The sequence below is a fragment of the Tachyglossus aculeatus genome, chromosome 21 (assembly GCF_015852505.1).
Source record: "Tachyglossus aculeatus isolate mTacAcu1 chromosome 21, mTacAcu1.pri, whole genome shotgun sequence".
In the NCBI taxonomy this organism is placed as follows: Eukaryota; Metazoa; Chordata; class Mammalia; order Monotremata; family Tachyglossidae; genus Tachyglossus; species Tachyglossus aculeatus.
Window position 1 is genome coordinate 49355668 of NC_052086.1, and position 144179 is coordinate 49499846.

The window sequence follows — 144179 nt, forward strand, 5'->3', positions numbered from 1 at the left end:
CCTCTCTCCATCCCCCCCGCTTTCCCTCTCCCCCTCCCCAAAGGACCGTTCCTGGCTGCGTGCGAGCGCCTCGGACGTTCAGTTGTCGCGGCCGGCTGCCCTCCGGGGGTCCCGGCGGGGTCCGGGGATGGGGAGGAGTCGGGGCACCTGGGCATCCCCCCGGAGATGAGGGAGAAACTCCGGGGGTGCGGACAGAGAGAGCGCGGGCTGGGGACACGATCCGGGGCGCAGCTCGGGTTTGGGGTGGGGTGGGACGGGAGGGGGGCGCCCCCGACTCCTTCCCCTTCTCCCCCGCCCCTCCGGAGCGTGGGTCTAGGGGCTCCGGGAGCTGGAGCTGCTGACGTCAGGAGCCCCCCCTTTTAAATAGAGCAGCGAGCGGCGGCGGCCAGCTCCGCTCCGCCCCGCCCGGCAGCCGTGCCCACCCCCCCCACCCACCCTCCCGGGGACTGGAGCGGTGCCCCCGGACCCCGGGCGGCCGGGGACGCCTCTGCCCCTCGGACAGCGGGGGAAGATGGGTCCATGGGACCTCGGGCAGGAGCGGCCCCGGGGGGGGCGGGCAGGGGGCGTCTAAGCGGGGGGACCCCGCATCCCTCCTCCCTTCTCGTCCTCCGCCGCCTCCGGTGCCCTCCCTCCTCCTCGCTGCCCCCCTCCCGCCCCGTGCCCTCGGACTGGGAGATGCGGGGAGAGCCGCCTCCGCCCGGCCCCGCTAGCCCGGGGCAGCCGGGCATGGTGGGCACGGCGGGAGGAGGGCGGGCCCCGACGGTCTGCCCGCAGCCGGCGCTCGCCTCGCTGGGCAGCCCGGACTGAGAGCCCCATGCCCCTCCAGGTCCGGCCCAGCCCAGAAACCATGCCCCCAGCCCCGGCCCCATGGCGACATGGCATATAGGGTCCTCGGCTGGACAGTGCCACCTCACCCCCGGCTGCCCCGCAGGCTCCTCTTCATCTTCACGCTGTCCCTGTCCTGCACTTACCTCTGTTACAGCCTCATCTTCCGCTGCCACCGCCTCATGCCCGGCCCCGGCCTGGGGGAGGCCCGCTGCCTCCTCGTCCGCAACGTGGGTGGCAAGAAACTTCTGCAGAAGTCCCACGACTGCAGCCTGCAGGCGGGCGAGCCCAGGGAAGGCCCGGGCCAGCCCGCGGGGGTCAGCCCCCGGACGCCCCCCCGGACCCTCCAGGCCGAGCCCCGGCCGGGGGGCACCCATCCCACCGGCGCCACGCCCAAGCTGGGCACCAAGAGGCTGCCCCAGGCCATCATCGTGGGGGTGAAGAAAGGGGGCACCCGGGCCGTGCTGGAGTTTATCCGAGTGCACCCCGACGTCAGGGCCGTGGGCACGGAGCCCCACTTCTTCGACAGGAACTACGACCGCGGGCTGGACTGGTACAGGTAGGCACCGCCTCGCCCTCACCCCTGCCCCGGGCCGGCAGCCCGGGCCGAGCGCTCAGCCGCCTGGCACTACAAGGGAGGGAGAGAAGGGGGCTGAAGTCGCAATCAGTGACTAGCGGGACTGCCCGGGGATAATACTACTAGCAGTGGTATATGTTAAGTGCCTAACAATAACAATGATGGCATTTGTCAAGCGCTTACTATGTGCGAAGCACTGTTGTGAGCGCTGGGGTAGATACAAGGTAATCAGGTGGTCCCACGTGGGGCTCACAGGCTTCATCCCCATTTTACAGATGAGGCTCGGAGAAGTTACCCAAGGCCACACAGCAGACAAGTGGCGGAACCGGGATCAGAACCCATGACCTCTGACTCCCAAGCCCGGGCTCTTTCCACTGACCCACGCTGCTTCTCTACTATGTACTAGACCGTGAGCCCGTTGTTGGGTAGGGACTGTCTCTACCTGGTGCCGAATTGTACTTTCCAAGCGCTTAGTACAGGGTTCTGCGCACAGTAAGCGCTCAAGAAAGGCGATTGAATGAATGCCACGGTTCTAATCTGTGCCGCCCAAGGAGCGGCGGGGAGGAGTGGAGCGATATTTCCTGGGGAAGGACCGGACGGAGGCAGAGCGAGGGCTCGGGTCTGCAGGAGGTCGGGGAAGATTAGGGGCTCCCGAGGCCTCCAGCCACCTCTCTAAACCGCCAGCTCACCCGGGTCGCGGACCCCTGAAATCTAGGAACCAGATCGTCCCCTCTAAGGCGGGGGTCACCGTCGGCCAAACCGCTCCAGGAGGGCGGTTCCAGGTTTGGGGTTGTAAAAAAAGGGTAACCTCCAGCGCCTTCTCCCCTGCTGTCGGAGGGAGCGGGGATCTAGGGTGGGGCCGGGGGGAGAGTGCCCATAGACTCCAACCTCCCCAAATTTCCCCAATCCCGGCCGCCCTCAGAGGACTCCCTCCCTGCAGCCTCGAGCCACAGTCTGTAGGCACGAGGTCAGCTGATGCTTATGGCCAGAGCATCGCCGGACTAGGACCCGGGCTGTTGCCAAGGAGAAGTGGATCATCACTTAATAATAATAATTATGCCATTTGTTAAGTGCTTCCTATGTGCCAAGCACTCTTCTAAGCGCTAGGGGGGATACAAGGTAATTGAGTTGTCCCGCCTGGGGCTCACAGTCTCAATCCCCATTTTCCGGATGAGGGAACTGAGGCACAGAGAAGTTAAGCGATTTGCCCAAAGTCATACAGCTGACAAGTGGCTGATGCGGGATTAGAACCCATGACCTCTGACTCCCAAGCCCATGCTCTTTCCACAGAGCCACGCTGCTTCTTGGGACTCGGCTTGGGCTACTGTCTAGCCACCCTCTAGTTCCCCTCTGGGGCTACCCTATAGACCTTAAGCTCCCTCTAGACTGAAAGCTCATTATGGGCAGGGACCGTGTCCACTAATTCCATTGTGCTGTATTCTCCCAACCGCTTAGTGTAGTCCTTTGCACATAGTAAGAGCTCAGTAAATACCTTCGATTGATTTCTGTCCCCTTAGGACCACAAGGTGAGGAAATTTGGCCCAGTCACCCACAGGAATGGGTCGGTCGCCCCTTCAGGGAACCCCTTGCCCCTACAGTCACGAGGACCAGAGCACCACATTGATGGCAGGCAAAGCCAGTGTCCTGGGTGGGAGCAGTGAGGGCCAAGGGCAAACACAGGTGAGGTTCATGGAGCTGTCTGGACAGCTCGGATAAATAATAATAATAATAGTGGCATTTGTTAAACAGTTAGTATGTGCCAAGCACTGTTCCAAGCGCTGGGGGGATACAAGGTAATCAGGTTGTCCCACATGGGGCTCACAGTCTTAATCCCCATTTTCCAGATGAGGGAACTGAGGCACAGAGAAGTTAAGTGATTTGCCCAAAGTCACACAGCTGACAAGTGGTGGATCTGGGATTAGAACCCATGACCTCTGACTCCCAAGCCCAGGCTCTTTCCTCTGAGCCACACTGGATAAAGACTGTCCTGCGGTGACAGCCACACTGAGGAAGGGAGTCACTTTATAGCCAACCCCACCACCCTCCTTGTGCAAGTCCACCCTCATGGGGAAGCTAAGCAGGAAAGCTTTGTCCAGCATTGTCCAGCATTGAAAAAGAGAACTCGTCCAGGCTTCCCACCCTCTTCCCATCCTCTGGAAGAACAAATATGGAACCTAAAATCCTAAGTGAGCTACCTGAAAATGGGGAAAGGAATGAGTTAGTTGGGATGGGGACAAAGCCAGCAAAGAAGCAGGGTAGAACTCCTTGAGACATCATAAGCTTTGGCAACTTTCCAGCAAGAAACCCACCAGTGCCCCTTCCAAATCTTCCCTAAAGATTGTAAAGCAGCCAATAACTCACAGATCTCTGAGGCACCAAGAGGCGAAGATGGGTAAGAGTAGGGGTGAAAATGGAACTACAGTATTGATAGCTCCTGGAGATCAATCAATCAATTGTATTTATTGAGTGCTTATTGTGTGCAGAGCACTGTACTACGTGCTTGATAGAGTGCAATGTAAAAGAGTTGGTAGACAAATTCTCTGACGTCAAGGAGCTTACGATCTAGAGGAAATAATCAGGTTAAACACAGTCCCTATCTCACACAGGGCTTACACTTTAAGAAAGAGGGGGAATGGGTATTGAATCCCCATTTTACATATGTGGTTACTGAGGCACAGAGAAGTGAAGCGACATGGTCACGGTCACATGGCAAACACATGGTGGAACTGGGACTGATGATTACGGTATTTGTTAAAGTGCTTACTATGTGCCAAGCACTGCTCTAAGTGCTGGGATTAGAACCCAGGTCCTATGACTCCAAGGCCCATGTTCTTTTCACTAGGCCAAACTGCTACTTAAAAGGACTCCATTTCAGGATGCAGCAGGAAAGGGACACATCACCTGTGCCCCATGAATCCTTCAAAGCCTTGCAGGAGATGACCAATGCACTAAGAACATGGCATTCCCCAGATTCTCTGGGAATCCTCCTTTGAGTACAAAACATTTTCTCTCAGTTAGTTGTTTGCAGGTGGTGGCTTGCAGAACCTTAAGGAAGCAAAGGGAGTTTGCTTGCTGCCACTGAGAACCTGATGCTTTATTCTCCTTGCACTCTAAAGAGGACACAGGATGGCCTAGTGGCTAGTTTATAGGTAAGGGGGTTTGGAGCCCTGGTGAGGAGCCCTGGGTTTGGGCCCCAACTTTGCCACTGATCTGCTGTGCATCCTTCAGCAAATCACTGATCCTCTCTGGACTACGATGCCTCATCTGGAAAATGGAGATAAAAGAATCTGCTTCTCCCTACTCCACAGGGAATGTTGTGAAAACAAAATAAGTGATTGATGGGAAAGCAATATGGAAAACTAAAAATGCTGTACAAATTCAAGTTATCATTATTATTACTGCTTCTGATAGACATTCTTTCTGGATGATCAGGGACTGGGAAGGAGAGACAATTCCTCTAGACCTTGGACTTCCATCCCAGAATTATTGCTATTCTACTGGCTATTCCTCAGCCTTAAACTGGATGCTTTCATACAGTAAAATAGCTGCTCTCTGCAAGGTCTTCACCCAATGAAGCTGCTCCCAAAGGGGGGAATAGTACATTTCTTCCTCCAGAATGGGCAAAAACCAAGCAATTAAAATCACAACTTCCTTGTACCTCAGTTACCTCATCTGTAAAAATGGGGATTAAGATGGTGAGCCCCATGTGGGACAGGGACTATGTCCAACCCAATTTGCTTACATTCATCTCAGCGCTTAGTGCAGTGCCTGGCACGTAGTAAGCACTTTACCAATACCACAGTTACTATCATTATGGAGCACTTACTGCATGTTGATCACTGTATTAAGTGCATGAGGGAGTACTTCATAGCAGAAATGATAGACACATTTCCCACCCACGAGGAGCTTGCAGGACAGAGGGAGAGACAGACATTATTATAAATAAATTGCAGAAATACACATAAGTGCTCTGGAACTGAGAGTGGGGTGAATAATGGGGGCAAATGCAGAAACCAAGCAAATGCAAGCCTGTTTAGACACATTCTAGTCCCTCACCACCTCCCATTAGAATTTTTCACAGGGTTCAGTGCAAGGAAGCAAGTTGGATACAGATGGGGGATCAGGGAGGCTCTGGGATGGGATCCTTCTGTTCGCTCCACCGAAGAGATTTTTGGACATGACACTAATATCTCCACAACTGGGGGCTTGGAGAACATGGTTGTGAGTCTGCTCATAGGTGATACTGGTGGGGCATGGACAAGAGCAGCCTCTCAAGGGACCCTAGTTCCCTTGTTCTGGGCTTTAAAGGAATGAGGCAGGTGGAACGTACAGTAGTGATCCATGGTGGGACCCCATAGGGTATAGATTCCACCTCTACTCAGGTGGTAGATACCAGCTTTTCCTGAGAGGAATAACTAATAAATGATTGTAAAGCACTTTACAAATATGAACTGCTTTCTAAATGCAAAATAATAATAATCAAGAGCTCTGGTCTCTTGGATACCTGATGCGCTCAAATTAGCCCACTGTACCAGAATCACTGATCCTCCCAGCACCAGGACCTGGCCTGCCTTGCAGCCAAGCGACTCTGGGTCCCGCATCTCAACCAGAAACTCCTTTCCCTTCTAGAACAGAGTTGTATGAGTCACAGCAGATGATGATTGATTTTTAACTTGAACATGTTTGAGTCAACCTGATTTTTGTGAGTCTTCAACCTAAGAGCTCATTTTTTAAAACCACATTTGGATTCTGCTGAAATTTTCATCAGAATCCTGGAGAGTTTCATTTAATGTCAACCTGGGTGACAGATGCAGGGCTCTCTACCCCAACCCATCTGCAGGCAGATTTTCTAAACAAATTAACCCTCCGCCCCGAGTGCTTTTTCCTTCTCTTCTTCTAAGATTTCTCTATCCTGTACCCGGATGGTACCTGATGAGTCTGTAAAATTCTCGTGGGCAGGGACCATGTCTACTGATTCTATTGTATTGTACTCTCCCAAGCACATAGTACAGTGCGCGGCACATGGTAAGAGCTCAATAAATACCATTAATTGATCCTAGTGGTCATTATGTTGAAACTCAAAGGGGGGCATTATGTTTGAAGCAGCTTCTGACTTTCTATTTTTTATGGTAATTATTAAGCACTAACTATGTGCCAAGCACTCTACTAAATGCTAGGGTAGATACCCAGTTGTCAGGTCAAGACAAAGTCCCTGTCCCACATGGGGCTCAAAGTCTTAATCTCCATTTTACAGGTGAAGTAACCGACGCACAGAGAAGTTGTGACTTACCCAAGGTCACACAGTATACAAGTGGCAGAGCCAAATTAGAACCCAGGTTCTTCTGACTCTCAGGCCTGTGCCCTATCTACTAGACCATGTTACATCTTCATCCAGCCATGCTACTTCTTCAAACTTTCCAAAATATTTGAATTTCCAAAATAGAAGCCATCATTCTAAAAGCCAGACATTTGGGTTTGGAAAATTCTTTGTATGCAGTCCACACTCCATTATTGCTTGATGAGGCTGAAGGGGCCTGCTCTGAGCCTCCTCCTAGAGCCCTGAACTTGGATTTGTTTTGTGCCAAACTCCACTGAATTAGGCAGGTATGCCCGGGTTGCACTAGGAGACATTAAACTCCCTTCATCTGGGAAGAGCTTCTGATGGCTTTACTGAGGAAATGCCAGAGGGAAATCAGGCTAGGGGAGAGAAGTAGTCAGGCTAGAGCTGATGCTCCTGAGCATCTGTGAAAAAGGCACCCAGAGTTAAGTGAAAATCACCCTGATGAGCAACATCAACAGGATCAGCCAAAAATAGACAACGCTGCTTCTGCTGCCACTGCCAAAGGAGTGCAACTGATGATAGTCTCCCATCGACAACCAAGAATGAGCCTTAGTCCTGAGACTTCGAGACCCAAGAACCAGCATGAAGGAATCAGTTTTCATTCTAGTCGTTTACACAGAACGACTTTCCCCTCCCTCAGTGTCTACCAGTCATGTTCCCTCTGGTGCACAGAAAGCAACGAGCAAGTAGATGATCAGGGCTGCAGCGCGTTGTGACGTGCACGTAAGGATTTTTGATGGGAAGGACTCTATTACGGCCCAAGTATCTGCCCCATGGTACCGATGCAGCAGGCGGCGGCCTTGGTAGCTTGCTGTAATCTTTGTCACCCAAATTAGCCAGCTGTCTCTTGGGATTCCTGCTGGGCCTGTCCACCTGTCCTGGGTGATTCTTCTGTCACTACTAATTGTATAGTCCCAGCAGGACTCCCCCCTACTTCTGGGGCAGGCAATAACAATAATAATTGTGGCATTTGTTATGCACTTACTAGGAATAATTGTTGCATTCGTTAAGCGCTTACTATGTACCAGGCACCACATGGCCTAGCAGAAAAAATGCAGGCCTGGAAGTCAGAGGACTTGGTTTCTAATTTCGTCCCCACCATGTGTCTGCTGTGTGACCTTGGGCAAATAACTTAATTTCTCTGTGCTTCAGTTACCTCATCTGTAAAATGGGGATTAAGACAATGAGCCCCATGTGAGACAGGGACTGTGTCAGACCTGATTGCCTTCTATCTACCCTATAGTTTAGAACAGTGCTTGGCACTTAAATACCAAAAATATTATTATTATTATTTCTAAGCACAGGGGTAGATACAAGCAAATTAGGTTGGGCACAGTCCCTGTCCCACTGACATTCTTAATCGCCAGTTTAAGAATGAGGTAACTGAGGCACAGAGAAGTTAAGTGACTTGCCCAGTCACACAGCAGACAAATGGCAGAACTGGGATTAGAACCCAGGACCTCTGACTCACAAGCCCAGGCTTTTTTTATTAGGCCACGCTGGTTCTCACACTGCTCAATATTTTTTTAGGCAAAGCGCATCACCATGTGCCCCAGATCAGTGGATTTTTCTATAATTTCAAAATTCTTTCTCCAGACATCATCTCATGGAAACAATTTCTAGCCTTGGCTTCACCGACACTGTTCTCTCCTGGATCTCCTCCTTTCTCCCCTACCACCTCTAGGTCTCTATCTTAGTTCCTCCTCTGTCACCCACCCTCTAACTGTGTGGAGTGCCTCAAGGTTCAGTGGAGAAGCAGAGTGGCTTAGTGGAAAAAACACAGGCTTGGGAGTCAGAGGATGTGGGTTCTAATCCCGGCTCCACCACTTCTCTGCTGTGTGACCTTGGGCAAATACCAACATTATTATTCTCTGTGCCTCAGTTACCTCATCTGTAAAATGAGGATTAAGAATGTGAGCCCCACATGGGACAACCTGATTACCTTGTATCTACCCCAGTGCTTAGAACAGCGTTTGGTACATAGTAAGGACTTTACAAATATCATCATCATCATCATTAAAGCAACAGACACATTCCCTGACCACAGTGAGCTCACAGTCTAGAGGGAGAGACAGACATTAATGAAGATACATACATAAATAAATAAATTACAGATATATATAGATATGTACATTTGTACTGTGGGTATGGGAGGAAGGATGAATGAAGAGAAGAAGTCAGGGCGACGCAGAAGGGAATGGGAGAAGAGGGCTGAGGGTAGGCTTCTTGGAGGAAACGGGCCTTCAATAAGGTTTTGAAGTGGGGAAGAGCAATAATATGTCTGATATGAGGAAGGAGGGTGTTCCAGGCCATAGGTAATATTCATTCAATTGTATTTATTGAGCAAGATGTCTGCTACAAGATATCCAACATATCCAAGAGACCACCACACTCCACACCTTTAAAACCCTTCTAAAAATACATCTCCTCCAAGAGACTTTCCCAGACAAAGCCCTTTATTTCCCTTCTCCACCCTCCCCTCTGCGTCAACTATGAACTTGGCTGTGTATCCCTTAATCACTTTGACACTCACCTCAACCCCACAATACTTGGGTAAGGATTCTTATACTGTACTATTTCCCCTGTCCCTAATCTATGTCTATAATTAATGTCTTTCTTCCCCTATATACAGTAAATTCTTGGCAGGCAGGGATATGTCTTCTGATGTTGTAGTCTACTTTCCCAAGGGCTTAGTATAGTGCTCTGTATCCAATAAGCACTAAATAAATACCATTGATTGATTTATTTTCATGGGGTAGAAACTTGCATGTGATAGGTAACTGCTACAACCTGACATTGGCAAAATTCAGGGGATTCAATAGTTGTGAATTATGAGGGATTGCCTGCATTGTGCTGTAGACACGGTTACTCTAACCTTGGAATGGGGAAAAGACTGACACCAGCTCAATTTCCTTCACTTGTTCTGGGACCAATGTAGATTTAAATGCTGGAAAAGGCTTAACTTTCAGGGTGTTTTAACCCACAGAATCATCGTAGGCAAACTAGATCAAGTTTATATGTGATTACGGCCTCAGTGCTGTTCTAATGTCATTGTTCCAGGTAAATCGGTATGTTCTGCTACTCTTGAAATCTGGCTTTACTATTATGGTTATTTATTGTTTGTTGAGAATTGTCGGTATTCTTGGTGCCACATAAAATGGGGAAGACATAGTCCCTGCCCCAGGGGCTTACAGTCTAAGTGAGACAGACAATAAAAAGCACAATAAAAAGTCCATTACATTATCTGGATTGTTTAAATCGGGAAATCAAACTGTAAAAACATTGCTGATTCCCAATAAATCAACCTTTGCCAATAATAAACCCAAAGCCTGGAAATGGGAACCATCTTCATGAGGTTTTCATGCCAATGTTATTCTCATAATTTTTTTATGAGTGATTAAATACGTGTAGCATACGATCGAAGAGAGGTGTCGACACACCCAAATAAAAAAACCCAAAAAACAAAGCTCTGCTTCTTTGTAACATGAACACATCCCTCTCGTTGGTCTTGATTGTGGATAAAATCACCAACATACATAAATCCACTGGAAATCTCATAGCTCTCTATCACTTGGGCATCATTCACAATGTATTACAATTAGTTCCAGCATATGTACAGTAATTGTAACGCAACCTGGAAAATTAATTATGGACTAAGCAGAGCTGTCACTGCACACAAAGCCATTCCGCAAACTCAGCTCACTTCCTTACTCCTTTGCCTTCATGTTTGGGCAAAGCTAGATCCTGTTCAGTAGGTGGAGAGTCAGGTAATCAATGTTATTCAACCAATCAATAGTATCTATTTAGCCCTTATACTAAGCACCTGGTAGATTACAATAGCGCTAGTAGACATAAACCTTGCCAGCAAGTATTTTAAAAATCTAGGAGGCAAGTAAAAATCAAAATAAATTGCAGGTAGGAGGTAGCAATAGAGTTTAAAGCTATGTACGGAAGTGGTGTGATGGAAGTGGCTGGGGTGTATTCCTAAACCTTTGGGAATAACGCATTTAAGGGCACAGGGATGCATTAGGGTGGGAGTTGAGAGATTAGTCAGGGAAGGCCTCCTGGAGGAGATGTGATTTTTTCAAAGGGCTTTAGAAGATGGGGAGAGTAGTAGTCTACCAGCTATGAACGGGGGGGAGGGGGGTGGGGAAACACATAGATTCAGATCTAACCTTCAGCATCCTTAAGCAATCTAGATAGAAAAAGGCCGAGTATTATTAGAATGAATGTAATAGTCACCTCTTTATTGAGAGGTGGATTTGACAAGGTGTTTTGGGGGCAAGTGAGAATGAAGAGCTTGGTCAGGATCTATAAAAGGATGTGGAGCCTATGTGAAGTCCTGCAAAGTCAGTGTTGGTGTATCTGCTTTGGTATCGTCCCAACTCTCGCTTGGAGATATCCCTCTGGAGAACTTCTGTGTGTTTTTGCTAAAGTTCTGGTAAACTGATGGATTCAACTAAAGTAATGCTTTAATATGCTCTGTAGACTTCAGACCGTTTGAGTAAGTGGGTAAAATGCGAGCTGGAAATAATGTTGCATTTCAGAACTAATTATTATCTGCCTCAAGCTGCCCAGCCTGGAATTTTTTTTTAAACAATGTACTTGCTGGTTTTGCTTCTACTGACTGACAGGAAAGGGGAGATGGAAGGCAATTTCCAGGCAGTTTGATTGTGGTTATTCAGGAAAATGATACTCTCTCATTTAGATTCAAGGCACATTTCAGATCACAATTAGCCCAACAGAACCCACACATACCAGCCTTCCTAATCCGTAAAATTTCAGATGAGTATCTTTATTTTAGAATGAGGCTATCTCCTATCCAAGCTGCTACTTCAAACATGGTCTCCATTTTTCAGAAACTGTGAAGTTTGCCGCCAAAGTGACACCAAAGTCAAGTGCACAGATAAACTTTGGAGGAAATTGCTTTCGGGGGGCGAGGTGGAGACTAGTACAATGCATCTTCTGAGCAGTAGGGGGAGCTTTCCTCCCATTTTCATTTGGTTTTCAAAATACCCCTGTTCGAATAAATCCCATTTTCTGTTTTCAGACCACCAGAGCTCTTTTATACACTCATTAATGCGAAGGGCACTGGATTTAACCAAATGGGAGAAAAACCCAATTTTTATTCTTGTAATTATCTTGAAAAAGTGAAATGAGTTCTCCACTCCAAAGGAATCACTTCTGTGCTTTCCACCTTCTTTTAATTTAGGTAAAGCAGTGGGTGTCTGCTTTGCTCAATATCTTCACACTAATCTTTGGTTGGGTAGATAATTACCGAAACTTATAATGATGTGATTTGATAGCAGCTCAGAGTAATGACCACCGTGGGCCTCTAGATACTGTTCAAGCATCAATACCTGAGCCCAGAGAATCCTAGATAAAAGCCAAGTACTGATAGAGTGGAGTTCCTCCGTGTGCAGGAACCTGGTACTTCCTTCTGTGATGGTGGCTCTAATTATGGAAAAACAGGTAATTAAATGGAAAACGTATTCCCTGGTAGAGATGTTTCCTGAGAACAACTGAAGGAAAGATTCTCCATCAACTCAAGGGAACTCCAGGGAGCAGTGGGGTTAAAAACAGAAAATAAAGAAAGTGATGGAACTGGAGTCCATGTGGAAGTCAACATTTTCCTCTTCCTCCCAGTCTAAGATGAAATCGAGTTGAGTTAATTTTATGACACCAGTGACTTGGCTTTCCTCATGCAGTGCTTAACACCGTCTTCAAAGAAGACTTGACCAGCCCCCTCCTGCCTCACCCTAAATTGCTAAAGTGCTCAGGGTTTGGCTTTTGCTACAGAGGCATATTTTACATCATATTTCTGCTTGGTGGGTTTCCCACAGCTATGAACTCATCTAACTTACATTTTGCTCGAGCAAAATGGCTAATGTGGGGTGAGCGTTCCCTAGGATCAATCCCCATTTCAGAAGAGGCTGGTTACGGTTTCTGCTGTTTCTGGCTGTATCCAGCTGAAACAGGGTGGGAATCTGAATTATTAATTCCGTGACAAATGAGTTAAATCTTTGCAAAACCCCGTAGCTGCAAAACCCCTAATTTAGCCCTGACGTCTCTCATACTGTCTTAGCCAAATTCTATATCAAACATCTCCGTTTAACTGAGATACTCTGCTAAACTGGGAGAGACTGAATTTTAGAGTCATTAAGCAGATGGTGAAAAGATTTCGAGAGACAGTGAACAGCTTAGCTTTCTGGCCTCCACTGAGGACAGAAGAAGAGGAAATGGACTGAAATCCCAGCATGAGGAATTCTGTCAGACCTCGCTTTCCATAACCCTGAGGCTGGGGGCCCTGAAAGAAATTAGGTATAACTGAACAAAATCAGGAGGCAGGCAAGTAAGACTGAAAAGAGAATAAGAAACATGAGTTCCTATTACTGATTCTGAGCTTCACAAGCTTGTTGATGATATCTGCTGTCGGATATACTGTTGCTGGGAAATGTGGATGAGACCAGGAACTAGCTATGTCTACACTCCCTGCAAAGGTGAGTTAAAGAAGCATATCAGACTTATGTGCCATGAGCCCCTAGAACAGGTTACGGAGTGAAGTAGTTGATCATCACTGGGATGGAGACTGGTATCCATGAGCCCCTCTGGATGCCACCCATCACTGAGAAGGACCAAGGCCCCCAGATAGCACCCAAGTAATAAAACTTTTAAAATTAGCTCAGTTAAAACAATTAAATGACACTTCCCCCCTGACTTTATTAGATTTTTTTCCCCTCTCCTCTGTAACCTCACATGGGTGCCAAAACTTAAGTGGAGAGTGCACTAAAGTATAAAATGCTGAATTGATTCTATTCTCCTAAAGTGGAGCAATTAAACAGCCCTGTTTGGTGAGCTTTGTGACCTTAGCAACATGATTATCTCCCATTTTCTCTGCCAATAGACCCCAGAAAGCCAATAAGAGATTCAGTATTGACAGCCCTAGCCCAGAAAAGGGCAGCTCTAAAGTGATTAACAAGCCCGGCTGGCATCCTTTCCTACCTCTAACAAAGGTCTCACCTGCTGGATTGACTTCAGGGAGCCAGCAGAGGGGTAGGCCACAAGCCTAGCATCTCTGAATCCTATTGGAGGTGGAGTGGGGGAAAGGAGGAAAGTAATGGAATCTCCCATTAGATCCTTATCATAGGAAGAGACCCAGCCTCCGAGTCCAGTCTGATTGGACAGTCAGGAGGGCTCGTGACCCTCACAGCCCCTGTGAAGGTGGTAGGCACAAATATCTTATGGTATTTGGGGGAATCCTTAGGTGAAGCAGCGTGGCTCAGTGGAAAGAGCACGGGCTTTGGAGTCCAAGGTCATGGGTTCATATCCCGGCCCTGCCAGTTGCCAGTTGTGTGACTTTGGGCAAGTCACTTCACTTCTCTTGGCCTCAGTTACCTCATCTGTAAAATGGGGATGAAGTGTGAGCCCCCCATGGGACAACCTGATCACCTTGTAACCTCCCCAGTGCTTAGAACAGTACTTTGCACACAGTAAGTGCTTAATAAATGCTATCATTATTATTATTATCTGGTGCAGCCTCAATTCTGGGCCATTTTCATGTGTAAATAAACTTTCCCTACAGACAGAGGCCTGCTAACCTACCACGTAGAGTCACTCTGATTTATTTAGTCATTTCTAAAAATGCTACCACCTGCTCATGGTACAGAGTCTGCCAACAAATGGATGTTAACCTCCCTCCTGAGAACTCAGGCCTGCCCTGACTGATTGTCCCCGAGGCTTCAGCTGAGGCTGGGAAAACTGGGCTGTGTGCTCTCCCAAATCCTGGATCTTCTTCCTCTTTTGAAATTGGCCTCTAAAAGACCCAGCCTGCCCAACTGGGTATCTCCTCTCTACCTCATTTCCCCCCCACACACACAACACGCTCACCATTGCAGCATTCTTCATGTAAGAAGTTTTATTCTCCCCTGTAATGATAATAATAATAATAATGTATTTAAGCACTTAAATTGTGCCAAGTGCCAAGTACTGTACAAAGCACTGGGATAGATAAAAGAAAATCAGGTCTCTGTTCCTCATGGGGCTCAGAGTTTAAGTGAGTTCCACAATCTCCTTTGCCCCTTTGCAAGCTATTTGAGGGCAGGGACTGTGTTTCCAACTGTATTTTATTGTATTCTCCAAAACAATGTGTCCAGTAAGTACCAATGATTGATTGGGTTCACTCCAGGAAAGGCGTGTGTGAAAATTTCAGGATATGGAGGTAGAGATACCCCTCAAAACAACCTCGTGCTCCCCTGTGGGACCTTTCCAGAAGTTTCTTTGTCCTCTGAATTTGGAGTTCCTCATGGCACTCCTGAAGTCTGAGTTTGTATTGTGGCTCTACCATAGTAATAGTAATAGTAGTAGTAGTAGTAATAGAAGTATTGGTACAAGTAATAATAATAATAGTATTTGTTAAGCATTTACTATGTGTCAAGTGCTGTTCTAAGTAATGGGTTAGTTACACACTAATCAGGTTGGACACAATCCCTATCCCACATAGGGCTCACAGCCTTAATCCCCATTTTACAGATGAGGTAAGTGAGGCACAGAGAAATTAAGTGACTTCCCCAAGGTCACACAGCAGATAGGTGGCAGAGCCGGGATTAGAATCCAGTTCCTCTGACTCCCAAGCCCGTGCTTTCCACTAGAACATGCTGCTTCCCATACAGCAGTAGCAGTATTAATGGTAGTAGTAGTAGTAGGAGGAGGAGGAGGAGGAGTGATAGTGTGGCAGCAGCATTTATTGAGCATTCACCTGTTGCAGTGCATTGTAGTATGCACTTGGGAAGTAGAGACTAATGAAGTGTCACCTTTCCCCATCCACAGGGAGCTTACACACTACTGGGGGAGATAGACATAAAAATCTTTACAATCAGAGTGGTCAAAATAAATAATTGCATATGCAAAGACCCACAAATTCTGAGGTGGGTTGTAAATAAATTCAGAAGGGCTAGAGTGGGTGGATGACATTATAGGGCTCAGTTTACTGGGAGATCAATCAGGGAAGGCTTGTTGGAGGAAGTGGGATTTTAGGAGTTGTCAAACTGGATGAGAGTTGTAATTTGTGTGATGAGGGAGAGGACTGAGTTCCAAGCTGGGGGAGCAGAGTGAACAAAAGGTGGAAGTGAGTGGGTTCAAAGCAAGTTTCAATGTTAAGGCTGGCTTGGGAGGAACAAAGACAGTGAGTTGAGATATAGCAGATGAAGAGAGCAGATGGATAAGGTGGAGCCAAGTGGAGAAGAGTCATTTGTGAGGAATTTTTGTTTGATGTGAAAAGACACAGGGAGCCAGTGGAGGGTTTGGGGGATAGGAGAGATTTGGGTTACACAATGCTACAGGAAGATGATCTGTCCATCAGGGTGTCATGTACATTGGAGCAGAGAGAGGTTGGAGGCCAGGAGACCAGGATGGAGGATAGTAATAATAATGATCATATATGTTAGGCACTTACTATGTGCAAAACACTGTTCTAAGTGCTGATAATGGCATTTGTTAAGCACTTACTATGTGCAAAGCACTGTTCTAAACGCTGGGGAGGATACAAGGTGATCTTGTATCCCAGTCCCACATGGGGCTCACAGTCTTAATCCCCATTTTACAGATGAGGAAACTGAGGCTCAGAGAAGTTAAGTGACTTGCCCAAAGTCACACAGCTGACAAGTGGCGGAGCTGGGATTTGAACCCATGACCTCTGACTCCCAAGCCCGTGCTCTTTCCACTGAGCCACACTGCTTCTCTATAATATAATAATTCAGCTCTGGAAAGATCAGAGTTATCCTGGCAGTAGTTTGGGTGGAGAGGAAGGGGAAGATCCATGAAAAGTTGTTCAGGACAAACTGGCAGGATTTGGTGGTAGACTGAATGTGAGTACAGACAATAGCAGAGATTCAAGGATGACACCAAGGTTGCATTCTTCTGGGACTGGGAGGATGGCAGCATTGTCAACTGAGCTGGGACAGTGAGAAGGACAGGTGAGTTTAAGGCAAAGTTGAGGTGTTTAGATGCCACCTGGGTTGTGCACATGGTATTCCCTTCACAGCTCTCACCTCCCCCGCACCCCTTCAGAATTAGTAATCATGTTCCCTTTGAACGGCTTGGTGAAGGTAGGAGAGAAATGTAAGCCAGTTAGTAGGCCAGATGGTCTTCCCTCAGCACAGTCCTCTCTACCGTCCAGCTCTGACACCTTCTAGCCCTTTCTTCATCCTTTCTCTCTTCTACAAAGGAAGCACCAGCAGGCAGGCTCCAATAGATAGTTGCAGAGTCTCGTTAGCAGCAGAGAGCAAGCCAGAGCTGCCCCCGCCCCTGACTGACTTTGTCCTCCCCTCACCCTTCTCACCAAACATTACACACATATGAGCCAAATGATCTGCCAGGCTCCGATGTTCAGATAATGACAATTCCTACCCCAATGTGCACATGCTCCTCCACTTTCCATCAGCCCCTTTATCCCGCCTCATTAACTGCAGAGGCAATGTGAGAAAGATATTTTTAGAATGATCTGCTTAAGACAGCAGAAGCCAAACTTTCAGCCCAGGGGGAATATTGATTTATTACTAATCCTAGGATAAAAGTTCAAAACACAGTCAGCTTGCTCTTTTCTGTCTCCCATCTTTTCCTCTGACAACCTATTTGAGGATGGAATAGAGGACAGAAGGATATACTCCCTCCTATCACACATGCGGCTCTTCTTGGAGCCATTAGTTTGTGGGATACAACAAGGCACACTGATTTGGTAAATTCTCCTGCCAAATGAGAATTTGCATGTTATAGGATCTCCATATCCACTCACTTTCTAAGGGTTCAAAGAGCTAGGCGCTCTCCTTTGCTCATTCCCTGTTCCTCAAGTCTTCCACTCCATGACCTGATTGGAAATACTTTGGTTCCCCTCAATTTTGGAAACTCCTCTCCCTGAATCAGAGCAGGAGGGTCTTCGAACAGTGGTTTAGGATTCTGTCTGTCCCCGCCTGCATTCTGGCTTACATTCAGGATGATGGGGAGACTTGCTCCCCACTTGATGAGGGCTTGTGCAGGAAGCTCAGCCTCTAGACTGAAAGCTCGCTGTGGGCAGGGAATGGGTCTGTTACATTGATATATTGAGAAGTACCATGGCATTGTGGACAGACCATGGGCCTGGGAGTCAGAAGGTCATGGGTTCTATTCCTGGCTCTGACACTTGTCCGCTGTGCGACCTTGGGCAAGTTATTTCACTTCTCAGGGCTTTAGTTACCTTGTCTGTAAAATGGGGATTGAGACAGTGAGCCCAATGTGGGACAGGGACTGTGTCTAACCCAATTTGCCTGTACTCACCCCAGCACTTAGTACAGTGCCTGGCACATAGTAAGTGCTTAACAAATACAACAATCATTATCATTATTATTATTATATTGTTATAGTTTACTCTCTCAAGTGCTTAGTATAGTGCCCTGCACAGAGTAAGTGCTCAATAAATATGATTGACTGACTGACTTCAGCCAGGGTCCAAAATAGGCACTTCATTCACTCCCTGGCCCGGAAAATCCCTGTTTAGGTGGAGCGCAGAGGGAGCAGTGATTCTCTGCCCTTGCTCCCAAGAACCAGCCCCAGGATACCCAGGGCTGATCACTCTGCCAGTTTCACAGGCCAACTTTACACTTTCAAGAAAAAGGAAACTCAAACCGCCGAACCTGTCTGCACCAGTGTCTAATACCAGATGTCCTTCATGGAAAGCAAAACAACAAAATCCAACCCTGAACAGACCCAGGCAATGCTCCCCATCCCACCCCAAGATTTGAACACTTGGAGAACCCAAAACTACAAGCAGGCATACAGATAGCCACTTGACCACCCAGCATGCCTAAAAATTTATGCTGGGGAGTAATACAAAATGCTGATGGTGTTTATTTTTCAGCCAAATGGACCTCTGATGGGGAAGACTTCCGGTTAAAAACCATCTGGCCTGGTAACACTCAAGTCGTCATTTTCTAGATGATAACTGCAGAGATTGTGCATTACAGCCACCAAGGGTCTGCGGAGCTCGGACCATCAGGGAGGGAATGCAGGAGTTGAACTTTTCTGAGTATAGAAGTGAGCAGCACCTCTGGGTTTCCCCAGCACACCCCAGACTGCTCTTGCTTTTGTGAAGGGAATCTCAACAGCATCTTCAGGCATCTCTCCCTCCCTGGGTACCTAAGCTTCAGCCCTATTAGTACCCAGCCGAGCACTGTGAGGCCCCCTGAATGTGCATTTCCTAGAAATGATTGAATAAATATTCTGGCTTGATAATAGTTTCATTTCCTCTTACCGTTTCTGCATGGCTTCCTCCCAGATTCTAACCCAGGGTGTTTGGGTAACTATTGGAACATTTAGGGCAAATGGATAACTCATTGTTTTTTTACAAGCTTTTAATTAGGAAATAATTGCAGCAGCTGTGGCTGATTCTGTGCTTTTTCAATGAATATAAATTGGCTGGGGGTTGTGGGGGGGTTAAGTTTCACCCTTGAATCATCATTTTTAAACTAGAGTAAGCATTGTGATCACAGTGGAAAGAGAAAATTGGAGGGAAAGGGGAAATGGACGATTCATGTATGCTGTGGCACATCATAGAGAATCTTCCTGGTCCTCATTATCTGTGAAGGAGTGGGAGACTCATCCCAAATCCATCCAAATCAACACAATCAACAATCCAAGGGGAAATAAATATTGAACTGGGACTCAGAAAATTTGGGTTTTACTCCTGACTCAGAAACATGGGGCAAGTAATGATAATAACAAGAAGTGTGACGTTTGTTAAGTGTTTACTACATGACAAACTCTGTACTAAGCTCTGGGGTAATACAAGGTCAGCAGACCGGGCACAGTCCTTGTCCCACGTGGGTCTCACAGTCCAGGAGGGAAGGAGAATGGGCATCTGATCCTCATTTTACAAGTGAAGGAATTGAGATACAGATAAGTTAAGTGACTTGACCGAGGCCACAACAGGCAACTGACAGAGGCAGGATTAGAAATCAGGTTCATTGACTTCCTGACCTGTGCTCTTTCCACTAGGCCATACTGCTTCTCCACTCAACTGCTCTATTTTAGGGCTGTGATAAGCAGTGGAAAAATTGGAGGCATATACTGTGTCCTCAGAACTGCTCTCCGGTGGCTCACTTTGGTTTCCTCCTTGGTAAAGTTGTATCCCCTTGGGAAATCCCTTTTTCTCCAGATTAAAATAAATGTATCAAGGAGAAGTCATATACATGGAAGGTGTTGTATATATGTATATATGTTTGTACTTATTTATTACTCTATTTATTTATTTATTTTACCTGTACATATCTATTCTATTTATTTTATTTTGTTAGTATGTTTGGTTTTGTTCTCTGTCTCCCCCTTTTAGACTGTGAGCCCACTGTTGGGTAGGGACTGTCTCTATATGTTGCCAACTTGTACTTCCCAAGCGCTTAGTACAGTGCTCTGCACACAGTAAGCACTCAATAAATACGATTGATTGATTGAGTTTTCCTTCTTTTTTGAAGATGAAATTACCGACAATAAGATCCTTTTAGTATTGCTATCATTATTATCCAAGTGCATGAATACATATGACTGAGGCACTCTGCTGCATCAGTTACACTTCAGGTTAAATTCTGGGTATGTTAATAGATTTGTCCTCTTCAGGGATTGTCTCCACTTGGTTCGCTGATCTTTGCAAAACCTTACGGAGACAACCCCTGACCCAGTTGCTTTCTGCAAGGCTGGTCTGTTGTTGCAGTTGTCTCCTGGCAGTCCTTATTGTTTTTGCATTGTTCTCCCATCAACATATCCATCTTTCCTTTCTCCTCTTCCTTCTAGCTGCAATTTATTTCAGATCCATCTTCTCCACTAGATTGTATGTGCCTTGAGGACAGGCCCATGTCTTCTAACTCTACTGTACTCTTCCAAGCGCTTAGGGCAGGGGCCTGTACACAGATAGGCTTTGATATATCGATAAATATTATCAATTTACCATATAATAATAACAGTATTTGTTAAGCACTTACTATGTGCAAAGAACTGTTATAAGTGCTGGGGAGGTTACAAGGTGATCAGGTTGCTCCACGGGGGTCCTCAGAGTTTTAATCCCCATTTTACAGATGAGGTAACTGAGGCACAGAGAAGATAAATGACTTGCCCAAAGTCACACAGCTGACAGTTGGTGGAGCCAGGATTTGAACCCATGACCTCTGACTCCAAAGCCCATGCTCTTTTCACTGAGCCATGCTGCATGCTTCATTAATCATAATAATAATTATTATTATGGTACTTGTTAAGCACTTACTATGTGCCAAGCACTGTTCTAAGAGCTGGGGTAGTAATGATAATAATAATAATAATAATGGCATTTATTAAGGGTTTACTATGTACAAAGCACTGTTCTAAGTGCTGGGGAGGTTACAAGGTGATCAGATTGTCCCGCGGGGGGGCTCACAGTCTTAATCCCCATTTTACAGATGAGGGAACTGAGGCCCAGAGAAGTTAAGTGATTTGCCCAAAGTCACATAGCTGACAGTTGGTGGAGCCAGGACTTGAACCCATGACCTCTGACTCCAAAGCCCATGTTCTTTTCACTGAGCCACGCTGCATGCTTCATTAATCATAATAATAATTATTATGGTACTTGTTAAGCACTTACTATGTGCAAAGCACGGTTATAAGCGCTGGGGAGGTTAAAAGGTGATCAGGTTGTCCCGCGGGGGGCTCACAGTCTTAATCCCCATTTTGCAGATGAGGGAACTGAGGCCCAGAGAAGTTAAGTGACTTGCCCAAAGTCACACGGCTGACATTTGGCAAAGCCGGGGTTTGAACTTGTGAACTCTGACTCCAAAGCCCGTGCTCTTTCCACTGAGCCACGCTGCTTCTCTACAAGTACAAGTGCAAGTTAATCAGGTGGGACACAGTCCCTGTACCACATCGGGCTCACACTCTTAATCCTCATTTTTTTACAGATGAGGTAAGTGAGGCACAAAGAAGTTACTTGCCCAAGGTCACACAAGCCTTGTGACATGTGGCAGGGCCAGAATTAGAACCCATGACCTTCTGACTCCCAGGACCATGCTCTATCCACTGTGCCATGCTGCTTCCCTAAGGCTTCCTTCATTAAGTCTTTATATTGTTATATTACTTCCCTGGCTCATGTAGACTCTAAGCTTCCTATGTGCAGGGATCCTGTCAACTTACTCCATAAATTGTACTTTCTCAAGTGCTTAGTACAGTGCTCTGCAGACAGTAAGCACTCAGTAAATCCACTTTTTACCATTGATTGACCATGTTTTCCCCTTTCACGTCACCTTATAACAGCTACTTAGGTATCCTGCTCTTGTCCATTTTTTTCCCATGACCTGCCCAGTGTAGCTATGTTGTTTTGAGCATCGCTTTAATTCTAGTGAGGTGACTTTTCCCCCATGGCTCACTTATGGTTACCTTGGTCTGCCATTTAATGCTGAGTCTGGTTTATAGGTGGCATTGATGAAACTGCTCTAGAATCAGGATGATTCTAGAAGTAGTAAGTCCTGGTCTTCATTCATTCATTCTATCGTATTTATTGAGTGCTTACTGTGTATAGAGCACTGTACTAAGTGCTTGGGAAGTACAAGTTGGCAACATATAGAGACGGTCCCTACCCAACAACAGGCTTACAGTCTAGAAGGGGGAGACAGAAAATAAAACAAAACATATTAACAAAATAAAATAAATAAAATGGTAAATATGCACAAGTAACATAAATAGAGTAATAAATCTGTACAAACATATATACAGGTGCTGTGGGGAGGGGAAGGAGGTAGGGCAGGGGGATGGGGAGTATATACTTACTTTGTATATACTTTTATTCAATTGGACATACCATTATTTATTTTGATTACTCTATTTGAAAATACATGTACAATCATCTTCTCCATTATAGGCTAAGGTGCTTGTGAGCAGAAAATGTGTTGCTTGATGGTTTTGTATTTCCCACACATTTAGAGTGCATTGAACCTAGTGGGCACTCGGTAAATGCTACTACTACTACCACTTCTACCAAAAATACTACTACTTATCTCTACCTACCCCATAGGGATGTTGATGGTAAATAACACATATGAATGCTTGGAACATCCTAAAGGAGGGGAATGAATACATTCAGAGGATTAGTATTAATTAGTGAGTCACAGGAGACATGCCTAGGATTTAAGTAGGAAAAATGATAGTGGAAAAAACTGACAGCCAACCCTTTGACAAGAAAGAGAGGAATGTTCTAATTTGAAAATACCTCGAAGGACCTGAAGCAAAGGTAATAACCAGTGTGGCCTTTAAAGGACTGGTCTTGACAGAGGGATGGGCCTGAAGATTGAGGGAAGTGATAGGTGTAATCTATCTTGGCTTGAAGGAGTCTGAAGATTTTATCCCAAGGGCCACTGAGGAGAGGCAGAGGTTCTCCGAGCTTGGGAAGAGAACTTGAGACTACCAGGCATTGAGAAGTTGCATGGCCTAGTGGACAGAGCATGACCTTGGGAGTCAGAAGGACCAGGGCTCCAATCCCGGCTCCATCACTTGTCTGCTGTGTGACCTTGGTCAAGACACTTCACTTCTCTGGCCCTCAGTTACCTCATTTGTAAATGTGACCCCCATGTGGGACAGAGACTGTGTCCAAACCAATTTCCTTGTATCCACCCCCAGTGCTTAGTGCAGTGCCTGGCACATAGTAAGCACTTAACAAATACCACTATTATTATTATTTCCCTGATGTGCAGGCAAAGAGGAATTGGCCTCACAGCTCATTTGAAAGACTGTCCATCTGTGTCAATCTGGATTACTTAGAGTCCTTTTTCTTTGGTATTAATTATGGTGCTTGTTACTGTGCCACTGCACTGTGCCCATCTCTGAATTTAACATGATGGTATTATGTGCCTAGCCCTTTACTAAGTGCTGAGGTAGATACCAGATAATCAGAGCAGACACAGTCGCTGTCCCACATGGAGCTCACAGTCTAAGAGGGAGTAGGATTTAATCCCCATTTTACAGATGAGGAAACAGACATAGACAAATTTAAATGACTTTCCTAAGGTCACACAGCAGACAAATGGCAGATCTGAGATTAGAACCCAGATCCTCTGGCTCCAGACCCATGCTATTTCCACTAGGCCTCACTGTTTGGTGGAAGGAAATTTCTAATTTGGGTCTTTTGTACTACCCAGCAGACTTATTTGAGTTTAAGATGCCCTGGCAGCACTGGGATAGATTTCATCTGACCATGGCCTTATATCCCAAGCAGGAAAATTCTATTTGATTTGTAGCTGAAGACACCCAGTGGGTGAGGAGAGTCAATCATAGAGAGACAAAGAGAAGCAGAAAACAGTTCCTGTCCTGGAAAATGCCTTGCCTTCCAGAGACAAGCTACAGGTAGAAGAATCGAGCTGCATTTGAAGGGTGCCTTAGGGAACTTGGCATTTTGTCCACCTTGGGTAGCCCAGCCCAGACTGACAGTTATTGAGGGGGCAGTGGAGAAAAGAAGAGGCTAAGAGGCCCTGGAGGAGGCAGAGAAAGAGTAAGGACTGGGAAATCTTTGAAAGGGTGTATCCCAAATAAAGGAAATGTAACTCATCTTCAATTTAGTGATTGTTGTCAAATCAACAGCTTGGAATCCTTTACTTGTGAGCCTGTGACCCTGTTGAAGAGACTGTTCTTGGGTTTTTAGCCATCAATAGTACTTACTGAGTGTTTGGGAGATTAATCATAGAGTTAGAGGGCACAATCCATTCCTAAATATCTCAGAAACCCCAATCTCCCATTCACCTGGAGATTGAGGAATTGATGCCTTAAAAAACAGTCAGCGAGTTTCTTCTGAGGGGGTAGAATCCATAACCCCATTCTTGACCAGAACCTGGCCTGACTCCAGAGAAAATGGAAGTTGCTACCATGAGAATCTTCTTTCCCATGTGGTGGGAGAAATCAAATGACCTCAGGAGATTTCCCAAGGGGGACAAGACTAGGACCCATCCAGAATAACAGGTTTTGAAATTCTGCAACAAGCAGAAATGAGGAAAAAGAAACAAGATTGGGCTAGGCAAGGCTTTCTCAGACAAAGATCTTCCAGAGCTTAGAACAAGTTGCCAAGGAACATAAAAAGGTTTCTGTCCTTTACAGGCTAGAAAACTCCTATAGTCTATACCAACACCACCACCACACTGGATTTTTAAATGCCATTTCCTCTGAATATTTTGAAGTACTTTCACATAAAACCGCCCTACATCACAGCAAGGTAGGAAAGGGAAAAGAGTATTCCTCCCATTTTTTCGGTTGGAGAAACTTGGACACAAGGCAGTGAAGTCACCTAACCAAGTTTATACAGTCAGTAACAAAGCCAAGAATTCAACCAAGTCTCCTAATGACTAACCCAGACTCTATGCTTAGACTACATGCTAATTCTGACCTTGAACTGAAATGGCTGGTGCTTCTAAATCGATGAGCCAACTGTTAGATTATTTTAATGGTATTTGTTAAGCACTTATTATGTGTGATACACTGCACTAAGTTAATCAGTTTGGACACAGTCCATGTCCTGCTTGGGGCTCACAGTTTAAATCCCCATTTCACAGATAAGATTCCTTCCCTAAACCAAAGCCATTCCCCATTGGGTCCATCCACCTTCTTTATGCTAAGGGCTAAGATCCACTCTCCAAAGAAATCTTCTAAGCTCCAAAGTATTCTCAGACAATTGTGTTGCAATCCCTACACAGATTAAAGAAAAAGAGAGGCAAATAAGCATTCATCTTCCTTTTTTGTGTGGGCAGCATATCTGTTCTGTAGAACATTCTCGAATGACCCTGATTTGCATAAGAGTGGGGATAGTAAATGGGCAGTGCAAGGTGGATAGAGTCCCTTGGGGGCCTTGGTTTGTCCTCTGCTTCACTTTCCAGGCAACTTCCTCACAGAGTTCTCAGACTACATCGAGGGATGTTTGGGTTGATGTTTGAGAAATCTTTCCCACCCATAAAAATTTCATCCAGCCAGAGTGCAGAGAGAGAGAGAGAGAGAGAGAAAGAGAGAGAAAGAGAGAGAGAGAGAGAGAGAGAGAGAGAGAGACAGAGAGACAGAGAGACAGAGAGAGAGAGAGCACACACTATAGAGGAAGAAACAGAGCAAGAGAGGGAGGGAAACAGGGACAGGGTGAATAATGCTAGATGTGACAGACAGATAATTCTCAAAAGACTCTCATTCAGCTGGAATGATATATATCAGAAGCTTAGGGTTTCAGGAGGCTGACAAGACCCAGCCTTAGATATCTATATAAACTTCAGCAGGACTGAGGACTGGAGGGAACTGGTGATAAGTTCTGGTATATGAGAGAGCAGGTAGAGGAAACTGTGCATCCTAGGGAGGAGTCAGATGCTGCCCCTGTTTAGAAGGGAAAGCTTAAGCACAGACTGACACTAAATTCATTAATTCATTCATTCAGTCATATTTATTGAGTGCTTATTGTGTGCAGAGCACTGTACTAAGCGCTTGGGAAGTACAAATTGACAACATATAGAGACGGTCCCTACCCAATAAGGGGCTCACAGTCTAGAAGGGGGAGACAGACAACAAAACATGTAGAGAGGTGTCAAAATCATCAGAACAAATAGAATTAAAGCTATATGCACATCATTAACAAAATAGAACAGTAAATATATACAAGTAAAATAAATTGAGTAATAAATCTGTACAAATATGTACAAGTGCTGTGGGGAAGGGAAGGAGGTAGGGCAGGAGGGATGGGGAGGAGGAGAGGAAAATGGGTGCTCAGTCTGGGAAGACCTCCCGGAGGAGGTGAGCTCTCAGTAGGGCTTTGAAGGGAGGAAGAGAGCTAGCTTGGCGGATGTGTGGAGGGAGAGCATTCCAGGCTAGGGGAAGGACGTGGGCTGGGGGTCAATTGTGGGACAGGCGAGAATGAGGTTCAGTGAGGAGGTTAGTGGCAGAGGAGTGGAGGGTGCGGGCTGGGCTGTAGAAGGAGAGAAGGGAGGTGAGGTGGGAAGGGGCGAGGTGATGGAGAGCCTTGAAGCCAAGAGTCAGGAGTTTTTGTTTGATTCGTAGGTTGACAGGCAGCCACTGGAGATTTTTGAGGAGGGGAGAAACATTCATTCAATCATATTTATTGAGTGCTTACTGTGTGCAGAGCACTGTACTAAGCGCTTGGGAAGTACAAGCTGGCAACATCTAGAGACGGTCCCTACCCAACAGTGGGCTCACAGTCTAGAAGGGGGAGACAGAGAACAAAACAAAACATATTAACAAAATAAAATAAATAGAATAAATATGCACGAATAAAATAAAGAAATAAATAGAGTAATAAATTCATACAAACATATACATATATACAGGTGCTGTGAGGAGGGGAAGGAGGTAAGGGAGGGGTGGGGAGGGGAAGGAGGGGGGGAGGAAGGAGGGGGCTCAGTCTGGGAAGGCCTCCTGGAGGAGCTGAGCTCTCAGTAGGGCCTTGAAGGGCCTACATGCCCAAAATGTTTCTTTATAAAGATAATCTGGGCAGCAGAGTGAAGTATAGACCAAAGTGGGAAGAGACAGGAGGCTGATGAAGTAATCCAGCTGGGATAGGATGAGAGATTGAACCAGCAAGGTAGTGGTTTGGATGGAGAGGAAAGGGCGGATCTTGGCAATGTTGTGGAGGTGAGACTGGCAGGTTTTGGTGACAGATTGGATGTGTGGGGTGAATGAGAGAGCGGAGTCGAGAATGACATCAAGGTTGCGGGCTTGTGAGACGAGAAGGATGGTAGTACCGTCTACAGTGATGGGAAAGTCAGAGAGAGGGCAGGGTTTGGGAGGGAAGATAAGGAGTTCAGTCTTGGACATAGTGAGCTTTAGATGGCAGGCAGACATCCAGATGGAGATGTCCTGAAGGCAGGAGGAAATACGAGCTTGGAGGGAGGGAGACAGAGCAGGGCCAGAGATGGAGATTTGAGTGTCATCAGCATAGAGATGATAGTTGAAGCTGTGGGAGCGAATGAGTTCACCAAGGGAGTGAGTGTAGGTAGAGAACAGAAGGGGACCAAGAAGTGACCCTCGAGGAACCCCTACAGTAAGGGGATGGGAGGGGGAGAAAGAGCCCACAAAGGAGACTGAGAATGAACAGCCGGAGAGATAAGAGGAGAACCAGGAGAGGATGGAGTCTGTGAAGCCAAGGTTGGATAGCATGTTGAGGAGAAGGGGGTGATCCACAGTGTTGAAGGCAGCTGAGAGCTCAAGGAGGATTAGGATAGAATAGGAGACATTGGATTTGGCAAGAAGGTGGTCATTGGTGACCTCTGAGAGGGCAGTTTCGGTGGAGTGTAGGGGATGGAAGCCAGACTGGAGGGGGTCACAAGGAGAGAGTTGGCATAGAGGAATTCGAGGCAGCGGGTGTAGATGACTCGTTTTAGGAGTTTGGAAAGGAAGGATAGGAGGGAGATAGGGCGATAACTAGAAGGGGAAGTGGGGTCAAGAGAGGGGTTTTTTAGGATGGGGGAGAAGCGGGCATGTTTGAAGGCAGAGGGGAAGGAACCAGTGGACAGTGAGCGGTTGAAGATGGAAGTTAAGGAGGGGAGGAGGGAAGGGGCAAGAGATTTCATAAGATGAAAGGGAATGGGGTCTGAAGCACAGGTGGAAGGAGTAGCACTTGAGAAAAGGGAGAAGATCTCATCTGAAGATACTGCTGGGAAGGATGGGAGAGTAGTGGAGAGGGTTGAGAGCTGGGGGGATGGAGAAGAGGGAGGGGTGACTGTGGGGAGCTCAGACCTGATGGAGTTAATTTTACTAATGAAGTAGGAGGCCAGATCATTGAGGGTGAGGGATGGAGGAGGGGGAGGAACAGGGGGCCTGAGAAGGGAGTTAAATGTATGGAACACCTAATGGGGATGATGGGCATGGGTGTCAATAACTGTGATCCTTAATTGATTTTGGGACTCTGTTTCATTCCTTCACTTCACACTGTGATAGAATGAGGGGATCCCCACCTCTAGAAATGAGCAGGTCCTTTGGGCTCTTCTTAGAAGGAAGTAAATGACACTCAGTGCTCCTATTGGCTCCTTTAAGAACAGTTCATTGCTTGGTTAGTGAAGAGGGAGCTTAAGGTAGAGAGTGACTTGGCAACCTCTTTTCCAACTACCAGTATTGAGTGTTTCCATTACTAACCCCTTTCTGCCTCTTCTCTCTCTCCTGCACGTACAGCACATACAAGCCTGATCATTTGAATGACATCAAATATTCTTCCCCAAGTGAAAATAACCTGGGGCTTTTTGATGGGATTACCCCCTGCCTATACAATAAAAGAGTAACTTTCATCGGCTAATCAATCACATTTACCATTAAGGACAAGGAATGTGTCCACTAATTCTTGTGTAGTGTACTCTCTCATGCACTTTGTACAGTGTTCTGCACACAGTAAGTGCTCAGTAATTACTATTGAGTGATCCAATGATTGATTTGCCAGTCTACGTTTTGACAGCAGTCCCCTTTACCTTTTTTCTTTATCAGCCGGATAATCTTGCCCTCTTTCCTGAAGTCATCAGACCATTGATGTAACTGTTATTACCTGGGTCGTCGTCTCCTTTCTTCTGTTCTGGCACTCATTGGCCCTCAATCTCCTAGAATTATCAGTTCATTGTGTTTCTGTGGCTGACCCACTTGGCTTCCAAAGAAACAAAGCAAATTTTCTGGACATGCACTATGAAGAAATTACATTAACAATGACCATCTGAGGTGGCTGATATTGGACCTCCCACTGCCAAGTCCTCGAAAAAAATCGGAAAGAAGTGAGGCTTTTGCCTGCCAGGCACATGTACCAGAGAGGTAAGAGTCTGGGGTGAAAGCAGGGGACATTGGGAAGAGGCTGAAAACCATGTATTTAGATAGAAAAGCCGAGTTTATCTGAGCCCTAGAGTGGGGTTTAAGTGTGGTCTGGGGAAGGAAGTCCTAAAGTTGAATGAAATCCTAATGAAATAATTCAAGGAAGGCTATTAAAGCCCCAAAGCCACCCAACAAGCTTCCCATCCCGGCTCCCCTGCCCAGTGATTTAAAATATCATTTTCACACTCAATTCCAGTGATTCTGAGACACATGCCCCATGACTACTTTCTTTCTGTGATAAGCAGCTCATCTGTACTGTGTAGTGGCAGATGGATTGTCAGTTGTGAACATGCATTTTGGTACATCTGGAAAGCATCCAACTGTACTGTCTTTCATGCAAGAGGCTATTACATTCTGTTTTCCAGGGTGTCAGTTGGCCATCCTGATTCTTTAAGAGAAAGGAGGAGGGCCGAGGGAAAGTTTTAGTAAGTGACATCCTACAGAAAAGTCCCTCAATCTTCCTCCCATTATTTTCTGCTGTGTATATGAGAATGCAACTCCTCAATCTTGTTTCCTGAAGGAGCAGCAATACTCAATTCTTTCATACTAGGATTTAGTTCTGGTTCCACATTCTATTCCATTTGAAGCTAGTGGTAGGTGAGCTCTGGAATTCAGATATAAAAGTGAAGTCTATATAATTTCAATACCTCGAGGAATTCATAAAGGAAACTGTTCCTAAATTACCAAGATAATTGTAACTGTGTAGATATAGCTTCTACCTATCTTCACTCCTTTCTCACTACACCCCAGCTCATTCATTCATTCATTCATCAAACGTATTTACTGAGCGCTTACTGTGTGCAGAGCACTGTACTAAGTGCTTGGGAAGTACAAGTTGGCAACATATAGAGATGGTCCCTACCCAACAGTGGGCTCACAGTCTAGAAGGGGGAGACAGAGAACAAAACAAAACATATTAACAAAATAAAATAAATAGAATAAACATGTACAAATAAAATAAATAGAGTAATAAATATATACAAACATATATACATATATACAGGTGCTGTGGAAAGGGGAAGGAGGTAAGGCCGGGGGATGGGGAGAAGAAGGAAGGGGCTCAGTCTGGGAAGGACTTCTGGAGGAGGTGAGCTCTCAGTAGGGCCTTGAAGGGAGGAAGACAGCTAGCTTGGTGGATGTGCAGAGGGAGGGCATTCCAGGGCAGGGGGATGATGTGGGCCAGGGGTCGATGGTGGGGCAGGCAAGAATGAGGCACGGTGAGGAGATTAGCAGATTAGCGGCAGAGGAGTGGAGGGTGTGGGCTGGGTTGACACTTCACTCCTCTCAAGCCAATCTACTCCTCATGACTCATTTTTGCCGCTCTTGATGCTGACCTCACATCCAGCATAAAACTGCTCTCCCAATCTTCAGAGCCCTTCCTGAAACCACATCTCCTCCAAGAGATCTTTCTTGATTAATCTTCCATTTCACTATCACATTTCCTCACTGGTGTCAGTTAATAATGGTAATTACTATTAAGGATGGTGATAATGATGGTGATAATTATTATAGCACATTTACACTTACTGTGTGCCAAGAACTTGGCTAAATGCTGTGATAGATACAATACAATCAGATCAGATTGTCCCTGTCCCTCATGGGGTTCACAGCCTTACGGGGAGGAAGAGTAGGTATTTAATCTTCATTTTATGGAAGAGGAAACTGAAGCACAGAGAGGTTAAGTGATTTGCCCAAGACCCCTTAGCAGGGAAATGGAGGAGGCAGGATTAGAAGCCGGGTACCTTGACCCCCAGGCCTTTACTTTTTCCACCTGGCCTTAACACTTGTCCACAACTTCAGCATTTCTGTGTCATCTAAGCACTCGGGTACTTATCCCCACCTCCCACCCAGTCCCCACTGTAGCACCTTATCTATTATAATTATGGTATTTGTTAAGCGCTTATTATGTGCCAGGCACTGTTTTAAGTGCTGGGGTGGATACAAGCAAATTTGGTTGGAAAGTCTCCTATCCCCATTTTACAGATGAGGTAACTGAAGCCCAGAGAAGTAAAGTGACTTTCATTCATTCACTCAATCGTATTTATTGAGCGCTTACTGTGTGCAGAGCACTGTACTAAATGCTTGGGAAGTACAAGTTGGTGACTTGCCCAAGGTCACACAGCAAACAAGTGGTGGAGCTGGGATTTGAACCCAGGATCTGATTACCAGGCCCGTGCTCTATCCACTACGCCATGCTGCTTCTTAACCTTCAATTTATTTTAGTTTACATCTCCCCTACTAGATTGTAATGTCCTCAGGGACAGGGATCATATCTATTAACTCTACTGTGCTTCCCCAAGCATTTAGTATAATGCTAGCAACAAAGTAAGCACTTAGTAAATCCACTGATAAATTGAGTCATTTACTGAGTTTTAATTTTTGGTGGAGAAAAGATGTTACAGCAGAGAACAAGGAAGCAAAATATCTAGTACAAGGAGAGCAGAATGAGCTCTTTAAAATCATAAAACCTATAAAAACTTTCCAAGATACCCTGACTCCAAAACACCTGATTCTCAGATGTTATATGCCAATGCATAGGTTGAGAAGAACAAGGATGAATAACTATTGATTAGATATTGTCCACTGCCTGGAAATTGTAGAATAAGTTTGAAGGATGGATTTTCAAAAGGGCAGGGGTAAAAGAGAAAAGTGAGAGAAGATATTTTGTAAAAGGTCAGGCTGACACGCAGTTAGTGGCAGAAAGTTTCATTCATTGAAATGCAGTGAGATTGGTTTGTTCAATTTCCTGATCAATGTTTCTCTTTCCATTGTCATTTCTTGTGTCCTAAAGTTATTCCCAGAAATTCAAGGGCCTTCCCAGTTCTGCCAGCTTTCTGAGGGCAAGGAGAGGTGCCAGGTTGAGACAGTCTTGAGAACTGGCAGGAGAAACTCCCCGGTGGGGGTCAGAGGATCTGGGTTCTAATTAGCCATATTTTTGCTGAAGTGACTTCTCTGTGCTTCTGTTACCTTATCTGTAAAATGGGGATTCAATCCTACTTCCTCCTGCTTTGACTGTGAGCTCCATGTGGGACAGGGACTGTCTCCAACCTGAGTTTCTTGTATCTATCCCAGAATTTAGTACAGGGCTTGGCTCATCATAAGCACTTAAGTACCATTTTTTTAAAATCACCTCGCGTTATGTTCAGCCTTCATCAATGATATTTGAGTGTGAACTGTGTCAATCAATCAATCAATCGTATTTATTGAGCGCTTACTGCATGCAGAGCACTGTACTAAGCGCTTGGGAAGTACAAGTTGGATCATCTTGTGTCCATCACAAGTGTCCATCAGACCCATACTATCACACATTGCCCATGTCTGAGCATTATATTTTGAGGATTATAGGAAAAGTGGGCAAGGATCAGTATGGCATAGTGGATAGAGCATGGGCCTGGGAGTCAAAAGGTCATGGGTTCTAATCCCGACTCCGCCACTTGTCTGCTGTGTGACCTTGGGCAAGTCACCTACTTAATAACAATAATAATAATAATGATGGCATTTATTAAGCACTTACTATGTGCAAAGCACTGTTCTAAGCGCTGGGGAGGTTACAAGGTGATCAGGTTGTCCCACAGGGGGCTCACAGTCTTAATCCCCATTTTACAGTTGAGGTAACTGAGGCACAGACAAGTTAAGTGATTTGCCCAAAGTCACACAGCTGACAAGTGGCGGAGCCGGGATTTGAACCGATGACCTCTGACTCCAAAGCCCGGGCCCTTTCCACTGAGCCACGCTGCTTCTCACCTACTTCTGTGGGCCTCAGATATGTCATCTGTAAAATGGGGATTGAGACTGTGAGCCTGATGTGGGACAGGGATGGTGTCCAACTCGATTTGCTTGTATCCACTCCAGAGCTTAGTACAGTGCCCGGCACATAGTAAGTGCTTAACAAATACCATTATTATTATTATTATCATTAGAAAAGAAATGAAAATGCTTTGGAATTTGAAAACAAATGGTATTTGTTCAGCGCTTACTATGTGCCAGGCACTGTACTAAACTCTGGGGTAGAAACAAGCAAATCGGGTTGGACACAGTCTCTGTCTCACATAGGGCTTGCAGTCTTAATCCCCATTTTACAGATGAGGTAACTGGGGCACAAAGAAGTGAAGTGATTTGCCCAAGGCCACACAGCAAACAAGTGACAGAGCCAGGATGAGAACCCTTGACCCTGTGACTTTCAGGCCCGTGCTTCATCCACTATGCCATGCTGCTTCCCACATGAGGAAGACTAATGTGGACCTGAGGAATGACCTATAAGTGGTCTTCGAGTATACACAGGATTATTTGGTGGAACATGAGGAGCAGCTCTCAACTTGTACTTCCCAAACGCTTAGTACAGTGCTCTGCACACAGTAAGTGCTCAATAAATATGATTGATTGATTGATTGAATTTCCACTGAAAACAGACTAAGATGCCATTAGCTTAAGGTACAGGATGAGGACTATAGATAAGTGTGAGAAGAACTTTCTGGGAAATAGCATGGCCTAGTGGATAAAGCATGGGCCTGAGAGCCAGAGGACCTGGGTTCTAATCTTGGTTCTGACACTTGCCTGTGGTGTGTGACCTCAGGTAAGTCACTTAACTTCTCTGTACCTCAGTTTCCTCAACTGCAAAATGGGAATTCAAACTCTTTTCTCCTTCCTACTTGATTGTAAGCCCCATGTGGAACAAGTACTGTATCTGGCCTGATTAACTTGTATCAACGCCAGCTCTTAGAACAGTTTTTGACACACAATATGCACTTAACTGCCATAAACAAAAAGGCTACTGAGAAAGTTACAGACTGTCCTTTAAAAATGGGCATATATCAGCGTGAGAAGGTTTAGTCATGGTTCTCCTCAGAGACAAATAGTTTAGACTACTTGGAAAGGGTAGATCTCTCTTCCAGGCCTGTGACTCTTTCATACCAGGACATTTGGAAAGTATTCAGTCCCCTTTTCATGAATCGCTTCTCTCATGAATTCCTTGGTCAGTGATTCCGTATCTAACCAGTGATAGTGAGGTATCGTTTTCCAGACCATCTTTTCCCTTTGCCATTTACAAGTTAAGCAACCCAGATAATACAGCAGGTGCTTCGGAGATTTGCTGAAGCATTTAGCTTAATCACATTCATTCTAGCAGCATGTTACAAATGCTGTCAAATTATCCAGCTGTTTTTTAAATCCCACATTTGATTTGAAAGTTTTAGGCAGACTTTCCACATTTATGAATGTAAAATCCAACAAACCTAGGCAAACACTCATGGTCAAGTTAATTCACAAGCCGTCTGGCCCCAACTAGCACACCCTCAGCACTGAGTTCACTGGTAGTTGTTTGGACAGGCCCCTGGCCTGAGGGTTTCTCAATCTGGTTTCTATATTTTTATTATTAGAAATAATAATAGTAATATTTGTTAAGTGTTGGACTGTGAGCCCCATGTGGGACAGGGACAGTGTTTGACCTGATTATCTTGTACATATTCCAGTGCTTAGAAAAATGTCTGACACCAAGTAAGCATTAAAAATACCACTATTATTATAGTAATATGTTATAGAAATTAAAGAGAGTTAATCTCATATTCCTGTGTATAGGGTAATATTGTAATAATGATATAATACTAATGTAATAATAATTAGCACTTACTATGGGCTAAGTACTGTAGTAAACACTGGGGTAAATACAAGAGAAGCAGATCAGATACGGTTCCTGTCCCATGTTGAACCCCAGTCTAAGGGGGAGGGAAAACATATCGTATCTCCAGTTTTACAGCTGAGGAAACTAAGACCCCGAGAAGTTAGGTAACTTGACCAAGGTCACACAGCAGGCAAGTGGCAAAGCTAGAATTAGAACTCAAAACTTCTGGCTCTCAAGTCCATGCTTTTTCCACCAGGCCAGAGTTCTTTCTTTTCACTGCTTTTCAAGGTTCCCTTGGCCCCTGATTCAATTTAATTTGGTTAAGTGACATACATTTGTGCCTCAAATACCTATCAGTGAAATCTGAATAATTACTGTCAGTCAGTTAGTCAAATTGCATTTATTGAGCCCTTACTATATGAAGAGCACTGTACTAAGCACATGGGAGACTACAATACAACAGTAAACTGACACATTTCCAGCCCTCAACAGGCTTACAGTCTAGAAGGGGAGATAGACATTAATAAAAAATAAATTCCAGATATGTACATATGTGTTGTGAGTGGGGCCATACAGAGTGGAAAATGCCATCTGAGTTGGTCTGGACCTATCTATAGACTGTGAGCCCGCTGTTGGGTAGGGACTGTCTCTATGTGTTGCCGACTTGTACTTCCCAAGCGCTTAGTACAGTGCTCTGCACACAGTAAGCGCTCAATAAATACGATTGATTGACATTTGAGGCATTCTGAACCTGAGTCCTTCTCCACCGCTATCTTATTCTCTGTCGTCAGCCCACCCAGTCCCCCAATTTTACAGCTTTCGGGGAGGAGGGACTGCTGGGGGCAGAATGTGTGGAAGCAGAGGCAGCAGTGAGCTCTGCCACAAGAAGCTGAAAAAAAAAAAACCCCCATAAGCTTCCAAAATAAGAAACCAGTTCATTCTTCCTGCCCACTAATGGTCATTCAGTGCTTCAGGTAGCAGTCAACCTTGGCCACTATTACAGTCAATGCCTTCTACTGGACACCCAGTCAAGTATTGCCTGACTCACAAACTCTTTGCCTGAGCCTTTTTCTCTCATAGATTGCATGGACAAGCGTAATCTCAGACTGTAGCAGAGAATAACTGTGGCAAGGACAAAGGGATTTTACCTCCTTCTTTGAAAGAGAGAGGGAGTAGACTGTTTCTCCCGACCACTTAACTGAATTTGGTACTGTATACACCGGAATATGAAATTGTGAATAATGCATTAACTCTCTTTAATAAATGTATGTGTTCCAGAAATTTACAACTATGCTCAAAGACAGCTAATTAGGTACATTTCAATGCCGGCTAACAGTTGGAACATAGTAATTAACTTGGTTTCTGTTTCATTTTTAATCATGTAAGTTCTTTGGAGAGATTCTATTCCACTCGAAGTCAACAGAACTCCTTTACTGAGCTGTATTAGAGATGCCTATCATTTAGCCATACCCTCTATTCAACTCGGCTCTTCAAAAACCGGATGGGCTTTTCAAAACTGAAAAAAAAGGGGAACAGGTGGTGGAATAGGAGGAACCAGCTTGGATGTCTAAGATGCTAAGACAACCCCAAAGCCATCAACATTGATACCTGCCATTGAAGGAGGAGCAAAGAAAGTGTCTGGAGGAAATTTATAGGATTATGGAGTATATTTTAAAAAATTTTTAATGCACCAAAACAATTTTAAATATAGAAGAGGTCAGTATGGACAACAGGGCAGATATCTCAGCTTCCAGGCAAAACCTGAGGCCTCACCTTAAGGCAAAACCTGATCAATGGCAGTCTTACTCCTGGGCATGAAATCTCACTAGGAATTCTGTGAGAATCAGAGGCCCATCTCAGTGAGATCTGGAGGTCTTCAAGATGGCCAACTCCAGAATTACCTAAAGCAACTCCTCAGAGACTTATGACTCTGGAATTGTGGGTACTGTGATAACCAGGCACTGGCTCTTGCTCCTCGTCCCTCTTCCCTCTGAAATACTATGGAGACACTTTTCATTAAGCAGGTTACTGAAAGCTAGGCTTGACTGTGAAGGTGTACTCTTAGCTAGGTCACTCCTCCCATTCTTCTTCCACGAAACGACCTTGTAAGGAGATGCTTTTTTGATGACTCTGCTTCCAGGGCAATTATCATTCGCAATCCAGCTTTAAAATGGGTTTAAAGTGGTGCTTTCATGTGAAGTAGATTAATGTGTTTATAATTTCCTCCAGTGGCCACTTTCCCTCACTTTGATAAAACTGTATTCGGCTAACAGATTTTTAAAAGATTTCTCAGCCCCTAACCAAGTAATGACTGTTTTTGCCTTCTACTCAAGAAACAAAACAAATGTCACTAAATGCAAATAAAGATACTTGACTGGATTCTGATCTATAATGGAAATTTTTTATAAGCAATTAAATGCAAAGCATGGCAGCTACTTCTTTTTGACTGATTTTCCAGAACCTGGATTTTACAGAAACCTACACAAGTTTTCTTAGGAGAAGCTGTTTGGATTATAAAACTACCTCCATTTTGACACTCCCTCATGAGGGGAAGAACAATCAGTTATAAAACCCAGTAAGGTTGCTCAATCACCTTGCCCCTTCCTACCTCACCTTGCTACTCTTCTACTACAACTCAGCCCTGACACTTCGCTCTTCTAATGCCAACCTTCTCTCTGTTCCTCAATTTCCTCTATCTCACCACTGACCTCTTGCCCACAGACTGCCCCTGGCCTGGAATGACCTCCTTTTTCATGTCCAACAGACAATTACTCTCCCTGCCTTCAGAGCCTAATTGAAGGTACATCTCCCCTAAGAAGCCTTCCCTAAGCCCTCCTTTCCTCTTTGCCCACTCCCTTCCACGGTGCTCTGACCTGTTCCCTTTATTCATACCCTCTCCCTGTCCCACAACACTTATGTACATATCTGTAATTTGGACTGGGAGCTCGTTGTGGGCAGGGGTTGTCACTGTTTATTGTTGTATTGTTCTTTCCCAAGCACTTAGTACCTATTCATATTATTGTCTGCTCTCCTGCTCTAGCCTGTAAACTCATTGTGAGCAGGGAATATGTCTGTTATATTGTTATATCATATTGTCCTAAAAGTGCTTAGTACAGTGCTGTGCTCACAGTAAACACTCAATAAATATGATTGAGTGCCAAGTGAGCAGCAGTTCTGCCCCTTAGAGAGTGGCCACATCTGGATCTGGCTACACTCACTCGGTGAACTCATTCACTCCCACGGCTTCAACTATCATCTCTATGCTGATGACACCCAAATCTACATCTCTGCCCCTGCTCTCTCTCCCTCCCTCCAGGCTCATATCTCCTCCTGCCTTCAAGACATCTCCGTCTGGATGTCTGCCCGCCATTTAAAACTCAGTATGTCCAAGACTGAACTCCTTATCTTCCCTCCCAAACTCTGCCCTCTCCCTGACTTTCCCATCACTGTTGACAGCACTACCATCCTTCCCGTCTCACAAGCCCACAACCTTGGTGTCATCCTCGACTCCGCTCTCTTGTTCACCCCTCACATTCAATCCGTCACCAAAACCTGCCAGTCTTACCTCCGCAACATCGCCAAGATCCGCCCTTTCCTCTCCATCCAGTCCCTTCTAGACTGTCAGCCCACTGTTGGGTAGGGACTGATTCTATATGTTGCCAACTTGTACTTCCCAAGCACTTAGTACAGTGCTCTGCACACAGTAAGTGCTCAATAAATACGATTGATTGATTGATCCAAACCACTACCCTGCTCGTTCAATCTCTCATCCTATCCCGACTGGATTACTGCATCAGCCTCCTCTCTGATCTCACATCCTCCTGTCTCTCCCCACTTCAACCTATACTTTATGCTGCTGCCTGGATCGTCTTTGTGCAGAAACGTTCTGGGCATGTTACTCCCCTCCTCAAAAATCTCCAGTGGCTATCAATCAACCTATGCATCAGGCAAAAACTCCTCACTCTCGGCTTCAAGGCTCTCCATCACCTTGTCTCCTCCTACCTCACCTCCCTTCTCTCCTTCTACAGCCCAGCCCGCACCATCCACTCCTGTTCCACTAACCTCCTCACTGTGCCTCGTTCTCGCTTGTCCCGCTGTTGACCCTCAGCCCACGTCCTCCCCCTGGTCTGGAATGCCCTCCCTCCGCGCATCCACTAAGCTAGCTCTCTTCCTGCCTTCAAAGCCGTACTGAGAGCTCACTGCCTCCAGGAGGCCTTCCAAGACTGAGCCCCTTCCCTCCTCTCTCCCCCTCCTCCCCTTCCCCACAGCACCTGTATATATGTATATATGTTTGTACATATTTATTACTCTATTCTATTTGTACATATTTATTCTACTTATTTTATTTTGTTAATATGTTTTGTTTTGTTGTCTGTCTCCCCCTTCTAGACTGTGAGCCCGCTGTTGGGTAGGGACCGTCTCTATATGTTGCCAACTTGTACTTCCCAAGCGCTTAGTACAGTGCTCTGCACACAGTAAGTGCTCAATAAATACGATTGAATGAATGAATGAATGAATGAATCTGGATGGTCGTCTGTTCCCCTGTATGAGACCCCTCTGGGGAAGACAAATGTCTGCTGCAAGAGCCATCTGGGACAATTATAATTATGGAATTTGTTAAGCGCTTACTGTGTGCCAAGCACTGTTCTAATGCTGAGCACTGTTCTAAGTTCTGTGGTATTCGTTAAGTGCTTACTATGTGCCAGGCACTGTACTAAGCACTGAGGTGGATACAAGCAAATCAGGTTGGACACAGTCCTCATCCCACACGGGGCTCACAATCTCAATTCCCATTTTACATATGAGGTAACTGAGACCCAGAGAAGTGAAGTGACTTGCCCAAGGTCACACAGCAGACAAGTGGAAGAGTGGGGATTAGAACCCATGGCCTTTTGACTCTCAGGCCCGTGCTCTATCCACTGTGCCACACTGCCTAAAGATATTCACCATCATAGCTGGCCCAAGCCCAGAGGAGCTGAATAAGCAAAGGGTCCTAGTGGAATGAGCACAGGCCTAAGAGTCAGGAGACCTGAGTTATTATTCCAGCTCTACTGCTTGCTTGTTGATCTTATTTAAGTTACTTAAATTTTCAGTGCCTCAATTTTCTCATCTGAAAAATGAGGACTCAACAGTTTTTCTCCCTACCCACTACACTGTAAGTTCCATGAGGGACAAGTATTATGTTGAACCTGTTTATCATGTGTCTGTCATAGAGTGCTTGGCACATATACTTAACAAATAACACAGTTATTATTAGCTGAAGCACAGGGAACATGATAGAGTGAAGTCAATCAATCAAGTGTATTTATTGAGCCCTTACTGTGGAAAGAGCATTGTACTAAGCACTTGGGAAAGAACAAAATAACAGAGTTGGTAAACATGTTTCCTGCCCACAAGGAGTTTACAGTCTTGGAAAGGGAACGAGACATCAATATTAATAATTCAATTCAATCATATTTATTGAGTGCTTAATGTGTGCAGAGCACTGTACTAAGCACTTGGGAAGTACAAGTTGGCAATATATAGAGACAGTCCCTACCCAACAACGGGCTCACAGTCTAGAGGGGGGAGACAGACAACAAAACAAAACATGTGGACAGGTGTCAAGTCATCAGAATAAATAGAAGTAAAACTAGATGCACATCATTAACAAAATAAATAGAATAGTAAATATGGACAAGTAAAATAGAGTAATAAATCTGTACAGACATATATACAAGGGCTTGGGGAGGGGAAGGAGGTAGGGCAGGGGGTGGGGGAGAAGAAAGAGTGGGCTCATAGGTATATAAGTACTATGGGGATGAGGGAGGGATGAATATAGTGTAAACATCATTCATTCAATCATATTTATTGAGCACTTACTGTATGCAGAGCACTGTACTAAGCGTTTGGGAAGTACAAGTTGGCAACATATAGAGATGGTCCCTACCCAACAGTGGGCTCACAGTCTAGAATCAAAATGTAAGGGTGATTCTGAAGGGAGTGGGAGAAGAGGAAAGGAGGGCTTAGTCAAGGAAGGCCTCTTGGCGGTAATGTGCCTTCAATAGGGTTTTGAAGGTGGGGAGAGTTAGTGTCTGTTGGATATGAGCAGGGAGGGCATCACCAGCCAAAGGCAGGACGTGGACAAAAGGTTGACTATGAGATAGGATGAGGTCGAGGTACAGTGAGAAGGTTAGCAGAGAATACAAGTTCAGGTTACAGCAATACAAGACTGCAGAGAAGATGAAAGATCACGGCTGAAGATGTAGGGAGTCATCCACATAGAGATGGTAGTTGAAATTGCAGGAGCGAATGAGTTCTCCATCGAGTGGGTATAGCTAGAGAATAGAAGGGGATCCAGAATTGAGCCTTGAGGGCCTCCCATAGTTAGGGGGTGGGAGGCAGAGAAGGAGCCTGCATAAGAGATGAAGGAGGAGTAGCCAGAGAGATAGGGGGAGAATCAGGAGAAGTACAGAGTCAGTGAAGCCAAGAGTAGATAATGTTTCTAGAAGAAGGGAAGGGTCCACAGTGTCAATCCAGCTGAGAGGACAAGGGGGATTAAGATAGAATAGAAGCCATTGGATTTGGCAAGAAGGAGATCATTGGTGATCTTAGAGGGGCAGTTTCAGTGAAGTGAAAGGATTGGAAGCTGGATTGGAGAGGGACATGGAGAGAATTGAAGAAGAGGAATTTGAAAGAGAGGGAATAGCAACTTCCTCAAGGAGTCTGAAGAGGAATGGTAGCAGGGAGCTAGTAAAGGAGATGGTAAGAAATAATAAAGCTCTTTCATCTGAGGCTTCAATCACCTGAAAGTAATTCCTTTCCAGGCTTAGTTGGGAAAACCAAGCTCTTTCTTGTTTGTTTGTTTCCCTTAAGAGAGTCCAGTAATTCCCTGAGGTCCACAGAAAGATGAACCTTTCTAAGCCTCATTCCGCATAAAGGGAGTTTAAAGTTCAGTCTGGCCATATAGCATGCATGGGTCACCAGGTGTCATAACTCTCGGCTCTGGATTGTCTACTACTGACTCCAGATCTGCATTTGGCTGTATTAACATTTTTTACCTTTCTCTGGTTCCCTAAGGAGAAAACAACTAGCCCAACAACTAGGCTAGATTTTCCTTCTCCAACCTCCCTGACTTTCATCTTATTAAGGGCCAAGGACCATGCCTGGCACTAAAGTAGATACAATATAATAAAATTGGTCACAGTGCCTGACCCTCAAGGTTCTCAGAATCTAAGAGGTAGAAAATACAAGGTACCATATCTCCATTTTACTGATGAGGAAACTAAGGCATTGAAGAGTTAAATGACTTGCCAAGGTCATGGAGCAGACCAATGGCAGAGTTGAAATTGGAATCAAGGTCTCCTGACCCCTTCTTACCCCGAGGTTTGCTGCCTCAGGAGTCCACAAATTGAATCAATTTTTGAAATTGGTGTCACTTCTCCAACACCCAGATAGGGTCAGGTGATCCCAGTCCTCTCCCTGGCCAAATTCTTCACCAGGAATTCTGCTTCCAGCCTGGATCATTCTGGGACTGTTGCCCTTTCTGCATTATGGGTGTGTTCTGTTTTGCCTACGCAAGTCACACAAACGTCCAATCTAAACAAAATTTTCATCACTACCTAATTTTAATAAATCAAACCATCAGTGGTATTTATTGAGCACCTAATTGTGTGCAGAGCACTGTACAAAACACTTGGGAGAGTACAATATAAAAGGTAGGTGTGATTCCTGCTCACGAAGAGCTAGAGAGGGAGAGAGGCATTTAAATAAATTAGCGATGGGGGAAGCAAAACCTGCCCTCAGGTGGAGCAAAGTTGGGAAAATGGAGAAGTTGTTTCCTTTCTATTAGAAAACATTCCTCAACATGCCCCAGCATTTTTTTCCTCTAGTGCCAAGAGTCCTGCTCCTATCTGAAATCCAAGTAAATTAAAATAAGTAAATATGAAGCCTCAGCAGCAGGGTAGGAAAGGTGAAGGTGAGTTACTTTCTCCTCAAAGAATACCCTTCTTTGCCTCTTGGCAAATGAGGGAGTTTATTTTGTGCCTGACAAGTGGATAAAATCCAGGATTGCACAGAATCTACTCAGTTGCCAAGTTCCAGTTTAGCAAATCCTCAATGCACAATGGATAAAATGAGCAAATATTTACTCACTGACTTTAGCTTGAAGTGTAACCAGTTTCCTGAGTTGGATGGAAAGAAATCGTGTTATAATGAGATTATTGTAATATCTATGTTGGAATCTATGTCAGTGCATATGGAGAGACAGATATATCTTAGTCTCTTGATAAATTTTGGTTCCAGTTTATCCCCAGGAGAGTGTTTCTTTCGTGTTTGACATCAAAGGGCAGAAAGCATATGTTTCTTTAATGTGGAAGCCTTGGGCAGGCCAAAGGGTGCCTGAAGGCAGATTATAAGGAAATTAATAATTCAGGAAATAGGAAAAGTAACTGGAGAATCAGCTATTTTAGAAATTAGGAACGGGTGTTAAGAGAGAGCCCTGTTTCCTCCTAAGTGTGCCAGCCTTAGAGCCTTGGGAGCAAACCCTCGGGAGAGGAGCATTCTGGGATGATTGTTCTTTGCACTTGGATTTGTATCCCTTTATTTACCCTACCCTCAGCCCCTCAGCACTTATGTGCATATTCATAATTGATTTTAATGTCTTTCTCTCCCTCTAGATTATGAACTCCAAATGGGCAGGAAGCATGTCTACAGACTCTGTTGTATTGCATTCTCCCAAGCTCTTAGAACAGTGCTTGCAGACAGTAAGGACTCGATGAATACAGTTTATTGATTGATTCTTCAACACCTACCACACTGCCCCAATCTTAGCTGTGCTCCCTTGGAGGGATGGGGGAAAGAATTAGTAGCCTCCACAGGGGATTCAAGATAGAAAAACATCAACACTACTCTCAGGCTTCCTTTACAATCTACCTGATGGAGGTCAGTTAGTTTGGGAGCGTATAATGGGATTGGAGAACATGTCAGAGATAGTGGAAAGAACCAGGAGACCTGGGTTTGAGTTGCAGCTCCATAGCTGGCCTACTGTGTTATTTTGGGCAAGTCACTAGACCTCTCTGAGCCTCAGGTTGCTCATCTTCAAAACAGGGCAAAGATAGATTGTGACATGAGGGTGGGAATGAGTGTAGATCCAATTTCTTAACCTTTCCTCTAACCCAGTCCTCAATAAATGCCATAATAATATTTCCTGCCTTAATTTATTTAGTCTTTGCTGTTTATTTACAGATAGATTTTCTTGAGGGGCAGTATGGCCAAGTGGAAAGACCACGAGATTGGGAGTCCAGAGATCTGGGTTCTGGTCCCAACTCTGCCACATGCCTGCTATGTGAACTTGGATAAATCTAAGTGCTTACTATGTTCCAGGCACTGTACTAAGCACTGGGATGGATACAAGCAAATCAGGTTGGTCACAATCCCTGTCCCACAGGGAGCTCACATTCTCACTATTTTACAGATGAGGTCTCCATTTTAGAAGACAATGGACTCTCACTAGACTGGATCCTCTAAGGAGCTCCAGCAGGTGTTTTAAGTTACCCCAAAGCCCAGGCAGTTTCAGGGTACCAAGGATACCCTGAGTGCCCACTTCATGCCTGAGTCCTGGGTTTGAAGGGGCATGGGTCAGAAGCCTGCTGCTCTCTACAACAGTGACAGACCATGGCTGGGCTGCAACAAAGCTCAGTACACTCTATGAGCCAGAGACTCAGCAAGCTCTCAGGGGTCATGCCAGCCTCAGCCAGAGAAATCAGGTCCAGGGGCTACATAGTAAGCACTTAAGAAATACCATCATTATCATTATTATTATTACAAGGCTGTCATCCTAGCTGCTTCTCCATAGGTCAGACACTTGCCGCCCTTTGGGAGAATAGAGATCAACCATTTGAGTTTCTCATTAATCAATCCATCACATTTATTGAATGTTTATCTGTGCAGGGCACTGTATTAAGCACTTAGAGAAGCAGCGTGGCTCAGTGGAAAGAGCACGGGCTTTGGAGTCAGAGGTCATGGGTTCATATCCCAGCTCTGCCAATCGTCAGCTGTGTGACTTTGGGAAAGTCACTTAACTTCTCTGTGCCTCAGTTACCTCATCTGTAAAATGGGGATTAAGACTGTGAGCCCCCCATGGGACAACCTGATCACCTTGTAACCTCCCCAGTGCTTAGAACAGTGCTTTGCACATAGTAAGCACTTAATAAATGCCATCAAAAAAAAAGCACTTGGGAGAATCTAATGCAATAGAGTTGGTAGACCTGATCCCTCCCCTCAAGGAGTTTACAATCTAATAGGGAAGGCAGATGTTAAAATAAATTACAGATGGGGGAAGCAACTAAGTTTAACAGTACATACATACATGCTGTGGAGTGGTGGGTGCTAAGTACTTAAGTGCTTAAAGGGCATAGACTCAAATGCATCAGTTAAGCAGTAGGGAGGGAGAATAGGGCAGGGAGATGAGAGATTAGTCAGGGAAGGCTTTCTGGAAGAGATGCAGTTTTAGTAGGGCTTTGAAGATGGGGAGAGCAGTGGCCTACTGCATCAAGTGGGAGGGAGTTCGTGGCAGCTGGGAAGGTATGAGCAAGGGGTTGATGATGAGAGAGATGAGAGCAAGGTACAGTGAGGTCTGGGTTGCAGTGGAAGAGGACCAAGGATAGGTACAAGGGGGAGAGCTGACTGAATGCCTTATAGCCGAAGGTGAGAGGTTTTTGCGTGATGTGGAGAGGTGTGGGCATAAGGAAATGTGTTTCAATTCCAAACTGAACTTCAAACCAAAGAAACAAGGGAGGAGGTTTGGACTCAAAACATATTTCCACACTCCTATATAATCAAATGTGAAATTTTCGAGAGAAATCATCATGCTAAAGCGCAAATGTTTCATAAACCCACAACACACTCTAATCTTCCACCAATATTTCACCTACCATCACACCCTGTCCTTAAAAATCCAGGGACCCTCAGAAATTTTCCTTGCCAGAAATCTTCAGGACCATTAATGGATCCTTCGAGGAGAATATTGGAAGACTGTCAATGAGAGTATGGTGACAGAGTGGTATCAGCTTTCAGACTAAACAAAACTTCCACAGAACCTTAGTACTGATCAAACTGCCTTGCAAAAATGAAGCTCGGACTTTCCACAGACTCTTCTGACTCCTTGAGCAAGTTCTTCATCCACACATATGAGCAATACAGAAACAGATGGCATGGCAGGATCATAAAAAATAAAATTCTGGAACTAAGTCAGATTCATAGCATTGAGGCTCTGCTCACCAAGACACATCTGAGCTGGGTGGAACATGAGAGGAGGATGGAAGTCAGCTGGATATTCAAGCAAGCTGCTACATGGCAAGTGAAGTTGGGAAACAAATCAAGGAGGCCAGAGAAAACCATTTATGGATACAGTAAAATGAAGTCCAGACTATGCAGCGGCCCAGCTAAAAGCTGGAGTCTGTTGCTGTAGATGGACAAACATGGCACACTGCAGTCGAGAGAGAAGTGGATGGTAGAGCAGAAGCTCTAAAAGTATTGTGAAACAATATGGCAAAGGCAAACAGAGGCCCAGCTGCTACAAGCTACAAACGTGAAAGTACAATAAGGTTGAATCTTTGGGTTTTTAAAATATGGCCAGGACTCTAGGTTCTGGCCTGACCTTGTCTTTCTTAATTTCTTTCTCTTTCTCTCTTTCTCTCTCTCTCTCTCTCTCTCTCTCTCACACACACACACACACACACACACACACGTATGTGAATCACTGTTCGTAGCTCTTCAAGAACAAAGAATTATATATATATATATATAGTAAATTATTTTTAGCATAAGGAATGTATTACTTTTATCATTATTACTATTATGATTCTACTTGTTAAGTGCTTACTATGTGTCAATCTCTGTTCTAAGCACTGGAGTAGTTACAGGTTAATCAGGTTGAACACAATCCCTGTCCCACATGGGGCTCATAGTTTAAATAGGAGGAGTAGGATTTAATTCCCATTTTACAGTTGAGGAAACTGAGGCACAGGGGAGTTAAGTGAATTGCCTAAGGTCACACAGCAAGCAATTGGCAGAGTCAGAATTAGAACCCAGGTTCTGTGATTCCCAGGCCTGTGCTCTTTCCACTAGGCCATGCTGTTTCTCAATGCAGGACTAGATGAATAGAACTTCCCATGGCACTTGGCAAATCAGAACAAAGAGAACTGCTTTGATGACAAAATTAGTTTAAGGTTTGGTCAAACACCAAACTTTTGATATGCAGACAGGCATGGGAAAGGCAAGGATGACTGTATTCCCCTGACTCTAATTAAAAATTCCTAAGTCTCTGATTTTTCCACTTGAGAGAGATCCTTTGTAAAGGCTCAAAGAATTTCTAACATAATCTCCTACTGGATTTATTTTTGTAACTGGTTTAATCAAGGGGTAAGAAAATATGATCTGTTTTGCCCAAATGTTTTATCTGCTTCTTCCATGACTTCTGGGAGAATGGCTCCCAATTATGACTGCTTTATTAAATTTTAACAATTTACTCATGATAAAGTAAACACAGGGTGTGATTATGCCACATCAACTTCCTTTCCAGTGCTTCCATTTCCATCCATTATTAATAAGTCACTCAAAACCCCTGAAGACCAAAAATAGACATGAAGTAATAGAAAGGGCTCATCGCAAAACAATCCATAGGTCACATGCTTGAATATGCTTAAACTCCATCTTTCATCCCTTCCAAAAGTAAAGCTCCTCAAAAGAAACAGGAATCGTGCCTACCTCAGAATCCCAAATGTCCCTCAGGGCGAAAAATAACTTCTTGAGTAACAGTAGCACACCCTCATTGTGCACACTATAAATAATTAAATTAAATCTAACTACAGTAACACAAAATGGTACATTGCAGTTTCAAAGAGATCATTAGTACACTGAAATATGGTTGTTACCTTATCCTGAATTACCTTTACAAAGTCCATTGTATTAACATAGAACTATTTCTGTAGAATACTCAATTTATGTAACTTTAAAAATAAAAATAAAAGGTGAGGGTGAGGTGGAAATGGGATGATTCACCTCTCTAGAGAATCGATTGATCAAAACCATGGTTAAGAAACTCTGAGAATAGAATGTCAGACACTGAAACTAAAGTGCAGCGTCTTGAAACTAATACATAACCAAAAGTCTACATGAGGTCAAAGAAATAGTGAATCAAAGTTTATGAATATTTTCTGAGCATAATTATGCATAGTTGTATTTGGATCAATTAAATGTTTAACCAGTTAGGGGATAACAAGTACAGACTACATGCAAAATTACTTGACTTGGCCAGAAATTTTCTCTCCTTATGGAGAGGGAAACTGAATACTGTTGAGTGAACTGATCTGTTGAGAGTTGAGGCTGTCAGTAGGAGCCAGTTCTGAGAGATGAACTGAGGAGGATGTGGGATTTTAGGAGGGCTGTGAATATCGGGAGAGCCATGGCCTGTCCAATGGGAACAGTTCTAAGTGGGAGAACAGTACAAGTGAGAGGACATAAGTGGGAGAGTTGAGAGTGAGGGATAACTAGAAAGTTGACTTAAGGAGAATGAAGACAGCGAGATGGGGAATAGTGGATGAAGAGAGCAGATACATAAGTCAGGACCAGATTAATACAGTGGTTAGTGCTTAGTACACTGCTCTGCACACAGTAAGCGCTCAATAAATATGATTGAATGAATGAATGGAGGTGAGCCTTGATGCCAACTGTCAGAAGTTTCGGCTTGAAGCAAGATTTACTGAGAGCTAAAGGAGGGATCTGAGGAGAGATGTGGGCTAAGTGATGCTTCAGGAAGTGATCTGGGCAACAGTATGTAGTGTAGACCAGAGAGGGGAGAGGCTGGAGTCTGGGACACCAGACCAGCGAAGAGGCTAATGCAAATGCTAAGGTAAACTTAACAGAAACTGGGGCTGTAATTATAATAGCAGTAGTAGTAGCAGCAGCAGTAGTATTCGTATTTTAGGAATATACATTAGGTGCAGTGCACTATACCAAGCGCTTGAAATGTTTATGTCTGGTAGCATATAGATAATGCAGCCATGATTCCAGATTAGGCTTGGTAACATATGGTGAAATCAGTGTCCAGGCTCAGAAAACACATTGAAATAAAATCCAACCACTCACAGATCATTTGCTGTGGAACGTATCCATGTAAATCCAAGCAGCTGCGGCTGAATATTCACTTGGGCCTGTACCTATTAGCCTTTGGAGCACTGGACTAACTGAGAAGCAACATGGTTTGTAACACGGCCTGAGAGTCAGAGGACCTGGCATCCTGGCATTTTCTTCTTTTAAATGATATTTGTTAAGCACTTATTATATGTCAGGCACTGTACTAAGAGCTGGGATAGATACAAGCTAATCAAGTTGGACACAGTCCGTGTCCCACATGGGGCTCACAGTCTTAATCCCCATTTTACAGATGAGGTAACAAGCACGGAGAAGTTAAGTGACTTGTCCAAGGTCACATAGCAGATAAGTGGCAGAGCCAGAATTAGAACCCATGTTCTGCTGACTTTCAGGCCCATGCTTTATCCAGTAGGCCATGCTCCTTCTCAATTCTAATCCTGATTCCTCCATGTGTCTGCTGTATGACCTTGGGCAAGTCATTTAATTTCTCTGGGCCTCATTTGTAAAATGAAGCTAAAAAAATTGTTCCCTCTCCCTCATAGGCTGTGAATAATAATAATAATAATAATAATAATAATAATAATGGCAATTGTTAAGCGCTTATTACGTGCCAAGCACTGTTCTAAGTGCTGGGGGGGAAACAAGGTGATCAGGTTGTCCCAAGTGGGGTTCACAGTCTTAATCCCCATTTTACAGATGAGGGAATTGAGGCACAGAGAAGTTGTGACTTGCCCAAAGTCACACAGCAGACAAGTGGCAGACCTGGGATTAGAACCCATGACCTCTGACTTCCAAGTCCATGCTCTTTCCACTGAGCCACACTGCTTCTCACCCTAATGTGAGACAGGGGCTGGCACCAATCTGATTATCCCATATTTTCTCCAGTTCTTAGAACAGTGCTTGGCACATACTAAATACTTCACAAATACCTCTTTCCATTGGGAAGTTACAGTCTCATAGCAAAATAGGTATGGGCCATTAATTTGTTTCTTCAACCCTGTCCAGTTTAGAGCAGCTTTTTAAGGAACATGGCATGTGGTCAGCGAGATAGCTATACTCAGTTAAGCTGGCAGTGGGCCCAGAGTAATAATGATAATTGTGATATTTGTTAAGCGCTTATAGTGTGCCAAGCACCTATTAGGCACCTGGGAAGATACAAGATAATAAGGTCAGACACAGTCCCTTTTCCACATGGGGTTAATGTCTAAGTAGGAGGAAGGAAAGGTATTTAATCCCCATTTTACAGATGAGAAAACTCAGGCCAAGAAAATTTAAGTAACTTCCCCTGGGTCACACAACAGGTAGGTGGCAGAGCCAGGATTAGAATCCTGGTCATCTGACCCCCAGGTTTGTATTCTTTTTCTTGCTTCTCTAATCCTATGAAAAAATAAGAGTTTTCAGCCAATCTGATTGACATAACAGGGTCCAACCCCTGCCCACTCATTTGCCTTTATAATGAAAACTGCTTTTAACAAATATTTTATTTTCAACTCTGAACTGGAACTCAAGTGAAAGTCAGTTTGGGGCACCACTGCAATCTTGCATTTTGGTAAATTAGTGTAGGCATGGCTGAGACTGCCATTTACAAAAGAAGTAAAACTGAATGGATTCTGCTCCAGGTCCCAGAAATGGCCAGGGAAAGAGGTGATATTAAAGAATTTGGGTGTTGGGCAGACCTTCACAGATGCTACAGCTGTTTTTCCAAGAGAAACTTTTCTCTGTAAAGATACTGTATATTCTCCCCATTTCAGTGAAATGTCCAAAGATAATATTTAAATCTCAAAGTTTAAGGAACTTTATGTTCATTATAAAATGGCAGTAGTGGCCTTAGGAGTTTAGTAACTGTACTTCCTCTTGAATTAAATTTTTTTTAATAATGTGGAACCCTCTGGGAGATTAATGTGCTGAGATAGATACAGACTCACTCCCATGTTAGAGAATACAAAATCTCTGTTCTTATGCAAAAATCATGAAGCCTCATGCCAGCCTGGGGGCCCCATTCTCTTTTCCTTAGATTTCCTTGGTAGAGCTGAGGAATGAATGAATGTAGTGGGTAACATGTCTGAAGGGGAAGGGTGACAAGAGCAGGGCCACAATCAAGCAATCGATCAATGGTATTTATTGAGAGCTTCCTGTGTGCAGAGCACCCCACGCAAAGGGTGGAAATTGAACACAGAGAGAGGAGTAATTTGAGGAAGAGAGAGGAAATGATAAAATGGGAGAGAAAGAAAAGGGAAAAAGCTGAGGGGAGAATGGAAAGGGGAAAGGACAATTTTATTTGTTCTAACGATTTCACACTTGTCTACATGTTTTGTTTTGTTGTCTGTCTCCCCCTTCTAGACTGTGAGCCCTTTGTTGGATAGGGACCGTCTCTATATGCTGCCAACTTGTACTTCCCAGGGGCTTAGTACAGTGCTCTGCACACAGTAAGTGCTCAGTAAATACAACTGAATGAATGAATGAATGAATGAAGGGAATGATGGGGACAGTGGGACCTGGGAATAGTCACTTAACCTCTCTGTGCCTTAGTTTCCTCATCTGTATAATGGATATGATATCTGCAATTCCTGTCTTTCAGACCATGTGTCTGTTGGCTGTATTGTACTCTCTCAAGCACTTAATAGTGTTCTACACACAGTAAGTTCTGAATAAATATAAATGAATGACCAAATTAATAAATGAACCCTATGAGGGGTTTAGGAATGTGTCCAGTATGATTATTTTCTATCTACCTCAGCACTTAGCTCTGTGCTTTGGCACCAAATAAGCACTTAATGAAAATCAAAGGTATTAATTGTTTTTATTATGGAGTAAAAGGGATATATGAGATAAGGGAGGTGGGATTTTTCTTCTTCCTCCTCCTTCTCTCCCTCCTCATTCATTCATTCAGTCATATTTATTGAGCGCTTACTGTGTGCAGAGCACTGTATTAAGCGCTTGGGAAGTACAAGTTGGCAGCATATAGAGACGGTCCCTACCCAACAGTGGGCTCACAGTCTAGAAGGGGGTCCTTCTACTCCTACACAGTCCTCCTACTCATCTGTTGACCACCACTCCCTACCACCACTGCCCAGCCCCCTCAGAGCTGCCTGGGCTGTAGGATTCTGATAACCCCTGCTGTCTACCAGTTTTGCTGCTACCAAAGCCAGGGAGTTGAGGACATCAGTGAGCATCAGTTGCGTCAGCAGTTGGAAAGTGGCAGATAAGCGTAGTCACCCTGCCACTTGCCTGCACACAAACTATCCCTCTGGGGCCAGGGCATAGGAGCTTTGGGAGCAGCTCAATGGTGAGTTTCCAACATCACCAGAATGATGATGATGATGATGGTATTTGTTAAGTGCTTCCTATGTGCCAAGCACTGTTCTAAGCGCTGGGGGAGATACAAGGTAATCAGGGTGTCCCATGTGGGGCTCACAGTCTTAATTCCCATTTTACAAATGAGGCAACTGAGGCACAGAGAAGTTAAGTGACTTGCCCAAAGTCACACAGCTGACAAGTGGTGGATCCGGGACTAGAACCCATGACCTCTGACTCCCAAGCCCATGCTTTTTCCACTGAGCCACACTGCTTCTCTAAAACTCTGCCTCTCAGAAACTCCCTGCCTGATCCAAAAGGTCAGCTCAACCACAACCAATCAATCTGCTTACTGTGTGCAGAGCACAGAACTAAGCACTTGGGAAGGTACAAAATAAGAATGAACAGACACATTCGCATTCCCTGCTCACAGTGAGTATACAGTCTCTTATCTTAGAGACAACCATGGGCATCAGGGAAGTGGGCACTGGTTCAGTTCTGATCATCTGATCATCATTCCTTGCTAGGGCTATTAACAAATCCCTCTTCAGTCTTTCATGAATAGGCACAGGAGATTGTGATTTTCTACAACAGAACATTCACTTTTGGCATGAAATTCTCCTCAATCCCTTCCTCTGCATTCTCATTCGCATAAAAATATATGTTATTGTAAGAAAAAGTGGAAATTACTTATGGGAATTTTGCTATCACTTCCGCTCTGCTTTTCACTCTTTCCCTCTACATCAAACAAATTATTAACCATTGCCTTTAAGCACTGAACTAGCTCCCTCCCTCCCCCGTGTGTTGGAACTTTCTATTCACTCTTCGGTGGGGCAACTGGTTAACACTCGATCACTGTTGTTCATTGACATTGGATCAGATCACTAATTTTTCACTTTTCCTTGTTCTTTCCTTAAACAAGACTGATCTCCCACTCCAACCCAACTCACACTCTTTGCTCCCCTTACACATCCTTACTCACTGTACCTTGATCTCCCCATCTCTCTGTCAACCCTTACTCATGTCCTCCTTCTGGCCTTGAACTCAGTCCCCCTTCCGTCACTAAAACCTGCCTGTCTCACCTCCATAACATCACCAAGCCACCCTTTCCTCTCCATCCAAACCGCTACCTTGCTGGTTCAATCTCTCATCCTGTCCCGACTGGATTACTGCATCAGCCTCCTTTCCGATCTCCCATCCTCCTGTCTCTCCCCACTTCAGTCTATACTTCACTCTGCTGCCCAGATTGTCTTTGTACAGAAACGCTCTGGGCATGTTATTCCCCTCCTCAAAAAATCTCCAGTGGCTGCCTGTCAACCTATGAATCAAGCAAAAACTCTTCACTCTCAGCTTCAAGGCTGTCCATCACCTCACCCCTTCCTACCTCACCTCCCTTCTTTCCTTCTACAGCCCAGCCCACACCCTCTGCTCCTCTGCCGCTAACCTCCTCACTGTATCTCGTTCTGGCCTGTTCTGACGTCGACCCCTGGCCCACGTCCTTCCCCTGGCCTGGAATACCTCCCTCCACACACCTGCCAAGCTAGCTCTCTTCCTCCCTTCAAAGCCCAACTGAGAGCTCACCTCCTCCAGGAGGCCTTCCCAGATTAAGCCCCCTTTTTTCCCCTCTCCTCTTCACCATCCCCCACCCTACCTCCTTCCCCTCAGCACTCGTATATATTTGTACGGCTTTATTACTCTATTTATTTTACTTGTACATATTTACTATTCTATTCATTTTGTTGATGATGTGCATATAGCTTTAATTCTATTTGTTCTGATGATGATTTTGACACCTGTCTACATGTTTTGTTGTCTGTCTCCCCCTTCTAGACTATGAGCCCGTTGTTGGGTAGGGACTGTCTCTATATGTTGCCAACTTGTACTTTCCAAGCACTTAGTACAGTGCTCTGCACACAATAAGCACTCAATACGACTGAATGAGTGAATTAATCTCCAACGGACCACCACCCTCCCCACCTTCAAAACCCTCCTAAAAATCACATTTCCTCCAAGACTTTCCAGGACTAGACCCTCATTTTCCTTACCCTATTTGCCCTCCTCTCTGTGTTATCTACCCTTTAAGCACTTGGTAATCACCCCACTCTCAGCCTCACAGCACATATTTTTAATGGTATTTGTTTAGGGTTTATTATATGCCAGGCAGTGTACTAAGTGCTGGGTAGATAAAAGATAATCAGATAGGACAAAGTCCATGTCCCACATGGGACTCATAGTCTTTCTCCCCATTTTATAGATGAGGTAACAAGCACAAAGAAGTGAATTGACTTGCCCAAGGTCACATAGCAGATAAGCGGTGGAATCGAGATTGGAACCCATGTCCTCTGACCCGCCCAGGTCCATGCTCTTTCCCCTACACAACACTGAACATGTCTTTACACTCCATTTCCCATATTTGTAATTTATTTTAATGTCTGTATCCCCCTCTTGACCACAAGCTCCTTGAGGGCAGGGAACGTGTCTACCACCTTTACAGTACTTTTCCAAGTGCTTAGTACAGTGCTTTGCATACAGCGAGCACTCAAAAACCATTGACTGGTGGATTGATTGACTGAATAGAGACTTGAAGAGAAGCCACAAGTCCTAAAATTGGATCCAGTGTCAGGGGTTGTGGCCCGTGGTGCATCCCAAAACAATCCCAAGATTGGAAGATTTCAAATCCAGAAGAAAAATAAGGCTTAAAAATATGTGACATGTTATTTGCATGCAAATAACTTGGAGAATGCAAAGTCGGGAAATATCATTTTTAAAGTCAACTGCAATTAAGCTTAAGATCCGTTTGGAAACCTGTGCAATTTCCAGGATCTTCCAGTTAACCTAAAGATGAATGTGCTGGAGACAGTTCTCCACCTTGCAATTTTATTTTGTAATTTATTTCCCTATTTGGGGGGCTGTTTTGTGGCTTCAGCATTCTGAGTTACTGGGGAATACTGAGCACAGGGAGCATGTTAAAAAAAAACTTGTCTCATTTTTAAAATTTATTAAGTAGTTATTTGGTATCTTTCATAATTGATTAGAACCTGTAATTTCATTTTTTAAATACACAGACCTATTACACCCTGTAATGAAACTATAACAAGCCAGAAGATGGGCCATTAATGAAACAGCAGTTTTATGAGTCGCCATCAATATATTGTACCAAGGAATCACTGATAAATGCTGCCCCTCTGATTTATGATGGAAACTTGTTTGTGATAGAGAGATAATGGCAGTGGAGCCTATGAAGAAATTAACATTTTTCTGACAGACATTAGACAACAAGCACTGTAATCGGGATTTATGTGGCCAAACGAAGAACTGTGAGGCAATCCAAGGAGCTCTGGAAGCACTGACTCTTACTCCACGTGAGTCTATCAATTGTCATGTATTCCCAAGACTGCCTTCCAATAAGCATTCTCAGGAAGAGTGGAGACCAGCAGGAGGGAGAGTGGCACTGATTGGAGGCCTGAAGTCCAAATGCTTATTAATCAGTCCATCGTATTTATTGAGTGCTTACCATGTGTAGAGTACAATACTAAGCGCTTGGGAGAATACAGTACAATAATAGACACATTCTCTGCCCACAGGAGCTTACAATCCAGACAGGGAGACAGACATTAATATCAATAAGTAAATTACAGACATGTGGAACTCCTGCTTTGGGGACTATTGTCAGCCCCTCTACCGCTGTATTTTTTCCAAATAGAGAGCCATTCTAGGTGTTGATGGGAGTCATGAAGCAAGATGCTCAAGCGTCCTACCCTCAGGAACTAGAATAATAATGGTGGTGGTATTTGTTAAGTGCTTTCTATGTGCCAAAAATTTTACTAAGTGCTGGGGTAGTTTCAATACAATCAGATCAGACTTAATCCCCATTCCATAAGGGACACATAGTATAAGGACAATAGATATATGCTAATTATTAAAAATATATGTATGCTAAATATGCTGAACAGATATATACTAATTGCTAATTCTCTTGTACTCTCCCAGGCACTTAGTACAGTGCTCTGTACATAGTAAATGCTCAATAAATACCAATGAGTGATCGATTGACATACAATCTTAATTTCACAGATGAGGAAATGGAGGGATTAAAAAGTTAAGTGACTTGCCCAGGCTCAAATAAAATCCATTGGGGAAAGATAAAATAAACAGAAATACATGGACATCACTAGGAATAAAGTACATGAACAAAACTATGGATTCTCTATTCCTCATCTAAACTGATTCCCCAACCTTTATCTCCTTAATTCCCCAAATCCAAAACATCTGCACTCTACCCATACTTAAAGCCGTCTAAATTTCCATCTCCTCCAATAAGCCTTCCCTGATTAAATCCCAACATTCTTCGTCATATTAATCATGTTGGATAACTATGTATTTTTGTACACCTACCCTAAGTACAGGTGTCCATATGTTTATTCCACAGTACATACAATTTACTCTATTTGCAGACACTTCATGTTAGCTTCTCCATCAGTGTATAAACTCTGATACTTCCCTATCATCCCGTAAATTCCTTAAGTGCAGGGAATGCGTCACTTCTTTCTATTTTACTATCCTAAGTGCCTAGGGTAGTGCATTGCCCACAGTGGACACTCAGTAACCAAGATGACTGAGGCCCTCAACATAAAAACTACCTAAAATGGTCAAATGGTGGTGAGACAGCATCTCACCCTGACAAGATTTATTCCAGCTGCAACAGAGCCCTAAAATAGCAGGGGTTGAGGGAACATCTCTGCTTTTCCACATTTGTACTGGTCCAAGAAGGGGTGGTGGAATTGGACCTAGCTGTACTTCCAGTCTATTGACCTTCCCTACATTGTCCGTCAATTTGTGCAGAATCAGCCTTCTCCTCACCATACTTAAGACCAGACCCAAATCTCGTGGATCCCAAATAAAGCACATAAATAACATTCACAGTATAAGTACAGTGAGTCCAAGAACTCAGCATGACTGAAATCAACAGGTTCAACCAGGAAGTCTCAGTGGAAGAGGAGGGTTTTGAGAGAGTGTTTAGGGAAAAGAAGGTACCAAAGTTTGGCAAAGATAAAAGAGAAATGGGGGGCTAGACTCAATCAACCCGTGATATTTATTGAGTTTTTACTGGGTACAGAGCATTATACTAAGCACTTGGAAAATACAACAGAGTTGGTAGAAGCCACAGCAGTGACTCCTGGGACTCAGGGAAGAGGATCTAGGGTGTAAGAAAAGAATCCCAGAACTGACTTCAGGATTGGGATCTGGCCAGACCTCTTTCTCCTTGTCTCCCCAGGGCCATTTTTGAGTGGAACAGAGGTCTCAATATTTTTACCCATTCATCCTTGTCTTCCAAAGATGCAGCTCCTAGGATACTAGTTTCTGGTGGCTGTAGAGGATCATCATCATCAGGGATGTCACAGCCACCACAACAGAATCCGCTCGGAGCAGTTATTAGCTGCTGAGGGAAATGGGCTCCCCCTTGGTGAGTTCAGGGCTGGTACAGATTCCACAGGTGGCCCAGCCTTGAGCTAAAACTGCTGTTTTTCTCCCATCCTGAAGACAATCTCATCCCTTCAGGTCTGGAGGTGAGTCGCCCCTGGACTCACATTTAATTTATGCTATTAAAGGGATCTGGGAATGAGCTGTTAGCTACTAAATCACCCTGAATGTGTGTCTGTTCCCTGGGTGCGACTGACGTGAATGTTTACAAGGACACTGAACAGAATTTCTAAATGAGTTTTTTAGCAGCATCAAAAACTGCCAAAGGGACAGATCTGGAAACTGCAGAGTCAATTTAACTCCCTGACTAAAAGCAGTCCAGAAAGTAGCTCTCTCACCTGAATTCTTCTTCATTGCAATCAGTGGTATCTACTGAGCGCTTCCAGTGTGCAGATCACTATACTGATGTCTTGGGAGAGTACAGCAGAGTTGATAGGCACAATCCCTGCCCTCAAGAAACTTACAACCTAGTGGAGAACAAGATATGCCTATGTGCACATGCAGACCCACACATACACACGGTGACATCAACCACATGATTTGATCCTAATTGGCAGAGACTTCTCTCAGAAAGGGCTATTAACTTAAAATCCCATTTGGTTCTAGACTCTCTACCCTGATTTCTAGTCAAAGTTCCTGTATGATCTGGTGTATAGTCTTTAGGTGATTAGAACAGATATTTATAATTTTTTTTAAAACAGGATCCATAAACATTCAAATTAATTACATCCATTGCCCAAACTACCAAAACTGACTCTTGCCCACATCATGTTTTCCCTGAGCTTTTCTGTACGAAGCAGTTCTTGTCTCCATAGCTCAGTCTCCACACCTCAGTCTCTACATCTATAAAATGGGACTCATCTCTTTTCCCCTTCTCTTCCCTGTGAGAAACAACCAAAAAAATCTACATAGTAGTTTGAGCTACTCAGAAGAAGGTGCTGGATAAGTACACAATCATGATTCTTCATTGATGTGGTTGTCTCCTACCTTCCTCAAGGACTTTGACTTTCTCTGGGTAAAAACAGGATTGCAGTACATCTTCTGACTTTCTCAATATTCACTCTCGAACCTCAGCTACCTACTCTGAACAGGGAGCACATGTAGATACAAGGCAAGAGTTTGATGTGCTCTTATTGGCTGGGAGACCTGCTGTCTCTTTAGGAAACTGGAACTCTATTGGACACCACGCCGCTGTCATCTGATCTGTAACCCTGAGGCTGATTTAGGGACAATCAGCTTAACTCAGCCTTGCATTTACCAGTCACCTCTCTTCCCAGGAGGGACATAAGGAGAAGGTGAAATTACTTTCTTTTATTGCCAATTGGGTGTAAATTTTTACTGGGTGAATGGGTATGTGATTTGCAAGGCTGGAGTAAAGCAAGGTTCTCTTCCCTTGCTTTTAAAGTCTTTAATACCTCACAATTCAGGGCTTGAAATATTCATCGAATTCACCTGTTGTAGAATAATAATGATAATAATAGTAACAACTGTGGTAGTTGTTAAGGGCTTACTCAGAGCCAAAGTACTGAGTGTTGGAGGAAATACAAGGTAGTCAGACTGGACACAGTCCCTCTTTCACATGGGGCTCCCATCTAAGTAGAAGAAAGAACAGGTAATGAATCCCCATTTTACATTCATTCATTCATATTTTTTGAGCACACTGTGTGCAGAGCACTGTACTAAGTTCTTGGGAAGTACAAGTTGGCAACAAATAGAGACGGTCCCTACCCAACAGCGGGCTCACAGTCTAGAAGGGGGAGACAGACAACAAAACAAAACATATTAACAAAATAAAATAAATAGAATAAATATGTACAAGTAAAATAGAGTAATGAATATGTACAAACATATATACATATATACAGGTGTTGTGGGGAGGGGAAAGAGGTAAGGTGGTGGGATGGGGAGGGGGAAGGAGGGGGCTCAGTCTGGGAAGGACTCCTAGAGGAGGTGAGCTCTCAGTAGGGCTTTGAAGGGAGGAAGAGAGGTAGCTTGGCGGATGTGCAGAGGGAGGGCATTCTGGGCAGGGGGATGGCGTGGGCCGGGGGTCAATGGCGGGACAGGCCAGAACAAGGCACAGTGAGGAGGTTAGCGGCAGAGGAGCAGAGGGTGCAATCTGGGCTGTAGAAGGAAAGAAGGGAGGTGAGGTAGGAGGGGGCAAGGTGATGGAGAGCCTTGACGCCGAGCCTTGAAGCTGGATTCATTTACGAAGGACAGCACACAGCCCCTCGCCTTAAAAATTGACCCAGTGCCATGGGAATCCTCTCGGGTGACTAACTTGGCTAAGTTTTTGACCCATAAATAAGACCTCTCATGGAGAGCCATGGATCAAGAGTCCATGTCACTCTCACCTTAGGCCCCTTGACCCTCACCTTTGGACTCTGACCACTGGAGAAGAGCTTGGGGAATCAGCCTCAACTGATCCCCGCTTCGTGCACACACCCATCCTTCATGGTCAACAGACTGACCCTGGAGTGTGCTTCAGGGACAAATTTTACATTAGATTAACTGTTTATGAGGTATGAATTGTAGTGGGGGGGAGGGAGGGAGGGAGAGGGAGAGGGAGAGGGAGAGGGAGAGGGAGAGGGAGAGGGAGAGGGAGAGAGGGAGGGAGGGAGGGAGGGAGAGAGGGAGGGGGAGGGGGAGAGAGAGAGAGAGAGAGAGAGAGAGAGAGAGAGAGAGAGAGAGAGAGAGAGAGAGAGAGAGAGAGATCAGCACCTAATGAGCTGAGTTAGTGCCAGCATTAATGCCGCCAGCTCACGCAGCTGCTGGCTCCCAGCATGCACTGCCATCCATCAGCTTGTCAGTTTCATTGGGGGCTGCTGGAGTGTAAATTAATCTAGAGGGCAGCGTCTTGACTACCTAATTCTCCCTCATTGCTGCCTCCAAATATGTTTGTGGCTGGCTAAGATATTTCACCAGACCCTGGGGAGAGCAGACCAGAAGCGTGCATTTTGCTTTCTCCTTCACTGCTTTCAAAGGCATAGAGTTGTATACACAGGCTCCACGACACTCTCTGCTCTGAGTCGACTGCTTGGCTTGCTTTTCTAGGTCAGAGACAATCTGGCTGAGGGGAGGGCTGGGTCTGGAAGACCAGGGTAATTTGGAATCGAGAGAGATACTGTGGCTCCATGGCATGGACTTTCATCTGATCTGGTCCCCATTTCACGGTTGAAAGATACCAGGCAGCTCTTCTCCTCGAGGGAGCGTGGCCTAATGGAAAGAACACAGGCTTGGGAGTCAAAAAACCTGGGTTCTAATCCTGACTCTGACACTAGCCTGCTGTGTGATCGTGGGCAAGTGACTTAGCTTCTCTGCACCTCATTTTCCTTATCTGTAAAATGGGAATTCACTACCTGTTCTCCCTCCTATTTAGACTGTGAGCCCCAAGTGAGGCAGAGCTTATGTCCAGCCTGATTAGTGGCCTAGCCAATAGAGCACTGGCCTGGGAGTCAGAAATATCTAGGTTCTAATTCTGGCTCCACCACTTGTCTGCTGGGTGACCTTGGGCATGCCGCTTAACTTCTCAGGCCTCAGTTCCCTCATCTGTAAAATGGGGATTAAGACTGTGAGCCCCATGTGGGACAGGGACTGTGTCCAACCTAATTAGCTTGAATCTCCCTCACACTTAGAATAGTGCTTGACACATAGTAAGCACTTAACAAATACCATCATTATTATCTGCCCTAGTGCTTTATATAGTGCTTGGTACATTGCAAGTTCTTAATAAATTCCACAATTATTTACAGTTATTAGAGAGCACAACTTTACAGCATCATTTTGGAGTCTTCAAATTCTTTTCCCATTCTAATGTATCTCAAGGGCATTTCATTACATCATCATAATAATAACAATAGTAATAATTGTGGTATTTGTTAAGTGCTTACTATGTGCCAGATACTGTACTAAGTGCTGTGGTGGATACAAGCAAATCAGATTGGACACAGTCCCTGTCCCGCAAGGGGCTCAGTCTTTATCCCCATTTTACAGATGAGGTAGCTGAGGCACGGAGAAATTAAGTGACTTGCCTAAGACAATGCAGCAGACAAGTTGCAGAGGTGGGATTAGAACCCATGACCTTCTGACTCCCAGGCCTGGAATCTAACCACTACACGATGCTGCGTCCACTATCTATTGAACGCTTTCTTCCTGCAGGGAATTTGGTTTGAAATTCTCATAGCAGGGCTCAGTGCTTCAGAAGATAATGGTGGAATGTCCCAACAGAGATGATGGAGGGCCTCAGTTCAGATCGACAACCTTCCCAGAAGAGGAAACGTGATGGTTGTATATCCTGAATGAATAAGGAAGGAGGATGGTCTACCCTCTGGCACCGTGATAATTTCAGACCCTGAAAGGAAGTGGACGGGGCTCCTCTTCCTTCTACCATCTCTTCAGCCCCGGCATTAGCCTTGGCTGGCCTGGTGGTCAGTTGGGGCTGGTTGGCTTGGTGCCATGTTTGGCACATAATGGACACGACATATGCCACAACTGTTACTATTATGCGCATCTGTGGTTTCACCACCTCCCATCAGCATTATGGGAAGAAAATGGGTTTGCTAATTCTGTTGTATTGACTCTCCCAAGCACTTCGTACAGTGCTTTGCACATAGTAAGCACTTGGTAAATACCGTTGATTGATTAATTGAATGGTTGTTTTCCTAGTTGGGTTCTCCAATTTAGGTCTGATGTTGGAGAGAAGTTTTGGCTCTGTCTTCAGTTCATCAGCTTCAAAGCCTGTGCCCTCCCTCCCATCACTTTTCCCCACCCTTCTACTCTGGGGGACGAGAGACCAGTGAGTGGCAATATGGCTCAGTTTCACCACGGGCTGATTCTACAACAACAAGTTGAGCATGTTTCATAAACAGAAACAGGGTCCCTTTGGAGCAAGTTCAGATGTGTTCAGGGTTAAGTGCCAACCAGAGAAAATATCAATCACTTACTTTCTGAAACAGATGTTAATTAGCAGGAAACTAGCCTGGGGCTCATCTCGATTTCAGGGAAACTTAAATTCATGACAGTTCTTTTGGAATCAGAGTAAAGGGCTAATCAGGCTCTTCAGCAGAGAGGTTGTAATTACTTTCCTTTGACTGGGCTCAAGAGACCAATTTCACCCATATTCTCCTCGGCAGTTGTACCTGATATAGCAAAATCCAGGAGAAGGGAGGCTGGAAGCCAAAGTCCAACAGTCTTGACTGGAATCATGGGTGAGCTCTATGGGGTCATGGGCCAGATCTTTGGGACTGTTTGTAATCTACCCCAACATTCAGTCCAGTGCTTGGCAAAAAGTAAATGCTTAACAAATGCCACAGTTATGATTATTATCATTAGATCAGATAGGTCCCTCTCTAGACTGTAAACTCCTTGTGGGCAGGGAATATGTCTACCAACTCTGGAGTATTGAACATGCCCAAGTGCTTAGTACAGGGCTCTGCACACATTAAGCACTCAATAACTATGATAGGTCAATCATTCAGTGGATAGGAGAAGCTCTGTGGCTCAGTGGGTAGAGCAGGGGCCTGGGAATAAGAAGGACCTTTGTTCTAATCCCAACTTTGCCACTTGTGTGCTGTGTGAACTTGGCTAAATTACTTAACTTCTCTGGGCCTCAGTTACCTCATCTGTAAAATGGGGATACGAGTGTGAGCCATGTGTGGGACAGGAACTGTGTCCAACCAGATTAACTTGTAACTACCCCAGGGCTTAGAACAGTGCTTGACACATAGTAAGTACTTAACAAGTACCATAATTATTATTACTATTATCATTATTAATAGGTCAGCAGGAGATAGTTGGTGTAGAGCCTTAATTCCTGTTCAGGATTTTTGGCTGGCATAGAGAGAACTGGATAACCATTGGAGGTTTTTGAGGAGGGCAGATATGTTCTGAATGGTGTTTTAGGAAGATGATCTGGACAGTTGTATGTAGAATAGATTAGAGAGGAAAGAGGTTTGAGGCAGGCAGTAAGTAGAGAGGCTGTTGATAAAATATAGCTTCAACTAGGGAGTTGGCCATAAGGATGAAGACAAAGGGACAGATCTGTACAGTCTGCAGAAGAGGAACCAGTAAGATTTGGAGACCAAATGAATGCAGAAGACAAAAGCAAAAGAGGAGCAAAAAAAACAGGGTTTTGAATTTCTGGGACAAGAAAATTGATAGTGTGATTGACAGTGAAGGAAACAGACTACTTAGAGGATGAGGGGAGGATGAATGAGCCCCTCAGAACAGTGCAGGTGGTGGCTTTTTCTGAGAAACACAAGCAGATTAAAAAAAAAAACCTAACCTCTCCTCATTATTTTCCTCAAACCAAGGATGCTCAATTAACTGATCACTTTTCCTTACCCCTTTGAAGCCCTAGTCATTAGACTCAGAAGGAGGCCTAGAATAAGCAGGGCCCACACTCTAATTAGGAGGGAGATCCCTGGGGAGTCAGATTGGAGAACTGTGTAAATCCCAAACAAGTAAATGAGAAATTTGCATATGCAACAAATATAAGGCATATGTAAACACACATGTTTGTGTGTGTATCCATCTAACTTCATATGTGGGTAATTATTACAGGCCTACATACAAATACACATAAAGAGCAACCCCTCAGGGATCTGACAGACTCTGGATACTGAACCTTGGGTAACCAATTTTTTTTTCTGTAGCAACCAGAACCAGAAGTATCTGAATTCTACTTCCAGTCCAGGGGACTCTGCGTCCCCTTTCTTCTTTGCAACTGGAGAAGCTGGAAGACAGTGGATTAAACATCTCCCACCCCCAGTGGGGCATGTGGAACTCCAGCAGAGCCAGCAAAACAGAAACACCCTGATATTTCGGATCACTGAACACTCAGATATACTCATTCCTGCCATGACACTTGTTTTTACTCTGAATTTTGGATAGAGCATTGTTAGAGAATTAGGCAATGTTTGCCCGACAGCATGACTGGTAATAGCATGCCACGAGAGTAGGAGGAAGACGTGTGAGTGTAAACCCAGAATTGAAACAGCTGAGTGCTACAGCGAGACGTTGTCAAGGCAGGGTTGAGCAAGAATGCAATCCTTGTGTTAGTGGATAACGAAGCATTCTTGCTCTTCGGGGCTGTGAGAGTTTGCATAGAACACTCAATGTCTCCTCTGGGTTGCAAAGACCTCCACAAATGCCCCCAATCAAATTTATTGAGCACTTACTGCATGCAGAGCACTCTTCTAAGCACTTCGGCGAGTACAATGTAACAGTACAACAGAACTGGTAGACACATTCCTTGCCCACAGCAGTCCTGATCAGGAAGAGAAGTCTCCCCTCAGGGGCCTCCAATTTTAAAATAAAAAGGGGAAGAGGGGTCACCATGCACCAGTCTTCCCTCTAGACCCTAAGCTCGTTTTGGGCAGGGAACACTGTACTATGTTCTCCCAAGTGCTTAGTACAGTGCTCTGCACACAGGAAGTGCTCCACAAAGACCAGAGGACAGATGATCGGCAGGGACAAGAGATTGCAAGTGGCACTCCACAAGTCACTAGTGCTATAATCTCTTCCTCTGCAGGTTTTTTCCACATTCACTCCTGTTGCATGGCCCATGAACACGTGACAGATTAGTCATGAACAAACTCATTTTCCTCCAGTACTCAACATGTAGTAAATCTCCCATTCTCCATCTCAAATTGCTGCTTATTCAGACTCTCTTCCCCCCCCCACCCCATCCTCGGAGAGGAGAAAAAATAGGATCTGGGGAGGAAGAACAGGCCTAAGCTTATCATTGTTAACAGTTGGAGGTGATAATTTTTATATTTTACATTCATTTTCCTCCCTCCTTATCCCTTAAACTAATTCTGGTCCGTCTAACAATAGGTACATGGTACTATAATGCAACTCCAAGTGCTCTTTAGCAAAACTGTTGTATTTCTGTTCCTAGTGGGCTTTTAAGGCTTAGGCTTTTGAGGCGTTTTACAAACAAGTATATACAAGTAGGCTCATTCAGTGGATGGAAATCCAAGTTATCTTGAAAATTGAGCTAAATGCTTGGTTCTGGGCCACTAAGCAACCCAGATGATCTGACTTCCAGACCACTACATAACCTAAACTCACTGGTAGCTTCAAGACATAATAATAATAATAATAGTAATAATAATGATGGTATTTGTTAAGTGCTTACTATGTGCCAAGCACTGTTCTAAGCACTGGGGGGATACAAGGTGATCAGGTTGACCCACATGGGGCTCGCAATCTTAATCCCCAGTTTATAGATGAGGTAACTGAGGCACAGAGAAGTGAAGTGACTTGCCCAAAGTCACACAGCTGACAATTGGCAGAGCCAGCATTTGAACCCGTGATCTCTGACTCCAAAGCCCAGGCTGTTTCCATGGAGCCAGCCTGCTTCTCAAGATTTCCACATGCAGGCATTTTAAATTGATCACAATTAAAAATTTCCCCTTCCCACTCCAGGGCCCCCTGCGGGTGCAATCTGGGCCAGAAAGAATCCAGGAAATATCCCAAATGGCCAGAAGAAATTCTTATGCTCACCTTCCATTCAGATGAAAGGTTTTTGGACAACTTTTGAAGGGTACAATTCTTAGCAGGCAAATGGTTGTGTTTCGACCTGTCTTGTTTTTTTAATATTATTTGTTAATTATTTGCCAGGCACAGTATTAAGCCCCGGGGTAGATACAGTTAATCAGGTTGGACACAGTCCATGTCCCACGTTGGGCTCACTGCCTTAGCCCCCATTTTACAGATGAGGTAACTGAGGCACAGAAAAGTAAAATGACTTGCCCACAGTCACACAGCAGACAAGTGGTGGAGCCATTATAGGAAAATAAGCTGCCAGACTCATCTGCCATTTCTACTCCATTCAAATAGTACCTATGCTTGTCCAGGTATTTGTTATCCCAGCTTGACTATGGCATCATTCTCCTTGCTAATCTCCCTGCCTCCAGTCTCTTCCCTCTCCAATCTATACTTCATTCTGCTCCCTGGATTATATTTTTCAAAAAATCATTCTGCACACCACTCTTCACTCCTCAAAAACCTACAATGATTATTTAGTCACGCTTAGAACAGTGCTTGGCACATAGTAAGCATCTAACAAATACCATCATCATTATTCCTCTCTGCATCAAGCAGAAACTCCTGACCATAAGCTTTAAGGCACTCTTATCCATTCTCTCCCTTTTCACAGCCACTCTTTCCTCACACTACACCAGCTCACTTTCTTTGTTCCTCTCAAACTAACATACTCATTGTGCCTTACTCTGGCCTCTTCCAACTCTGATCTCTTGTTCCCACCCAGCCTTCTGCCTGACAGACTGTATATAAGAAGCAGCCTGGCTCAGTGGATACAGCACGGGCTCAGGAGTCAGAAGGACCTGGTTTCCAATCCCAGCTCCACCCTATGTCTGCTGTGTGACCTTGGGCAAGTCACTTAACTTCTCTAAGCCTCAATTACCTCATCTGTAAAATGGGGATTAAGAGTGAGAGCCCCATGTGGGACATGGACTGTGCCCAACCTGATTAACTTGTATCTACCCCAGGGCTTATAACAGTGCTTGGCACTTAGGAAGCGCTTGACAAGTACCGTAATTATTATTATTATTGTTAGTATATCTCTTTATACTATATTAGTTCATCCTAACTGTAGTTTAATTAATCAATCAACGGTATATGAGCACTTGTTGTGTACAGTGTACTGTACTAAGCACTTGGTACAAAAATAGAATTGGTAGACACAATCCCCACCCTCAAGGTGCTTACACCTTAGAGAAGCAGCATGGCTTAGTGGCAAGAGCCCGGGCTTAGGAGTCATAGGATGTGGGTTCTAATCCCCGCTCCATCATTCATCTGCTGTGTGACCTTGGCCAAGCCACTTCAGTTCTCTGTGCCTTAGTTACCTCATCTGTAAAATGGAGATTAAGACTGTGAGCCGCACGTAGGACAACCTGATTACCTTGTATCTACTCCAGCACCTAGAACAGTGCTTGGCACACGGTAAATGCTTAACAAATACCAATATTATTATTATTACAATCTGGACTGTAAGCTCATTGTGGGCAGGGAATGTGTCTGTTTATTGTTATATTGTACCCTCCCAAGTGCTTAATACAGTACTCTGTGCACAGTAAGCACTCCATAAATATGATTGACTGGCTGACTAGGCTATAAGGGGAGTCCAAGCCTTAGGATGATCCTTGAATGTTGGGTTGTCATGATGAATCTACAGTGAATTCCAACCCAGTAGATGGTGATGATAAAAGAAGGCTACCAAAAAGATGAGTAAAACAATGAGTAATTGTATTTCTCTAGAGTAAAGCAGAGTCCCTGAAAGAGACAGTACTGGCTTTTGTTTTTTGTTCCAAAAGTAAATTAATTCAAATGTAAATAATGGTTCATACCACCAAGAACTTAGCCGGTTAGATGTTGGTTTCCTACGTTAGATTGTAAGCTGCTTGAGGCAGGAATCATGCTTATTAGTTCCTTTTCTCCCTTCCAATAGTACTGTGTTTCTACCTATAGTGGATATTCAAATCCTTTGCACTGTTTGAGTAATAACAATAATAATAATTGCAGTATTCATTAAGTACTTACTACATGCTGACCACTGTATTAAGCACTAGGGTACATACAAGATAATTGGGTCCCAAATGGGGCTCACAATCAAAGTGGGAGGAAGAGCAGATATTGAATCCCCATTTTGCAGATGAAGGAACTGAAGCACAGAGAAGTTAAGTGGCTTGCCCAAGGTCACACAGCAGTCAAATGGAGCCAGGATTAGAACCCAGGTCTTCTGATTCCCAGGCCAGTGCTCTTTCCTCTAGTTCATGCCAAAGCCCTGACTAGTTGACTGATTATTCAAACTTAAAGGTAGCTATACTGCCATGGCACCTTCAGGAACTCTGGGGAAGATGGGGTTAGACTTAGGGGACTGCAATCCTCCCAACAAGGTAATGAGGGTATATGGAGGGAAGGCAATTGGTAACAGCTCTGAAGTTTTAAGGCCAGGTATCTGTGCACCCAGAGGGTTCCCAATGCTTTTAAGGATCTGGAATAATTGCCTTCTCATTCCAGAATGAGTATTAAGTGCATTCCCTCTTGAATACTCAAGATCAGATATGTAGAAATCAAGACTCTTGCCCTGAATTTGTGAAAACTCCAAAGATGTGAAATTGCTATTTTTGTGCCTCTGAGTTATTTATCGATCTTTCCCAGGACTCTATTTTCATGCTGGAGCTTGTACACCTTTGAAATCAAAGGAAAAAAGATCTATTAGCCATAAGTTCTTGCAAAGTGAGAAATCATCAGTTCTGAGCATCTCTATTACTCTGCAGAGAAGCAGAGCCTCAATGCAAAGCCTCATTTTAAGCACCTGTGAGATTCTTTTTTGCCAACTCACTGATCTGATAAAAAAAAAACTGTAAGTCTTTCTCTGCTCCAGTTCCATCAAACTATTCTTTGAAGAGTTTGAAATAGATGCCATGATCAATGGTAAATATTTCCATTTCACCAACCTATCACTTCTCAAATTTGAAGCATTAAAACCTAGGAGTAACTTGCACAGAGTTAATGAAGAGATTACAATTAGAAGACCTGCCACCAGAGCTTATACTGATTCTAATGACCTGAAGTTTCTGCTCTGATTGCTAATGCTCCAGTAAGAATCGGAGACAAGAGACAACTCCCTACTTGGATTACTCTTTTGTTCAAGCTTGAGACAAGGGGAGGTACTTCAAGGGGTTGATGGGAGCTAAGAAATGGAGGCTCCCGCTATTATGATTGACAGCAGTAGAAATGTGATCTTACTGAGTACTGAATCACTTAACTGCTACTTTGAGATGTCCATTGTTGGTGCGAAAAAAAATCACTGGAGACTTCCGATAAACAGGAAGAAAAGCGAGAAGACCTATATCCATTCAAGATGTAAATATAGCTCTATTTTTTATTATGTAAATTGTATGTACACTGAAAAAAGTCAATATCCTGGATATAAATGTACACCCATCCTTGAAGAACTGGGGAATGAATGAATATAAAGAACCAGAGAAACATGGGGGCCTTGTGTTGTTCCAAGGAGTTACTGAATCCATCCCTCTGCTTCCTGTCAGGACTCCCTTAAAACATTCAAGGAAGATATGTGTCTAGGTCCCAAGGGGTAGTAGTTGGGTCTATTAGCATTAAATGATGCAAGTATGTTTCCCTTATAGAAACAATGGATCTTCTAGAAATCCATGAATCTACCATTTGGAAGTCATTGACTCACCTGAGCAATGGACCCAAATTCTGTGCTTTCCCAGCCAACTGAAAGCAGAAAAGTTAGCCAGTAATAAAAATAAAAAATAACTACTGTAATAATAGCGATACTTAATAATCACTTGCTATGTGCCAAGTATTGTGCTAAGTACTGGGATGTGACAATACCATCCCATCAGCCGTGGTCCCTGTCTCACACAAGGCTCACAGTCTCATGGGGAGGGACAGCAGGCATTTAATTCCCATTTTACAGATGAGGAAACAAAGGCACAGAGAAGTTAAGTGAAATGCCCAAAGTCACACATCAGGCAAGTGGAAGAGTCGGGATTAGAACTCAATCTCATGACTACTGGTCCTGTGCTCTTTTCACTAGGCCACACTGACACCTTCAAGGCAAAAAAAAATCCACTTTGTCCTGAATGAATGATTGGGATATTGCCTCTCCTCTCCTCTCGGGGTTGGGCCCAGAGACCCAACCCGAGCAACATGTTCTGGCCACCACATCCACCTTCCCAGCAGTCTTAGGAGAGTTTCCCGGAAAACTGCCCTTGTCCTTCCAAGCAGCCTGGCGGCTTCTGCTCCCTTGAGAAGTGACCTGGCAGGGCCCACCGATGGGAACTGCAGAGAAGCCATTGGGCTCCGAGGCAGAAATCATTCACATTAGTGGGGCCTGGAGAATAAAAGTTCCTTTTTACCACCTCAGGAATCACCCAGGGATCAGGGCTTATCACAGAAGGCCTAATTGATTTAGCCAGCCCTCAGTTGCCTGGGAAAGGGGAAAAAGAGTGGGGCTTTGAGCCTCCTGGTCCCCGCCTGATGGGGATATGAGTGCTTTATGCAGGCCACGTGCTAGGCCGATCAGTTAAACATATGGATTCTATTTTAAACAAAGCATTCCTGGAGGCACATTTCACAGTTCCCTACAAAATCCCTCCCCAGGCAGCCCCCTGATTGTGCTTTATAGCTTGAGTTCTGCTGCACAATTAAATCCAAATCTGTAAGTTTATGAATACGAGTCACCAAGTTTCCCTGCAAAGTGGAAAAAGTAGCAGATGCTCTTGAGCAATAAACATAATTGAAATATAGTCTCCCTTTCCAGCCCCTACCAGACAAAACACCTCACCCTGCAACACTAATTTGGGGTGCATCAAATCACTGTGACTCCCTGTAATCCATTCTCCACCATTCCCTCTTTAGCTGAAAAACCAGGTGTTAGAACTGACAGCTGAGAGATTTCCACATCCTCTCCTCTGCTAGAACCTCATGTGTGATAACTTCCAGAATATACATCAAAGCCTTTCCCTATTGCTTCTGGGGAGGAGTTTTCCCTGTTTACAGGTCTCTGCTTTCTTGCTAGAGGGAATTGTGCATCTGAGTTAGTATTGGAAAAGATCCTTACTTTTTTCCCTGGGATACCATATTGCTGCAAAACCACTGGGGCCATTTTTCACTCATATGAAAAAAGGCTCATCTTAATAGCAGTCTAAGCAATTGCTCATAAAGTGCTAAAGGTCACTTCACTTAATAATAATAATAATTGTGGTATTTGTCAAGCATTTACTTTGTTTTATGGTATTTGTTAAGAGCTTACTATGTGTCATGCCCTGTACTAAATGGGGGGATAGATACAAGATAATCGGGTTGGGTCTCTGTCCCACATAAGGCTCATAGTCTTAACCCACACTTTACGGATGAGGTAACTGAGGCACAGAGAAGTGAAGTAACTTGTTCAAGGACCCTCAGCAGACAAATAATAAAAACGATAATAATGTTGGTATTTGCTAAGTGCTTACTATTTGCCAAGCACTGTTCTAAGCACTGGGGTAGATAACAAGGTAATCAGGTTGTCCCACATGGGGCTCACAGTCTTCATCCCCAGAGACAGGATTAGAACCCAGGTCCTCTGGCTCCCAGGCCCCAACTCTTTACATCAGGCCACACTGCTTCCAAGCATCATGCTAAATGTTGTTGTAGATATAGGATAGTCAGATAAGACACAGTCCTTATCCCACATGGGACTCTAAGTCTAAAGGAGAAGGAGAATGGGCATTTAATCCCCAGATGAGGAAATTGAGGTACAGAGAAATAAAAAGCCTTGCCCAAAATCTTACAGAAGGCAAGTAATGAAGCAGGGATTAGAATTCAGGTCTCATGTCTCCCATTCCTGGGCTCTTTCCACAAGACCACTCCCTCCCTCTTTCCATATACAGATAAACAAGTGCTAGAAACAGGGGTAAAGTCTAAGGTAGAAGTGCTGGTGAAAGAACAAAACCATCTCTGAGTTAATAATAATAATAATAATGGCATTTTTATTAAGCGCTTACTATGTGCAAAGCACTGTTCTAAGCACTGGGGAGGTTACAAGGTGATCAGGTGTTCCACGAGGGGGCTCACAGTCTTAATCCCCATTTTCCATATGAGGGAACTGAGGCACAGAGAAGTAAAGTGACTTGCCCAAAGTCACACAGCTGACAAGTGGCAGAGATCAGATTTGAACGCATGACCTCTGACTCCAAAGCCCATGGTCTTTCCACTGAGCCACGCTGAGTTCTCCTTCAGCCTTTCCCATGAGTACCTGATGTATGTGAGTCTTCCCCAATCTCTCTTCCTCCATATCTCTGAGTTCTGACTCTCTAGAGTCCTTCCCTCACTGTTTCTCTGCCCCACTTTGTGCATGTATTGCTACACATCTAACTTCCCCATTTTTAATGGTATTTTTTAAGCACTTGCAAAGTGCCAAGCATGTACTAAATGTTGGAGTAGGTACAAACTAATCAGGTTGGACACAGTCCTTGTCCCACATGGGGCTCACAGTTTTAATCCCCTTTTCCCAGATGAGATAACTGAGGCACAATAAAGTTAAATGACTTGCCCAAGGATCCACAGCAGACAAGTGAAAGAGCTGGGAATAAAACCCAGGTCCTCAGACTCCCAGGCCCATGCTATTTCCACTAGGCTTCAGTTTCTTGGTTCTCTCTCAAACTGTCTTCACCTGAATCCTCAAAAAAAGAGGAAAGGAAAATGAAAGGGTGACTAAATAGGGTGATTTAAAGAGACTGGAGGCAAGTGACAGGCACCTCCTGGAAATGTGAGGGAAAGAGAATGGAGGAATGTATTCTATTTCCATTTTGAAGCATTAGACTTCAGGCAACTCATTGTCTTAGGTCATTGTGGTTACTCTCACATCAAATCTGCAGGCGGCCCATTTAAACTATTCCATTCCACTTCTCCAACAATTCCCCAGTAATTCACTATTTCCAGTCTCCTGGGCTAAACAGGCTCATTTTCACCCCCTAAAAATCCAAGGTTAAATCTAGTTTACTTCAAGACAGGTTGAAATGAAAGAGCAACAGCAGATCTTGAGCTTGCTTTAGGAAGGAGTTATCTGAGTCCTGACATTGATGCTACATTAAATGGAAAGTTTCCTCTAGATGTACCAACGTTTTGTTTTTCTAACTTGATACCTCCCGATCTGGATTGCTGTTCCAGCTTCTCATCCTCTGCCAGACATGTCCCATTAGGGTTTCCAGATGTCCCAAATTGATGAGATATTCTCTCATTCCATTGTCTTTTCTCCTCTGCAAGGGAAGGTTATAAGGAATACAGAATTATCCATACTTAAGTAACACCAATCCCATCTCTGCAGGAACAGAGAGAATGAATTTGCTCTTGAGTTGGTATCTCATATTCTCAACATTACAATCTGGTAACCCAGGTTCCATTGCCCCAGAGATAGCTAGAAAACAATCCAAATCCTTAGAAAACCCATGCCTTAACCTTCACTCTACACATCACTATGTCATTTATTTCAATGTTAATACTCATAAGGAAACACCAGCTTTAGTTGTTGAAGAGAGCATATCAAAGCAAATTAAATGAGTTTTTTTCTGGAATTAACCCAGGGATAATACAGATGTCCCTAGAGACTTTGCCAGTCTCTCAGGGGATAGGATAATTCAGCATTTTCCAGTTTTTTTGGCTTCTAAGCCTCCTTTTCTCTTCCTCTTCCTCTTGTCACCCACTGGAGTCCCTGCAAGTCCCTTTCAGAGCCCAACATATGTTCACAGGTATGAAGCCATTCCTTAGTTGGCCCTTCCTGCACAGAAGCAGAAAGGCTGGCTTTAGGGCAATGAGGCTCTGGCACCCATACCTGAGCCAAGCATTGCCAAACCCTCAGAAGTCTGTGTGCCAGTTTGGCGATAGTGGGGCAGATGAGCAAGAGGGCTCTGTGTTCTGTTGGTTGTGCAGACAAAGCCCTGAAGTTGGATGTTTAATTCTGTGAGGCCTCTTGGAGACATTTAACTAGGATCCTGGTTAATTAGTGGCGGGAGATTTTTTTTTTTTCTAAAATGAACAGATGTGCTATGGTGAAATGCATTTTGCCGTTTTGTGCATTGGGGAGAAGAGTATATGCTTTGTGTGTAGGAGGGTGCATATATATCTTGATTAAACACCCAGTGGCACATTTTTGCAAGACCCAGGTACCTTGGCCCCATTCCAACATGGGTAATTACATTCTGCTTGAATATCCCCTGCAGTTTTATTTGACTACGAAGTTCTCTGGCCCTTCCTCTTCTAACTTGCTATGTAAAGTTGCTTTGTGTCCATTTTTAAACCACTTTTGAGTTGGGAGATCTAAACGTAAGATGGTACAAAATGGAAGCTGCGATAACTGTCAAGTGAAACTGTGCCCAAATGCCTTGTGGGGCAGACTTGGGGATAGTTTTCAAAGAAAGCCCTGTTGACTTTTATGGAATACCTAAAGATTTGGCTGATGAAATCTTCCAAAGCTGATCGTAATTTTTGTTGAACCAAGATAATAGGGCCATCTGTTTGTGAACCATGTGTTTCCTCTTCTTCAGGGGAAGAGAGTTGGGGTGAGAGTAGAGGAGAAGAGGAGGCAGTGAGACTAAAGACCCCCCTTGCATTCTGAGATAATAATTGTGGAGTTTGTTGAGTGCTTACTAGACATGAGGCACTGAACTAAGTGCTTTGGAAGATACAAGATAGTCGGTTCCTGTCCCACAAATGGGATTACATTCTGTGTAGGAGGAAGAATAGGTATCGCATTCCCATTTTATAGATGAGGAAACTGAGGTATAGAAATGTTAAGTGACTTGCTCAAGGTCACACAGCAGGCAAGTGGCAGAGCTGGGAATATGGGGTATTATGGGATCCAAATCCAGCACATTCTGACATCTTACCATCACTGGATTGTGAAAAACAGAGCATGTAAAGTGAGCAAGTTTGGGGTTGGGGTAAGACAATCAGTTAAGCCACTTCATTTCCAATTCTGGCATAGTTAAATACATTTTAAAAATTGCCCAGGTTGGCCTACCAATCTCTAGGACTTTCCTGTCTAGCATGGTCATCCAGTGGGCAACAGGACCAGTGAAGCACAGGCCAGCGAGGGCTGTCTGTCTGTGAACTTTGTCCCTGAACAAAACTGACCTCAGGCTCCTGAGGTATAAAAGTTGCCAGGCAAATTTCAGGCTCAGAAACCTGATTCTATATTGTCAGTGGACAATAAGTTTTGAAATTACCACTAGCAGAAACTGCTTTTCTGCCTTCTACACAGGGATAATGAGGTAAAATGCTATCTCCTCCTTCCACATGACACAGTCTTCCTAAGGTGGGGCAGAAGGGACAGTAATAAGTACTGGGGTTCTGGGTCATGTGACTAAAAGACCTTTACCCAGAGAATGGGCTACTTCAGGCTAACAGAGAAAGGCCCTTTTTCAGAAAGGGCATAAATTCAATCAATCATTCCATGGTATTTATTTAACAATTATTGTGTGCAGAGCACTGTACAGAGTGATTGGGAAAGTACAATTCAATAGAGTTGGTAGATATGACCCCTACGTACAGGAGATTTCAGTCTACAGTCTATATTCCCCTTCAGTTATTTTTGTCTGTCACTGATATGTTTTTTTCCTTTCTTTCTTTTAATGGTATTTGTTTTGCACTTACTATGTGACAGCTACTGTTCTAAGCACTGGGATAGATACAAGTTAATTAGGTTGGTCACAGCCCCTGTTCTACATGGGGCTCACAATCCAAGTAGGAGGGAGAATAGGTGTGTAATTCCCATTTTTCAGTTGAGGGGATTGAGGCACAGAGAAGTAAAGTGAATTGTCCAAAGACACACAGCAAGCAATTGGCAGAACGATGATAAGAACCCAGGTCCTCTTATTCCCAGGCCCATGCTCTTTCCACTAGGTCATACTGCTTCTTTGACAACAAAGGTCTGTTGGCAGCAACCCAAATATTGGCAATTTCCCCAAATGGCCCCATGCTACTCATACATTTTGCCTCATGCCTGCTGAAAAACCCAAAGATGGCTTGTTTGAACCAAACACACATGGACGGTAAGCTCGTTGTGGGCAAGGAAACATGTCTGCTAATTCTGTTGTATTGTGCTCTCCCAAGCACTTAGTACAGTGCTCTACATATAGTAAATGCTCAGTAAATATGATTGATTGATTGGTATCAGCTCCAAAGTCCATTTTCTGTTAATGCCTCAAAGTCCCCCAGTGTTATTTTAGACTGATTCAGCCTGGAAAAACTTCCAATAGGGGTGTTCTGGGATGCTCCAGACTTCAGCATAGCCTAGCAATATACCTGAAGGAAAGGGTACACTTGAGCAAATTCATTTAACAACTTTATAATTAACAAAGTGAGAACAAACATAAGTAAGCGCTTAGTAGAGGAGTAGCGAGGCCAAGTGGAAAGAGCATGGGCCTATGTTTCAGAGGACCTAGGTTTGAATCTCAACCCTGAAACCTTGGGCAAGTTGCTTGACTTCCCTGTGCCTCAGTTTTCCTCATCTGTGAAATGGAGAGTCAATGCTGTTCTCCCTCCTACTTAAAACTATGAGCCCCATGTGGGACTGCATCTGACTTGATTAACTTGTCTTTACCCCAGAACTTAGAATAGTGTTTGATACATAGTAAGTGCTTAATACAACAACAAGAATACTACTAGAAATAATAATAATGACAATAATAGCTCTGGACAATAAGTGCTCAATAAGTACCACTGATTGACTGAATGTCTGTCCTTAAAGATCAACTCGCAGGCCTGTTCCATGTAAGGTGGCTTGATTTTTTTTTTCCCCATCCCTAATTGCAGCAACAGCGGAGGCTGTGGACAAATATCCTTGTTCATTAGCTGAATGCCAAAAAGAGCCCTGGGATCAGCTGCCTGGGGACTCAGGGGGAAATGTTAGGACCGAACGGCTCACGCGACCCAGATATTACGGCATTAGAATATGAATTCATTTATACCTTCTTCAGCACTCGTGTATATTATCCATTCATCAATCAACTGTAAATCAACCAATCACATTTATTGCAGGCACAGCACTGCACTAAGTGCTTGGGAGAATACAATTCAACAGAGTTGGTAAACACATTCCTTGTTCACAGTGAGTTTACAGTCTAGAGGGGAAGACAGACATTAATATAAATAAATTACAGCAATACACATAAGTGCTGTGGGGCCGAGGGAGATGTGAATAAAAGTGCAAATCCAAGCTCAAGGGTGATGCAGAAGAGAGTGGGAGAAGGGGAAATGAGGACCTAGTTGGGAAAGTCCTCTTGGATGAGATTTCTGACCACTCTAGATGTAGGTATTTTTATGTTTGCCTCTCCCTTCAGCAGGCAAGCTCCTGGTGGACAGGTATTGATTCTTTATTCTGATCTTCCCAAGAACTTCCCCCACTATATGGCAAACCCCTTGGGGGCAGAAATCATATCAACTAACTCTACTGTACTCACCCAAAGTACATAATAAAATGTTCTGCCCACAGTAAGTGCTCAATAAATATGATTGAATTGAAATAATTAAATGAATTATTGATTAATTAATTTCATGAGTACTCAATAAATGTTACTACAATTATTATTACTACTACTGCTGCCATTTCTCCTACTATTACTACTATACTATACTACTATATTTACTATATACTACTATACTACTTCTACTAGAGGGATAATTCACCCCAATTTAAGAGTCCTCTAGTCTCACAGAGGAAATGCTGACTTGGGCCATGATAAAATACGTGGCAGAAATTTCTCCAGAGTGAAATATTTCTTGAAGATGATTATTCTATTAGGTTTTTCTAATCTTCTAAGTAGCTGGGAGACAGTGGTGGTTAACTGCGGGAAAAGATTACTTACTTCTCCTGATATGGCTATCTCCGTCTGTGCCTGGAACTGTGAGCACATGACAGGTGCCAAGCTAACTTTCATAGGCTTTGGTGTGAACTCCTGACTCAGAGAGATGAGGACAAATTGGGGATATTAGGAACTACCAAGGAATGCAATGAATGACTTGGAAAAGAGCATCTGAACAGAAAGATTAAAGGAATTGGGATGTCTCAGCCTGGAGAAAAGAAGGCTTGGGGATGGATTACTCAGTAAATCTTCAGTTTTATAAAGAGTGGTTAAATGTAGGGTATTGGTCACTAATTCTCTATTGTCCCTAAAGAGAAAATTAGAAAAGTTGGGGTTAAATTGAAGAAGACTGTCCAATCCATTGAACGTTGTCTATGGTAATGGGAAAAGCTAGGGGGACTTTCTACAATCTTTCTACAGTGCAGTGAGTGGCATGTAGTAAGCACTCAACAAATGTTATGAAAAAAGCTTTAAGTGCTTAACAGTGCTAAGCACTAAGCACTGTTCAGTCAGAGAAGCAGCATGGCTGAGTGGAAGGAGCCCGGGCTTTGGAGTCAGAGGTCAGGGGCTCATATCCCGGCTCCGCCAATTGTCAGCTGTGTGACTTTGGGCAAGTCACTTCACTTCTCTGGGCCTCAGTTCCCTCATCTGTAAAATGGGGATTAAGACTGTGAGCCCCCGTGGGACAACCTGATCACCTTGTAACCTCCCTAGTGCTTAGAACAGTGCTATGCACATAGTAAGCACTTAATAAATGCCATAAAAAAAAGTAAATATCACAGATTGATTGACTCTCATATTTGTTCAGACAATGGAGGGTGAGGCAGCAGTATTGAAGAGCCTCTTCATTGAAGTCCTCTCAATTGTTTTCAGTGTGACTTGTTATATTGTACGCTCCCAAGAACTTAGTACAGTGCTCTGAACACAGTCTTGTCCTATGCTGTCAAGTCATCTGCGACCCATAGCAATGCCATGGACACATCTCTCCCAGAATGCCCCACCTCCACCTGCAATCATTCTGGTAGGGTATCCATAGAGTTTTCTTGGTAAAAATACAGAAATGGTTTACCACTGCTTCCTTCCATGGGAAACTTGAGTCTTGACCCTTGATTCTCTCCCATGCCACTGCTGCCCAGCACAGGTGACACAGTAGGTGCTCAATAAAAAAGACTGATTGATGGATTGCAAAATGGGAATAAAATACCTGCTCTATCTCCCTTTTGGATTGTAAACCCTATTAGAGCATCAGCTCTCTGTGAGCAGGGAGTATGTCGTTTCTTTTTTCTGTACTTCTCAAGTGTCTAGTACAGCACTCTAAGTAGGAGATCAATAAAAGCTACTACTATTGCTACTGCTACTACCACCACCATCATTACTTCTACCACTTCTACTGTGAGCCCTGAATGTCCAATAGTGCACTCTCTTGCTTCCCTTCTCAGTAATTTATTTTAATGTCTGTCTCTTCTGCTAGATTAAAAACTCCTTCAGATCAGGTATCATGTGTACCAACTCTACTGTACTCATACAGTGTTCTGCAGACAGTAAGTGTTCAAAAAATATCACCGATTGATTGATTGACTGATTATTATCCTTTACTCCCCACACTACCATCATTCTCAGGATTCCTGAAAGCTCAATGAAGATCAGAGGGAGAAGTGAGATGCAGGAAGATTCAAGAGAAGCAAGGGACTCACTTTGCAATAAAAGTGGTAGAATGGGATTTATTTATGTCAATGAGTAGAACTGTGGGTGCGATTCCTATGTGAATCTAGACTGTGAGCCCATTGTTGGGTAGGAATTGTCTCTGTTGCTGAATTATACTTTCCAAGTGCCTAGTATAGTGCTAAGCACACAGTAGGTGCTCAATAAATATGATTGAATGAATAAATGAAATGTGAATGGACAAAGAGTCTGTTGACCCCAAGGAACTCCAATAAATGAATGATCAACCAATCAGTAGTATTTACTGAGTACTTACTGTATGGTGAGCACTTACTAATCGCTTGGGAGAGAACAATATAACAGAGATGGTAGGCACATCTCTGTTGGGGGAGACAGGCATTAAGATAAATTATGGCTATGTACAGTACATGCCATAAGATTGACTGTGGGGTGAATAAGGGGAGCAAGTCCAAGTGCAGTGGTGATGCAGAAAGGAGAGGGAGTAGGAGGAATGAAGTTCTCCCCCTCTAGACTGTAAGCTTACTGTGAGCAGGGATTGTGCCTCCCAAATCTGTTACGCTGTACTCTCAAGTGCTTAGTACAGTGCTGCACACAGTAAGTACTCAATAAATATGATTGATTGATTAATTGAGGGCTTAGTCAGAGATGGCCTCTTGGAGGAGATGAGATTTTAATAAAGATAATAATAATAATAATAATAATTGCATTTATTAAGCACTTTCTATGTGCCAAGCACTGTTCTAAGTGCTGGGAAGATACAAGGTAATAACTTTGTCCCATGTGGGGCTCACAGTCTTAATCCCCATTTTACAGATGAGGGAACTGAGGCCCAGAGAAGTTATGTGACTTCCGCAAAGTCACACAGCTGACAATTGACAGAGCTGGGATTTGAACCCATGACCTCTGACTCCAAAGCCCGTGCTCTTACCATTGAGAAGAGCAGGTTTTCCTGGGTGATGGAACTCAGTTTCCCCAGAAACTCCATTAGCAGTAGCAGGGTCTGGTGAGTGTGAACAGAACTGGGATTCAGAGGACTAGTCCTAATTATAATACTAATACTAATGCAACTTGTCAGCTGGGTGACTTTGGGCAAGTCACTTCACTTCTCTGGGCCTCAGTTCCCTCATCTGTAAAATGGGGATAAAGACTGTGAGCCCCCCATGGGACAACCTGATCACCTTGTAAACGCCCCAGTGCTTAGAACAGTGCTTTGCACATAGTAAGCGCTTAATAAATGCCATTATTATTATTATTATTATTATTAATACTAAATATGGGACCTCTGTGAGCTCATTTAAGTGCTCAATGCCTTGGTTTCCTATTTCTGTAAAGCAAAAATAACAATATCTGTGCCTTGCATTTCTAAGAGATATGAGAGAATGAGAGGAATGAGATGAAATATGCAAAAATGCTATGAATTCTCAGAAGATGTCACATCAATCAAATAATAGTGATAAGATTGATTGCAACAGTATTACCATCTTCATTTAATAATGATGTGCCAAGCACTGTTCTAAGAACTAGGGGAGATACAAGGTTATCAGGCTGTCGCACGTGGGGCTCTCAATCTTAATACCCACTTTACAGATGAGGTAACTGAGGTACAGAGAAGTTAAGTGACTTGCCCAAAGTCACGCAGATGACAAGTCGCAGAGCCGGCATTAGAACCCACGACTTCTGATTCCCCAGCCCGTGCTCTTTCCACTTAGCCACACTGCTTCTAATCATGATGGTATTTGTTAAGCACTTACTATGTGCCAATCACTGTTCTAAGCACTGGGGTAGATGAAAGGTAATAGGTAATTAAGTTGTTCAACGTGGGGTTCACAGTAGTAATCCCCATTTTACAGATGAGGTAACTGAGGCACAGAGAAGTGAAGCGACTTGCCCAAAGTCACACAGCTGACAAGTGGCAAAGCCAGAATTAAACCTCTGACTCCCAAGCCTGTGCTCTTTCCACTAAGCCACTCTGCTTCTCATTTGTGAAGGGAATTAAGATATTCATTAGCCATAGCAAGGAGAGTTGGAGAAAAATCCCAAAGACTGTCTAGAAAGGGAGGCTATAGTTTATTGATGATGATGATGATGGCATTTATTAAGTTCTTACTATGTGCAAAGCACTGTTCTAAGCATTGGGGAGATTACAAGGTGATCAAGTTGTCCCACAGGGGGCTCACAGTCTTAATCCCCATTTTACAGATGAGGTAACTGAGGCCCAGAGAAGTTAACTGACTTGCCCAAAGTCACACGGCTGACAATTGGCGGAGCTGGGATTTGAACCCATGACCTCTGACTCTGAAGCCCAGGCTCTTGCCACTGAGCCACGCTGCTTCTTATTGTCCAATTCTCATTGGTTATTGTCCAACCAGCTCCTTTTGACCTATTCTGAGGGACCCTGAGGTACAGACAGGCTAACAGAACACAGCTTGTCAGTTTTCCTGAGACTGTTACTGTACCTGCCAACCCCCAGATTTGGATCTGAGGGGACTGCACCACCATTTTTCTTAATTAGTCTTCCACTGAACACCCAGCATAGTTCATCCAGCCAGGGAGAAATGTCTTTACATAAGTCAGCATAAACAAAGTTTCTGCATTATTTACATTTCTTTAGAGCCTTATGATAAATAATCTGACAAATTGAGTTTATAACTCAGCCGTTTGAAATGAAGAACAAAATCCCCTGCAACAAAATACATTCATTCTATTTTCATTATGGACTTGCCTTTGGTATGACATTTGGAACAATGGGGACTCTTGGATCATCCTCTCCCCTTTTCCTCCTCTCCTTTTTTACCTCATGCTCTTTTTCCACTATTACCTCATTCCACGAAGAAAAAAAGGATCCCCAAGGCTTAGGATGAAATATATAATAATGATTGTGGTATTTATCAAGAGCTTACTATGTGTCAAGCACTGTACTAAGCACTGGGGTTGACACAAGATAAACAGATCCCACAGGGGCTCACAGTCTAAGTAGGAGGAAGAACAGGCTTGAATCCCCATTTTTCAGATGAGGAAACTGAGGCACAGGGAAATTAAGTGGCTTGCTCATGGTCACACAGCAGACAAGTAGCAGAGTGGGGTTTAGAACCCAGGCCTATGCTCATTCCATTAGGCCATGCTGTTTCACTAGGAACCATATCTTCACTCTTGTTTGGTGACTCTTTCCTCCCTTCCTCTTTAGTATCAACAGTATTTTTTCAGCACCTACTGAAGGCAGAGACTGTATTAGGCACTTGAGGTAGTATAATAGAAGAGAATCAATCTCTGACCTCTAGTAGCTTTTGATTTTCCTGAGATGGAAAGATAGTGCCCTAGAGTCAAGGATCATTGGCTTCTCTGCTTCCCAGTTACTGGGACTCAATTTCCCAAATGCTCCATCAGAGATCAAGCAGTCTGAGAAACTTGACATGGGAGGGAAGTCAAGAGACTTCACTTGTAGTCCTGGACTTGTTGCTGTTGCTGCTGCTGTTGCTGAATGTGGGGATTTGGCCCCCAGAGACAAGGGGTCAGACTCAGCAGCTCGGAGTCCGTGGAAATCCCAGGCTTTCAGGAGACCTTTGATGTCAGGAAAGTGCTGCCTTGCGCAGTATATTCGGCTGCAGTTCTCTAGCAAAACTAAAACTTGAAATACCCGGATGCTTCTTTGAGAAAGATGAAAGGAGCATACACAGTTATTTCTTCTCTCAAGTCATTTTTTGTTCCTATTGAACAGATAACACCTGCTTTTTAAAACCTTAATTTCAAAAGTGCCAGAGAAGGCATCAAAATACCTTAAAGTAGACATTTGACAGATTGACTCAGAAGATGTTGACTGGAATGCAACTTATACACACAACATACACACGCACACACACAGCTCCCTCATCAAACAAAAACTCACCCAGGGCTGCAAGGCTGTCAGCCAGTTTCTACATCTCCTATATCAGCTCTCTTCACCCACTACTCCCCAGCTCACAGTTTTTACTCCTCCCAAGCTGGTGGAGTAAAACTGCAGCCCATTCTCTTCTCACCCACCTCCAGCCCCTAGCCCATGCTCCAGAGGTTGCCCATCCACCTGTACATCAAACAGAAACTCCTTACCATTGGCTTTAAAACATTCAGTCAGTTCTCCTCCTACCTTCAAGGATCTCCTATTACACTCTAACCTGCAAACTTCACTCCTCTAGCAGCACCTTACTCACAGTGCCCCAGTCTTGTCTAACCCATTGTCGACCCCTTTCCCACATCCCCCCTCTGGCCTGGCACTCCTTTCCCTCCATATACACCAGACCACCACTCTTGCCACCTTCAAAGCCTTATTGAGATCACACTTATTGAGATCACACTTCCTCCAAGAGGTCTTCCATCATTAATCCCTCTTTTCCCCGACTCCGACTTCCTTCTGCATCACCTGTGCATTTTGATCTGTGACTTCTGAGCATTTGATATTTGCCCCACTCTCAGCTCCACAACACTTATGTACATATCTATAAATTTTGTAAATCATCAACTAATATTAATGTCTATTTCCCCTTCTAGACTGTACACTTGTTGTGGGTTGGTAACATGCCTACCAACTCTGTTGTACTGTACTCTCCCAGGTGCTTAGTACAGTGCTCTGCACACTGTAACTGCTTAATAAATACCATCAGTAATGATGATGGTGCTGTTCCCTGGCCTGGAACTCCTGCCCAACCTCCCAAATCTGCCAAATCTGCCAGATCTCACTCTTCCCCACCTTCAAAGACTTCCTAAAATCTCACCTCTTCTCACAATTCTTCCCCCAATAATTCCCTAAAACCTGAATTGCATCAGTTTGTCTGCCTTCTCTAACACTTATGCATTTTATTTGTACCCACCCTTAGCACTTTGCACCTATACAGCAGCACTTGGTGTGTGTTTGGTGAGGGATAATAATAATAACAATAATAGTAATAATGACAACAATAATAATATTTGTTAAGTGCTCACTATGTGGCAGGCACTGTACTGGATACAAGATAATCAGGTCATATAACAATCCCTGGCTATCATAAACTCACAGTCTAAAAGGGAGGGAGGACAGATATTCTCTAATTTACAGATAAGGAAACTGCGGTACAAAGAAAGTAAATGACTGGTCCACGGTCACATAACAGAGAAGTGGGAGAGCTGAGATTAAAGCCCAGATCCCCTACCTTCTAGACCCCTGCTCTTTCCACTAGGCCAATCTGCCCCACATCCCTTCACCCGAAGAAGTAGTGCAGCTGCATGCCCAGGGACTTGGGAGGGGAAAACAGTGGATCCGGAGCAAATGCAGGGGAGTGACAGGAGAAATTCTTTAGTTTCAGGTGGACTCTGACATCCTTCTGAAAAATGGTACCTATGGTATAATTGCAACGTGCAGCATGTGCACAATATAACAATGACATTACAAGGAAGAGAGTGTGTGAAGCCAGCCCTGACACCTGCCTACTATCCTCCCATAGAAGGAGGGGAGAATACAATCAAGGTGGAAAGGACAGTCAGCGCAAAAGCTCTTGTGACAGCAATAAAGGTCAAGGTGAAGTAGTTTTCTTCTCAAAACAGTTGCCCAGCAGGGCGTTTGCAGCCTAAGCCACAGTGAAACACTAAGGAAATCTGGATTCCTCTAGGTGGCGCCATTGTAACACTCCCATGTCAGCAGATCTGCTCGTGTCCCTTTTCAAAGCTTGAGAACTAGAAGATGCTCAAAAGTTCATCCGGTGCAGCCCTCTGCCTCTCGGCAGGTGAGTGCCCAGCCCAACTTGGACAGATGGTTGTCTGCTTTTAAAGATCTCTAGGGATGCAGGCTCCATAACCCCCTTTGGTAGCTTGTCCCAGTGTTTAATCCCCTTAATAGCATGGTCAATAAACCCCTCCTGTTGTCCTCTGAAGGAGGACTGGAGAGAATGAACGACCCTCCTCTCCTTGCACTCGGCCATTACCACCATTAGCATTATCATCATTGTCCTCAGCCTCATCGTTATCATCATCGAAGATTGATTCAAGATCATTTTGAGTGCAGCCCTCTCTAGCCACACTCACTCACATGGATTGTCAACAACATTGCCCTCACCCATCTGGCTCAACTCTCCCCGTTTGTAGCTTCCTCTATCCCTAATGATAGTTAGACATACCAGACACTTGACTACAGCATTCATTAAGGAAAAGAAACATTCCCTGCCCTCATCAGTATTTACTGAGCACTCATTTGCAGAGCACTATACTAAGTATTGGGGAGAGCACAATAGAGGTAAAAGACATCATCACTGCCTTTAAGGAGCATGGACTCTAACAGGGGAAAGAGATACCAAAAGAATTTCCCTGTGAGAAGAAAAAGAGAATGGAAGATGGTTAGCTGAATAAGTGCTTACTTAGGTGTATATGTAAACCATTTACAAAGGTGCTCCTGATGGCTGTGAGGAGGAGAAAATTTAATCAGGAAAAGCAACGTGGAGCTGAGCTTCCAGGAAGGTTTTGCAGATTGGAAGAGCTGTGGTCTGGCAGATTTGAAGTGGGAGGAAGTTCCAGGAAGGAGGAGGAGTGTGAGCAGGAAGTCTACAGGCAGGAGAAACAAGAATAATGCACAGTGAGTAAATACACTTGAAAACCAAAGAAAGGTGTGAACTGGGATGGAGTGGAAAATGGGAGTGAGAGGAGTAGATACCTAAAAGAGAGATTGCTGATGGAGTGCCCTGAAGTCAATGGTCAGGAGTTTCTACTTTATGTAGAGAGAAGTGGTTAATTCTTGGAGATGTGTGCAGAACGAACTGGAGAAGGGAAAGTTTAGAGACAGGGAAATCAGTGAGGAGGCTGATACAGTCAGGGGTGAAAATAAAAATTGACTCATAATGGTTTTGGGGGAAAGCCAGAATTCAAGGCATTAAGATAAAGTGTGTCACCTCAGTGGTTGAGAAGGTTGAAGCAGACAAAGCAAGGTGTTTTTATCCACCTCAGCTGCTGGGATGAACCTCTATCTTCCTCTTACTTCCAACCCTGGATACAGTAAGTGCTTAGTACAGTGCTCTGTACACAGTAAGCACTTAATCAATCAATCAATCAATCGTATTTATTGAGCGCTTACTGTCTGCAGACCACTGTACTAAGCACTTGGGAAGTACAAGTTGGCAACATATAGAGACAGTCCCTACCCAACAGTGGGCTCACAGTCTAAAAGGGGGAGACAAAGAACAAAACCAAACATATTAACAGAATAAAATAAATAGAATAGATATGTACAAGTAAAATAAATAAATAAATAAATAGCGTAATAAATATGTACAAACGTATATACATATATACAGGTGCTGTGGGGAAGGGAAGGTGGTAAGATGAGGGGGATGGAGAAGGGGACGAGGGGGAGAGGAGGGAAGGGGCTCAGTCTGGGAAGGCCTCCTGCAGGAGGTGAGCTCCCAGTAGGGCCTTGAAGGGAGGAAGAGAGCTAGCTTGGCGGATGGGCAGAGGGATGGCATTCCAGGCCAGGGGGATGACGTGGACCGGGGGTTGATGGTGGGACAGGCGAGAACGAGGCACGGTGAGATTAGCAGCAGAGGAGCGGAGGGTGCGGGGTGGGCTGTAGAAGGAGAAAAGGTAGGTGAGGTAGGAGGGGGCGAGGTGATGGAGAGCCTTGAAGGCCAGGATGAGGAGTTTCTGCTTGATGCGCAGATTGATTGGTAGCCATTGGAGATTTTTGAGGAGGGGAGTAACATGCCCAGAACATTTCTGGACAAAGACAATCCGGGCAGCAGCATGAAGTATGGATTGAAGTGGGGAGAGACACGAGGATGGGAGATCAGAGAGAAGGCTGATGCAGTAGTCCAGACGGGAAAGGATGAGAGCTTGAACGAGCAGGGTAGCGGTATGGATGGAGAGGAAAGGGCGGATCTTGGCAATGTTGCGGAGCTGAGACCGGCAGGTTTTGGTGACAGCTTGGATGTGAGGGGTGAATGAGAGAGCGGAGTCGAGGATGACACCAAGGTTGCGGGCTTGTGAGACGGGAAGGATGGTAGTGCCGTCAACAGAGATGGGAAAGTCAGGAGAGGGCAGGGTTTGGGAGGGAAGACAAGGAGTTCAGTCTTGGACATGTTGAGTTTTAGGTGGCGGGCAGACATCCAGATGGAGATGTCCTGAAGGCAGGAGATGTGAGCCTGGAGAGAGGGGGAGAAAGCAGGGGCAGAGATGTAGATCTGGGTGTCATCAGCGTAGAGATGATAGCTGAAGCCGTGGGAGCGAATGAGGTCACCAAGGGAGTGCATGTAGATCGAGAACAGAAGGGGACCAAGCACTGAACCTTGGGGAACCCCCACAGTAAGGGGATGGGATGGGGAGGAGGAGCCTGCAAAAGAGACTGAGAATGAACGACCGGAGAGATAAGAGGAGAACCAGGAGAGGACGGAGTCTGTGAAGCCAAGGTCAGATAGCGTGTTGAGGAGAAAGGGGTGGTCTACAGTGTGGAAGGCAGCTGAGAGGTCGAGGAGGATTAGGATGGAGTATGAGCCGTTGGATTTTGCAAGCAGGAGGTCATTGGTGACCTTTGAGAGGGCAGTTTCCGTGAAATGTAGGGGATGGAAGCCAGACTGGAGGGGGTCGAGGAGAGAGTTGGTGCTGAGGAATTCGAGGCAGCGCGTGTAGACAACTCATTCAAGGAGTTTGGAAAGGAATGGTAGGAGGGATATGGGGCGATAACTAGAAGGTGAGGTGGGGGTCGAGGGTTTTTTTAGGATGGGAGAGACATGGGCATGATTGCTACAGTAACAGAGCTGGGATAGAGCAAAGGCAAAATAGAGCTTGGGTTGAAAATTTGCTATGTTTTGGTGGCCACATGTGTGTATGGGAGTATCTGACCCAACCAAAGGCAGAAATAACATTATGAATTGGAGGTCTGTCTTTTGAAATGATAAATCTAGCTTACATATGTATCACTTTCAATTTTATATAAATTGGTAGATACATATACATATATACAGACAGCTATGCACACGCACATACCTATATACATGGACACATATCCATACGCTTGCATGAGTGTCTAGTGGAGCAGAGTGTTCCAGGACAATCAATAGATTCCTTTCTCTAAGGAAGAGTGAATTAGTGGGAAATGTACAGGGAGAACTCCAGGGTTGCCTAACCATGCATTAAACCAGCGGAGTACTCTCAGGAAAGATTCCATCTTGAAGGGAGACCCAAGATAATGAATTGAGGCTCAATGGGTTTAATATTTTTATTCATCATAAAGCAAGATTTGTAAATCAATCTTTACGTTCAATTGGTCTTCATTTGATTTGGGCTTTCATCTATCACTGGCAATGATTTAATTAGATGCAGTCTGGGATTCCAGCACCGCCTCATCTCAGAACAGCAGGCTCCAGTCCTCCGTGGACAGACAGACAGTCGGCAGAGAGACACAGTCTCTGACTCCTTTCCTTCCACAACCCAGGCTCTCTCTCTTCAGGGCAATTCATTTACTGTGACTGTTTCCTTTTGCCTTGGTTTCCCTGATAGCCGCTCCTCTCTCTCTACTTAACTGCCTCCTTCTCACAGTTTCACAGAGTAGGGCTGGGAAGACACCTAAAGAAACCCCCACCCCCACCCCTCCTCCCTCACCCCCACACATACCCTGGCCCATTATCCACCTTGAGACAAGCTCTCTTAAACTACCAGATTCTCAACATCTCCTAAAGATGGAGATTCCACACCTCCACATAGACTCATTGCAATTTTTAACTATCCTTTGGCAGGCATCCTGTTTCTTAAAAATAACCTCAATCCCTCATGCTTCACTTTAAACCCATTTTCTCTAATTCTGAATAAAGAGCAGTTGATCCTTACCCTCTCAAACAGCCCTTAATATGCTCTGAGTTCTAGTTCAGTCCTGCCTGGCTGTTTGTTTATTCTTTCTCCTCATAGAATATCTGAGCATAACAGACATTTAACAAATATCATTATTATTATTACTATTAGTTTCTCAGCTGAGACACCCAATCATTTGATTTTGACTGGGGGATGAGTGATCTTGACCTTCTCCTCCATGGGCTTCCAGATGTAAAACTAATTATAATAGTGGCATTTGTTAAGCACTTACTTTGTGTCAAGCACTGTTCTAAGCAGTGGGTTATCATATCAGTTATCATGCCACAATCCCTGCCCCATATGGGGCTCGCAGTCTAAATAGGAAGAAGAACAGGGATTGAATTACCATTTTCAGATGAGCACACTGAAGCCCGGAGAAGTCAAGTATTAGAACCTTTCACTTCCCAGGCCCATGCTCTTTCCACTCAGCCACACTGCTTCTCAACTAGAGAAACCCAACTCCCATTGCCGTCTCAATTTCTTTCATTTTCCTCAGAAACATTCCCCTTAACTTTCAGGTGCTGCTCTGAATGGGAGCTGCTGTAGGATTGTTTTGAGAAGCAGTATGGCCTAATGGATAAAGAGCTCAGGATAATAATAATAATAATAATGGCATTTATTAAGCACTTACTATGTGCAAAGCACTGTTCTAAGCGCTGGGGAGGTTACAAGGTGATCAGGTTGTCCCACATGGGGCTCACAGTCTTCATCCCCATTTCACAGATGAGGTAACTGAGGCCCAGAGAAGTTAAGTGACTTGAACAAAGTCACACAGCTAATTGGCGGAGCCGGGATTTGAACCCATGACCTCTGACTCCAAAGCCCGTGCTCTTTCCACTGAGCCATGCTGCTTCTCTCAGGATTGGGAATTGTGAGGCTTGGGTTCTCATACTTGATTTCTCCATGACCCAATTTCCTCATCTGTAAAGTGGGGATTAAATATCTCCCCCAGAGACTGAGCTCTATGTGGGGAGAGGGATTGTATCTGATTGATTTATCTTGAATCTATTCCAGTACTTAGCATAGTGTTGGGCACATAGCAAACCACTTAATATGCCATAATTATTATTATTATTGTTTCCGGGTAAACTTCTCTTCTTTCCATTTTAAGTGAGTTTCATACCAAGATGTCTGTTTAGAAATGGGAAGATCATTTCTTGCTAGTTGATACCGTATGGATTTCCTTAATCTCAAAGACCCAAACTCCAAAAATTTCCACAAGTGAGCTGGCCCCTCTTGATACTTGGGCTTAGCTGAAAAACTCATGACAACAATTAGCTTCCTGTCACCCAGGAAGAATGATAATTAATTTCCAGTGCAAGATTCTGAGAGGAAAGGGTCTTCAGATGAACAGTCTGTGATAGTGCTAATCAACTGTAATCAAGTCAATGTCCACCCCACAGTGGTTGAGTCATTCCACAAATGGTAACTCCAGAGGAATTGAGCAGTGTGGTCTAGTGAAAAGAGCAAGAGCCTAAAAGTCAGAGAATCTGGGTTCTAATCCCACCTCTACTACTTGCCTGCTGTGTAACATTGGGCAAGTCACTTCACATCTCTATGTCTCAGTTTCCTCAACTGTAAAATGGGGATTCAAAATTGATTCTCCCTCCTACCTAGACTGTGAGTGCCATGTAGGGCAGGGTCTTTGTCCAGCATGGTTAACTTGTATCTACCCCAGCACTTAGAACAGTGCTTGACACACAGTAAGTGCTTAACAAATCCAACAATAATAATAAAAATAATAATAGGTTCTGCCACTTGTCTGTTGGTGACCTTGGGCAAGTCACTTCACTTCTCTGCACCTCAGTTACCTCATCTGCAAAGTGGGGATTAAGACTGTGAGCCCCATGTGGGACATGGACTGTGTCCAACCTGATTGGCTTGGATCTATCCCAGCACTTAGTACAGTGCCTGGCACATAGTAAGTGCTTGACAAATATCATAAATAAAATAAAATAAAATAAGTAAGCAAGCCAAGTTCTCTCCCTGGCCTGTCATCTTCCAGTCTACTCTCAAGGCAGATGCAAGGATTTATCCCAGGAAGAAGTTCCATCCTGAACACTTTGGGAACACTGAGGAACTGTGAGACAGAGAGAGGTCACTGCTAGAACTACCTCAGAATACCAGTCAATAAATGCTATTCATTGAGTGCTGAATGGGTGCAGAGCACTGAACTAAGTGTTTGGGAGAATATCCTAGAGTACGTAGATGAGGTCCCTCCCCTTAGGGAGCTGAAAAATCAATCAATTGTACTTATTGAGAGCTTACTGTATACAGAGCCCTGTACTAAGCACTTGGGAGAGTACAACCCTATAGTGGACACCTCCTCCCTTTCCCTAGCTTTTATGAATGCTTTCTAAACTGGTCTTCTAAAATAGCTTAGCCTAAGTGTGAACAACACATTAAAGCAAAGGGCCCTGCTCAATTTTGAAGCGATGTCCCTATAGAGAGCTTAAAGAATGTAACATACATTTTATTCCACCCATCTTCTAAACATCCCTAACAGGTGACTAAGCTCCCTTTGTTTATCAAGTAACAAACACACATCAGTTCCCCCTAAGTTTTTGCCAACTCTTTAAGTGTTCCCCCCTCCCACATTTTAAGTGACCTTGTGAGGGTGTCTGATAGTAGTGAGGAAGTAATAGTGAAGGCTGGGGAAAAAGACTAGCCACTCTGCATCAAACAAAATCTCCTCATTATCGGAGTTACGGCACTGTCTCCACTATGATCCTGGCTCCTCTCCCACTACAACCCAATCCTCTAACAGCAACGTACTCACTGGACCTCGATCTTGTCTCTCTCACCCTCTGACACATTGCTCATGCTTTCCCTCCTGTCTGGTACTCACCATTCATTCATCCGAGTGCTTAGTATAGTGCTGTGCACATAGTAAGCACTCAATAAATACAACTGAATGAATGAATTTATTGAGCACTTACTATATGCAGAGTACTGTGTTAAGTGCTCGAGAGAGTATAATACAATAATAAACAGACACTTTCCCTGCCCGCAATGACCTTACAGTCTAGAGCATGGAACTGGAAGTCAGAGAACCTGGATTCTAATTTCAGCTCTGCCACTTACTGGCTCTGTGACCTTGGGCAAGTCAGTGCACTTCGCTGGGCCTCAGTCACCTTACTGGGAAAATGGGGATTATGACTATATGATTCTTGTAGCTGTCATCTACCGCGCCCCCCCTTCCCCCCCGGCCCCACCTCCAACTTCCTAACGATTTTGACCCCTTCCTCACCTTCCTTCACTCCTTTTCCATGCGCACTCTGATCCTCAGAGATTTCAACATCCACATGGATGTACCTGATGACTCCTCTGCCACCCGCCTTCTATCTCTCCTTGACACTGCCAACCTCTTGCTCCACCCCACCTCACCCACTCACCAACTTGGTCATGCCCTCGACCTCATCATCTCCTACCGCTGCACTGTGTCCACCCTCACCAACTCTGAAATCCCTCTCTCTGATCATAATCTTCTCACCTGCCTCCTCACCCACACTCCTCTTCCCTGTAAATCCATATTACTCCCTCACAGAGATCTCCGCTCTCTTGACCCCATCCATCTTTCTGAGCACCTCACACCCCACCTCACCTCCCTCTCTTCTCTACACAATCTTGATGATCAGATTACTGCACTCAACTCTACCCTTTCTACTCAGCTAGACTCACTCGCTCCCCTTTCCCTTCACCACTCTCGTACCACTAACCCACAGCCCTGGATCACTGCCACTGTCCGCCTCCTTCGCTCTTTTGCTCGAGCTGCAGAATGCTGCTGGCAAAAGTCTAAACACCATGCCAAACTCGTTCACTTCAAGTTTATCCTTTCCTGCCTTAACTCAGCCCTCTCCTCTGCCAGACAAAACTACTTCTCCTCCCTTATTGATACCCATGCCCATCATCCCCGTCAGCTCTTCCATACATTCAACTCCCTTCTCAGGCCCCCAGTTCCTCCCCCTCCTCCTTCCCTCACCCCCAACGGTCTGGCCTCCAACTTCATTAATAAAATTAAATCCATCAGGTCCGACCTCCCCAAAGTCACTTCCCCCCCTTCTCCAACCGCCCAGCTCTCAGCACTCTCTGCTACTCTCCCATCCTTCCCAGCAGTATCCTCAGAGGTGCTCTCCTCCCTCCTCTCAAGTGCTACTCCGGCCACCTGTGCTTCTGATCCCATTCCCTCTCATCTCACGAAATCTCTCACTCCGTCCCTTCTCCCCTCCTTAACTTCCATCTTCAACTGCTCACTCTCCACTGGTTCCTTCCCCTCTGCCTTCAAACATTCCCATGTCTCTCCCATCCTAAAAAAGTCCTCTCTTGACCCCACCTCACATTCTAGTTATCACCCCATCTCCCTCCTACCATTCCTTTCCAAACTCTTTGAACGAGTTGTCTACATGCGCTGCCTCGAATTCCTCAACACCAACTCTCTCCTCGACCTCCTCCAGTCTGGCTTCCATCCCCTACATTCCACAGAAACTGCCCTCTCAAAGGTCACCAATGACCTCCTGCTTGCCAAATCCAACGGCTCATACTCTATCCTAATCCTCCTCAACTTCTCAGCTGCCTTCGACACTGTGGACCACCCCCTTCTCCTCAACACGCTATCCAACCTTGGCTTCACAGACTCTGTCCTCTTCTGGTTCTCCTCTTATCTCTCCGGTTGTTCATTCTCAGTCTCTTTTGCAGGCTCCTCCACCCCCTCCCATCCCCTTACTGTGGGGGTTCCCCAAGGTTCAGTTCTTGGTCCCCTTCTGTTCTCGATCTACACTCACTCCCTTGGTGACCTCATTCGCTCCCACGCCTTCAACTATCATCTCTGCGCTGATGACACCCAAATCTACATCTCTGCCCCTGCTCTCTCCCCCTCCCTCCAGGCTCACATCTCCTCCTGCCTTCAGGACATCTCCATCTGGATGTCTGTCCGCCACCTAAAACTCAACATGTCCAAGACTGAACTCCTTGTCTTCCCTCCCAAACTCTGCCCTCTCCCTGACTTTCCCTTCACTGTTGATGGCACTACCATCCTTCCCATCTCACAAGCCCGCAAACTTGGTGTCATCCTCGATTCCGCTCTCTCATTCACCCCTCACATCCAAGCCATCACCAAAACCTGCCAGTCGCAGCTCTGCAACATTGCCAAGATCTGCCCTTTCATCTCCATCCAAACCGCTACCCTGCTCGTTCAAGCTCTCATCCTTATGCTGTCTGGACTACTGCATCAGCCTCCTCTCTGATCTCCCATCCTCGTGTCTCTACCCACTTCAATCCATACTTCACTCCGCTGCCTGGATTGTCTTTGTCCAGAAACTCTCTGGGCATGTTACTCCCCTCCTCAAAAATCTCCAGTGGCTACCAATCAATCTGTGCATCAGGCAGAAACTCCTCCCCCTCGGCTTCAAGGCTCTCCATCACCTCGCCCCCTCCTACCTCACCTCCCTTCTCTCCTTCTACAGCCCAGCCCGCACCCTCCGTTCCTACGCTGCTAATCTCCTCACCGTGCCTCGTTCTCGCCTGTCCCGCCATCGACCCCCGGCCCACATCCTCCCCCTGACCTGGAATGCCCTCCCTCCGCACATCCGCCAAGCTAGCTCTCTTCCTCCCTTCAAAACCCTACTGATAGCTCACCTCCTCCAGGAGGCCTTCCCAGACTGAGCCCCCTCCTTCCTCTCCCCCTTGTCCCCCTCTCCATCCCCCTGTCTTACCTCCTTCCCTTCCCCACAGCACCTGTATATATGTATATATGTTTGTACATATTTATTACTCTATTTATTTATTTTACTTGTACATATCTATTCTATTTATTTTATTTTGTTAATATGTTTGGTTTTGTTCTCTGTCTCTCCCTTCTAGACTGTGAGCCCACTGTTGGGTAGGGACTGTCTCTATATGTTGCCAACTTGTACTTCCCAAGCGCTCAGTACAGTGCTCTGCACACAGTAAGTGCTCAATAAATATGTCTGATTGATTGATATATGAGCCCCATGTGGGACAGGGACTGTCCTAATTAATTAGCTTGCATCTACCCCAACATTTAGTACAGTGCCTGGCATATAATATGTGCTTAATAAAAACCATAAATACTATTAAAAATAAATAAATGAGTAAATGAATACCACTAAGAGCTTCTTATATGCCAAGTGAAGTGCTCAATACTGGGGTAGATACTAACAAAATAGATGAGTCACAATCCCTTTCCAGCTTCCAGTCCAAGTGGGAGTAGACAGAGGAAATGCTAACAATAGATTGTAGTCAACAGCAAGTAACGGAGTTAACTAGACAAGACAGCAATGCCAAAACAAGTCGGTGAATATTTTTAGGGACTGGAAGTACTCAGCCACCCACTTCTTGCAGATTAGGAGTCCCATTCACTGGCAATTGCTACCCTATATTTAATGAAGTCCATTCTCACAGGAAATGGAGAGAGCTTTCAAAAAACCGCAGGGGAGAGTTTTCCTTCTTTTCTGCAACAGGTCAGAAATCTATCAATCAATCATATTTATTGAGTACTAAGCACTTGGGACAGTATATGACAGAGTTGGTAGACACAAAGAATGTCTCTCTTCTCTCCTCCCACAGTCTTTCACCATACTAAACCACACATGCAGCAGTTCCACACCCAGGAGTTAGCCTGGGCTTGGCAAATCATTATTTATTTCACTTGTATGTATTTACTATTCTATTTATTTTGTTAATGATGTGCATTTATCTTTAATTCTATCTGTTCTTATGACTTGACACCTGTCCACATGTTTTGTTTTGTTGTCTGTCTCCCCCTTTTAGACTGTGAGCCCATTGTTGTATAGGGCCCATCTCTATATGTTGCCAACTTGTACTTCCCAAGTGCTTAGTACAGTGCTCTGCACACAGTAAGCGCTCAATAAATATGATGGAATGAATGAATGAATAAATAAAAGAGTGGACATGACCCAGGAAAGGACAGGAAATGGTAAGCCAAGTTCCCCCGGAGTGTATGTTCTAGGATACACCTGCTGGCATCCTTACAGTTCCTCTAGACTGTAAGCTCCTTGTAGGAAGGGAAAGTGTCTACCACCTCTCTTATTTTAATAATGTTGCTATTTGTTAAGCACTTACTATGTGCCAAGCACTGTTCTAAGCGCTGGGGGTGATACAAGGTAATCAAGGTTGTTCCACGAGGGGCTCACAGTCTTAATCCCCATTTTACAGATGAGGGAACTGAGGCCCAGAGAAGTTAAGCGACTTCCCCAAAGTCACACAGCTAAGTGGCGGAGATGGGATTAGAACCCATGACCTCTGACTCCCAAGCCCGGGCTCTTGCCACTGAGTCATGCTGCTTCTCTAATTTTGTCTTATCTTGTCTTATGCTGTCGAGTCGTCTTCAACCACATGGATACGTCTCACCCAGAACACCCCACTCTCCATCTGCAATCATTCTGGTAGTGTATCCATAGAGTTTTCTTGGTAAAAATATGGAAGTGGTTTACCACTGCGTCCTTCCACACAGTAAACCTGAGTCTCCGCCCTCAACTCTCTCCTATGTTGCCCTGCACAGAGGCGTCTTGACTTACAGCAGATTGCCTTCCACTCGCAGACTGATTCATCATTTTCCCTCTGTCCTCCAGATAGACACCCTTTTTTAGTGGTGACTATGGGGGTACGGATGGGGGCTTCGGGAGAAGGGAACCTTTTCTACTTTCTACAGTCTGGAAGCAATTATTGTGCTCTCCCACAACATAATTGACAATGTTATAACAGACAGTTCATTGAGGGTTGGCTGTATGCTGTGATTCCCCATGAATATTTTGGAAAAAATGGCTGCTTCTAAAAAAACCTTTTCATTTGGCATCCACGACTCTCTCTAAGCCTCCTTACTTAGACAGTGAGCCCCATGTGGTACAGGGGCTGTTTCCTATCAGATTATCTTGTATCTTCCCCAGTGCTTAGTACGGTGCATGGCACAAAATAAGAGCTTAGCAAATACCACAATTATTATTATTATTATTGGACACTCCCTAGACCTTAGCTGATTGGAGTTCAGTTTATTGCTAAACTATATGAAACTTTCTGGCTCCATTCACTCCAGGGCTGTGGAAAAAGGACTTTAATAACATCTCTCCAATTTCCACCTCTAGGTAGCTGAAACATATGGTCTATATATAGGCAGCATTGATTTTTCCAATGCATTTTCTACTGTGAAGAATGAGGCTCCAGACACAATACACCGGGTTTTATGTTCTCTGTCTCAGCACACTGGCTTGACTGGCGGGGGGGGAGGGCGAGGAGGGAAGTGAATGAGAGAGAGAAAGAGAGAAAGAGAGAGAGAGAGAGAGAGAGAGAGAGAGAGAGAGAGAGATTGCAGTCCAAGTGATTTGATTCTTTTCTGAGACATTTTCCCACACCCTTACAAGAATACATGTTTTATCCCTAAGGCTCAGTCCCAGGCCTACTCTTGGAGTGAATAGTAAGGGATTGCATGGAGGGGTTAGGAAGCTTCTATAGTTCTGCTCCTCACATTAGAGTTCCTCTAACAATTATCAATCAATCACTGGTACTTATTGAGTGTTTACTGTGTGCAGAGCACTGTAGTAAGAGTTTGGGAAATCAATCAATCAATCAATCGTATTTATTGAGCACTTACTGTGTGCAGAGCACTATACTAAGCGCTTGGGAAGTACAAGTTGGCAACATATAGAGACAGTCCCTACCCAACAGTGGGCTCACAGTCTAGAAGGGGGAGACAGAGAACAAAACAAAACATATTAACAAAATAAAATAAATAGAATAAACATGTACAAATAAAATAGAGCAATAAATATGTACAAACATATATACATAGATATACAGGTGCTGTGGTTGGGGAAGAAGGTAAGGCGGGGGGGGATGGGGAGGGGGGAGGAGGGGGAGAGGAAGGAGGGGGGCTCAGTCTGGGAAGGCCTCCTGGAGGAGATGAGCTCTCAGTAGGGCCTTGAAGGGAGGAAGAGAGCAATGCAATAGTAGCAATGTTCTCTGCCCACAACAAACGTACAAGTCTAAAGGGGGAGACAGACATTAATATAAGTAAATGAATTCTGGGTATGTACATAAGTGGTGAGGAGCTGAGAAAGGGGTGAATAAAGGGAACAAATCCAAGCACAAGGGTGACACAGAAAGGAGTGGGAGAAGGAGAAATGACGGCTTAGTCAGGGAATGTCTCTTGGAGGAGATGTTTCACAATAAGCTTAGAGTTTATAGGGGGAGACACATATTAAAATAAATTACAGATAGGGGAAATAATAGAGCATAATGATATGTACATAGGTTCGGTAGGAGTGGGATGAGTATCACAGTGCAAAACGGATACCAAGCTAAATGCATAAATCAATGCAAAGGGGAGGGGAAATGAAGGCTTAGTCAGGGAAGGCCTCTTAGAGGAGATGTAATTTTATGAGGATTTTGAAGGTGCAGAAATGTTGGCTATGAAGGGGGATGGACTTCCAGGACCAAGGGAGGATGTAGGAAAAGGAAGGGGTCGGGGGTGGTATAGATGAGATCGAGGAACAGTGAGTAAGTTGACATTAGAGGAGTAGAATTGTGATTGGGTTGTGATAAGAGCTCACCAAGGTAAAGTAAGGAGAGAGCAATTAGTAGAGACCTCTATATTTATGTCCCTTCTCTCTTCCACTTTTAATTCCTCTCTACCCTCTACCCAAACCTATCTTTGCCACAGACAGACGGAAAGGGATGCAGGGTCAGAGGTAGGTACTAATAAGAGATTCTCCTAGCATGCAAAAATGGGTACTCAAGCAACCAGTGAGCCAGCAGAATTTTTGAGCACTCACATGACACCAGATTTTGCTTAATAATTATGGAAGAATGTGACAGAATTACATAGCTGGGAATTTTCATCCAGGTCAGGTTTCATTGGGGGAAAATTTGAAAATCCTTTAAGTTACAGAGGAAAGGTGGTGAGGGAAGGGTGGTGACAGTAACTCCAGGGAGCAGCATCAAAGAAAGGATAGATCTATTCTCAGGATGGATTTCTTGGGTCAGTGCACAGAGCAAAGGGTTATATTTGGAATTCCAGCTTTTCTGGTGGGGAGACATTTGACACAAGATTTACTTCTCACAAAAAAATCAGAGGACAATATTGCTGGCTTAAGCCAGACCTAATGAATCTTTGCCCTGACCCAGTATCTCCTCTACTATTACTTCTATCAGTCTCCTCCTCCCTCAACTCCGCCCAGTTCTGGTCTTCTGGGTTCTGTCCGGTTCTATTCCCTGGCAGGCTGTATTTCTCCACAGCTGGTAGGCAACAGCGCTGCCAAGAAAAACAGGTTCTCCTCCCCCTTGAGCTCTAGTGGTTTCCATAGGGGTTCAGGGGTACTCAGAGCTGTGATGAGTGTCTGTGTGTGTTGTTGTGGTGGTGGTGGTAGTGTGTGTGTGTGTGTTGAGGGGGGGGGGGGGTGTTCCAGTTTCAAAAACCAAGACAGAAACAGTTTCATTAACCCAACTTCCACAGGTCAATAATGTCAACGGGCTGGGCATCCCTCTCAATTGCTAACATAGAGCTAGAATGATCATTCTAGAAGAATCTCCAATATGGGAATGCAGAGGACGGATGAAAGAGATGGAATGGAGGATAGTTTTGTCCTTTGGTATTTTGCTTTATACTGGAGGCAGCCGTATTCATCAAGAATCTATTTTCCACCTTTCAAGACTGCTCAATTGTATCTTCAGTGAAGACTCCCACTCTCATAGTGATCTTTTTATCTAATCTTTCTCCCTACCCCACCTATTCCCCATCACTTTCTCAACTTCTAATAGTTATCGCTATATCCTAGATGTTGGGGATAACTACCAGATCTACTTCACCAGCCCCAACCTCTCTCCTCCTCTGCAATTGTGCATCTCTTCCAGCCTCCCAGACAGCTCTACCTGGATATCCGGTAAACACTTCAAGCTCAATAATAATAATGACATTTATTAAGTGCCTACTATGTGCAAAGCACTGTTCTAAGCGCTGGGGAGGTTACAAGGTGATCAGGTTGTCCCACGGGGGGCTCACAGTCTTAATCCCCATTTTACAGATGAGGTAACTGAGGCACAGAGAAGTTAAGTGACTTGCCCAAAGTCACACAGCTGACAATTGGCGGAGTTGGGATTTAAACCCATGACTTCTGACTCCAAAACCCATGCTTTTCCCACTGACCCATACTGCTTCTCAATGTGTCCAAAGCTGAACTCACATTCCCTCCCAAATCCTCTCTGCCCCCAAGTAATTTTCCCATCACTGTTGACACCCACCAACCATCCTTCTTCATTCTCATCTATCTCGCCACCAACCCTTTTTTTTGTTCAATGAAATTTGTTAAGTGATTACTATGTGCCAGGCACTGTTCTAAGTACTGGGGTAGATACAAGATAATCAGGTTGGAGACAGTCCCACATGGGGCTCAGAATCGTAAAGCCCATTTTACAGATGAGGTAACTAAGGCACAGTGAAGTGACTTGCCCAAGGTCACACAGTGGGCAGGTGGTGGAGCCGGGATTAGAACCAGGTCCTTCTGACTCCAAAATCTGTGTTCTATCCACTAGGCCACACTGCTTTCCTTCTGCCTGGATCTTCCTCCCTATTCACATCTGGCAAACCACTGCCTTCCCCCATCTTCAAGGTTCTTCTGAAACTGTATCTCCCAGAGGCCTACCCTGATTAATCTCTCATCTCCTCACTTTACCTCCTCTTCTACTACTGTCACTTCATCACTTCCATGTCACTTCCATATAATAATAATAATAATAATAATGGCATTTATTAAGTGCTTACTATGTGCAGAGCACTGTTCTAAGTGCTGGGGAGGTTACAAGGCAATCAGGTTGTCCCACAGGGGGCTCACAGTCTTAATCCCCATTTTACAGATGAGGTAACTGAGGCACAGAGAAGTTAAGTGCCTTGCCCAGCATCACACAGCTGACAATTGCCAGAGCTGGGATTTGAACCCATGAGCTCTGACTCCAAAGCCCGTGCTCTTTCCACTGAGCCACGCTGCTTCTCTATCTGTGTCACCCTGATTTACTCCCTTTGGTCTTCCCCCCACCTCCTAGCCCCACAGCAGTTATGTTTATATCTGTAATTCTATTTATTTTTATTGATGTCTGTCTCCAACACTGTACGCTGTGAGCTCGTAGTGGGCAGGGAATGTCACTGTTCGTTGTTGTATTATACTTTCCCAGGCACTTAGTACAGTGCTCTGCACAGCATAAGTACTCAATAAATACAATTGAATGAATGAATTAATTAATTGAGGACTTGGGTACCTGCGACAGTGCCACCCTCTCATTCCCACCATAGCACACATACATATCTTTATACCTTACTCTTTCCTCCTACAATTTATTTTAGTGAGAGACTGTAAATTGTAAACTCCTTGAGGACAGAGACCGTGTCTACAGACTCTGTTTTGCTCTTCCAAACACATAGCACCGTGCTCTGCACACAGTAAGCACTCACCAAATACCACCGATTGATCGTGTATGTCTCCCCTACCAGACTCTGTCCTTGAGGACAGAGATCCTGTCTAGCAATCAATCAGTCAGTCAATCAGTGGTATTGAATGAGTGCTTACTATGTACAGAGCACTGTACTAAATGCCTGGGAGAGTACAATCCAGCAGAATTAGCAGAAATGTTCCCTGCCCTTAAGGAGCTTACATTACACGAACTATTGTGCTTTCCAAAGTATTTTAATGCAGTGCTCTGCACAGGGAAAGTGTCCAGACATTTTACTCACTGACTGATAAGTCCCTGAATCCTTTCTGACAAATCATCAAACATTTCATATTGAATGATCCATAGATATATAACAATATATAATGATGTATATCTGGTATAGCATTATAAATTTTAAGTTTAAAGTGCACGCCCTAATACCTCTAAGTGTTTTGTAGACAATGCCTATTTTAATCAACCAAACCCAATACAAGATATAGAAGCAGTGTGGTCTAGTGGCCTGGGAATCAGAGGATCTGGGTTCTAACCTGCCTCTGCTACTAGCTTGCTATGTGACCTTGGACAAATCATTTAGCTTCTCTGTGCCTGAGTTTCCTAAACTGTAAAATGGTTATTCAAAACCAGTTCTCCCTCCTACTTAGGCTTAGTGGATAGAGCACAGGCCTGGGAGACAGAAAGACCTGGGTTCTAATCTCGGCTCCATCCCATGTCTGCTGCGTGAGCTTGGGCAAGCCACTTAACTTCTCTGGGCCTCAGTTACCACACGTGTAAAATGGGGATTAAGACTGTGAGCCCCATGTGGGACATGGACTATATCTGACCTGATTAACTTGCATTTATCCCGTTATTTAGAGCAGTGCTTGATCCATAATAAGCATTTAACAAATACCATAATTATTATTATCATTATTATTATTATTATTACAGATAAATACCCATGTCCCCATCTTCCAGGGGAGAAAAACAGGTCTAAGAATGGCATGTAGATAGTGAGGTTCCCCCAGAAAAACAGATTGAGGAGACTGAAATGTGGTACAAGCCCTCTGACTCTTTCCCAGGATCTCCCCACCTCCTGGCCAGGGAATCTTGAAAAGAAGCTCACTAAGCATTCAAGAGGGTGAAATTAATAAAATCAGCATTGTTTCCTAAACACCTGCCATAAAATCTTACTGCACCTGGGTATGTAGGCAAGTGATTTAGTGTCAGCTGCTGAGGAATGGATGAAAGTCATGGCCTACTTGATAGATTATGGAACTGGGAATGAGAAGGACCTGGATTCTAATCCTGACTTTGTTACTTGTCTGCTGTGTGACTTTAGGCAAGTCATTTCTCTGTGCTTCAGGTATCTCATCTGCAAGATGGGGATTAAGACTGTGAGCTTCATGTGGGATATGTATTGTGTCCAACTTGATTAGCTTCTATGTACCCCAGCAGCTGGGGTACAGTATACTGCCTGCCACATAGAAAGCACTGAACAAATATCAAAAAACAAAAAAAAAAAAAACTGTGGAGGAAGTGACTATTCAAGATGATTTCATCACTGAGTTTGATACTTCCTAGCACTTCCAGCCTCACTGAGGTGATTCTCAGCAAAGTCTCTCACCCTCTTCTGGCCTCAGAGCTCCAGAGATTGGAGGGAATGAGATGGCAGCCCCATGCCAATTCCTCCCATAGCTTTAGTCATCCAGGATATGAATAGAAAGCTGCAGATAACTAATGATCCAAAGGTTCTCCCTGAAAAGCTTTTCCAGTAATGGTAATAGGGTATTTCAAAGACTCTTTAACTGCCTGATGCAAACCTACACATTTTAGCTGAGGTCTCCATCATGAGCCTTGAGAACCAGCCGGCTTGCCCTGGTTTTGGGCTGTTGAGGAGGAGCCCTGTCCTTTGCCTTGGGAGTTAGCATTGAAATAATTAGATTATAAATACAAGCGATGAGTGTATGTGTGATGGGGGTGGGGGTTTGTGAGGAGGGCAGCACTGCCTGCCAAGGACCTTGTCCCATTCCCAACACTCCTACCTCCTGCCCTCCTCCGCATCTCTCCTGGCTTCCCCCACCTCCCCAACCCATCTCCTCCCTGTGTGGTTTGCTATTGATTTACGTCGTGAGGTCTAATGTGCTTTAAAAAATCGACACTTCAGCGAGTTCCTCCAGTAATGCATTCTCCAGGCAGGCTGAGAGCTGCAGCGGTTTCAAAACAAACAGGTCACTGTTCATGATTCAGCCACCAGGGAGGAAGGCAGCTGTGAGGGATCGGTTGTGGTTGATGGGCACCACCCGACTTCTTTCACTTCACCCTCACCCTGTGTCTTTCCATAGCTGACATTTGCAGGGGAACCACAAAGCCCCCACCCGTCCCAGGGCAAAAACTCTCCCCACCCTGATCTTTTGTGTCTCTCACCCAGATCTTGGCCCCACATGGTCTGTGCTGTGGGTCGGATTAAAACCAGAGGAAGGGATCCACCTGGATAGTGGGCAACCGATGGAAGCATCCACAAAGGCTCACTGGTTCTCACCCTGCCCCTTTCAAACAATCAGTCTGTGGTATTTACTGAGTGCTTACTGCATATAGAACTTGGGAAAGTACAATACCACAGAGGTAGGTGGTAGATGTGATTCCTTCCCATATCATCATTATCATCATCAATCATATTTATTGAGCACTTACTGTGTGCAGAGCACTGTACTAAGCGCTTGGGAAGTACAAGTTGGTAATATATACAGTCTCTACCCAGCAGTGGGCTCACAGTCTAAAAGGGGGAGACAGAGAACAAAACCAAACATACTAACAAAATAAAATAAATAGAATAGATATGTACAAGTAAAATAAATAAATAGAGTAATAAATATGTACAAACATACATACATATATACAGGTGCTGTGGGGAAGGGAAGGAGGTAAGATGGGGGGGATGGAGAGGGGGACGAGGGGGAGAGGAAGGAAGGGGCTCAGTCTGGGAAGGCCTCCTGGAGGAGGTGAGCTCTCAGGCCTTGAAGGGAGGAAGAGAGCTAGCTTGGCGGATGGGCAGAGGGAGGGCATTCCAGGCCCGGGGGATGACGTGGGCCGGGGGTCGATGGCGGGACAGGCGAGAACAAGGTACAGTGAGGAGATTAGCAGCAGAGGAGCGGAGGGTGTGGGGTGGGCTGTAGAAGGAGAGAAAGGAGGTGAGGTAGGAGGGGGCGAGGTGATGGAGAGCCTTGAAGCCCAGGGTGAGGAGTTTCTGCCTGATGTGCAGATTGATTGGTAGCCACTGGAGATTTTTGAGGAGGGGAGTAATATGCTCAGAGCATTTCTGGACAAAGATAATCCGGGCAGCAGCATGAAGTATGGATTGAAGTGGGGAGAGACACGAGGATGGGAGATCAGAGAGAAGGCTGATGCAGTAGTCCAGACGGGATAGGATGAGAGCTTGAATGAGCAGGGTAGCGGTATGGATGGAGAGGAAAGGGCGGATCTTGGTAATGTTGCGGAGCTGAGACCGGCAGGTTTTGGTGACGGCTTGGATGTGAGGGGTGAATGAGAGAGCAGAGTCGAGGATGACACCAAGGTTGCGGGCTCCCATAAGGAGTTTACAAACCCTCTGTCATCTTAAAAGACCATGAGCCCCATGTGGGACAGGAACTGTGTCCAACCCAATTTTCTTGTATCCATCCCATCGTTTAGTTCAGTACCTGTCATATAGTAAACACTTAAATACCGTTATTATTATTATTATTATTCAACCATACTGAAACTAGGGGAAATTAGAGGAAAAGGAAATCATGGGAGAAATATCTCTTCTGAATTCTAAAAGACATCCTGAGGGGCAGGAGCAGGGAGGAGTGGGAGAAACTTGGGTTACAGTAACCCCACTCCCAAATAATCCAACCAAGGGGAGCAGAGAAGGCAGGGGGCATGAAGGGCCAGAGGACATCCTGAAGCAGGCCAGGAGGTGACTTTAGCTTGGGGTATTCCCCCTTCTTCAAAGTCCTTCTCCTTTAGCTCTCTGGCAGTTTGAACCCATCCCTGACCTGAAATAGATGATGCACCAGGTAAGCGCTCAAGACACGCTTTCTCCTGAGTGGATGAACCTGCTGCTTATTATTCATGGTATCTAGAGCCAAACCATGAAGTAACTAGCCGAGCAGAGATAATGAAGAGAAAGCTGGTTCAGTGGTAGTGAGCAAGAAGGCAGCCCTGAGCAGAGCCACAGATGTCTGGCTGGGGTTCCAAGCTTGGTCCTCACACCTGGACTTCCCATCAAGCAGATTCTGCTTAAATCCAGCTGAAGTTAATCACCCACCTGGGCCTTTCTCCTAGTATAACTTAGTAGAAAGATCATGGTCCTGGGAGTCAGTGGACCTGGGTTCTAATTCCAGCTCTACCAGCCTTTTGTGGGGTGACCTGGGGGCAAGTCACTTGATTTCTCTGTGCCTTAGTTTCCTCAACTGTAAAATGGGGATTAAATACCTGTTCTTCCTCCTACTCAGACTGTGAGCCCCATGTAAGACAGGGACTGCATCCAACCTGATTAACTTTTATCTACCCCAACCCTTAGAATAGTGTTTGACAAAGTGCTTAACGAATGTAGTAATAATAATAATAATGGTAATTTATCTCAGTTTCCACTCTGCGCCCCCTTTCAAACTCTGCATATATGTTGTCAACTTGTACTTCCCAAGCGCTTAGTACAGTGCTCTGCATACAGTAAGTAAGCACTCAATAAATACGATTGAATGAATGAATGCGTATGAGAGCCCTCTCCAAGCCTCTGTGGTAACCTCCTGCAGGGGGAGCTGGGAAATCAATTTCTTGGTTTCCTAAATCGATGGGCCCCTAGAAGGAAACAGGAAGGATAAGGCATGGTGGGGAGGATATTCTGCAAATGGTGCTCGTGGTACAGTTTGTGGTAGAGCAGAGAAAGCTAATAATAATAATACTAATCATTATTATGATTTGTGGTATCAGTTAACCATTAATAATATGTCAAGCATGCCCCTAGAGAAAGAGCTTTCTGTTGCTCTGCACTTCCCTCAACAAATTGCTGTTTCAGGGAAAGGTGAAGGATATTTTTTTCTGAGGGGAGAGGATGTTAAGGGGTGTGAAAGGAAGGGGTGCTCTATCCTATCAGAGATGTGCCTGATAGGAAGGTAAGCTTCAGAGGGTGGAAAATGTAGACCTGTTACTGGAGTTTGGACAAAGTTTTTCCCAAGGAGAAACTGTCATCTCAAATTGGCACTGACCCATTTGGCAGACTGTCAAACTATTTCGTCATGGCCCTCTGTGATTTCAGAGGGAAGATAGGCCAAGAACAACACTAAGCAGTATGGGCCTGGCTCCAAACACTCACTCTCTCTAGGCAAAGATCCTGTAATGCATCTGAAAGTGGATATTTGCTTTCTTGTTGGCTCAAGGAGAGAGGAATTGAGAACTTTCACTGGAAGTCAAGATAAAGGACAAACTTCTTGTCTAGCTACTCCAGACATTTTATGACTGAGCCCACATGGAAAGTCCTATGACAATTTGCAAACTATCATCATCATCATCAATCAATCAGTCATATTTATTGACTGTTTACTCTGTGCAGGACACTGTACTAAGCACTTGGGAGACAAAGAACTTCGGGGAAAAGCCACTGTTAAGGTGAAGGACCTTGCAACACAAAATATTTTCACAAATGAAAAGCCACAGACACTTTCTTATGAGGCCATCTCTATCTCACTACTCTTGAAGGAGTGAAATAGCCATAAGCCACATTTGAATCAAGAATATTTGTAGAGCTCTGAACTAAGAGCTTGGAAGGGGTAGGGACCATCTCTATATGTTGCCAACTTGTACTTCCCAAACGCTTAGTACAGTGCTCTGCACACAATAAGCGCTCAATAAATACAGTTGAATGAAAAAGAATCCAACAGAGTTAGCAGACATGGTCTCTGCCCTTAAGAAGCTTACAGTCCAGTGGTGGAGAAAGATACTGCATGTAGTAGGTAAGAGTGCAGAATAAAGATATGAACATAAATGTTATGGGGAGGGAGGGTGGTGTGATTACCCAAGTGCTTGGATGATGTCAAAGTGCTGGACTGAAAGTATGGGAGATGAGAGATCAATTAGTCAGGGAAAGCTTCCTGAAGGAAATGTAATTTCAGAAGGGCTTTGAAGAAGGGGAGAACAGTAGTCTTCCAGGTATGTCATAAGAAGCAAATGGCCAAAAGGTTATCTTGAAGATTGTCTCAGATTGGGGACAGAATCATAGCCCATTGGTAACCAAAGAACTGGGTTCTCATTTGGACTCCAGTGACAGAAACATGCCTGTTTCCAAACATTGTTCTCCCCACTAGCCAAGCTTGGGTGGAGGGTTACTGGCACTCTGTATCTCTTTATCTCAAAGGTCACCAATGACCTCCTGCTTGCCAAATCCAACGGCTCATATTCTGTCCTAATCCTCCTCGACCTCTCAGCTGCCTTTGACACTGTGGACCACCCCCTTCTCCTCAACACGCTATCTGACCTTGGCTTCACAGACTCCGTCCTCTCCTGGTTCTCCTCTTATCTCTCCGGTCGTTCTTTCTCAGTCTCTTTTGCAGGCTCCTCCTCCCCCTCCCATCCTCTTACTGTGGGGGTTCCCCAAGGTTCAGTGCTTGGTCCCCTTCTGTTCTCAATCTACACTCACTCCCTTGGTGACCTCATTCGCTCCCACGGCTTCAACTATCATCTCTACGCTGATGACACCCAGATCTACATCTCTGCCCCTGCTCTCTCCCCCTCCCTCCGGGCTCGCATCTCCTCCTGCCTTCAGGACATCTCCATCTGGATGTCCGCCCGCCACCTAAAGCTCAACATGTTGAAGACTGAGCTCCTTGTCTTCCCTCCCAAACCTTGTCCTCTCCCTGACTTTCCCATCTCTGTTGACGGCACTACCATCCTTCCCGTCTCACAAGCCCGCAACCTTGGTGTCATCCTCGACTCCGCTCTCTCTTTCACCCCTCACATCCAAGCCGTCACCAAAACCTGCCGGTCTCAGCTCCGCAACATTGCCAAGATCCGCCCTTTCCTCTCCATCCAAACCGCTACCCTGCTCATTCAAGCTCTCATCCTATCCCGTCTGGACTACTGCACCAGCCTTCTCTCTGATCTCCCATCCTCGTGTCTCTCTCCACTTCAATCCATACTTCATGCTGCTGCCCGGATTATCTTTGTCCAGAAACACTCTGGGCATATTACTCCCCTCCTCAAAAATCTCCAGTGGCTACCAATCAATCTGCGCATCAGGCAGAAACTCCTCACCCTGGGCTTCAAGGCTGTCCATCACCTCGCCCCCTCCTACCTCACCTCCCTTCTCTCCTTCTACTGCCCAGCCCGCAACCTCCGCTCCTCCACCGCTAATCTCCTCACTGTACCTCGTTCTCGCCTGTCCCGCCGTCGACCCCCGGCCCACGTCATCCCCCGGGCCTGGAATGCCCTCCCTCTGCCCCTCCGCCAAGCTAGCTCTCTTCCTCCCTTCAAGGCCCTGCTGAGAGCTCACCTCCTCCAGGAGGCCTTCCCAGACTGAGCCCCTTCCCTCCTCTCCCCCTCGTCCCCCTCTCCATCCCCCCATCTTACCTCCTTCCCTTCCCCACAGCACCTGTATATATGTATATATGGTTGTACATATTTATTACTCTATTTATTTATTTATTTATTTATTTTGCTTGTACATTTCTATCCTATTTATTTTATTTTGTTGGTATGTTTGGTTCTGTTCTCTGTCTCCCCCTTTTAGACTGTGAGCCCACTGTTGGGTAGGGACTGTCTCTATGTGTTGCCAATTTGTACTTCCCAAGCGCTTAGTACAGTGCTCTGCACATAGTAAGCACTCAATAAATACGATTGATTGATTGATTGATTTAATTGTCATAGATTTCCGTGCTACTCCTCAAGGATAACTGATTGGGCCTGCCTGCTTGCAAGGAAGTGGGTCCTATTAGTAGCTACAGTGTTCTCTCTTTCCTACCATACTAACATCACACAGTTGGTCCAGTCTGTTTTAACACCAGTAGGTCCTGTCCCACTGTTTCGGCTTTTGGAAGTTATCCATTTTCAATTGCTTGCACTGATTTCTTGCAACAGATATCACTTTCCTTATCCCCTGCATTTAATTGACCCTCCAGAGACTGAAACCATCTTCAAGGAACCTTGTAGTCTAGGCAGGCTCTAATAAATCACCAGACTCCCCCAGGCTCTTCCAGAACAGATATTGATATCATACAAATTTAGCAACAAATGAACATTGGGTCCAGCTAATTTTCCAGAAAATAATCATAGAGGAAGAATGCTGTAACTTTACAGATGTGGCCTCAACCCCACTCATTACATCTCTCCCCATTTTCTCCTCTCCTGACCCCATTCAGCTCTGTGTTGCAGTTGGTGGATTGTTTGTGAGGAGAGGAAGGATTTTCTCTAGAATGGAAGATATTCTCTAAAAGATGGTTTAGAAAATCAATGGGTTTGGTGGGTTTGGGAACTCCAGGCAGTGGTAAAGAATGAAGAGTGAAAAGTGAGAGTGGTGTGGCCTACTGGAAAGAACATGGACCAGCTCTGTCATTTCTCTTCTGTGTGACCTTAAGTCACTTCACTTCTCTGTGCCTAAATTCCCTCATCTGTAAAATGGGGATTAAGACTATGAACCCTATGTGCGATATGGACTGCATCCAACCTGGTTGGCGTTTATCTACCTCAGAGCTTAGTATGGTGCCTGGCACTTAGTAAGTGCTTAGCAAATACTATTAAAAAAACCAGGCTTGTATTTTGGTCCTCACAAGAAGCTAATGTCCATTTTTCCACCTCTGGGAAGAGGGTCATTCCCTGCACGTAAATCTGCTTAGGTAGATGGAGGAAGGCAGGAAATTTGATGCCCAAACTGCACAAGACCAAGTCCCAGAGGTGGCAACCACCCTCCAACTGCAGGTATAAACTAGAATATCCCAAGATAGGGACCTGGCATGGAAGTGACTCTGGAAGGTGCCATTTTGACTCTTAACCTTTGCAAGAGAAGGAGTGGCAGATGCCTCAGAGGCCAAACTCTCCCTAGAGGAAACTAGGCAAAATTGCCAAGTGTAGCACCAGTGAAAGGGAGCAACTACGCAATCCAGTTTGAAGTAGGGATTTGGAGGTCACCCAGTGAATTTGATCAATAGGGAAAGGCGATTCCTCTGACCGTCCCCCCCCACCATCTCCTCTGAGGTTTGAATTGGCCAATTTTCTATGCTGATCAAATTAACCCCATAATTCACTGACTTTATGTTTGGAGAATCAGAAAATTAGTTTGGGTTCCTGGGTGGTGATAGGTGCACTGTAAACTTTAATTAGGATTATTTATAGTGCCAACAGATCTGTCGGGAATCTCTCTCTCCCTCTCTCTCTCCCTCCCTCTCTCCCCCTTTCCCCTCACTCTCCCTTACCCCCCTTCTTTTCCCTCTTCCATCCCCCCTTCCTCCTTCTCCTCCCCACCACCTTTTCTTTCTTTCTCCTCACCTTTTTCAGAAGAGCAAAGAAACCCCAGGCCAGCAGGGTGAGACCAGTTTGCACCCAGGGCTCATTCCTGTCCTGTTAGAGATGAGGCTTCCCCTCAGATGTGGAAACTGTTCAGTGAACTCAAACAAACATAATTTAATCAATTGTATTCACTGAGTGCTTACTGTGAGCACAGCACTGTACTAAACGCTTGGGATAGTGTAATATAACAGAGTTGGCAGACATGCACTCTGCCCACAACGACCTAAAGTCTCCCTTTAATTCATTCATTCATTCATATTTATTGAGTGCTTACTGTGTGCAGAGCACTGTACTAAGCACTTGGGAAGTACAAGTTGGCAACATATAGAGACGGTCCCTACCCAACAATGGGCTCACAATCTAGAAGGGGGAGTTCTAATGGTTGCCATTTACCTCCCTGGCCCTAAGCAGAATGTTCTTGCTTGATTTTAAATGAGAAGTTGTCCTTATGACAAAACTGCCTATATTTTGTGGACTGTAAATATTTGTATGTTTGTCTCTCCCATTATTGTTCAAGCTCCCTGTGGACAGGGAGTATGTTACTTCTTTATTCTGTACTTGCCCTGTGCCTAGTACAGCATATTATTTCAAGTGGGAGCTCAATAAATGCTGCCCTTCTTCTACTATTACCAGCCACCTACAATCACTCCTTGCCATCACTGTCTAGAATGCTGGCTAAGAATCTGATCATTGAGAAAGAAGTAAGTTTTTCAGTTGAGTGGTTCATTAGTAATAATAATCATAGTGTTTGTTAAGCACTTGCAATGTGAATATCACTGTGGTCTAGTGAATAGAATATGGGGCTGGGGGGCAGAAGGACCTGAGTTCTAATCCTGGCTCCACCACTTGTCTGCTATGTGACCTTGGGCAAGTCGCTTCACTTCTCTGAACCTCAATCAATCAATCAATCATATTTATTGAGCCCTTACTGTGTGCAGAGCACTGTACTAAGCGCTTGGGAAGTACAAGTTGGCAACATATAGAGACAGTCCCTACCCAACAGTGGGCTCACAGTCTGCAAAAGGGGATTATAATGTGAGTTCCATATGGAACATGGACTGTGTCCAACCCAGTTGTCTTGTATGTATCCCAGTGCTTATTACAGTATCTGGTACAAGTCAATTAGCCCAGACACAGTCCCTATACCACATGGGGCTCACAGTCTCAAGTGGGAGGGCAAACAGGTATTGAATCCCCATTTTACAGTTGAGAAAACTGAGGCACAGAGAAGTTAAGTGACTTGCCCAAGGTCAAACATCTAGCAATTTACAAAGCAATTGGCAAGCCAGAATTAGAACCCAGGTCCTCTGATTCTCAGGCCCATGCTCTTTACACCAGGCCATGCTGCTTCTCAGGAGGCAATTTGGGAAGTTCTGTTTGGGACATGTTAAGGTGCCAAAAACTCATCTAAGTAGAGAAGCCCTGGAGGCAAAAAGAGATGTGTGATTGTATAACAGAGGGGGTGTAAGGGGGGAAGGGGAGTTCAAGGCTACAGAAGTCGATTTGTGATTTAGCAGTTCCCCATTCCAGCACCACCATGTTTACTTCTGAAGAGATAATGGGGGGTGTGGACAGAGTTCAACTCACTGTGGGCAACTGAATGGAAACAACTTCTGACAGCTTATTGGAGCAATGCTATGAAACCTCAATCAATGGTATTTATTGAGCACTTACTGTGCACAGAGCACCTTGGCACCTTCCTCACTCAGCTCAAGTTAGAGCCAACTTCCCTGAATTCAGAATATAGTCATATAGTCTTCAAGCTATTCTACAGTTAGAAGGGAACCTCTGATTCACTCAACCTCCCACGTGCAGGAGGCTCACCCAGGGTTTTCTCTCAAGACAAGGCCAGCCATTTCTTATCTTAAGGTGAAATTATTTTCTCAGAGGAATTAGGACTGAGGGAACAGGAAATTTGTCTGTTCGTTATTATATTGTACTGTCTCAAGCGTTTAGTACAGTGCTCCTGCACACAGTAAATGCTCAGTAAGCATGAGTGAATGACTGACAGTGAAAGACAAACTGAGCTGAGGAAAAACTGCTTACATTTAAAATAGAGCTGATCTAATACCTCATATCTTTATACTCTGGCTTTTCCCCTACCTGTAATTCATTTTAATGCCTGTCTTCCCTTCTCAACTGTAAGTTCCTTGTGGACAGAGGTATCTATCGTATTGTACCCTCTCAAGCACTTAGTACAGTGCTCTGTACACCCCAGATTCTCAGTGAATACCATTGATTGCTTGCGGTCAGGAAATCACATGCCCTTCCTCTCCTTCTTATCTGGTTCTGTAGAATAGATCTGATGAACATTCTGATCTTATCCAAGTCTGGAACTGGGAGAAACTGGGGAGGAAAAGTTGTGGTAAAGAATTATTTGGCTCAAGTTGAGTAAGTCTTGAAATGTCATAAGGAACTTTGTCCTTATAAGACATCAATGTTCCAGGCCCTAGAGTCATTTAAAAAGTGGTTCAAATTTATTAACTCTTTGAAAGTACTCCAGGGTAGAGTCAAACAAGTCCCCCAACAAATTTTATGAGCAGGGGTGGAAATTAGTTTTCAACATTAGTTACAGATTCCAGAAGCAGAAGGAAAGCTCTGGGGCTGGAGGAGCTGGGGAAGAGAGGAAGAAATGGAAAAGTGGAAGGGGGGCTTGAGGGTGCTGTTAATGGGTCAACCACAAAAACTGTCACATTAGGAAAATTATCCTTAGCCCTAATTCAGACCCAACAGTAGCAACCCCAAAACTTCCTTCTGTAAGAACTGAGGCCTGATCTCTCTCCAGACAATTGGGAAAAAATAAACAGTACAGAAAACCAGGGGCAGGTTTATAATCTGCCTGCTCATAAGCAATAAGCTAACTGCTGCCTCCTAGTATATTGATAAATTCTGAATAATAACAATAGTAGCACTTGTTAATCATTTACTATTGTGCCAACCACTGTGGTAAAGACTGGGGTAGATACAAAACAATCAGATCGGACATAGTCCCTGTCCCATATGGGGCTTGCAGTCAAGGTGGAAGTTTAATCTCTGTTTTACAGACGAGGAAACTGGGAAGTCAAGAGACTGCTCCAAGTCTCTCAGCAGCTCTTTGTAAACTCGTTGTGGATAGGGAGCATGGCCAGCAGCTTTGTTGTACTGAAACCTCAATCAAGTGCTTAGTAGAGTGATTTGAGTACAAATAAGCACTTAACAAATACACTTGACTGACTGATTGGGAAGCAGTGTGTCCTAGTCGAAAGAGCACAGGCCTGGGAGTTAGAGGACCTGTGTTCTAGTTCCGGTTCAACCACTCATCTGCTGCGTGACCTTGGGCAAATCACTGAACTTCTGTGTGTCAGTTACCGCATCTATAAAATGGTGATTAAGACTGTGAGCCCCACATAGGACATCGGTTATGTCCAATCTGATTCGCTTGTATCTACCCCAGTATTAAGCAAAATGTCTGGCACATAGTAGGCGCTTAACAAGTGCCATTAAAAAAAATGACTGAGTTGGGATTAGAATGCAGGTCTCCTGATTCCCAGGTTTATGTGCTTATAACTAAGGCCACATTTCAACCTTTCATCTCCACTCAACCTTTATCTTCCATCGCTCATTAATTAAAAAACAAAGGGTAAAAGTCCACACTACTGCTTGTGGTGGGGAATGATTTCTGGACCACTCCAGTCAAACTAGGAATCACACTGCATTGCTATTCATTCAGTCATTCAATCGTATTTATTGAGCACTAACTGTGAGCAAGCACTGTACTAACCACTTGGGAGAGTACAGTATAACAGACACTTCCTTCCCACAACAAGCTCACAGTTTAGAGGGGGAGACTGACATTAATATAAATACATAAATAAATAAATAACAGATATATACATATAGATATATGCTGTGGTGTTATGGTGTTATAGTTATTCTTATGGTGTTGCAGTGTGTTTAAAGAGTTTGTTGGGCATGACTCTCAGTTGAAAAAAACAAACTGTTTAGGAGCCTAGTATTATTGCCTGCTTGTTCACTCGGACATTTATTAAGCACTTGCAAGGAACAATGCACTATACTATGTGCTGGAGATAATTACATGGAAATAGATTCAGGCAGGGCCCTGATCCCCGGAGTACTCACAGTCTAGGGATGGGTGAGAGACATGCACCCAGGGAAGAGTATCAGGGTAAAGGCAATATTGAACATCAAAAATTCAACAAAATGATAAATCAACCAGAACGGTGATGCATAGAGCTACCAATCATCACTGCTGGATGGACACAAATGTCAAAATGTCCTGGGCATAGACTGCCACCGACTAGACTTCCCAGCCTGATGCCCATAGTTGGAACAGTTCTCTCCCCACTCCCCACTCCTGCTACTGCAGGGTTGAGTTCCTTGTTAGCAAATCCTCATGATGGGTAAAGGGAGTCTGGGGGACAGGGTGTTAGAGAGAGGGAGGTTTAGAGAGAGAGAGGTTGAGAGAGGGAGGGTTACAGGGACTAAGAGAGAGGGATTAGCAAGAGAAGGGCTTAGTGAGAGGTGGTGGTTTAGTGAGAGAGAGTGGTTTAGAGAAGGAAGGGTTTAGAGAGAGGGATTTAAAGAGGGGGAATCTGGAAAAAGAAGAGTTTAGAGAGAGGGAGGTTTAGTGAGGGAGGGGTTTAGCAAGGGAAGGGTTCAGAGAGAGAGGTTTAGAGAGAAAGGGGCTTAGAGAGAGGGATTTAGGGAGAGGAGTTTAGAGAGTGGGGTTTATTGAGGGAGGGGTTTAGAGAAGGAGTTTAGTGGGAGAGGTTTAGAGAGTGGGGTTTAGTGGGAGGAGGGGTTTAGAGAGGGAGGGGCTTAGAGAGAAAGAGTGGTTTGGAGAGGGAGGAAGAAAGAAGGGAGTAATAAAAGAACAAAAAAGGGATAAGGGGAAAAGGAAAATTGAGTGGAAAGGGGGTCAGGAAAAGAGATGAGGGAAGGAGGAGGGCAGGAAATCGCCATCACCACTGCCACCCTCAACCATCGCTGGGGTAGAAGGGGTGGCCTTGGTAGCACAGCCCAGAATTGGTCACTTCAACTGAAGCTACTACCAGCCCTGTCCACAACAAGCTTACACTATGGAGGGGGAGAAAGACATTAATATAAATGAGTTACAGATATCTATGTAAGTGCTGTGGGCCTTGTTGGGGGAATGCATAAAGGGAGTGAGTCAGGGTGACACAGAAGGGAGTAAGAGAAGAAGGCCTTAGTCAGAGAACACCTCTTGGTGGAGATGTGATGTGCCTTCAGTAAGACTTTGAAGAAGGGAAAGTAATTGTCAGATATGAGGAGGGAGGGTGTTCCAGACCAAGGGCAGGAGTCGGGCGAGAGGTCAGCGGCAAGATAGACAAGATCAAGGTAAGGTGAGAATGCTGACATTAGAGTGAAGTGTTTGCACTGGACTGTAGTACAAGAGCAGCAAAGTGAAGTGAGGGCAGAAAAAGTGATTGAGTGCTTTAAAGCCAGTGGTGAGGAGTTCCTGTTTGTTATGGAGGTAGATGGGCAACCAACTAGCTACAACAGGGCAACTGCTCAGGACACCAACTTCAGAACACAACTAAATGAAGAACACACCAGGTTTGCAGAGCTACCTGACCCACATCCAGGTTTAGACCCCAAGAAGCTGTTTCTGACCTGTGTTTCTTTGGTTTGCAGAAGCTTGATGCCTAGGACCCTTGAAAGTCAGATCACTATGGAGAAGACTCCCAGCTACTTTGTCACCAAGGAAGCCCCAAGAAGGATCTTTAACATGTCCAGAGACACCAAACTGATCGTGGTAGTCCGAAACCCTGTGACCAGGGCCATCTCAGATTACACCCAGACCCTCTCCAAAAAGCCGGACATCCCGACTTTCGAGGGCCTCTCCTTCCGCAACCAAAGCCTGGGCATCGTGGATACATCGTGGAATGCCATCCGCATCGGCATGTATGTGGTACACTTGGAGATCTGGCTTCAGTACTTCCCCCTCTCCCAGATCCATTTTGTCAGCGGCGAGCGGCTCATCACAGATCCCGCAGGAGAGATGGGGAGGATCCAAGACTTCCTGGGCATCAAACGCATCATCACAGACAAACATTTCTACTTCAACAAGACAAAAGGATTCCCATGCTTGAAAAAAACGGAGAGTAACAGCCTCCCCCGTTGCCTGGGGAAATCGAAAGGAAGAACTCATGTACAGATAGATCCAGAGGTGATAGAGCAGCTCAGAGACTTCTATAGACCTTATAATATCAAATTCTATGAAACCGTCGGGCAGGATTTCAGGTGGGAGTAACCGGCTGGGCCCAGATGACTTCAGCAGTAAGTGCACCCTTCAGTCTTCCGTGAGGACGGCATCTTAGAAGCGTATGTGAAAGCGGGGTACCCCGCTCTGATCCGCTCCCCCTGACCCCCACCCCTTCCCACCGCTTAAGGGCATTCCTTCTGGCCATCACATCCAAGGAATGGTCAGTTTGGGAAATCACAGTGGGCTTGAGCACCCAGGAAGCCCACTGACTGCTGGCCTTTTCCAGTCTGCCGGCCTTACTAAGGAGGCAGGGTCTGCTGGGCAGAGAGGGTCTGAGCTGTCATCAGAGCCTCTGCTTGGCCCTGCAATGTCCCCACTGTCGGGTCAGTCACATAGTTATTTTCTACGCAATGGGGTCCGTCTTCTTGGCTTCACTGAAGGAAGCCTGGGGAATCGGGGTAGGATGAGAATTGATTTTCAGAGATTATAGATATATAGATATATATAGATATATATAAAACACTCACAGGCGCGCGCGCGCACACACACACACACACACACACAAACGCATACACCCAAAGTCAATCAACCTACATTTGCTGCCCATACATTCCCTGGCTTTCCAAATTCAATTCCTTATTGGCATATACCTCCTTCCAGGTTCCAAGATCAGTGCCAATGGAGGCGCATTACCTGAACAAAACCTGTCCACTTGGGGGCCAAAGAGGGCAAGGAACCATCTCATCAGCTCTCCCCACTACTGCCAGGACACCCCTGACTCCCAAACAGGAGGCTTGAGGTTGGAATGGGCCTCGGCAACCCACTGGGAGTCATGGCTGGGGGGCTCGGAGTCAGAGTCCTTCTCCGGTTTGCCTTTTGTCACATAAGAGAAACCTGTAACCATGAAGGGGGTGATGTATATGCTTGAAAACAGTATTGGAAACACCCATTGTAATGATATCTGGTCCTGTGAATAAAGCACAGATTTCAGCTGTTACGGGTACTTTATTGACAATAGTTTTCTTGTTCAGCATGTGATTCTTTCGTGCGAAATAAAGAAGGCTATCACTTGTCCTAAGTAATGTACTTTTCTCAGGGCAGATCTCAGCAAAGCAAGGCCTCAGTCAAAGAGCTGTGCCCAGGGCATAGCAGAAGTGGTGGTTCCCACAGGCCAGAATGACAATCTATAGATAGAAGTAGCATGGCCTAGTGGAAAAAGCATGGGCCTGGGAATCAGAAGGACCTAAATTCGAATCCTGGCTCTGCACTTGTCTGCTGTGTAACCTTGGGCAAGTTTACTTCTCAGTGCCTCTGTTACCTCATCCGTAAAATGAGGATAAAGACTGTGGGCCCTATGTGGGACAGGCACTGTGTCCAACGTGACGATCTTGTATCTACTGCAATTTAGATACAACCCTAACCCTAACCACAACATATCTACCCCATGGCACCTAATAAGCGCTTAACAAACATCACAATTATTATTATTACAATTAGGGGGACTAAGGACTGGGTGTTGAGGCTTTTTGCAATAAAGTTAGCAATGGAGGTGTTGGAGGAGGGAACTGGGTGGAAGGAGGAGGTGAAGAACCTCAGCTTGGCCTCAAGTTCAGGAATCACTTCCTCGGGGTGAGGATCAACTTCCTGTCTGAGCTCAGTCACTCTCAGCCACTTTGATCCCGCCACAACTCCCCACCATCCAGCAGAAAATAAAGTTCTGCTCAACTCCATTCAGACAACGGACCGATCCTCCCTTCACCGACAGGATGAGAGATCTGGCTTAAAGCTGGGAATGGTCATTTTAGAACAGTGCTTTGCACATAGTAAGTGCTTAACAAATACCATTATTATTATTATTATTATTATTATTATTATTATTATTATTATTATTTAGGAGACCATGCCGTGCCCAATGCTGAGCTGCCTGAGATCATGGTGGAGGGCACCTCAGGGGCCGTTCACTTGCCTGCAGAGCTGCTGAGGTGATTCTAACAACTGGTGGCTATGCTCCTGGCAGTCTGCCAGAGTGAGGGAGAGAAGGTCTGCTCCACTCTTTTCCAGATTGACATAACTTTTCCCATCCCTGTACCATCTGGAGGGGCTGCTGGGATCTCCCAGTGGATGGAGCACGGGCCTGGCAGTCAGGACTCCAGGGTTCTAATCTCAGCTCTGCCACTTGTCTGCTATGTGACCTTGGGCAAGTCGCTTCACTTCTCGAGATCTCAGATTCCTCATCTGTAAAATGAGGATTAAATATCTGTTTATCCTCTCTCAGACTGTGAACCCCACACTGGGACAGGGCTTGTGTCTGACCTGCCAATATATTGTATCAATCCCAGTGCTTAACACAGTGCTTGGCACTAAATAAGTACTTAGTACAACTATTATCATCAGTATTATTAGAGGACAAGGAAAAGGCCTGAAGGAGCCTCCCTGTGCCCAGAGGGGTGAATAAGAGAGTCCTCCAAGTTCCTGAGTGGGTGGTTTTCCTATCTCCCCTCAAAAGACCCTCGCAGTAGCCTTAAACATTTAACAAAGAGGGAACCATCAATAATGGAAGCCATCTCAAGTGAACAGTGCACAGAGAGCATTGTGACACTAGGACCTCAGAAGGGATATCCTGAAGGTTGTTTGACCTGTGGGAAGAAGTCACCCAAATGCCAGATTCTTGCTTGCCCAAGCCGGAGTTTGGAATCCAATGAGGAAGAGAGAGAGAGAGAGAGAGAGTGTTTGTGCTCAAACGTGCACTGCCTGGTTTTCCTCACTCACCTGCTCCCCTCCTCTTGCCTTTGTACATAATTCATTTCTCCCAAGAGGGCTCCTGAGCAGCTGGTCGAGATTAAGCTTTGTTTGTTGGATACTGTTAGTTTGAGACCAGTAAGCGTCTACCCCTGCAGGAGTGGGAATTAAGGGAGTCCACCAAGGTGGAGGGAAAGAGGGAGTGAGATAAAGAGGGAGAGAGAATGAGAGAGATAGAGAGACAGAGACAGAAAGAGGTGAGGCAGAGAGAGACACAGGGAAACATAGGAACAGGAACACAAAGTGAGACACACACACACACACACACACACACACACAGAAAAAAGATCAGGATGATGAAGGTAATTTTGGCTGAATATTGAGGTTTAGTGGTGTGGTTCCCAAATAACAACAATAACAATGATCGCACTTATTAAGCGCTTACTATGTGCAAAGCACTGTTCTAAGCACTGGGGAGGTTCCAAGGTGATCAGGTTCTCCCATGAGGGGCTCACAGTCTTAATCCCCATTTTACAGATGAGGTAACTGAGGCACAGAGAAGTTAAGTGACTTGCCCAAGGTCACACAGCTGACAATTGGCAGAGCTGGGAGTTGAACCCATGACCTCTGACTCCAAAGCCCATGCTCTTTCCACTGAGCCGTGCTGCTTCTCCAAAGCTGTGTCCCCAGAAAATGGTGATCTGCAGGAGATCAGAATCCAACAGGACTTTTCCAGGCTGGGTTTAGACATGATTTAAGATTTTATGGTTATGATAGGAACAGCGGGTGCCAAGGCCTCAGAGGGCCGGTCCCAGATATTCTTCAAGTCACACCTGCAGTCTCTTTCACTGCCCCCATGCCATTCCCTTGGAAGCCAGAGCAAATCTTCACTCCAGCAGCTAGCGTCAATTCCCAAGCTAAAGTAAGGGCAGGGCAGGGATACTCCTAGTTGTCAAAGTAATAATAATAACAACAACAATAATAATAATAATTATAAACTCTTTGTTAAATACTTACTATGTGCCAACCACTGCACTAAACAATATAAGATACAGTATAAGCATATTGGACACTGCCCCTGTCCCACATGGAGCTCAGCGCCCAAGGGGAAGGTGCACAGGATTTTAATTCTCATTTTATAGAGAAAGAAACTGAGGCACAGAGAAGTTGTGACTTGCCTAGAGTCACACAGCAGGCAAGTGGCAGAGCTAGTCCATGCTCCTTCCTAAAGCCCCTGCTGCTTCTCTTTAGGTCTGGAGGAAATTTAAATTTGTTTCCCTTGGAACTGCAACTGCAGGGAAAAAATCCCCAAGCAGCATATGTTCCCTTTTCCAAAGAGCTGCAGAAATCCACGTCCTCCCCTCCCCAAGCTCACTTCTGCCAGGGGACGATGGGGCCAGTGTCCAACATCAATTGTCAGAGAACATGTGTACTTGCTGGCCAAAGTCTGGACCGGTGCCATGACTTCCCCATGGTGAGGTCTTCCGGGACAGCTAGCAACAGATTCTTCTGATCTTCTCAGCCATAACTGGGGTAGATTTGGCAGGAGGAAATCAATCAGTCAATCAATCGTATTTATTGAGCGCTTACTATGTGCAGAGCACTGTACTAAGCGCTTGGGAAGTACAAATTGGCATCACATAGAGACAGTCCCTACCCAACAGTGGGCTCACAGTCTAAAAGGGGGAGACAGAGAACAGAACCAAACATACCAACAAAATAAAATAAGTAGGATAGAAATGTACAAGTAAAATAAATAAATAAATAAATAAATAGAGTAATAAATATGTACAACCATATATACATATATACAGGTGCTGTGGGGAAGGGAAGGAGGTAAGACGGGGGGATGGAGAGGGGGACGAGGGGGAGAGGAAAGAAGGGGCTCAGTCTGGGAAGGCCTCCTGGAGGAGGTGAGCTCTCAGCAGGGCCTTGAAGGGATGAAGAGAGCTAGCTTGGCGGATGGGCAGAGGGAGGGCATTCCAGGCCCGGGGGATGACGTGGGCCGGGGGTCGATGGCGGGACAGGCGAGAGCGAGGTACAGTGAGGAGATTAGTGGTGGAGGAGCAGAGGGTGCGGGCTGGGCAGTAGAAGGAGAGAAGGGAAGTGAGGTAGGAGGGGGCGAGGTGATGGAGAGCCTTGAAGCCCAGGGTGAGGAGTTTCTGCCTGATGCGCAGATTGATCGGTAGCCATTGGAGGTTTTTGAGGATGAGCCAGTGGGATGAAAAGACATGTATGCCCTTTTAAAAATGAGCCTTTTGTAGGGGAAACAGAGGCACCCCCATCCCCTCAACAGTGGAAAGCTCCATCTTCCTCCAAGGCCTAAGGGAAGAATCAGTCAGTTAGCAGTTACTGAAAACCCCTGTAAACAGAATCTGAACCAGATGGCCTTACAGAGTCTGATGAGAAGAGTCGAGCCAATGGAGGCCTGCTCTCAGCTGGGTACCACTTTGGCCATAAATGAATCAATCTTATTTACTGAGTACTTACTGGATGCAGAGCACCATATTGAGTGCTTGGGAGATTACAATATAACAGAGTTGGTAGATGCATTCCCTGCCCACAATAACAATAACAAAAATAATCATGGCATTTGTTAAGTGCTTACTATGTGCCAGGCACTGTTATCAGCACTGGGGTGAATACAAGCAAATTTGGTTAGACACAGTCCCTGTCCCACTTGGGGCTCACAGTCTCAATCCCCATTTTACAGAGGAGGTAACTGAGGCCCAGAGAAGTGAAGTGACTTGCCCAAGGTCACACAGCAGACAAGTGGCAGAGCTGGGATTAGAATCCAGGACCTTCAGACCGCCAGGCCCGTGCTCTATCCACTACTCCATGCTGCTTCTCAACAAGCTGACAGTCTACAGTAGCAGTGGGACAAGAAGAAATGACTGAGTTGGACATTTTATTACATCATCCCAAATAATGCCTCAAAGCCAAGAGTCTCAGAAGGAGGAGAGGATGGTGTTCTATCAATCAATCAATCATATTTATTGAGGGCTTCCTGTACGCAGAGCATTCTACTAGCACTGTATTAAGCTCTGTAACCAGCAGCAGGAAGTGGGAAATGGGAGCTGAACTTATTCCAAGAAACCCCTAAAACCACTTGAACGGTGACAAAGATTATTTCCAGAGTTTGGCTTTGATACTCCTCCAAATGCCCCGCTAACCCTACACCAGCAGAACTTGTCAATCAGTGCTGGCATAGAAGGCAATTCCACCACAAAGACTGCACTACCCACCTTGCCCCTTCTCTCCCCAGGGGAGGGCAGCTGAGGAATGAGATTCCTGAGTTCTAAGCCTCCCTGGGTCAGGAGATTCCCCTGGTGACTGATGGCAAACAGGACAAACAGATGGAAGGAGGCAGCACGGCCCAGTTAAAGGACGGGGCTGGGCCTGAGAGTCTTGAAAATCCTACCAGCTCTGTGACCTTGGGCAAGTTGCTTAACTTCTCTGTGCCTCAGTTAACTCGCCTAGAACGTTAACCCCTCCAGACTGTAAGCTCATTTGTGGGCAGGGAACATGTTTACCAACTCTGTTGAATTTTATTCTCCCAAGCGCTTAGTACAGTGCTCTGCAAACAGTAAGTGCTCAAGAATTATGATTAATTGATTGAAAAATGGAAATTCAAAACCTGTTCTCCCTGCTTAGACTGTGGAAAGAGCACTGGCTTGGGAGTCAGAGGTCATGGGTTCTAATACCCGCTCCCCCACATGTCTGCTGTGTGACCTTGTGCGAGTCACTTAACTTCTCTGAGCCTCAGTTACCTCATCTGTAAAATGGCGATTAAGACTGTGAGCCCCACGTGGGAGAACGTGATCACCTTGTATCCCCCCAGCGCTTAGAACAGTGCTTCACACATAGTAAGTGTTTAACAAATGCCATTATTATTATTATTGTTATTATGTAAGGCAGGGATTGTGTCCCACCTGATTATCTTGCATCTACCCCAGTGCTTAGCACACAATAAGCACTTAAATACCATCATTATTGTTACTACTATTGTATGCAACATCATCTGCTGTCCTAATAGTGCCTGATGGGGGTATGGCAGAGAGCTGGCACTTAGCAACAGCATCAGATTCACTTCCTAATCAGATGTACCAGCAGCATTGTCTAGTGGCTACAGCATGGGCTAGGGAGTCAGAAAGACCTGGGTTCTAATCCAAGCCCCACCACTTACGTGGTGTCTGACCTTGGGCAAGTCATTTTGCTTCTCTGGACCTCAGTTACCTCACCTGTAAAATAGGGATTGGGACTGTGAGCCCCATTTGAGACATGGACCGTTTCCAACCTGACTAGCGTGTATCTACCCCAATACTTAGAACACTGTCTGGAATAGAGTAAGCACTTAACAAATACCATTAAGGAGAAAAAAAACTGCTTCTAAGGAGGCTACTGTCAGAGGGCAAAGGAACTGAGAGAGAAAGCCTGGCTTTCTCATTCATTCATTCTATCATATTTATTGAGTGCTTACTATGTGCAAAGCACTGTATTAAGCAATTAGGTGAGTACAACCTAACAACAGACACGTTCCCTGCCCAAAATGAGCTCACAGTCTAGAAGGGGAGACAGACATTAATATAAGTAAATAAATAAATAAATTGCAGGTGTATATATATACTTATATATACAGAAATATGCAGGTGTATATATATACAGAAATATGCATGTGTGCTGTGGGGATGGGAGGGAGGATGAATGAAGGGAGCAAGTCAGGGTGAAGCAGAAGGGAGTGGAAGAAGAGGAGAGGAGGGCTTAGGGAAGACTCCTTGGAGGTGGTGTGCCTTCAATAAGGCTTTGAAGATGGGGAGAGCAACTATCTGTCTGCTATGAGGAGGGAGGGCTTTCCAGGACAGAGGTAGGATGTGGGTGAGAGGTCAAAGATGAGATAGACGAGATACCCAATCCTTGTGCCTTTCCCTTTCTTAAGAGAAGCAGCTGGGCCCCATCTATGCAGTTGGCTGATATTTGGACTCTGGAATCTCCCCCATGCCTGTTTATTGTTTCCAACAGCCTCCCTCAGCTGCTGCTATCTTGGTTGTGCTGGCCTCCGGCTCTGCTCCTTGGCCTTAGGACTCAGGCTGATTTTTGGTGTTTTAGGGAAGCGGCGTGGCTCAGTGGAAAGAACACGCACTTGGGAGTCAGAGGTCATGGGTTCTAATCCCAGCTCCACCACTTGTCTGCTGTGTGACTTTGGGCAAGTCACTTAACTTCTCTGGGCCTCAGTTACCTCATCTGTAAAATGGGCATTAAGACTGTAAGCCCCATGTGGGACAATCTGATTACCTTGTATTCCCCCCCAGTGCTCAGAACAGTGCTTGGCACATAGTAAGTGCTTAACAAATGCCATCATTATTATTTAGTTGCTTTCCTCCTCCGGTAGCGTAGCTTCATACTGGGAGAGAACCTGCCAGGCCCAGAAAATAGTCTTACAGTGGCTTCTCTTGGGTACTTTCCCTGCCTGCCCACCCACCCCCAGAGCCTCTTTCTCCCCAGCTCATTCATACACTTTCTCTCTACCTTCCACCTCCTCCGGCTCCCCTTCACTGCATTTGTCCTGGGTGAGCCTCTCTTGCCACCTTTGCATTATCCTTAGCTAGATTCTCCCATCTCTACTGCAGCATCACATAATTCATTTAGCACTAATATGTGTTAAGGGTCTGCCTCTTGTATAGTGGGGTGCCAGGTTCTTGGGAATATGCAAAAACACAAATTGAAGATAGACCTTGCCCACGAGGAGTTTACATTTTAGAGCAGTGAAGCAGCATGGCCTAGCAGCATGGCCTAGTATGAGAGCACACAGACCTAGGAGTCAGAGGCCCTGGGTTCTAATCCCTGCTCCACCATTTACCTGCTGAATGACTTTGGGCAAATCACTTCACTTCTCTGTACCTCAGTTCCTCATCTACATGGGTCGTCAGTACCTGTTTTCACTCCTACTGAGACCATAAGCCTCACGTGGGACCTGATTCCCGATTATCTTGTATCTACCCCAGTGCCAAGAATACAGTAAGCACTTAGAAATACCACAGTTATTATTATTATGAGGAGTAGTAGTAGTGGTATTTTCTTATGGTATTTACAAGAGTACATTATGAGGCATACAGTAAGCACTTAGAAATACCACAGTTATTATTATTATTATTCTGAGGAGTAGTAGTAGTGGCATTTTGTTATGGTATTTATTAAGCACTTACTATGTACCAAGTGCTGTACTAAGCACTGGGGTAGATAAAAGTTAATCAGGTTGGATACAGTCCCTGTCTCACATAGTCCTCACATTCTTAATCCCCATTTTACTGATGAGGCAAATGAGTCACAGAGAATTGAAATGACTTACCTCAAAGGAAGCTCACTGTGAGCAGGGAATGTCACTGTTAATTGTTGTACTTTCCCATGTGCTCAGTACAGTGTTCTGCATACAGTAAACGCTTAATTTATATGATTGAATTAAATTGAACTGAAGTGGCAGAACCTGGATTAGAACCCACATCCTTCTGACTTCCAGACCTGTGCTCTATCTCCTAAGCAACGGTTTCTTGGCATCAAGAAACTGTATATATGTATATATGGTTGTACATATTTATTACTCTATTTATTTATTTATTTATTTATTTTACTTGTACATTTCTATCCTACTTATTTTATTTTGTTGGTATGTTTGGTTCTGTTCTCTGTCTCCCCCTTTTAGACTGTGAGCCCACTGTTGGGTAGGGACTGTCTCTATGTGATGCCAATTTGTACTTCCCAAGCGCTTAGTACAGTGCTCTGCACATAGTAAGCGCTCAATAAATACGATTGATTGATTGATTGATTGATCAAGACAAACACTGATAAACCTAACTCAGAAACATTAAAGCTTACCCTCTCTCCATGCATCACTCATTCCCAACATCATAAGAAGCAAGTCTACAGGGTTCACATATCTACTATGAATCTGCTCAACTTTCCCTCTTCTCTGCTTCAGTCAGAGGGCAGGACTCAGATACTTCCCAAGTGCTTAGTACAGTGCTCTGCACACAGTAAGCACTCAATAAATATGATTGAATGAATGAACGAATACAGCAATAACAGATGGCATTCTAGGAGAGGGGTACTGAGATGCTCACTGCTTCACCCTCCCTCAGCACCTTTAACTTCACTCCGACCCAGGTGAGGGAACAATTTGCAGCAGGGCCTCATGCCCCTTATGCCCTGAGCTGTCCACTCATGGTCAAACAGAACACCTAAAAATTATTCTCAAGTAGGCACTGCCCTGTTTGATTCTCTTTTGACTATCAGTTACTTCTCCCAGGAACCTTAGTGGTAGTTTAACCTTGTACCTTTCACTTTACAGATAAGAAAAATGAGGTTCAGAAAGGCTAAAGAATTTCCATCAATCAATCAATTGTATTTATTGAGCTCTTACTGTGTGCAGAGTTCTATACTAACTGGTTAGGAGAGTACATTATGAGAGAGTTGGTAGACACATTCCCTGCCCACAGTGAGCTTACAGTCTAGAGCAGGAGGCAGAATTAATATAAATAAATTATGGAGATGTACATAAGTGTTATGGGACTGAGGGAGGGATGACTAAAGGGAGCAAATCCAAATGCAAGGGTGACAAAGAAGGAGGTGGAAGAAGAGGAAATGAGGACTTAGTCAGGGAAGGCCTCTTGGAGGAGATGAGCTTTCAATAAGGCTTTGAGGCAGGGAGAGTAATTTTCTCTCCGATGTGAAGAGGAAGGGCATACCAGGCCGGCAGTAAGATAAATGAGATGGAGGTACAGTGAGTAGATTGTCATTAGAGGAGCCAAGTATGTGGGAATTTATCCAGGATCTCCCAGCAAATCAAAATAGAGCTCTGAAACCCTGCACCATTCCAGGATGACTAAAGACAGCACCTCCATCCTTCTTGACTCACAGGCCTGTAACCATGCCATTATCCTTTACTCCTTTCTCTAATTCAACACATATTCATTCATTCATTCATTCAATCGTATGTATTGAGCACTTAGTGTGTGCAGAGCACTGTTCTAAGCGCTTGGAAAGTACAATTCAGCACACATAGAGATGGTCCCTACCCAACAAAGGGCTCACAGTCTTGAAAGGAGAGACAGACAACAAAACAAAACAAGTAATCCTGTTGGATTGACCTTTTTAACATTGCTAAAGCTGCCATTTCCTCTTTATCCAAACTGACACCACATTAGTCCAAGTGCTTATCCTATCCCTCCTTGATTACCGTAACAGCCTCCTTGCTGATACAGGAGTAGTCTTGTAGTAGTATTACTCGTAGAAGTACTACTACTAGCAGTACTATTTATTGAGCAGCCATTTTGTACAAATGCACTTGGGAAGTACAAAACAGAGAAATAATATGTGCCCTCCCCACAAGGTGCTTGCACGGGGATGAGACAGACATAAAAATAGTTACAGTGTAGTCAAAATAAATAAATGTACAGGTGAATGAACGTATGTACAAAATTGTTGAAGATGTATATAAATAAATGTATACAAATTGCTAGAAATGGCTGAAGGGTTTATATAATGATAATAATCATTATAATGGCATTTATTAAGTGCTTACTATGTGCAAAGCACTGTTCTAAGCACTGGGGAGGTTACAAGGTGATAAGGTTGTCCCACGGGAGGCTCACAGTCTTCATCCCCATTTTCCAGATGAGGTAACTGAGGCATTGAGAAGTCAAGTGACTTGCCCAAAGTCACACAGCTGACAATTGGCAGAGTCAGGACTTGAACCCATGACCTCTGACTCCAAAGCCCATGCTCTTTCCACTGAGCCACGCTGCTTCTCTGTCCTTTGGGTTCTCGGAACTAATCAGGAAAAGCTTCTTAGAAGAGGTGGAATTTTAGGAGGGCTTTGAAGGTGGGAAGATCTGTTGGTTTTGGGGAGGGAGAGGGTTCTTAGCTGGGGAAACAATGAGTGTGTTTATAAAGGCAGAAGATTTGAGAGAGAGGTACAACTACAAGTCTTAAAATAAGCAAAAACAGCAAATTGGGAAAGAGTTCACAAAGCTGATTGTGAGATTTTATTTGATGCAGAAGGAGCCAGGAAGCCAGGAAAAGAAGATGATAATAATAATAATAATAATAATAATAATAATAGCATTTATTAAGCACTTACTATGTGCAAAGCACTGTTCTAAGTGCTGGGGAGGTTACAAGGTGATCAGGTTGTCCCACGGGGGGCTTGCACTCTTAATCCCCATTTTACAGATGAGGTAACTGAGGCACAGAGAAATTAAGTGACTTGCCCAAAGTCACACAGCTGACAATTGGCAGAGTGGAGATTTGAACCCATGATCTCCGACTCCAAAGCCCATGCTCTTTCCATTGAGCCACGCTGCTTCTCTGTGATGAGCCATCCAGGAGTGTGCAGTGTAGATTGGAGTGGGGAAAGGCTGGACGTTAGGAAGCTGGCAAGGAGGCTGAGACAGTAGTCTAGCAGCAATATGACAGAAGCTTTTAGTGGGATGGCAGCTATTTGGGTGAAGAGGAAAAGGTGGATCCAGGAGTTGATGTGAAGGAAGAATGGGCAGGATTGGGCAGTAGACTGAGTGTGAGAGTTTAAAGGCAGCAACAAGCTGAGAGTGACACCAGTGTTGCATGTTAGTATTAGGAAAGTTAGGCGGGGGTGTGGGTTGATAGGAAAGATTAATAGTTGTGTTTTTAACATATTGAGTTTGAGCAGTTGGTGGGGCAGCCAGTAACAGACATGTTGAAGGCAAGAAGAGATGCAGGGCTGCAGATCAGATGAGAGGTCTGAGCTAGAGACCAAGATTTGGGAGTCATCCAAGTAGGGGTCTGGCAACCATGTGAATGGATGAGGCCCTCTTGATCAAAAACTCTTCCTCTAGACTGAAAAACCCCTCCTCTAAACTGAAAACTCCTTGTGAGCAAGGATCACGTCTACCAACTCCTTTGCACTGTACTCTCGCAAGCACTTAGTACAGTGCTCTGTACACAGTAAGCATTCAATAAAGTACCTTTGTTTGATGAAGTCCCCAAGAAAGCGAGTGTAGAGAAGAGGAATAAGAGACATGGAACAGAGACCTCAGAGATGTCCAAAGTGAAAGAATGAGTGGCAGAGGAGGAGCCAGTGAAAGAAACCTAGAGGGAGCAGTCAGAGAGGTAGGAAGAGAACCATGTTAGGACAAGGTTAACAAATCCAAGGCTATTTAATGGGAGGGAGTGGTCCACAGGGTCAAAAGCAGCTAAGAGGTGGAGCAGAAGCAAGGCGGACTGTAACCACTTGAATTTGGCTACCATTCTTCTCTTTACACCCTCCCCAACTAGCTCTGGGGTCTTAAAATGGTGGCTTTCCCTTTGCTGCTAAAGTTGCATCACCTGCTCTGGAGCAGACACAGTGGGAAAAAAAAATCAACAGGATAAAAAGATCAATTTCCTAGAAAGACAGTGAAAATAACTGCTAAGAAGTATGACGGTGAATGTAACTGCTGAGACAGACTGGTCCTTGGTCTCATACACTCCAAAGTAATCTTTCCAACACCCTAAATATTTTGATGGAGTTCCCTTCTGTCCACTATCCTCTCCCACAGGGGCTCCAGATTGCCCCACACAGACCTAGAGCCCCCTGGAATGAAGGCCCAAGATGTGTGGCATTACTCAATCAATCAGTCAGTTATTGGTATTTATTGACTGCTTACTGTATGCAGAGCACTGTACTAAGCACCTGGGAGGGCACAATACAGCAGGGTTTGCAGATACGCTCACCATTGGCCTCAGTGGGGCTGGTTTAGCTCGATAAGGACAGGGAGGTAATTCTGCTGATGTGACACCAAATGAATCTTGCTCTTGTTAATGTGTTCCTTAAACTCTTTCCATTAATTGTATTTTTATTTACGGTCCTTGTTGCCTGAGGCTTCATAGCAAAAGGTTCAATTGAAACAGTCTAAGAAATAGATAAATGATCAGCATCAGGGTCATGTTTTTCTCCCTGCCGGAGAAGCTTCCTGACACCTAGCTGCCTCAGACCAGCCTCTGATCATCGTGGCTGTATTCTTAAGAATAGAAAGGTTGGTGTTCTCCAAAAAGAATAAGACAGAGACCCCGGGGGACAAAGAGTGACAATCTGTTGCACTGAAACTGCCTCAAGAAAGCTAAACCTGAAATTTCATCCCAAATGAGGAATGCCGCAGTGCTTTAATTAAAAGTAAAGCATGGCTCAACCATTACCAATCCATCAGGGGTCCAGGGCAGTCATCACCAATCCATCAGACACCTGGGCCAACTGTCATCCATCCACCCATTGGGGGCCCAGGCCAACTGTCAGCAATCCATTCATCGGGCACCCAGACCAACTATTACCCACCCATCTATCGAGGGCCTAGACTGACCATCACCAACCCATTGGGCTCTCAGACTATCACCCAACCATTCATCAGAGCCCAGGCCGACTGTCACCAATTCATCCAAAGGTGCCTGGACTGACCATCACCCTTTCATCCATCGGGGGACCGGGCCGACAATCATCCATCCAACCATCGGGGCCCAGGCCAACTGTTCCTAATCCATCGGGCTTCTGGACTGTCATTCATCCAACCATGCACTGGGGCCCAGGTCGACCATCGTCAATCCTGCAGGGCCCGGGACAACTGTCACCCATCCATCAGGGGCCTGGACTGATCATCACCAATTCACCAGGGCCCAGGCTGGCACCCATCCATCCACTGAGACGCAGGCCAACCATCACCAATACATTGGGCACTCAGACTGAACGTGACCCTTCCATCTATCAGAGGCCCGGACTGACCGACACCCACCCATCCATTGGGGGCCCAGACTGACTGACACCCATCCATCCATTTTAGACCCAGATTTACCATCACCAACTCACTGGGCTTTTGGGCTGTCACCCATCCATCCATCAGTGGCCCGGGCCAACAATCACCCATCCATCGGAGGCCCAGACCGACAGTCACCCCATCCACCAAGGGCCCAGAATGATGAATGGTAATCAGCATGGCTTAGTGGAAAAAGCACAGGCCTGGAAGTCAGGGGACCTAGGTTCTAATTCTGGTTCTGGGAGTTGCCTGCTGTGTGAACTTGGGAAGGTCACTTCATTTCTCTGGGCCTCAGTTGCCTTAACAGTAATAACGGATTCAAAACCCATCCTCTACCTCTTAGACCAGGAGCCCCATGTGGGACAGGACTGTGTCCTATGTGATGAACTTGTTTCTACCACAGTGCTTAGAACAGTGCTTGACATATAGTAAGGTTTTAACAGATGCCATTAAAAATAAAGAATCATCTGCAGTCCAGAGATTGCAAATTCTTTGAGGATAGGGTCCTTGATTTAATAATAAAAACTGTGATATTTATTAAACACCTATTATAAGTCAACCACTGTATTCAGCACTGAAAGTGATTCAAGATAATCAAATTAGGCACAGCCCCTGTCACACATAGGGCTCACAGTCTAAAGGGGAGAAAAAGGTATCATATATAACAACCCCATTTTACAGAAGAGGCACAGAGAATTTAAGTGACTTGCTCAAATTGTGGAGCTGGGATTAGAACACAGGACTCCTGATTCCCAAGCCTGTGCTCTTTCCATCTACTTCTGTTCTACCCTTCTTTAGTACTTCACTCAGCACACAGTAGGCACCTAATGAATGGCTTTGATAATGATGAGAATATAGGTCCATCACCCTGCCACATCCAGGTGTGTGCACAGATGATGATCACAGGAGGCAGCCAAGCCTAATCTTTGGGTAAGAACTTGGGACTCTTAAGAGGAACACGTGGGCTGGTGGAAAAAGTCCAAGAATCTGGAGAACTGGGTTCTAACTCATCTCTGCCACTTGCCTGCTATGTGAACTTGGGCAAGTGATTTAACTTCTCTGTGTCTCAGTTTCCTCATTTAAAAAATAGGGATTCAATACTTCTCTCTCCCCCTTAGACAGCTAGTCAATTATATTTATTGAGCACTCACTATGTGCAGATCACTGTAAGAAGCACATGGGAGCATACAATGTAACAATAGACACATTCACTGCTCACAATGAGCTTACAGTCTAGAGGTCTAGACAGTGAGCCCTATGTGTGACAGGGCCCAACAGACCTATTTTGAATCTACCCCAACAGTTAGTACAGTTCTTGGCACTCAGCATTTAACAAATACCACAATCACTACTGTTATTATTAGCATTATTATGCAGTTAGAAATCCAAAGTTATCTACTTGCCAGTCTTCCAAAGGATAAATGCTTGAAAAAGGAGTAAGAGACACATTCCTTCTTGTTAATAATTTTCATTATCCTTAGTATTAGCTACTAAGTGAACAATACATCTCCTAATATATTCCTCACAAGCAATAATAATTTATAGGCACAGTTAATGGGCTGTTTTATAGGAACCCACAATTATAATTGAATGTCAAGTGCTGTGAATCTCTGTGGATGGAATCCTCCAACCCCTTGCAGCTGGTGTTTAATTTTTCAAATTAATTGTTAGATTTCCAATCTTTTATCTCCACCATCCTCTATCTATTCTCCTCCTGGCAGGTGTTATTTCCAGGCTAGGGTTGCCAGATGTCACCTCTTTGTATTGGCTTGTCCTGTTTCTGCAGCAGGTTTTTCGAGAGGAGCTACCTGCCTAGCCCTTGTTTGAGGCACAGAGAGGACTCCCCTCTATGGGAGGAGAAAGTTGCAGTCTCAGCTTCCCTGCTCTTGGGCACTCTGTGTTGCTCTATGCCTTCCCCAGCCCAACCCCAGCCAGCGGAAGCTGCTCAGTGTCTTGTCGATGGAAGCAACTTTTGAGGTAAATGTCTACAGCTAGGTTCTGAGCTATAGCCCAGAGCTTGCTCATTATATTGCTCACCTGCTTTTCTGTCCCGGAGTTCAGTTTGGCTGGGAGGAAGATGACATCATTGTCCAGCTGACACACACCTGTTTGAGCCCTGCAAGACGTGGTTCTGTGAGTCAGAGGACTTGGGTTGTAATCCTGCCTTCACCCCTTGCCTACTGTATGAACTGTGGCAAGTCACTTTACTTCTCTAAATCTAAGTTTCCTCATCAATAAAATGGGGATGAAATATCTTTTTTCAGTCCTCCTTAGACTGTGAACCTCACGCAGCACAGGGACTCTCAGGCCTGACTATCTTGTTGATACTGGATAATCAGGTTGGACACAGTCTTTGCCCCCACACAGACCTCATAGTCTTAGTAAGAGGGAGAACAGGAATTGAATCCCTATTTTATGGCTGAGACACAAAGAAGTGAAATGATTTTCCCAAGGTCACCCAGCAGGCAAGTGGTGGAGCTAATATTAGAACTGGGATCCCCTGACTCTCAGGCCCTGGACTCTTTCCACTAGGTCATGCTCCTTCTCTAATCTCAAATCTCTCTCATTTGCCCAGTGACAATAGGAAGGATGTGGCCTTGGCTGAGAAAACGGCTCTGTGGAAAGTTAATCAGTCACCAATCATTTATTGAATGCATACTGTGTGCACAGCACTGTCCTAACTGCTCCGGAGAGAGCAATATAATGACCAGACACATCCCCTGCCCATAACAAGCTTACAGTCTAGAGGAACAGACATTAAAATAAATAAATTACAGATATGTACATAAATCCTGTGGGGGGGGGGGGGGGAATGAATAAAACAAGCAAGTCGGAGTGACGCAGAAGGGAGTGGGAAAAGAGGCAAGAAGGGCTTAGTCAGGGAAGGCCTCTTGGAGGTTAACCAGCAGAGTACAAGTCCCATGATGGGAAAGGAACCAGCTCATGGCCTGGTAGAAACACAGAAAGGTTAGGCAGATTAGGCTACAAGAGTGGGACCCACATGTCTGCTGTGTGACCTTGGGCAAGTCACTTAACTTCTCTGAGCCTCAGTTACCTCATCTGTAAAATGGGGATTAAGACTGTGAGGCCCACGTGGGACAACCTGATCACCTTGTATTCCCCCAGTGCTTAGAACAGTGCTTTGCACATAGTAAGCGCTTAACAACTGTCATCATTATTATTATTATTATCCTGCCACCGCTGCAGCTAACCCCACTGCCGCTCAGGGCTGGGGCTGTTTCCCCCACCCACTGGCAAATCTCACAATGTTCTCAATCTCCAGAGATCTGTTCTCTGAACACACCAACAATTCATCATGATCCGTCTTCAAACAGAACTAGGTCAGCTGCTGAGAATTTAAAGCAGCAGCCAGGTGACAAACTGCCACACCCGCCTCTTTATCTCACCTCCGTTTTCCCAGCAGGACTCATGGGGGCTGATTTCATCTTTCTCTCAGATTTTATTTAGTTAACCACTGCAGGGCTTCCACTGCCACTCCGGCCATCTTCCCAGGCATTGTATGGTAGAGTGGCTGCGATTCTGCCACCACGAGCCCAATCTGAGCCCCCTCCAGTGCTTCTCAGGACTGAGAACCCACAGGAAGATCAGGCAAAAGTGAGGTCATGAACCAGGTCGGGGGAGTTAAGTAAATGAAAGCCTTGTCCCTCTGGTTCTGAGTTAGTAGTAATGGTATTGATTGAGCACGCATTAATACAATGAGCAAAAGCTCTGAGCCTCGATCATTTTTCAAAAAAAATAGTTAAGTTCATGTTTCCTTGCTCCTTAGGAAACTTCATTGGTTGCCCATCCATCTCCACATCAAACAGAAACTCATTATCAGCTTTAAAACAATCAGGTCTTCCTCTCCTTCCTCAGTTCTTGTCACTCCCACTTTGACCTAACCCATACACTTCACTCCTCTAACACCAACTTACAGTGCCTCAACTTCATCTCTAGTCATTGAACCATTGCTCACTTCCTCCCTCCTCCCTGGAACTCCCACCCCCTTTCAGAGCTGACAGGCCACCACTTTCCCCATCTTCAAAACCCCACTGAAGTCACATCTTCACCAAGAAGCCTTCTCAGATGAATCTCTCATTTCCCCACCCTATTTTCCACTTGGGTCTCTCCTTAGTAAGCACTTTCAGATCCTCCCTCCCCACCCACAACACTCATGCACTTATTCTGATGCACTGATGCTTCCCCTACTTAAATGTCATTTTAATGTCTGTCTCCCTGATTAGATTGTAAGCTCCTTAAGGGCAGGAATCATATCTAGCAACTCTACTGTACTGTACTCTAGACTGTAGAGACTGTAAACTTTAGATTGTAAATTCACTGTGGACAGGGAATATGTCTGTTGACTGTTATACTGTATTCTCCCAAGCACTTAGTACAATGCTCAGCAAGCAGCATGGCTTTGTGGAAAGAGTATGGGCTTGGGAGTCAGAGCTTGTGGGTTCTAATCCCTCTTTCATCACTTGTCAGCTGTGTGACTTACGGCAAGTCACTTCTCTGTGCCTTATTGCTCAGTGGAAAAGAGCATGGGCTTTGAAGTCAGAGGTCATGGGTTCAAGTCCCGCCTCCGCCAATTGTCAGCTGTGTGACTTTGGGTAAGTCACTTAACTTCTCTGTGCTTCAGTTACCTCATCTGTAAAATGGGGATTAAGACTGTGAGCCCCCCGTGGGACAACCTGATCATCTTGTAATATCCCTAGCTCTTAGGACAGTGCTTTGCACATAGTAAGTGCTTAATAAATGCCATCCTTATTATTGTAATTGTTATTTACCTCATCTGTAAAATGAGGATTAAGACTGTGAGATCCATGTGGGACAACCTAATTACTTTGTATCTACCCCAATGCTTTGAACACTGCTTGGCACATAGTAAGCGCTTAACAAATGCCATCATCATTATTATTATTATTATTGGTATACAGTAGGTCTTCAGTAAATATCACTGATGGATTGATTGACTTGAGAAGTCAAAAAACAAGGAAATACAGTTGCCCTACCTGCAGAAAACTTACATTCTAATCTGAGACAGATATATGAAGATTTATTAATAATAATTATAATTATTATAATTATGGTATTGTTAAGCACTATGTGCCAAGCACTGTTCTAAGTGCTGGGGTAGACACAAGTTAAGCAGGTTGTCCCACGTGGGGCTCACGATCTTAATCCCTATTTTAAAGATGAGGTAACAGACACAGAGAAGTAAAGTGGCTTGCCCAAGGTCACACAGCAGACAAGTGATGGAGCCAGGATTAGAACCCACATCCTCTGACTACCAAGCCCGTGCTCTTTTCACAAAGCCTGCTGCTTACAAATACAGCAGTCCAAACAAATCACTGAATGTACAAGTGAACAAAATTTCTAAGGATGGGTAAGTATTAGAGCTGGATGATGGATTTATACTATTTAGGGTGCTAGGAAGTTATTAGGGAATGCTTCCTGGGAGAGGTGGGTTAGTAGGAGGGCTTTAAGTACGGAGACAGCTGCGAACTGTTGGATTTAGAGAGGGAGGGTGTATGTGGACGGGGAGGGAGAGTCATCATCATCATCATCAATCGTATTTATTGAGCGCTTACTATGTGCAGAGCACTGTACTAAGCACTTGGGAAGTACAAATTGGCAACATATAGAGACAGTCCCTACCCAACAGTGGGCTCAAAACTATGGGAACTCCATCAGTGGTATTTAGTGAGTGCTTGTGGTGTAGAGAGCACTGCACTAAATGCTTGAGAAAGTACAGTATATACTATAGTTGGTGGGCATGATCCCTGCCCACAAGGAGCTTATAGTCTTCAGCTTTAATTTTACCAATAAAGTAGTTGGCCAGGTCAACAGCCATTTAGTGAGGGAGGTGATACTGGGGGCTTCAGCCAGGAGCTGAAGGCCTGGAAAGGTTGGCGAGGATGGTGGGTACATGAGTCAATGAGGGAGGAATAATAGAGTTGTCGAGCAGAAAACAGAGCTGACCTACCACGACAGTGAATTTGCAATGGCCAAAGTTGACCTGGAGCCTGAATTTCTGCCAGCTGCGTTCAGCCACAAGAGTGGAGGAGCAGAGGAAACAGACTGAGGCAACGATCTGATCCCAGCTGGTGGTTGGAGCTGTGAGAATGCTAAAAGGACGCAGGGCTAGGGAGTTGGGGTTGTTCTTCTGATAATTACATTTGCTAAATGCTCACTATGTGACAAGATTTGTACTAAGCACTGAGCTAGATATGCTTATATTGTTTTTAATCCAGTGCTGAGCTCAAAGCAAGCACTGATTTTTATTATTTTATTTTTATTTTATTTTTATTATTATTATGCAAGATAAACAAACTGGACATGGTCTCTGTTCTACATGGGGCAAATGGTGTAAGCGAAGAGGGAGCACAGGCATTGTTTCTCTGACTTTGAAATATTTTTCCTCAGGGGCACGTTTCACATATAAAGAAATTTAAATGTTTTCTTAATTAATTTATCAAAAATAGTCTGTGACAGATGGTTTACTCCCCACAATCATTAAGTTTACTCCAGAGACTTCACAGAAAGCTAACGAGGAGGAGGTTTGTCACCTGCACAATTTCCCAGTGCTAGTTAGACGGTCGTTTCAGGAAATGCTACCCACAGAGGACACAAGCTGTTTTCTCCTCGACGCTCCTGAAGGATGTGGAATGTCAGCCCAGACTTGGATCCAGCCAACCTGGCTGATGCGGTCACCTTCTCTGTGGCTGAGGAAGGAAAGTGAAATCATTAAATCTTCAGTGCTCTCTAGACTGTAAGGCTCCTTGTGGGCAGGGAACATGTCTACCAATGCTGTTATATTGTGGTTTCCCAAGTGCTTGATATGGAGCTCTAGGCCCAGAAAGTGCTCACTAAATATCACTGAATGATTACTGGTTGGATTTTCAATGGTCCTACGAAATATTCTAGGGGATAGCTTTCCAGAATCTGGGCTTTATCTTCTCCCCAGGTTATGTTTGTCTCTACTGTTTAAGTGTAAACTCCATGTGGGCACAAAATGTGTTACTTTTTTATTGCATACTTCCCAAGAGCCTATTCCAGTTGATGGCACCAAGTGGATGCTCAATAAATAGTGCTACCATCCTCCCAACTATCACCTGTCTTCCCCAGTTTAATGTCTGTCTCTTTCTTTAGACTGTAAGCTTCATATGGGCAGGGATTGTGTCTATCAACTCTGTTGTACTTTCCTAAGTGCTTAGTATAGTGTTCCAGACACACTAAGTGTTCAGTAAAATACCATTGATTAATTGTACCAATTCTGTGCATTTAAAAGCTCTTGCAACCCCTGCTGAAACAGTCCTTTACATACTGACTAAAATTCCCTACTATTTAAGCACTTATTCTTCCCTGCATACTGTGAGCCCAATGTGGTACAGGGACTGTGTCCAAACAAATTATATTGTATCTACCCCAGCTCTTAGTACAGTGCCTGGCACATAGTAAGCACTTAACAAATACCACAATTATTACTATTATCCATTTTTCCTCTCTCTTCTTCTATCCATAATTCTGTGCCTGTATTTCCCAATAGACAGTAATCTCCTTCAAAGCAAGGATTAAATTCTTCTAAGCAGTGTGGTTTAGTGGATAGAGCACAGGCCTGGGAGTCAGAAGCACCTGGGTTCTAATCCCAGCTCCACCACTTGTCTGCTGTGTGACCTTGGGCAAGTCACTTAACTTCTGTGTGACTTGGTTACTTCAACTGAGGTTACTTCAAATGAGGATGAAGAATTTGAGCCTCATGTCCAACCTGATTAACCTGTGTCTACTCCAGTGCTTAAAAGAGTACTCGGCACATAGTAAATGTTTAACAAGTACCATAATTAATTTTAGTGCATTTTCCCAAGATCTTAGTCCAATGAATTGTACACAATAGCTGCTCAGGAAATACATTAATGGATCAATTCTAGTTAGGTAGGCCTCACTGGATGGGAAAAAATTTCCAGATGTTCCCAGCTCCAGGAGGTGGCAGGGAGAAGGTGACTAACAAGGTTCTGAGAAGAGACAACCAAACAAATATACAAAGAAAAGCAAAGAACACACAGGATCTGTGGATTTCTCGAACACGTACACAGCAGGTGTCCAAGAGTGTGTGGGAAACTTGGGGAGAAGGACTACCTCTGGGGCCACTATTAATCCACCTCATGCCCAAGAGTGGGCTTCTCTAAGCCACATATCCCTGAGCCCCAAGAGGCTTAATGCTTCTTCCCAGTCCTAATACCCTAGTGTCTAATTTACACAAAAACAGAAAATTACTTACTCGTGGCACCTAGCCTTAACCTTAGTGGTCTGTATTTGAATGTTACATTAGATTAGCTGATGAGAATTGCATATTAGCATAGCCTAGTGGAAAGAGAACATGCCAAGAAATCTGAGGACTTTGGTTTTTATACTGGTTCTTTCACTTGTCTGCTGTGTGATCTCAGGCAATTCACTCAACTTCTCTTTACCTGAGTTACCATATTTGTAACATGGGGATTATATCATTCTCCCTCTAATTTAGACTGTGAACCCCAGGCGGGAAATGTACCATAACAAGGTGAGGTAAGAGAATAGGAATGCTAAGCCACTAGCCAATAATTTTAAGGAGAGGCTTTCTGAATGGTTAGTCTTGGCTGAAGTGAGTTCCGTCTGATGATCATCATCATCATCAACCGTATTTATTGAATGCTTACTATGTGCAGAGCACTGTACTAAGCGCTTGGGAAGTACAAATTGGCAACATATACAGTCCCTACCCAACATTGGGCTCACAGTCTAAAAGGGGGGGGATCACGTAACCAGGGTGTCACTGTCAATCTTCTCTAAACACAAGTCCTTACAAGAGAGGCACAGGAGCTGTAAAAATGATTTTCTTAGAAATCATCATAACCAAAGCAAATCAAATAACTTAGCCCTCTGGTTCTTCCTCTATTCTTCTTTTTTTTACTACTATGCCACTTAGTCTTTGTAATCCACTTTCTTCTTCATCATTTATAGCACATTCTTCCTTGTTAGCTCTCATTTAAATCACCTTTACTGAGTCCCCTGGCTTTCTAGCTATCTGTCTTCTCCAGAAATTTGAGGTCAGAAAGCAGGAAAATAGGTTTCTCTTCAAATACCTCCAAACCTCCTTGCAGATCATTCCCAAGATCAGGTTCCTCTGCCTCCCCTGGTAATCAATCACTCAAACAATGGTATTAAGTGCTACTGATTACAGGACACTGTACCAAATTCTTGGGAGATCACAGTAAATAGACACCATCCCTGCCCTCAAGGAGTCCAACAAACAAGCAGACAAGTTCAGAGATGCTTCAAGAGTTCGGGCTGGTACCTGCCCTTACCTCCTCCTGGCCCTCCCCACATCCTGCTCCGGGGGAGTCAGTCAATTGTATTTATTGAGCATTTACTGTGCAGAGCACTGTACTAAGTGTTTGGGTGAGTAAAATACAACAATAAACAACACAATCCCTGCTCACAACAAGCATACAGTCAAGAGACTAGAGCTCTAGAGAGGTGCCATCTAGGGTAGTACACTGCAGGCCTGTTGTCTGTCTTCCCAAAATGAACCATAATAATAATAATAATGATGGTATTTATTAACCACTTACTATGTGCCAAGCACTGTCCTAAGTGCTAGGCGAGATACAAGGTAATCAGCTTGCCCCAAGTGGGGCTCACAGCCTTAGCCCCCATTTTACAGATGAGGTAACTGAGGCACAGAAAAGTCAAGTGACTTGCCCAAAGTCACACAGCTGACAAGTGACGGACAGGAATTAGAACACAAGACCTCGAACTCCCAAGCCCGTGCTCTTTCCATTGAGCCATGCTGCTCCTCATTTCTGAGTACACTCTGGAGACAGACCAACTCTCTCACCACCTTCAAAGCTTTATTAAAAAATCACAACCCTAAGGGACCTTCCCTAAGCCCTCATTTCCCCTATTCCCTCTCCCTTCTGCATCACCTATATGCACTTGATATTCAACCCACCCTCAGTCTCACTGCACTTCTGTGTTTATCCATAATTTATTTTAATGTCTGTCCCCTAGCTCCAGACTGTAAGCTCCTGGTGGACAGGGAATGTGTCTACCAACTCTGTTGAAAGGTACTCTCCCAAGAGCTTAGTAAAGTGTTCTGCACACAGTAAGGGCTCAATAAATGTGTTCAATGAATACCATTAATTGATTGATTGACAGATAACAGTGACCTGCAAGTAAGACATCACAAGAAAATTTTGGATTTATTTCACTTCTAAATGCCCAGAAACTTCAGAGAGGAGTCTGAGGTCAGCTTCCAGGGCAGGGAATTAACTACAACTTCAAAAGACTTAAAAACAACAAGCAGGTGCAGTGTCCCCTCTGCTAGGCACCAGAGCTGGACTTCCAGGCAGACCAGCGACCTTAACTGAAAGACTGGGAGCTTGGTCGGGGTGGAGGGAGGGTAATTTTTAACAACAATTTGCCAGATGATGGGCCCCTAGTACTCATTTCTGGGCAAATTACCATCCTCTGTTATGTGAGCCAGTTGAAGCCTAGTTCCAAAAATCTGCACTTCTTCAACTGGCCAGCCTGCATGGCAGCATTGCAGAAGTTGGTAATTCATTATGAATTATTTGTAAGATTCTCAGGTACCAACCTGGATTTTTATTAATCTAAAAATGTTATTCTGAATCCATCTCATCTGACTAAAGGAACAATGAAAAGCAGGAGTGAAAAAATACCACCACCCTGGAAGCAAGACATCAGTTTCTGGGACCTCAGGAATTTACTCCAACTGCACTTCATAGAGCACTGTTTTGCTCATCTTACCTATTCTATGACATAAGCACTAATCCATATGCTTCACCCTTTTCCTTCTTCCTCCTACCTGTAAATTATTTTACTTTGTCTCCCCTGCTAGATTGCAAACTCCTCCTGGGCAAGAATCACACCCATCAATTGTATAACACTCTCCCAAGTGCCTCTCAGAGAGGGGTGTGATCCAGGTTGTTCTTGGGGAAAAAACCAGCTGAAGGCAATAGTCTATAGATACATCAGAATCCTCCTCCACCATGTCTTCTCAAAGATGGAGATTCTGACAGAGTTAACCATAGTAATTCATTCAATCATATCTGGTAAGTGCTTACTTTGTGCCAGGCACTGTACTAAGTGCTGGGGAGGATACAAACAAATCTGTTTCACCGATCCTACAGCCACAGGAGACTGGATCAAGGCAACATTTGAACCCACTAATAGAAAGGGAGATTTCCAGAGTGAATCAATCAGTGGTATTCATTGAAAATATTTTGTGTGCAGAGCACTGTACTAAGCACTTTGTTAAGCAAGGGAAGAGGGAGAAGGGATGGACAGTCCATGGGCCTGGGAATCAGAGAT

The 144179-nt window shown here is 44.7% G+C and overlaps 1 protein-coding gene across 1 annotated transcript; it reads left to right on the forward strand.

Annotated features, from left to right (window-relative positions):
• Positions 1-598: 598 nt before the first annotated feature.
• Positions 599-119321, forward strand: HS3ST2 (heparan sulfate-glucosamine 3-sulfotransferase 2). Its single transcript, XM_038763325.1, has 2 exons — positions 599-1384; positions 117684-119321. The coding sequence occupies exons 1-2, from the start codon at positions 876-878 to the stop codon at positions 118300-118302; spliced, it is 1128 nt and encodes a 375-aa protein (XP_038619253.1). The 5' UTR covers positions 599-875; the 3' UTR covers positions 118303-119321.
• Positions 119322-144179: the final 24858 nt, after the last annotated feature.

What these genes read in the sequence shown, in the direction of transcription:
- HS3ST2 (XM_038763325.1), top strand. Translation starts at nt 876, where the DNA reads ATGGCATATAGGGTCCTCGGCTGGACAGTGCCACCTCACCCCCGGCTG. An exon ending in CGCGGGCTGGACTGGTACAG is followed by an intron (nt 1,385 to 117,683) that starts GTAGGCACCGCC and finishes TTTGGTTTGCAG; the next exon opens with AAGCTTGATGCCTAGGACCC.